Source organism: Takifugu rubripes, chromosome 13 (genome assembly GCF_901000725.2).
Source record: "Takifugu rubripes chromosome 13, fTakRub1.2, whole genome shotgun sequence".
Lineage (NCBI taxonomy): Eukaryota > Metazoa > Chordata > Actinopteri > Tetraodontiformes > Tetraodontidae > Takifugu > Takifugu rubripes.
In genome coordinates, this window is record NC_042297.1 from 11,216,392 (window position 1) to 11,335,593 (window position 119,202).

Below are 119,202 nucleotides of genomic sequence, written 5' to 3' on the forward strand. Positions count from 1 at the left end.
CACAAATGACTGTGTGTGTTTGTGTGAGCGTGCACACAGAATTATGAATTAACTTCCTCAAATGCCTCATTTGTGTTTCCAAACTTTAACTTCCCAGTGAGGAACCTCCACATGCAGCCGCACAATCAAGTGTAATCAACCCCACACCAGGTTTGTGCGTGTGTGTATATGTGTGTGTGTGTGTTTGTGTGTGTGTGAGAGAGTGAGAGAGAGAGAGATTGGCAGTTCATACAGCTGATTTGTAGCTCATCTGAAAACTTTGTGTTGGACAAAGACTCCGTCTTTCCCTGTCAGAGGTCCAGGTGTGCAGGTGCAGAGCACGTCCTCCCCGTCGGTTGTGCACAGGTGTGTTTCTGTCCTTGCTTTCGAAAAAAACAACAACCCTGGTCACCCGGAACACTTTTCAGCAACCGTCAAACCATCGGCGTTCAGTGAATGAACAGAGCAGAAGGAGTCATGTGACCGGATCACCTGACCTTAAACGGATGAAGATGTAGTCACAGATCACCTGACCTTTCAGTGTAAATGTGTTTGTGTTTGAACCTCTGTAAGTTCTGGAGTTTTTCAATGTCCTACATACTGTCCCACATTACATTTAGGTCTGCTGCTGCTGCTGGAGTGTGTGTGTGTGTGTGTGTGTGTGTGTGTGTGTGTGTGTGTGTGTGTGTTCCAACCTAACCTTGCGTTCTGCCTTTGAAATTGTGTTTTCCTCACAAACACGTCCTGACAGGAAACCTCTTTCTGTTTCATCTTTATCTTGCTTCTCTGCTTCTTCATCTCAGCTCTTAATAGGACGAGTTTTCTTCCCTGTCTGAGGTCCACCTCGGCATCTCCACCCTAGAGCTTGTACTACATGCATGTCCCCTCCCCATTAGTCACCATGGCAACAAGGTCCTCTTGGTTACCGACTCCAGACCCCCAACTCGTTCAGCCCACATAAGGCAGCGCGTCCTGATGGCTTCTCCCTGTGCACTGTGTGTGTGTGTGTGTGTGTGTGTGTGTGTGTGTGTGTGTGTGTGTGTTTATTTTTATTTAGTTTCGTGTTGTGTGAGCATTTTCTCCTCTCACCTGTCGTAACCTCACCTCCTCCACCTGTGTAATTGGCCCCGCCCCTTCCTCCTGTATAGAAGCCCCTCCTCCTTGTTGGGGTGGGACTACATCAGACCACCTGACCTCTGTAGTCACCTTTCCATCTCTGAGCTCTTCCAGAATACCTTTCCTCATGGCTGAAGGGGTTTTAGAACGATTTGGTTCTTGATCTTTTCTACAGATGAAAGAACCCTGTTGGTGCCGGAGGGATAGTTAAAGAACCGTTCTGAGGTTCTAACAGGGACCTCATGGACGAGGCTTCATCTGCTGACCTGCTGCCATCCTGTCATCGGCCCTGATTTCCTGCCCTCCATCTGAAGGACTGGATCCATCTCTGCGGGTTCTGGAGCCGTTTGGGCCTCAGAAGGTAACTGTCGGATCTTACGAAGGAAGCCGCTAAGATTACCGCAGTGGGAAACACAGACCTGCCTGCAGGGGGCGCAGTGATCAACAGCCACGCATGTTTTTCCTCCATTTCAAATAGGATCCAGCTATTCCGTGAAAAACCCCAAACATTTTCCAATAACTGTAACATGATTCTACGGGAACATAAATCACTTGTTGTTTTCACCATTTTATCTGCACAAATCAGCACAAACAAGCGGAATTTATCCATCTTTCGGGACACAGATTTACATAAACACACACGCGCTTGTGTCTGTGTGTGTGTGTGTTTCCTTGATCTCACATTCCACATCTTAATAGTTTATTTACATGGATATGCAGAGCCTTGTGTTTATCAGCTGCTTCAAAGGCAGAATGTGGGCGGAGCCACTCTGGGTGGAGGTCGCTCTGCTAATTGCCCCGTTTCTGCCTCCGATGAGCTCGACCTGCTCTCGCTCGCTCTCCTGCCCTGCAGGAAACCTGCCACGATAAAAACACAAAGTGGAACAAAGCAGCAGCCTCCTTTTTTCAGTGTGAAGTGAAATAATGAATCTGCTGCCGGAGTTTGTGTTGACTTTGGGTTGACGGTTGGATCTTTGGAGTTTCGTTATGAGGAACATCCACCGTTATTTCTCTCCTTTGTTGGATAAAAAAAGAGTCGGTGATGTTCTAAAGTTTGTTGTCTGAGGACAGATTTCCCTGCCTTGCCTGCAAAGGTCGCGACCTTTTGTCTGGAACTGTGCTGTCAATCTGAATTAAGACTATGTGTGTGTGTGTGTGTGTGTGTGTGTGTGTGTGTGTGTGTGTGTCTTCTTGTATTGCTAGATTTGTGAGCACAATATGTTGACAAACGACCTAACGTGTGAGGACATTTTCCATGGTCCTCACAAAGGAAACCCTGTAAATAGCATCCAGTGCCCCTAATGACTGATCTGGATAAGTTTCAGAAATTGCCCTCATTGCAATATTAAAACCTGAAACGTGTTTTCTCATCAATCTTCTTGAGTGCCCCCAATTGAACACATTCCAGTACTGCAATCGGATTCGTTTTTTGCAGAAGGACCAATTTTTTGATTGGCTAAGACAGGGTTTTTTTTTTATTGGTCACTGGAATCACACGATCATGTCATCAATTAATATATTGTTTGTATTCATTTAAATAATTTCATTTATTAGTATATATATATATAGTCATAGTATATATTTTATATATATATATACATTTATATATATGTGTGTGTGTGTGTGTGTATATGTTATATATGTCAGTGGTATGTGTATATATACACACACACCACTGACAAGCCCAGAAATCTATACTCGTGTCACCCTGAGTCCAGTTAAAGTTACAGTGTATTTCACAATCACCTTCAAACAAATTCACACCAGTGTTAGCAGCTTGAAACGTGTGTGTCTGCAGTTTGCCACATGCTTCACAACTGCCGCAATTCAAATTTAACACAGATGAGTTGGTTTTAGACCTGTTGAATTCCTTATGGACACAGTAGAAATGAATATGGTTTAATTAATGGAATAAAACTGATGAGAGCGAGATCACTTCTAAAGAACAAAGTAGATGGAGGATTGACTGTTAGAACCAAAGCATGAGCACAAAGCCCAAGGGCGGGGATCCGCTTGGAGAGGCGGAGTCACGAATCAGTCAGGAATCAAATTCATGTTGCAGGATGTTTTGGCCCTAAGAAAGGTGAGAATCTTTGATGGTTAAATCATGAATAGAGTCATTAAGTTGAATTCTCATCACATCTCATGTGGGGCCTTCAGAACAACTGGGTGCCCCGAAGGAGAGATGAAGGGCCAAAAACCATCCAGCATCTTCACCAAGAGGTGAAGCAGGCTGACCAGAGGCAGCAGCTCCAGTTGAAGAAAGCAATTCCTGGGAAGTTCAACCAGGACTCCAACTGTGACGGAGACAGGAAGCAGCGGTACCATTTGGGCAGCAGCTCAACGTTTGGGTCACCAGGAAAATATGAATACAGGAGCACGAGAAACACCTGAAGCGAGAGAACCTGTTGGGTGCCTGGAAGAACAAAAGATAAACAGAGGAGCACAGATTAAGGATGTCAACAAAATTACAGGTAAATATCTGAAAAAGACAAAAGATTGGGTGCATTTTTAAAGCAGACATCTGGATGGGTTTTTCACTACTTGTTGCTCTTTGCAGTTGAACACAAGACCCCCCCAAAAGGTGGATCCTCAAAGCCCTTATCAGAGTTGATGGCAAAGGAGGAGGCACCAGCGCAGGACTGTGGTGAGGAAGACGTGTACCGAGCACTGAAAAGACTCCTCCAGAACAACTCTGGAAATGATAAGATAGAAGAGTGGATCCAGGTAACTCCCGATGAGAGTGACCTTTAGACCGGATTTTTCTCTAGAGATTGTGACTGTAGGCATGAAACTACCAAAGGTTCCTCTCCCCCCTCCCAGAACACCCTCAATGACAGACAGAGGTCATCAGACGGGTTTGTGAGGGCCTTGATCAGAGCAGTCTGCCAGTCAGTCATTGTTGACTGTAAGTGTTCTATAAAGTCATATAGAGGCAGAAAACTCAGCCTGTTTCTGTCCAAAAACTTGATTCATTAGTTTTACTCCACATAGACGTCTGTTTTACATGATGTGAGCACAAAACCAGTCTGGGACACTTTATGGTCCATGATTAGATGTGTTCAGTTCCTTTACAGTGGTGTGAAGAGAGTGTTTGTGTTGTCAGGTGGGGTGAGAACCTATGAGCTGCTCCAGAGAGCGAGCCTCCTCAAGAGGTTCATCAAGGATGACCACAAGCAGCTGGTGGTCCACATAGACCAACCTGATGGTGAGTATCCATCTATCCACCTCGACGGTCACGGCTTTGTTCATTTTAACTTTGAACCTCAAATCCAGGAGCCAGTGGTGTGTTTCTATTGACTTATGCCTGTGATTCTTGCTGCTGTGTGTCCGTGTAGCTCTGCTGCGCATGTTTTTTGATGTGCTCTTGGATGAAGTCATCCAGGATGAGACCTTCTTTAAATGGAGGTCATCCGCAGCTTCTGTATTATCCCTGCACAACTTCTTCACCTTGCTCCACGAGGCGAACAGACGTTTCAACTGACGTTGGGGAGCACAAAAAAATCTTTTTAAAAAAATAAATAAATTCATTGTCAGTAATATCTGCCTTTGAATAAAATCCAATTTATTTCCAAATACAAGTCCTTGAATATCATTTATGTTTTAGTGGAGTTGGGCAATATAGTCCCGACTGGATCCATTTATCCTGATGTGATCATCATGTTTTACTCTCTAAAGGAGTTTTGGTTTATTGAGGTTGAATGTTCAAGACAGTTATAAACATTTACACTAAACTACCTAAAGAGCACAAACAAGTATTAATCGTTTTTAATGCTTAATGATATAGTAATCCATACAATTACAAGTTTATGTGCATGTGTGTGTGTGTGTGTGTGTGTGTGTTTGAATTGAAAAATATCTCTGCATTTTATATTTCTCAGAATTATGTTTCTGTCCGTTTTCTTTCCCTAAACCTTTTTTCTCCGGTGGTTTTCTGCTGTTTTCCTTCCCTTTAAATTTGTCTGACAAGACAAAGAGGACGAAAATGTCCAACTAAAACAGGACAATTGACAATGGTCACTGTTTAAACACCAGGATGGGAGTGGTTTAACTCTTTAATGCTCATTTCTGCTTCATTAAGTCTCTTTTTTTAAGGGAAGTTTAGGATTTTAATGAGAAACAGCAACATTAAGAATAATAAAACAGAGTTTAATCCACAATTTTTTCAGAATGAGGAACTTTGGCTGAAATCTTGAGCAACTTATAATAAAAATATCAACACTAAAGGTTCATTTAACGATGTTTTCACTAGAAGGAAAAATCATCAAATCATCCAAAAAAAGCAGAATTCTTTCAGATTTTTCAGATTCTGGCAGTGAGAACAACAGATTTCTTGTGTTCTGCTGGCTCTGCGGCTCCCTGCCCTCCCAGGACTCCAGATGGAAGGTTCTGCAGCAGAAACTGGAACCTTTTCCCTGATCCTCCTGTTTATTCCTCAGTTCATGGGACACAACTTCACAGGTCCATCATCAGCCTTCAGTTAACACAAACTTCTAAAGGTCTCTAGAGGAGGACATGGAACCGGTTCTTCTGGCTCCTGTTCTGGCCTCTGACCCAGAGATTTCCAGTCTCATCTCAGAACCAGGACTCTGTGGAGCTGGAGGGTCTTTTCCAGGTGGAGCTGCTGCCAGACCCACACATGGAGACGAGTCTGAGCACATTTATGAAACGGTGGAGTCGACGCGGCGACCTGCCCCCGGGGAGGAGCCGGGCTGTTGGCCTGGCCGACCGCCACTGTTGCCACGATCAACATCTTCTCAGTCCGGCTTGTGGTGCGGTTGTCATGGCGATGGCTGGTTCCTGGCAGGAGGCGCGGTTCTTCTGCGGTGTTTCCGGGACACACAGACGGTAGAAATGTTGATGGAGGGAGTCGAGCATTTATCATGTTTACGAGGAGCTGTTGTTTATTGACACTAGAGAGGGGGGCAGGACGGTGGCTGAGAAGGGACAAAAGTGTGAGAACCCTGAGTTTAATCTGACTTCTCACAATTAAAGAAAATAAAAAAAACAACCTGAAAACACCCATTTTAATCAGAATGTTGAAATGTAAAAGTAAAGTTTCTTCCTTAAAGTCTAAGAAAGATAATCTTGTTTTAGAGAGAGCGGGCGGGGGCGTCTGTCCTGACTTCTGACAGACTGACAGACACTCGGGGGTTGTCTTTTAACCTTTTGTCAGAGGTGAAGGTGTGAAACTGCCCCCCCCACGGAAATTTGCTCCGATGTTCACCCCGGGCTCACGTGCACCTGCCCCTCCAGGAGGGAGGGGGATCTTTGCGCTTCCGTTTTACGCGTCAGGCGCGGCGGAGATGTTGTGCGCGCAGCCGCGCTCCGCTCCGTCCGTGTCCGCGGATTGAATTTCAGCGCAGCAGCAGTCAGGTCTCCTCCGGGATATCAGGTTCTCCGGTCCGCACAGTCGCGCTTGGACTGGAAGTTCCCCCCAAACCCGCGCAGGAGCCGCCGGAATGACGCGGCGGTAGAACCTCAAACGGGAAAAAAGGAGGTCAAAGCGGTGAAGAGAAGAACAGAGTGGGAGAAAAGAGGAGCCAGGGACGATTCCGAGGTAAGAACCAACTCGCCTACAGACACTTTCTAATGGGACTGAAGTGACTTTGGGTGTTTTGGGGATCCGACCGCGGCGCGTTCACCTTAATAACGGTTCTTAAAAGTCTCCTGAAAGACTTGGACGGTGAGCAGCTTCGCGCTGTCCTCATCAATATTTAAGTGATCAGCGATGACAAAGTGCGTTTCCACATGGTGAGAGACGTGGACCAGGTGACCGAAGAGATGCAGGAATCAGCATCTTGGTGATGAGATGCGAAAGTGTCCCAGTTAAAGTGTCTGAAGTCAGATTTCCCCCGTGAGATTCAAACACAATTTCAATGATTTCCTAAAGAAATACTCATCCCTCAACTGCAGATGTTTAATTATTGTTAATACCTGTAAAAGCCGCTGAACTAAAATGCTTGATTATCTTCTTAGGTGCCACTGTTTAGAAAAGTTCCGGGGGCTGTGATCAGTGATCTGTACAGGGTCTCCGATAGACGCAGAGGGATTCAACCTGGCAACCACAGAGGTGTGCAGCTCACAGCTGACCTATAAAACTGTCTGCTGCCTCCTAAAATGTCTCCTTCAGCGGGGACATTTTAGGACCTCACATTCCTAGTCAAAGTCATCCCGAGCTGCAAAAGTCACGCTTTTGCTTTATTTCATGCATGTTTGATGCTCACGTGTGAAAACCGGCTGGAAATATTTAAAACGGCCTCCACACATTTGCATCTTCTCACTTCTGGTTCTGTTCTGTGATGCAAACAAGGGCGTGGCTGGGTGGGGTCATGTGACCGACCTGTCGGCAGCACATGTAATAGCACCTTTACCACTGTAAGTGATGTTTAAATGAAATAAGAAGGTGGAAATTGGAGGAGTTTTACAGCAGTTTCAACATGTGGAAGTGGTTAAAACATGTGTCGCCCCCTCTGGACGGAAGGGGAACTGCACCTCCCCAAGAGCGGCTACAGTAATTAAAGCTTTACTAACATGCATCCTGAGTTAGCCTCTTCATGCTGCCCAGTGATTTAGTATCGCCTCCTCTGGATATGTGGGGCAGCACAACAAGGTGCTCCACAGATTTCCGGTTCGTGTCATCATCATCTTGGTGACGGTAAACCCAGCTGCCCCACTGGCCACGTATGATCGGAGTGTTTTAACGTTTCTGTCCCTGACGTAAATAACGCGGCAGACGTGTCGACGTCCCGTGAACCTCTAGGTTCATCTAAACACCCCCCACCCCCCAGCTGAGTGTCCGTTTAATAACACTTTTATAAAACTGAACCTTTTCAGTTAAGAAGACAAAGGGAAAAATGAGCTTTTCTCAGCCAGGTCTTCAGTTTCCGAGGTAACAAAACCTCAGCTGTGCGAGGCCGATCCTGTAGCTAAGCTAACGGAGACGTCAGGTGCGTGGCTGCGTGGGGGCAGATCATGGCGTCTCCCTCCACACGTGTAATTAACGTGCGCCATCGGCCGCTCCCCTACTGCTGCGCCACATTGGCGAGTTGCCCTTTCAGGGATTCATGCTCCGCCAAACCTTCCCCTGTCATCGAGGTGGGTTCGTCGGTGCAGACGGGATCCGATCCCTCGGGGGTCAGAGGTCATTCTCGCCACTTTCATCTGGGAATGAGTGCGTTTTAGGTGGTACGTGAGGTGAACCGTGTCGTGATTTTCTTTCGTCCTCCAGATCAGATTTGGAAGACAGTTTCTTGTCAGATCCTTTTTTAGTTCTTCTCGTACAACGTCTGTCTTCCACCCGCAGAGAGACTCTTTTTATCAACACCTCTGGCTTCGTTTGTCAGACATGGGAGCAGATCTACCCGGTGTTCGCTGCAGTTGGATGTGTGGCGGGGGAAGAAACCTTTAAATTCTGCCACCATCAAACATCAACACCGGACGGCCGCGGAGCGCTTCTGTTTTATCTGGAAAAACACTGAAAACAGGTCAAACTGTGAAAAATGAGCCTTCAGATCTATTAATAAAGTAGCTTTATTATTATAAATCCTCCGTTTACATCAGGGATTTTATCGGGGATTCGGGATCCTGCTCTGCGCACGTGTTTTTTTCCCCCGGACAACAAAGAAAATAACAGGTGAACGTAAACGCGTCAGACGGAAAAAGAAAATGGAGAAGCTGAGCTGTGTCGGCCGCTCCGTCGGTCCAATTTTACCCTGGCGTCTCTGGAGAGCGCCGCCTTTTCTCTGCTCCTCGTTTATCTCCGCTCTGACACAGGAGGACTCTTGGAGGGCGCACCAGGAAAGAGGCGCAGCAACAACTGAGGCCCGTCGTTCTCATCAGCCCTGAAGTGTTTGTCCTCCTCCTCCTCCTCCTTCTCCTCCTCCTCCTCTTCCTCCCTCTTGTTCCCTCCTTCCTGGACTCACATCTGCTGGAGGAAAAGAATCATCACTGGCAGGAAAACCCCAGCAAACACTTCAGTCCTGCTTTTCCGTTTTCCTCGGCCTTTCCCGCTCCTGACTCTGCCTTGGACCAGCTTGGTTCCTCTTTCAGATCTGAATATTCACAGAAAGACCAATAAGAGCTGAATGTGTACAACAAGATGGATGCAGTAGTTCACGTCCAAACCACGTAAACTTACGAACCGCGTCCAGAGGTGTTAACGTTTATCAGCGTCTTGTTATGAGGTTGGGTTTTTTTTATACTTGTGACTAGGAATGCTGTGTAAGTGTGTCTGTAGTTCCGTTGGTGTGTCTGTAGTTCCGTTGGTGTGTCTGTAGTTCCCTTAGTGTGCCTGTAGTTCTGTTAGTGTGTCTGTAGTTCCGTTGGTGTGTCTGTAGTTCCGTTGGTGTGTCTGTAGTTCCGTTAGTGTGTCTGTAGTTCCGTTAGTGTGTCTGTAGTTCCGTTAGTGTGCCTGTAGTTCTGTTAGTGTGCCTGTAGTTCTGTTAGTGTGTCTGTAGTTCTGTTAGTGTGTCTGTAGTTCTGTTAGTGTGTCTGTAGTTCCGTTAGTGTGTCTGTAGTTCCGTTAGTGTGTCTGTAGTTACCTTGAAGGCACTGTTGTGCAGTTTCCCGGTGACACACCCTCTGCTGTCGCCCCTTCCTGGCCATCGTCTCTGTCTGTTATTGTTTTTGTATCCTCTCAGGACGGATGAGAGAATCTACTGAACATGTAATGATGCCACTCGAGCGAGAGAAGTGTAAAAAATCAGGCTGCATGTTGGGCCGGCGCTGCTCTGACGTTGTAATTGAATCCACGGGACGTTTGTACTCATTTGTCGTGTCACGGTGCGTCGTGGTTCTGGTTGATTTGAGCAATTCGTGCCACGCTCTGGTGTTTCTCTACTTCCACCAAGGTCAGGAAACCATGAAATCCTCGTCTGGTTACGAACACATTGGTCGCCATGGATACCTGCGGTATCACGCACTGAGGGAAGCCCATTTGCCGGCGGTGATCCAGCAGCAAACTGATCACCTTTGACACGTTGCCGTCATTTTAAGATGAAATCAAACCAAAATGAGACGCGCTTCATTACGCCGGAATCGCCACTGACGTCCAACTGTAGCCGCGTGAGTCCTCTAATGGGACAAAATGAGACGCTGGCAGGCAGCCATGCTAGCTCGATGTGGCTACATGCTAACGTCAGCAGATATGTGAGAAGGAAAAGTAAAATACAATAGAAAATAAATAACAACAACAGACTCTCTAAGTTAAATAGCAACAAAAGATGATTTTAAGATGATTTCGTCTGATCCCAGCGATGGAAACAGGTTTCCTGCAGAAAAACTGACTGTGACTTCGAGGAAATCCCCAAAACTGTTGTGAGACATCAGACGCCTCGTCCCACAGAGGGGTGGAGACGCGCTGTAGGTGGATGACATGGCGTGTTACCGTAGATGCGCGGTGTCTTTATACGCTTCGTAATCATCGATGGGATCACGGCGTTGGGTCTGCGGGAGAACCCAGCGTGTGTGATGTGCAGCACATTAAAAACGCGCCTGAGAACACTTGGGTTCTGCAGAGGTTCTGCAGCAGATATGAAATAATAAAGCTAATAATACTTGGAAGGAGACAGTAAAGCTGCAGTGATTAAACTGACCGTGGACGTGTTTGTCCTCCCCCCTCTCCACAGGGACCCTGCTGGACCGCTTTGGGAGCGTGTTCTCTGGATGTAATGGCTGGATTGGTAGGTAGACCCGTCTGTGTGTGTCCCTCGTTTGTGCGGGAGCATCATTCTTCACAATAAACTGAATCTTCGTCGTCCTCGGGGGGAAACCGGAGACGCCTTTTAATGGCACTGAAGTGTCTTGACCTTTTCTACAGGTTTAAGATGATGTCACAGCGTTGTGGCCACGCCCACTGGACTGGGACATCAACTCATTATTTTTAGTGTGTGTTTAAATGTGTGTGTATGTCGTAGTGCCCCTCCGCCTGTCTGTGATTGGACCTTTTTTACACTGTTCCCAGCACAGTTTCCAACTGAGCTTCTGCCCGCTCGTCCTCCATTTGTCTTGCATTTTGTTTTACAGTAACTTTGATGATTCCCTTTCCTATATTATCTGGAAGCGTTGCCGTGGCGAGCGTGATAAGAGAGCTTCTTTTGTGAAGACGACGAGCTCTTTCTCTTCCGAGCTCGGCGTCAGCGTGCAGATGGTTGCTAATACAAAGAGAAAGCGAGCGTGAAGGCAGATTACATTGTGAGCGTTCGGAGATAAAAAATTTGGATTTGGAAAAACCACCGCAGGTCTGAGGGTACGTGGGTGGCGCTGGTGAGGGGGTGGGGGGGTTGTGAGAGAGCAAACGTGCAAGCGGCCAAGTGAGCAGTGTTGGCAAAGGAAACGAGGGACAAGGAGGAATCAAACTGCAGTCACGGCAGGTTCCCATGAGGCGGGTAAATGGAAATCAGTAGGAGGTCCGAGACAGGAAATGATGGCGCTAAAATTCACCTTTAAGAAAAAGATCAAAACGCCGTGGAGGAGCGGGTCGCACAGAGGAACTCTCTGATCTAACCCAGGAACCTTCGCTGGGAGCCTGTGGAGGAACTGGGGTTGGAGGAAGGTCCCTACAGAGGCAGCAATGCTTTCCAAAGTTTCAGGGCGTTTGGGGGGGGCGGGGCCTGGATTGCTGCATGAATTTGATTGGCTGTTTAATCAACCAGGCTCCCGCAGGTCCTCGTTTACTCTCACTGCTGTTCCAGTGCAGAACTCCAGTGCTGTTTTTGCTCGTGCACGTTGACCCACTTTTACCACACGTGGCCCATATCTGCAGATGAATAATTCATACTCTATATGTTCTTTAAGTGTGTCTGTGTGTGTGGGGGGGCTTTATTTAGGTCAGAACATCACTGATGGATCACATGTTCGGACTGGAGTCCTTCAGGATGTTCATGTCCTTGCTGAACCTGTAAACTGCCGGTTGTGTTTAACGATGAATGAATTGATGGAATATTGTAGATTATTAGACCATTAACAACATCTGCTTGGAGCTGCTCGCCATTGGTTGGTCCGATGTGGGCGAAGCTCTGCAAACATTGTGATTGGCCAGTGTGGGTGTGGATGGGCGTGGCCTATCCCATGTTGAGGTTTGGTGTTTGCATTGCTGGGATTTCTTCTCTGTACTTCCTGGGCAGGAGATAAAATGGCTGTTCTGATCAGTTCACTGCGGTGGCAGGAGGTGATGGTGCTTTAGGGGCTCATTTGAATTTACTCACACAATTTCAAGAATGTCACCCCTTAAGTAGCACCTGGAGACACAGCGCCAAGAGTGTCCAGCTAACGAGCCGCTGGTCCTTAAAGAAGCCAATTAGTCCTAATAAGCTACAATTTCTGCCACCCCAGGGGAGAGAAGGAAGTGCACTTAACTGTACAAACACACACTTGGGCACACACACTCAGCATCAACTTGCCTCTGGGAGACGTGTATGTGTGTGTGTGCGTGTGTGTGTATGTGTGTGTGTGCGTGTGTGTGTGCGTATGTGGTCACAGGTGTCTGTGGCGACAGTATTGATCAGACGTGGCAACAGTCGCTCCAGTTTGGTATGTCAGCCCACGGATTCATTAGTCCAAAACGCCCTGCTCTCAAGGATAAGGAGGAGCAACACATCTGTCAGTCGACCTCCCCACAGGAGGCGCTGGTGTGAGAGGAGGTGCTGGTTTGAGAGGAGGTGGGGGTTTGAGAGGAGATGCAGGTTTAAGAGGAGGTGTTGGTTTGAGAGGAGGTGCTGGTTTGAGAGGAGGTGGGGGTTTGAGAGGAGGTGTTGGTTTGAGAGGAGGTGCTGGTTTGAGAGGAGGTGGGGGTTTGAGAGGAGATGCTGGTTTGAGAGGAGGTGCTGGTTTGAGAGGAGGTGTTGGTTTGAGGGGAGGTGCTGGTTTGAGAGGAGGTGGGGGTTTGAGAGGAGATGCTGGTTTGAGAGGAGGTGCTGGTTTGAGAGGAGGTGCTGATTTGAGAGGAGATGCAGGTTTAAGCGGAGGTGCTGGTTTGAGAGGAGATGCAGGTTTGAGAGGAGGTGCTGGTTTGAGAGGAGATGCAGGCTTTGAGAGGAGGTGCTGGTTTAAGAGGAGGTGCTGGTTTGAGAGGAGATGCAGGTTTAAGAGGAGGTGCTGGTTTGAGAGGAGATGCAGGTTTGAGAGGAGATGCAGGTTTGAGCGGAGGTGCTGATTTGAGAGGAGGTGCTGGTTTGATGCAGGACCTTATTATAACCAGCCCTCAGGTGGTTACAAACACTTGCTGGGGAATATTCAGGTATATTCTGACTGTCCCCTGATGGTGGAATGGTGGTGGAGACCCTGACTGACAGCTCTCAGATGCTGCTGCTGCTGCTGAGTCAGAGATTAAGATAAACGAGCTGTTTTGAAGTCGTTCTGTCTCTGCTCCATCATTTATGGGCGATGTTTCAGCCTCATAATTAACTCTGCCTCTGTGGCCGTGATAAGACTCCTCGATGGGAGGCTGGCAAAAGGGTTTCAAAACAAGACCCAGCAGCAGGGTGGCGCTGAGCGTTGCAGGTGAATCGCTGCTCATAAAAGGCACAAATCCAGGCTGGTCCATCTGAAGAGGAGAAGATAAATATCCCAGAAACCTTTGCGTTTGCGGGGATGAGGTGTGACATTTTCAGTAATGAAGACCAAGCGAGGGTCACCGGCGGTGCCATCCTGGAGCGACGTAATCTGATCTGACGCCTCACCGCTTCCTTTCTGGCTGTTCTTTTCCTGAGCGTGGGCCCGGTGTTTGGCTCCACGAGCCGACCCTCCCTCAGACAGAAAACCATTGATTATTGATTTTGTAAACAATGAAAGTGAGAATGGATCACGTTTTGGGACGTGTTGGTGTTCCAGTTTCTGCGAGTGTGCACGTTTGCTTGTTTTTCTTGGTGAAAAATGCGCACGGAGGTGAGACTGTGTTGGATGACAAACATATGGGATTTTACCACATTATTGTTGAAAAAAAAAGCCCACAGGTGTCACACAAACCACTGAGCCACAGCTCTTCTCTCTGAAGATGGAAGAGCCCCCAAAAGTGATGCTGTTAACAACTCCTCTCCCCTCCCCTCCCCTTCTCTCCTCCTCTCCTCTCCTCTCCTCTCCTCTCCTCTCCTCTCCTCTCCTCTCCTCTCCTCTCCTCTCCTCCTCTCCTCTCTCTCCTCTCCTCTCCTCTCCTCTCCTCTCCCCTTCTCTCCTCCTCTCCTCTCCTCTCCTCTCCTCTCCTCTCCTCTCCTCTCCTCTCCTCTCCTCTCCTCTCCTCTCCTCTCCTCTCCTCCTCTCCTCTCCTCTCCTCTCTCCTCTCCTCTCCTCTCTCTCCTCTCCTCTCCTCTCCTCTCCTCTCCTCTCCTCTCCTCTCCTCTCCTCCCCCCCTCCCCTCCTCCCCTCTCCTCTCCATCTGCGGTGATGTCTCCATATGCTGGAGTTTCCTATTCCACCGTCACACCTTGAACGCCTCACACCGAAGCAGCTGTTGGAAGGCTCTGATTAACGCACACATCAGTGGGAGTCTGACTGCTGAGAACACGCCAAGAATTTAGTTAATTAATTGTCATGCTTCTACTTCCTGGGGAAATAAGTCATCAGAATAACAATGAGAATGTGACAGAGCAGATCAAAGTTTGGGGAGGGGAGGGGGGGTGGCCTAATAGGCTTCATTTAGACGCTTCCCAATTTAGAGGGAGTCCACTGTGTGCTGGCCTCTTTACGGCTCCTCCACAGACACGTGAGGGGGGGTGATGGTGTTTGTGGTGATGAGTCATGAAAGTAAGAAGGAAGAGGTAAAGAGGTGGAAACCCCATCTGCACGTCCGCTGTCTGTGTCAGACAGCATCACCAGCTAACTTGGGTCCACTGTGAAGGCCGATGTCACTGAGGGAACTAGAGCAGGCGGTGTCTGGGTAGCAAGGGAGACTATGATGTCATCATCCTCCATCACCTGCAGCAACAGTTCTGGACGGATGAGGTTAAACAGAGACCTTCGGGTCTGGAAGATTTCAACTGTTTATCTGGTTAAAAGTCACAACATCAGCACATCCAACCTCAAACACCTCCACCATAGTCGTCCTTTGAGGCTGTTGGCGGCCTGTTGTGGTGTAGCTTAGTGTAGTGTAACACGTCATTAAAGGACAGTGGTCTAAGGAGCGAGCCCTGAGGTACAGGCAGCTTTGTTATGCTGTACAGTTTTTGGTTGCCATGCTACCTTCGCACGTTTACATCCTTCAGACATTTTTTTCTGTCTAATTGCATTGTTATAACACCTGTAATGACACAGTTTAGTACAGCTCATGATGAAATCCAGGTGGTGTTCATCCTCCAAACCTCAGAGCAGAGGTTTGGAGGACGGAGCTCTGTCATGGTGTCCAGTTATGTCCCAGATCACACCGAGGCCAGTGTAATGACAGATGGACCTCCCCTCCTTGACGGCCCTCAGCAGGATTTACTCTCACATCTCTGGATGTCTGGAACATCAATTACATTTCCTGCTCTTACATGTCCCAAAAGACCCACTGAGGAGTTGTTCGAAATCTCAGCTAAGGAGCAGATATCACTCAGGAGCCAACATTGCTTGGGAGTAGATCCCACCAAGGAGCAGTTTCTACTGAGTAGATCCCAGTGAGGAGCAGATATCACTAATGAGTAGATCTCACTGATGTGTAGATCCCAGTGAGGAGTAGATCCCAGTGAGGAGTAGATCCTAATGAGGAGTAGATCCCAAAGAGGAGAAGATCTCAGTGATTAGCAGATCTCAGTGAGGAGCAGATCTCAGTGATAAAGAGAATTTACCTGCTTCAGGAGTGGTTGTCTGTGTGTGTGTGTGTGTGTGTGTGTGTGTGTGTGTGTGTGTGTGTGTGTGCGTGTGTGTGTGTGTGTGTGAGTGTGAGGGGGGAGCTTTTAATATTTTAACCTTTTATTTGTGCAGCAATTTGTGTTACCAGCATTGGATAGAGGGGTCTTTACATATAAAATAAAATTAAAGGAGCAGATCCCAGTGAGGAGCAGATCCCAGTGAGGAACAGATCCCAGTGAGGAACAGATCCCAGTGAGGAGCATATCCCAGTGAGGAGCAGATCCCAGTGAGGAACAGATCCCAGTGAGGAACAGATCCCAGTGAGGAGCAGATCCCAGTGAGGAACAGATCCCAGTGAGGAGCAGATCTCAGAGCATAATCTGTTTGTTTCAGACCAGTTTCAGTTTCCTCTGTTTGCTTATTTTATTCACTTGGATCCACACCTGCTCCTCCTGTTTAGGTGTTCACTTCAACCCTAAAGTGCTGTCAGGTTCCTTCTATTGCTGGAGGTTCTGTGATGGATCGGAGCTGCTCGGGTGTCAATACCTGTCAGGTGGAGATGAATGGTGTCATCAGTGGTTGGACGCTGTTTGTAGCGTGGTAGTTTGGAAGCTAGCCGGTCTGACCTAAATGAAGAACCATCTCGCCTAGTTCACTCGAGTGTTTTTCTGGATGAATTATGTCCAGCAGTGTCTTCCAGATGTTCCTTAAATCGATCGACTTCTTAGAAGCTAAAAAGCTGATGGAAGATTCTTGGTTGGGTCTTTTTAGGCGCAAATTTCCTCCTCTTTGTTTGGTTGAGTCACCAAAAAAGAAGTAGTTTAGATTCATATCCAGGGAAAGAGGCTTGAAGCGACAACTATTGGTGACAATAATCAGAACCGCATAGACAAAGCTCACATTTGTGGTTCATTCTGAACAGTGGCTTAGTTACAGGGAAACAATTGATTATTTTCTTCGTTTATAATTAGAGTTGAGTTTGGTCGAAGGTTGATGTCCATCAGCAACTGAGGTTGTTGTCCTGTTTGGCTGCTTCGTTACAAAAGAAAGGCAGAATAAGCAGTTAATGATGTTTTATTTTCTTCTTGTTGATTAACGTCATTGGTCCTTTTCACATGTAAGTTCTTCTAAAGATCTGAATATTGCTGGATGAGTCCTCACATTTCGTCCGTGTGACATGGCTAAATGTGTTGGCCACGCCCCCTCGGAGCCTTGGGCCATCCTGCCTTTACCGATGAAGATAAGCCCTCCCCCAAATTTAGCCGAATAAATCGACATAACTCCGCCTCAGAATGTCTTACAGAGCCAAAAATGCGTTTGTTAAATGTTTTTAAGCCTGTGCATCCTCAAAATCATCAGCTTGGAAACATTTATTAAATCAATTAATCAGCATGTAAAATGAGCTGTCGTGCCAAGAAGCCTGCTCACTTCTAGCATCGAGTGGTTAAATTCAGCGGAGGGAATCTTTGCAAACTGGAAGAAAAGCCTAACCTCAAACTCATCATTTCTCCTACCCCCTTACTCCAATCTCTGAAAAATTCACCGATTTGAAGCCTCTTGGTTCTAATGAGCGCGTGAGTAGTAATGCGACAGTGCTCGAGGCCTCTAAGTGGTTGCCATGGTGTAGGGAGTTGTGGCCTTCAGGAGGGGGCGCAGAAAGCAGGAGCTCATTCGCATCAACGTGACAGAACCCAAAACAGCTCCTTCCATTTTAGTGACTTGCTGTATGTCTCAACTGAGAGAATTTTCTTGTGCAAAAGTAAGACAAAAGTGAGGCCTCACAGTATTTCTGCTCTTCCAAGCAGCCGTCAGTGAATTCAACGCTGCTGCTGCGTGTTTAAGTCGTCGTGGGTTCCAGCTCCAGTTTAAACTGTCAACAACAGGAATATTTCATGTGCACATCTGAATAATTACGCAGGATGAGTGAGCCACTCACCCTTTACTGACGCATTGCTGCAGCCTAAAATTAACAGCGAGAGGTCCATTACCCTGCCGTAAGACCCTCATCGTGTTAATGCGGAGCTCATAAACGTTCAGGCCGGGGGTGGGGGGCTGTGAGTCAGCGGGGGTTTGATAATAGAGTGGGCAGGTGGGAACTGAACCAGAAGCAACCATGTAAAGAGATGCAGAACAGCAACCAGGCAAAGACGGAGCAGCAGATCTGCTCGAAGGGCTGCAGGTTCGTTTTTAAGCTATGCTAAAGCCAACGGAGACGGCAGAGCAGAGCTGCTGGTGCTGATGGTGCTGGTCTCTCTGAAATCTGGAACCTCGTGTGAACTGGCTGGTGGCTGCCTGACCTCTGGGTCAAACAAAACTGTCTCCACCCATACGAGGCCTGGTGGTCACTCGCCTGGTGCAATGTGCATGCAAGCCACAGCGGTGTCACTCTGAGGGCAGCAGGAAGCCACACCCTCTTCACGAGAACGGATGCAGCATTGTTAGAGTTCACTTAATGTCAGGTGTCCAATCCTGGTCCTGGAGGGCTGCAGTCCAGTCGGGTTTTCAGTTTCTACCAGTCAGAACATGCATCAAGGAAAGAAGGACCACAGGTGGCTGGTAGGATAAAAAACCTGGTTGGGAGTCAAGGAATGGATTTAGACATGCCTGGTCCAACAGGTCATCTGGGTCGGATGTTACTCATCATTTCTTTACCGAGGGACAGAAGCAGCATTTACATGTTCAGCTCAGCTGTTTCACAGGATCCAAACCCTCATTGTCCAAATTCAGCCATGGCGCTAATCCACTACAGGTGTCCGACACCAGAGTCTGAACTTATCCTCCTTTAATTCACAAATATCCTGACAAAAAGCCACATAAAGAAGAAAACATCTGCATGCACGACTCTGCTGCTGTCGGCCTCATCACTGATGGGGACGACACGGAGTACAGGGAACTTATTCAGGACTTTGTGGACTGGAGCCTGCGGAACAACCTCCAGATCAACGCTGGCTAAACCAAGGAGCTGGTGGTGGACTTCCGCAGGCGTAACAACCTCCCGCCTGCACCAGTGAACATCCTGGGAACGGATGTTGACGTGGTGGAGTCCTACAGGTACCTGGGTGTTCACCTAAAGAATAACCTGGACTGGACACACAACACAGACGCCCTTGTCAAGAAGGGCAATAGCAGACTGTTCCTGCTCAGGAGGCTGAGGTCTTTTGGAGTGCAGGGTCCCTCCTGAGGACTTTCTATGACTCTGTGGTGGGATCAGCCATCTTCTACGGGATAGTCTGCTGGTCCAGTAGCATCACAGACAGGGACAGGAAGAGGATGGACAGACTGGTGAGGAGGGCCAGCTCTGTCCTCGGATGTCCCCTGGACAGGGACAGGGGGAGGATGGACAGACTGGTGAGGAGGGCCAGCTCTGTCCTGGGATGGGAGGATGATGGCTAAGCTGTCATCCATGTTGAACAACACGTCCACCCCCTACAGGACACCCTGGCAGCACTAGGCAGCTCCTTCAGTGAACGGCTGCTCCACCCTCGCTGTGCGAAGGAGAGGTATCGCAGATCTTTCCTGCCGGCTGCTGTCAGACTGCACAATAAACATAACACCCGCTAGCACAATCTGAATATTATATATTCTGATATGTATATTGTATCCACCCTCTGTACTATGTACAGGTATACAGGGGCCGAGTATCCATTTATCTGGATTATTGTAAATATACATCCTCTTTGTATATTCCAAATTCTATTCTATTCTATTTTATCTTATTTTTCTCTGCGTGCTCTTGCTGTTGTTGCGCTGTAAATTTCCCCGTGTGGGACAATAAAGGACCTGAATCTGAATCTGAATGATGTCATCAAACGCGATGAGGCAGGTTTAAACTGCCATCAGCGAAGGTATTCCATGTATACGTTCAAACACTCCTGTCCGTACACACTCACTGTACACACTCACGCCCACGTGCCTGCGCTACTGTGGAGACTTTCAAGCACACGGGTTTGCTTAGAGTCCCTGTGGCATCAGAAACCTCCTCCTGAATATTCAGTAGGCGGTTCAAGGAGCCCCACATGTTTTAGCATCAGGCAAAACTGGGCCGCGAGTGTATAATTGAACAATGCCATTAAAATGTAAAGTCCAAAGGCTTTCCCTATTTGGCTACATTAAAGAATAATAAAACAGAGCTACCTTTAAACAAGAATCAGTGAAGCCGGGAACGCAGCACGTGAGCGGGCGAGCGGCGCTTTTCTCTGCATCGGTGTGTTTGTACCACAGCATCAGAAGGCCATTAAAGGCACCTATTGTGTAACTTGCCTTCAGTAGAAGCCTCACGGAGCCGAGACCTCTTCTGCGCTGAGGGATAATTGCATGTACATTTGTAGTAATGGACTGGTGGACGCGCCATTACCGCCACAGCTGTTCTTCTTTCACTTCTAAGTGACTGTTATTATCAATTCACAGGAAAGGTGGAAGAAGAATGTTTAAATCTCAGCAGCCAAAACACACAAACCATCGGAGGATTGCGAACGAATGACTGTGGAGAGGACGAGAGCAGGCCGGTGCTATCAGGGACCATCACACTTCACACGTGTTGCGGGTCCAAAGCTCATCCGGTTCCTCCAACCGTAGCTGTAAGATGAAGGCAACGTTGGTTTTCCTCACTCAGCCTGACCGAGATTCATCAGATTATTACGAGTTCATCAGATTTCAGGACAAACACTAAAATCCTGAGTCAGTGTTGCCAGTGCCAGTAAAAAATCTGCCTAATTTATTTTTGTTGCCAGTTCAAACAGGAACCATGTGAGAGGAAGAGCCACCGCGGAGAGGATGATGATAAAGAGGAAGAGGAGAATCGTGTGGCTTTTCAGACGTGCGTCCTTTTATTTTATTTATTTAAATCTCAGGATCACCTTTGACAGAAAACCTACAGATTTAGATGAGGTCAAAGGTCACGCTCTTCACGCATCGCTCGTTCTTTCCTCCGCTTTCCTGCTCACTTTCACAAACAAGCGCTCGTGTTTGCTTCTGACCGCAGCCGGCCATCTGTACACTCGTTTATCTCTGGTGTCTTTCTGGGGATGAGAGAGACGGAGAGGCGAAGAGACAGGGACAGAGATGGGGAGGGAGAGGGGGAGGAAGGTGAGAAACAAATATGAGGTTTGTGATCACTGTGATCAGGTTCTTCGGGTCAGGATTGAGGAATGATGGTGACGACGGATGGATGGAGAGGAAAACTATACATTTATCACACACATACAATTTAAATGTTCTGATATTGGGGGTGTATCTTGTATCTTTCTGAAAGAAACCAGGTGAGGCCTCCAAAGACGGCATCACAGCAGATCATATCTGACCTGATAGAATTGTAATATCTGTTATAAGAAAATGGTCTGAAACAGAAATGGCTCTGATTCCTGAGTCTCTTCCTCCAGTCTCATATTTACGTTGGTGAAAATCAGGTCGCTCCTGCGAGCGCCACAAATGTCACAATCAGCCTGGCTGATTATCAGGTTGTTGTTGGGTGGAATAATGAAGTGCTGAAGGTTTAATAAGGCCTCTGTTTACCGCTGCGGCACCCCACGTCCCACGCCCCTGGTGATCAATCACCGCACGTCCAACTAATTAAAAAGTCTTCATTATAGGGCTCATTAAAAATGGATTAGATGATATTTTCCTTCCTCGTGGGTATCATGTCAGATCCCAGGGGCTTTTCATGGTTCCCGCGGGTGAGAGGTGAGAACAATCAACACTGTTCAAACTTCAGACAGATGGTTTTTTTTCTCTGTCGTTCTGAATCTGCAGCAAACTCAAATTTAAAAAATTATGAATAAAAACATCCAACTGTGTTTGAGCAAAGGTCCCCTTCAGCTATGGGCTTCGGAGGAGGGTAACTTCTACATGTGCACAGTAGCGAGGAGCTTTGTAGTCAGAAGCACCAGTCAAGCAGCAGCTGCCCCAACAGGAAGGCTCACGTCCAGTCAAACCTCACAGGAGGTCTTTGTGCACCCTTTAACACCAGCAGCTCTCTGCTAGTTAAAGGGTGTCCAGCTGAAGCGTTTCACTTCAACTGGGAGTTCTGAGGATATAACTGAGGCATTTCCAGTAAAAGACCATTACATAGACCGTTGCTAAGTGATGGCTCTTTAACCCTTTGACCCTGCTTCTGGGGTTAAAAGCCTGCAGAAATGTTTCTGTTGATTGTGTTTGGCTTCCTCAAAGGCCGGTTTTCTGGAATAGATGTTTTTACCTTGTCAACAAGGAAAGAAAAGAACCCTAAATGTGACCTTCCTCTCCAGTCCAAACACCCCCTCCCCCATCACCATGGTGGATTATTATTTATGGTTAAATTACTATTTTGTGTGTGAGCTTTGGTTGTTTTAAATGATCTGGTGGATGGATGAACATATGCAAGGATAGAATGATGGATGGATGGATGGATGGATGGATGGATGGATGGATGGATGGATGGATGGATGATGGATGGATGGATGGATGGATGGATGGATGGATGGATGGATGATGGATGGATGGATGGATGGATGGATGGATGGCTTGATTGACAGCTGTGACTGACAACGTCAGACAGGTGTGACACTCAGGTTCAGGTGTAAAGCAGCGTTACTCTGACGTTTCAGCTCCTTTTTATCAGTGCTGAACGAGGTCAGAAGGTGGCGCCAGACTCAGAAGTTACCATTTGAGGCTCCCAGCCGACAGGTGAAGAAGTCAAACTTTAACATTTACCAGAAGCTCCAGCCTGGCGTGAGCAGGCCTGAGCAGAGGAAGTGTGAGTGCTCTCGTGATGGCCTGTGTGCTCCACAGATGTGTTCATCTGGGCTGTAAATGTCAGCACTGACCCGAAGTCGTGATTCCACCTCTCCACAGTTCAGCCTGTCACACGAGGACGCTGCAGCGCCGTGTTTCGGTGTCACGGTTAACCTTTGCCACTCGCTCGTTACGCCGATGCCAGAGAATCATTTTGGATCAGAAAGTCTGTCTCATCCTCATTCATGTTCCTCCCACCTCGGATCATAGCTCAGAGAGCGCGTCCACATCTGAGGAGGTTTCAGAAACAGCGGATTTTCACAAGATGCTACGAATGTTGCCGATATTCCAATACCCCCCAGGTTGGGGGTAGAGCCAACAATAGTTGGCAGTTTCTCCTCAGAGCTGTGCAGAGCTCCTCAGAGCTCCTCCTGGTCCCTCTCAAATACGATAGATTCAGGGAGCAGTTGTACAGCGTGGAATTTAGGTCAAACCTACAGGTGACATTCTTCGGGCCCCTCACAGGTCCGTGGAGGCCAGCAGTGACTGATGAGCTGCTACATCTATTTTCTGATCCGTAAATAATCAGTCATGCCTCCTCGCCCTCTTCCTGCTGTCACTGGAAGCAGGAGGTCAGCTCACGTGCTTTTCCCTGCAGGACGTGAGCCGAGAAGGATAAGCTAACAAGCTAGCAAGTGGCTGAGGATTGGGGCTGTTCTCTGAGGTGAATTTTTACTCTCACTAATCCGTCTTTTCCGCTCTTTGTCTTGGCTGAACTAGTCTGGCCTGCTGGCGATGCCCCGGAGCCCCACCTCCAGCGAGGATGAGATGGCCCAGAGCTTCTCCGACTACTCTGACGACTGCGCCTCTGACAGCTCCCGCGAAGAGACTATTTATGAAACCATAAAGGCCACGGCCGAGCCGTCGCAGAGCCGCATGGACGACATTCACATCAACTCGCTGGTCGTCCGCGTCCTCATCCCTGACCTGCAGCAGACGGTGAATATGCCTACATGTCTCATCCAGAAAAACACCTGGGTGGAAAGAGCATGGAGATGACCACGGTTATTTCAGCTGTTTCAGGAGGTCAGGGACAAAAACAGCCTACGGTGCGGCGCACGTACAGGAAGTGATCAGGATGTGTTTGTTAAAATGTTGATCTGTAAATCTACCATGTTAAAGTAAAATGTGTCATTTATTGAACTTTGGCCTGTTAAATCAGCTCCTACCTCCTCTGATCCCAGCATCAACGTTCGCAGTGCACACAATATTTTTTATTGCTACACCACCATCATACAATTATAACCTGTAGGTTTCTCCTCCCGCTCCCAGTTTAATCAGTTCATTTACCCTCTCTACCCCAGTAAAAACTGTGGTTAATACAGCAGGTTTTAGCTGGTGCCACAGTCAAATTATTCTGCCAGCAGCAGGCTAGTGATACTCTATTCTCAGATAGTAATAATAATAGATTGATGCTAGCTGGTGAAAAATATCTTAATTTATGAAATGACACCGTGTAAAAGCAAAAGCGTTATGATGTCAGATAGTGTCACGACTATCATCAGTGGCGTGACGGAGCTCCAGATGGTCCGAAAGGATGTGGACTGAAGGCTGGAAGTGGAGAGGCCCTCCAGCAGAGCTTCTCCTCCTCTTTTCCATCCTGCTTGGCTGTGACAGAGAAAAGCTCTGAATAAGTGCGAAGGTCTCTGGGGCGGCTCATCAAACGGCTGTCAGCCCACCGGCAGCTGCGGTCGGCCACCGCTGCCATTTGATGATAAAGCTGCCGCTATCGGCGGACGTCGGCTTCGGTGCAGAGGCTGCAGCTGTGCAGGACCAATAATCCAGCTAACATTCATATTGAAGGTCATTGAACCCTCCAGAACATTCCCGTCCAAATCAATATGCTTCGTCTGTGAAAGGCCGATTTCCTCTCCAGCAGTGGAGCGGTAAATGGCTCCCGCTCATATTTGAGCTCCTAACGCTGCCGCTGCATCTTAAAACTTGGTACAAAGATTAGTAAACAAGTTTAAATTCCGATTTTTTGAGGGAGCCAAAACTTCCTTCCCAGCTAGGAGGAGCAGGGGGTGGGGCTTAGCTGATTATCGGGTGGGAGACAGCCAATTAGAGTACAGTGTGTATGAAGGGGGTGTGGTCACACGTTACGTTGCGTCAGGCACTACTAAAATTAAACTGAACTAAAATGCTACTAAATTCAAATGAAAAAGAACCTTCAAAACAAAGAAAGAATTGTGAAATATCATGAAGAAGAGACACAGAAGCAGCAAACAGATCAAACATAGATGAGGGGAAGCTTCCCGTTTCTTATGAAGCTCACAGACATCTGACAGCTGTGTGGATTCGTATTAAACGTGCACACATGCATGAAGCATTAATGTGTTTGACGGTCCTGCAGCTACACACCAGGTCAGCACATGCACGTTATTAATGTACATGTGGGTGCTTATGTTCATATGTGCACTGAAATCTGTCCTGTGTGTAAACATACACGTTTTCACATTCATTATGAACACATGACTGAGTCACATGGCCATTTGGAAATAATGCCAAATGTGAAAATGCATGTGTGTGCGTGTGTGTGTGTGTGTGTGTGTGTTCTCATTTTGATTGGCTGCGAAGTATCTTTACCATATCCTGATTAGTTTGCTAGACTTAGGTCAAAGGTCACTTTGAAAGATAAGTGACTGGATGGGGAGACGATCATCTGACTTACATAAAAACAAAATACGCACACAGGTGCGTGTACACACACACGCACACACGCGCGCGCACACACACACACACACACACACCAATTATCACTCACCGGGTAGTGAAAGCTAAAGTGTTTTTACAAAACTTCTAAAGTGGAAAGTTCAGCTCCTAAAGTGGTTAAAACACTGGAGTCATGGGAGCCCTGGCGTTTATCCCCCGTGCGCTCCGTGCGCTCCATGTTTAAGCTAAGCTGAGGACTGAGGCGGCAGCAGTAATGGCAGCAGATGGAAATGGATGTCCTGATAAATGAAAGAGGCCATTTTGTCCAATAGTCCCTGCCAGCTGCCAAACATCCGCTTCTGTCCGCGGCACCTTTGGCCCTGCACGGCAATTCCACGCCAGACTGGGATTACTGGGCCACAGTTCACAGACCTCTCATCGTGCAGTGCTGCTATCAGTGGCTGAGCACCCGCAGACTCTCTGAACACCCATAATCCTCTCTGATTGTGACCAGGCATTGTGTGATTCTCTCTGACGAAAAACTGGAGCGCCGGTACGGGTCGGGTCAGTATCGACCCCTGCTGGGAGGGCCAGCGCTCGTCACCACAGAGCTAACAAAGCTAACAATGAAACAATAATCCGAGCCTGGCGCTTCCGTGCCTTACAGTTTATTTCCAACTGTCAATCACAGTCTGGACCAGGTCCAGCTGCTGGTCACACCACGTCAGGTTGGTGGATTTTTCATCAGTTTTCATCTGTTTCTCACATGGTTCCGCCACCAGAAATGCATGCGCTTCAACCCCGATGCGACAGTGTGGATCGCCAAGCAGCGGATCCTGTGCTCACTCAACCAGAGCCTGAAAGATGTCCTGAACTACGGGCTTTTCCAGCCTCCAAGCGATGGGGGGGAAGGCAAGTTCCTGGATGAAGAGCGCCTGCTGCGAGAGTATCCTCAGCCAATCAGCAAAGGCGTCCCCGCTTTGGAGGTGGGACGAATATTAGTCCTTGAGGTTGTAGCTCGTCTTAAGAAAAGCCTCAGGCTTTAAAAGAAAACACGCCCCCTGGTGGCCAATCTCAAATACGAGGGGTAACATGAAAAAAAATTCCAAAACAAGCTTAATCCTTTTTGTCTCTACAGTTCAGGTACAAGAGCAGAGTCTACAACCAGCCGAATGTGGAGGAGAAGCAAATCTCCAAACTTCACACAAAGGTGAGATCGCACAAATACACGCTATGCGAAGGCAACCTTCGCCAGTGTAAAACCAAGTATATGAACAAGAACATCACAGAGGTGGGAAGGGACTGTGCGAGTGTCGGGGGCGAGGGTGTTCAGGGTGATGATGGTTTCTGTGAAGAAACTGTTTTTTTAACACTAAAACAGGAGTAGTTACATCCTCCTAAACCTGTCGCCAGTTGGTCCTGAGCCTTTTCGGCTCCGAGACATATCAAGACAAATGAGTTGCTGTCCGGCAAATGTTCGAGATGATTGTTGCCGATTGTCTCTCTGATACCTGTGCTGCCATCAGGTGATCAGGCTCCGCCCACTGTGCTGCCTTTTTATTAGACAGGTGTGACCTTAATGGGAACCTCCTTTAAACTCACCCGCAGAGATGATGGTTTATCTCCTCTGCGTGTGTTAGCCTCGTTAGCAAATGTTCCATTATTAGTGTGTGGGATAGTGCACACACTGCTGGGAGGGTTTGTCCCGCCTCCCTCAGGCAGTAGACCACTCCCATTCCGGTCTCCTCCCACCCACGGGATGGAAGAAAGTCTGTCTGACTGTATCTTCCTGAAGCTCTGGGCTGCCGTCCCACAGCTAATCCTGTAGCTGAGCCAAAGCATAAGCGTGTCTGGCAGCTCTGCTGTGAAACAGTCTGACAGCCGCTCTCATTAAAGGAGAGAGGAGAGGAGGAAATAAGGAAAAATACATCCGGAACCCATTCATCTGCATGTGTAATAGATATGTGTCTTTTTATTGTAGCGAGGGGGGCGTATTCAGGTGTTTCAATGGTTAAAGCACCTGAAGGAGGCTGCCAAAGAGCAATTGGAAACTCTGGCGTAAACACACGCACACACTCGGTGAAGTGGGAGATTTTCTCTCCGTTTGCAGACTGAGGACTTTTTAAAAACTGATCCTTTGTTCCCCACAATCTGGTGCTCTGTGATTGGCTTTAGCTCACAGCGAGGCAGCCGCTCATCGTTGCCTTCTAATCTAAGACGCCGGCTGAGATTTTTGTTACTTTCCGCCGCCAGCGGACACACGAAGTCGTCCATTCATGTTGGATCTTCTTTTCTAAACCCCCCCAGAGTCAACCTGTCTGGAAATACAGGGTCCAGGTGGGGGTCACCAGGATCTGGATGGGAAAGAGCTTCCTCCATCCATTTTCTAGCACCTCCCCCTCAGTGGGGTTGCGGTGGGGAGGGGGTGTGACTTTCTCCTGCTTCACATCCCTCTTTTCTTCTGCTTCTGTGCTTCTTTTCCCACTTCTGTCTCATTTCCCTCCACTCCTTTGGGGAGCTGCTCTCTGATCTATTTTTGTGTCACGGCCTGGAAATAAAGCAGACGGGAACACAAACCGGCATCCAAAATGGCGCTCTGCTCCACACCACCATCATCCCAGCACCCCCCTGCACACACTCCGCCTCGCATCCCTCCATCCTTACCGGCGACGCCTCTCAGTCCCACACTGACTTCCAGAATACTTCCACTCTTCACCCACTCTCAGCTGTGTGTGACCCTCTCCACCTTCTTCTTTTCATCACCCTCTATTTCAGGCTTTTTACAGCTCCGTCCCGGCTCTCTCTCACACACCCACCACCATTTGTTCTAATGGCTCTTTTTTTTGCTTCTTTGTTTTTTTTTGCACAGGCCAATCTGAGGAAGTTCATGGACCTGATCCACCACAGTCAGGTGGAGAAAGTGTCAAAGCTGCTGGAGCGAGGCTTCGACCCCAACTACCACGACAGCGAGAGTGGTGGTAAGGCTCCAGCTGAACACCTTCCCAAACACGAAAGCTCCTTCCCAGTATGACCATCAAGAACTTTACTGGAAGTGACAACATCCTCCATCATTGTAAAGATACTCCTCTCCTGGTCGATACACAGGATGAGTCTATGAGCCTGTACTTACCAGCCGCATGCTCCAGGGGGCAGTGTGAGACATGATCGATTTATTTTGGGGAACGTCTGACAAAGCAGCAATTTGATGAAGATATGGATGAATTATTCCAGAGAACCGTGACTAATTAACAACACAACCACATTTAGTTAATCTCCTGTCACCCGCCAACCGATTTCAGAAAGTCCGTTTCAGGGTTGTGGATCTTGGGAAGCTCTGAGTTCTTGAAACACCCAGAGATGTGTGAAATGTGTTTCTAACTCCAGACAGAAAGAAAAGAGACGTGGGACAGGCTCGGGCGAGTGAGAATAATGGCAGAATCGCTGCAGCTCTTTACGTTCCCTCCCAAAGTAAAAGGATTACATGAATAAACAGCCTGAGTAAAACAAGACTGCAGAGGATGTTCTCAATCAGCCCACTTATTCCAAACTCTGTAGGCTTCAAAATAAGCCCTGTAACGCCACCAGAAAGCTTTTCATTGTCCGTCTGCCTTCACTTCTGGTCAGCATCCACGAGCCTCTGTTCCCTCATGCGGGATGCAGTTGGATCCAGCGGGCAGACGGACCATCCTGGAGCGTCACAGACGGGAGGAGTGGAGGTTCTGGAGTTTTAATGTGAACTGTGGTTCTTCTGTTAGAATCTTTGAAACGCAGCTAAAGAAATCCTCCGTCCTCAGCAGATCATTCAGAGGTTCTCAGCCGCTCCTGAGATGCATTAAAAGAGTCTGAAGCTGATGTTTGTTTTTGATGCTTATGACTTTGCTATGACGACCAGATACGTTAAGGCGGGGCTAGCTATGGTACTACCTTGTAGTGGAAAGAGAGTAGAGTAGGTACTTTATGTGGAAACATGCCATACAAGAATAAAATAATTAGAGTTAATAGACACATTTATGATAGTAAGTAAGATTAAAAATCCCACAATTCTTCATATTAAATGGTTCACGTGTTGGTGAATGACATCAGGCACTAAGTTTCCCAGTAAAGTGCTGAATGTTCCGTGAATGCAGCGCTGGCTGGGTTCCCTGGTCCTTTATTTAAAGCTCAGAGATATTAGGTATCCTGAGGTATCCTCTGAGATATTTTTCCCCATAACTATCAGCAACACAGCAGGTTTGGTTTCTGCTTCATTTTTCCTGAAATTAGGACAAATCACTCGTGTGTCTGAGTGTTTTGTTGTGATTCGCCTCATTTGGATGCATCTAATAATGCCATCATCAGTGTTATTGACCTCCTTTTATTGGGTCACATTAGCACGGAGGACCTAACAGCGATCTGAATGATGCATTCTTCCAGTTTTAGCAGGGCCAGCGCTCCTGAGGTGAAAACTCTTGAGATAAAAACAACAAAAGCCCATGTAGAAAAAACAGAAATAACCTTAAAATGAGGCGCAGCCTTCCTCTAATATTGAATAAAATATCCTATTCAGAGATGTGAATTAAAATAAAGACACCTCAAAGACATGGACATTGGTCGATTCCCATCCAGTGACCAGAGGCAGAGTTCCGATACTGATGGGCACCAGAAAAGTGGACTTTCCCCAGATGGGCGGGGCTAAAGTGGCACGGCTTAGATTAGCAGAAATAGCACGTTGTGTGTTTGACATTTGCAGAAAGCCCGCTGACGTTTGCAGCTCACCTGGACAACATGGTGGAGATCATCAAGGTCCTGAAGAGCGGAGGAGCCCACCTGGACTTCAGGGCCAAAGACGGGTTGACGGCTCTCCACAAAGCAGCTCGCTCCAAGAACCTGGTCTCCCTCACGGTAGCTGACGCTGCATCTACATATGCTATAAAACAAACATAAACATGTAAGCGCAGCGGCTTAATCTGGGACTGTGTCCCGTCAGACCCTGCTGGAGCTGGGAGCCTCGCCGGACTACAAAGACAGTCGTGGTCTGACTCCGCTGTATCACAGCGTGATGGCGGGGGGCGACCCCGGCTGCTGTGAGCTCCTCCTGAAACACCAGGCTGTCGTCTGCTGCCAGGACGAGAACGGCTGGCACGAGGTTCACCAGGTAAACACGCACGTGGCACGGGTAAAGACACACATTTATCACCTAAACACACAGTTTGAGCAGGTAAATACACACACACTTGTACATGCAAACAGCCAAATTCACAGGTAAACACACACATTTATCAGACAAACACGCACTTTCACAGGTAAACGCACACCTGCACTGGGGAACACTGAAACAAAGGGGGCTTCTGGCTCTTGCAACAACTGCTCCTTGGAAATGATCACAATGACGGGAAGCTTTTCCCATCTGTGAGCGTCTGTCGGTGCAGCTGGAAGCCATTTCAGGAGAGCGTGCCTACACCAGTAGCGCGCGCACACACACACACACACACACACACACACATTGGGTGTGTGTTCAGCCATCAGCTTTATCAGATTGCTTGTATCTCTCTCCCTGTCGGGTTTGTCCCGTTTGAGACCAGATACGGATCAGCTGTCAGGCAGGACAGGGAAACATAATGGCTGCTGCTGCTGCTTTACAGCTGAAGCTTTCAGAAAATCCTGGAGTTTTCTGGACTCCTGCAGCTCCTTGATGGCTTATATAACTCAAACCGATGACATTTGCTGTCTTTTTTAGGGGGTGGTTGGTTCCACAATCCAGAAATTCATATGATTGTGGGCCAGTGGGTTCATGAAAGTTCTGATGAGCCTCTGATTGAATTTGTCACACAGCTTTTTTTTCTTCTTTACTAATCTTCAGCGCTGTGCACGTTCGTGCGCTGTCACCAGGGTTCAAACTGAGGCCTCGTCTTTATCTCTGCAGCACACTGACGTCTGCTGTTAGAGGGTGGTACTGCATTTACTAACCTCTAACGCGCGCGCGCGTGTGTGTGGGTGTGTGTGTGTGTGTGTGCAGGCGTGCCGTCATGGCCACGTGCAGCACCTGGAGCATCTGCTGTTCTACGGAGCAGACATGAGCGCTCAGAACGCATCGGGGAACACGGCGCTTCACATCTGTGCGCTGTACAACCAGGTGAGCGTCTCCAGATTATCTGGATTATGGTTAATCTTCCTGTTATTTTGTGTTCTCTACAGTGTGATGACACCAAAACAATAGACCCAACAGGGATTGTTCGTGAAATGTCATGTGAGCCACTCGAGCAACACTCGAGACATTCAACTACCCCCCCCCCCCCCCCCCCCACCCCCTCGAGAAAAAGTGGTCCTATACCTGCACCAACAGATTCCACCCTGTCAGAGTTCTTCAGCACAGACCTCCTCAAACTGGGATGGCTGGTTCATCAGCTAATCTGAGCTCTTTAGAGCCGTCCCAGTTTAGCTGTAAGACCAGTAAACGCTTCAGTTCCTCTGCTCGTTCATACTGGTTTGATATCAGAGATGATATTTAACCCAGTAATTGTTGCTAGTGTGTAGCGGCGTCGTTCCCATGGGAGGAGTTACTTAAATGTCTTGGTTTTTCTGTTGTGGTGTTGCTCATGTTTGAGGCTGGGGGGGACTGTTAGAATCCCAGGGGACGAACTACGGAGTCAGATTCGAATTAGTATTTAAACTGGTGACGCTTCAGCGACAAACGGAGCTTCAGGTGCTGATGAAATGATCTTCTACAGCAGATTAATGTGCGTGGACCCACACGCGCCATGAATCCGGCAGGGTCGTGACCCCGTCAGCCAATATTACCTCAGCCCACCTCCAGCTCGATGCTTCACCTTTTGTTCCGCTTCTGAGAGATAATTGCATTTGACCTTTGACTCGGGGAGGGGACGGGTGAAAATGCTGAGTCAGCGCACAAGGCCGCTTGGTTTGGATGGAGAAATGACTGTTTTCATTTAGCGTCAATAATAAAAAGGTGAACCCGTCTCTCCTTCAGCCGCTTTAAAAATACATTTAATGATGCAGCAGATAAATGTTTAATCAGCTGTTGAAACAAAGAAGCTGCTGCTCGACAACTAGCATCCCGGAACAGACGTCATCAAAGCCTCAAAGAACAGAAATGCTCCCAAACTGGAGAAAACAACAGAAACGTGTGGTCGGGTCAGCTGGTTCTGTTGGTTCCCAATTGAACCTGACAAGAACAGGTGGTCTTTTTCTCCTCCTCCTCTACCTTCATCTTTTTTGTCTCCTCCTTGTTTGTCTCCTCCTTCCTTCTCTTTTTTAACGTCTCCCTTTTTCATTTTCTGCTCCTCCTTCTCCCTTTTTTCTCTCCTCTACCTTCTTCCCCTCCTCCTCCTTTCTCCTTGTGGTCTGTGAAGTCCCTCTCGTTCCTCTAAGAATGATGCATATAATCTGGAATATTCTGAGCTGCATCCTTCAGCAGCCGAAAAACTTCTTATTGGAGTGTGAGATTGTGAGAGTGTGTGTGTGTGTTTTCCTTCGTTCGTCTGCATCTTCTAATACAACGTGAGAGGAGCAAGAAAAGTCCATTAGCCTCCTGATGGTTCCTGGTCCCTTCGCCTCCTCTTCTGCTCCAGAGTCGAGGAGATCTTGCGGAATTGCTGCGGTTAAAAAAAGGAGCGAGGCTTTGAAAGAAGACGGGCAAACGTGTAGAAGGCATGAGCGTTCCTCCTCGCTCACACGCGCTCACAACTCTCGGCAGCTCATTGTGGAGCTAAAAACAGTCTTTATGTTCACGTGTGTCCGTGGAACATGCGTGGTTGAGCACTTTGTGGGCGATTTGTGCAGCAGATCCAAACCCCTCAGCACTCTCCATCTCTCTCGTCCCTTTCTCCGTTTTCTATCTCTCTCGCTCCCTCTTTCAGCTGAGTGGAGGAATAGATCCACAGTCAGAGCGAAGCGTTGTTCCTCACACAGGTTCTAGATGTTCCGCTGATGTTGTGTTCAGGCTGGGATGTTCTGCAGCTTCTGCTCTCTTGACTTTTCATTCTGGAACAAGGAGACATTGGAAGCTAATCCTGCTTTCTTCTTCTCAAAGTAGGAGAGCTGAGGCGTTTCCCCTGCTGCTGATGTTTCCCGCTGCCTCCCTCTAATCCCTTTTTCCTTCTTCTCCAGGATAACTGTGCCAGAGTGCTGCTGGTCCGCGGTGCTGACAAGGAAGTGAAGAACTACAACAGCCAGAGTCCATTTCAGGTACCTCACATTCACGACCGGCTCTTCCTGACCGCCGCCTGTATCCGTGGTTGATTACAGTTTAATTACAGCCACCTTTTATTCTCATGCTCATTTGTTGCCACGGCAACGGTGCCAAACGGCCAAGGTCAGTTGGAAACGAGCATCTCAAATGTCTCCGTGACCAAAACTGGATTCGTCTCAGTAAATTGGGAGTTGCTTCAGTGAAGTTTAACCAAACAGGAGTTTTACACACACACACACACACACACACACACACACACACACACACACACACACACACACAGCATTTAAATTTAAAGGTCTTTTGACACCTTCATTGCGATGGAACGTTGGTTTCTGATTGATTATTGTCACATGATCAATAATTGCTGTGTGGTTGGTTATTGTTTTGTGATTGTTGGTGTCCTGTGATTGACAGCTGTTGTGAGTAGCTGCAGAAACAACAACTTTTGTTACATAATCCTCATTAATGTTTTGAGCATCTGCTTAAATAATTAATGAATAATCTCTGTTTTAGACGATCAGTTTTCAGGACTGTTCTTATAAAGTGGAACAGTTAAGCTAACAGGGAACAGTTCTTACTGTTCCCTCCCCAGGTTTCTCAACGTCTAAGATATTAAACTCATTTAAACATATTTAACATGTGGTTCTGTTGAAATGGTGTTTTGGGGGTTCGGACTAGGGCGAAGCATCAGATGAGCAGATTCAGAGACGACCACAGATGTTTGAACGTTCGTTCCTCACTGACCAACAACAGTTTTAGGTGTTGTCGGCAGGTTTGTGTCCTGTCCCTGTCCCTGACCCAGGACATCTCAAAATAAGCTGGATCATGGCTCACGTCTCAAGTATCGCCTCTTTCAGTCCATCCAAACATGTCAGGGATGTCCTGGAGACACGTGTCTCGTCAGTTATACCATCTGTGTCCGTCCACCTGGACGACACCTGGTCCCATGCCGGCCTCAGAGCAGGAGCAGAACATCTGTGTTTCCCAGTTGATCAGAGGAGAAGCCGGAGGAGCTTTAGCAGCAGCTAACCTTTGGATCCAGCTGGAACAGAAGAGCAGCATCAGCCACTAGACGCCGTGTGGACGCTCACTCGTGTTGGAGTGGAGAAACTTGCTCTCTTGCTCTTACTATCTTTAACGCTGCTGCTCTCCTCCACCTACACGCTTGGCTATCCGCTGCAACCGGTGAGTTCCTGCAGGCTTTTGATGGGATGGCGTCCACGGGAGAACGTGGGGAGCCGGACGAGGACAGCAGAGGGAATAGAGCTTAGTGAAATGTAAAGGAGGACGAGACGCGATTTCAGAGTCCTCCAAATGTCCCTATCGATGCGTCTCTTTCCTTTCAATTTAAATAAATCAGAGATCCACACGTTCTCCGATCACGGCTGCACACATCAGGACAGTTATTTGTCCCACGTCCCCGGGCGGACCCCTTTTCCCATCTGAATGAAACGCGCTTCCTCGCCACCGCTGCGCGTGAGCCTAATTACAGCGGCGTGTGGGAGTGGGGCCGTGTCATGTGATGATATCGTGTGTGTAATCACGCGTCCTTGCAACAAAAGGAAGTGAAGCCGAGGTGCAGAGGACTCCCATCATCCTCTGGGGGAGCGCCGTCCTCTTGATGGAAGGTTTTCAGAGAGAGATTAAAAAAAAATCATTTCCTTTATTGAATGTAAGTTTCCTTTGTGTCCCCCGGCTGCGTCGGCCTGCGCTGATCCTCTCAGCTTTTCATCCTCCACCATTTCATTCACCTCCATATCTCTTCTCCACGTCTCCACTGTACGTTCTATTCTAATTCTCTCTACTCTCCTCATTATTACACTTGTCGGCTTCTTGTTCTCATCCCTCCCAACACGCACACACACACACACACATTTTCATTTCCTCCTCGACTCAAACTGGAAGTCAGAATTCCCTCTGCATCTCTCCCTGCCTCATTATTCCGCAGCCACCAGTAACATGTCAGTCGCCCCCAAACAGGCATGTCAGCCTTTTCTTTTTCCACCCTTTGGTTTGTTTCATTTTCACGTCCACTTTCAGCCAATCATCAGTAGAGATTTGCTTCCATAGCAACACTGGCACAGGAGAGCAGCCAAGAGATGCTGCGATCTCCACCCCCCCATTCCCAGTCCATTCCCAGTCGTTCAGTGGGAATCATCAGCCGCAACCCAAAATAACGCGAAGCTCAAATGACTCAACGAGCCACCAGAGGAGAACATCCCTGAAACGGCTCTGGTGACCACGTGTGAGACTGAACACTGAAGCAGAGCTGTTGCTGGTTAACTGCTGTGGTTAGGGTTGGGGTTGGCTGATCTTCAGAACCAACCTGGGTTTGGTGCTCTGAAGGATTCTGAGGAGCTCTCAGGCATATTGTGAAAAAACTGTGAACCAACAGTGAATCCTGAACACGTCGCTGCCAATTTCTCCCCACTGCCATTCAATCTTCTGCCCAGGACGCTTTATGGAACCAAAAAAACTCTCTTCTCCACTCGATCGGCGGCGCCCACGATCGCCGGCCTGCACCAACCTGAGGAGGACTCGGGGAGGTAGTGGAACGCTGACTAAACCTCTTGGCTGATGAAGGTTTTGCTCCATCTTAGTGCACCCGTTTACACTCAGGTAACCGGAGGTGTTTACCTGACTTCGTGAACACTTGTAGTTCCGTTTATTTGTCATTTGTGAGCGACAGTGTTGGTGTTGGGTCCTTCGTCCCGTGGAGCTGCAGATGAGTAACGTTGCTCGGCTGATATTGGTTATTGCTCTTGATCAACCAGCCCTGTTGCTTTACCCCACCCCCATGTTATACACAAGCATCGGTCTCCATGACAACTGGGGGTGAGAACACGTGACGCTCGATGTGGAGGCAGCAATAACGGACGATAAAAAAAGACCCAAACAGTTTCCCGTCGGTCACGTGATTTCACTCGAGTTGGGAACGAGCGGATCCGCTTCGGGGAGCTTCACGTCTCCAACGCTGAGACGCTCCCATCTTGGTGTCGGTGTCACGACTCCACATCAGACGATAAGTGTTAATAAAAACGCTGACGCATAAAGTTGACACTCGCAGGCTGAACTGGTCGCAGTAATGAGTTGAATTAACGGTGCTTGACATCTACGGCGTGTTCAGGCCGCTACCGTGCCGCCTCTTAACCCATTAACACGTTAGCCTGTTGATCCCCGTTAATCATTTAGCTCCGATGGGTCGCGTTGGCGGCGCATGGATCTCAGGCTGACCCGGACTTTCATTCGTCATTGTGGGGTTTTTTTGGCGTCTTTGCTGGCTAATATTTTATGTGGCGCTTCAGAATGGTGACAAATTTCAAGTTGCTCGGTTGCCATAACGATCCTCCTGGAGGGACTGTCCACTTGGTGGCGCTGCAGGAGGCTGTCCAGGAGGTTTGCGCTGCTGGATTCACCGTTTTTGCGTGTCCAGTTTGACTCGGGTCACTAGAAACGTGTGAGTTTTAGGGACATCTAGTGGCACCAGCTGGTACTGACACCTGGTGGGTCAGAAACCGTCAGATACTTTTTCCCAATTGGTATCGGGTTTAATTGTGTCTCCTGTTGAAGAATCAGTTTGTGTTTGCAGACGGACTTTAGCAGTCCGACTTCTGCACCCCTGGAGAAATAACAGAGAGAAACAATAATAATAATAATAATATTTCATCCATTACTTTCTCCTGACTGATTGTCCTACTGGGAGCGTACTTAAGTATGTTTGCCGGTGCCTCCTCCTCCTCTTCCTCCTCCTCCTCCTCATCTCTCATTTCTCTCAGGAAGTAGATCCCATCTTTTCTGGGAAAGTGGTTTTGTGTTAAGGTTGTGTGTTGATAGTGGAAGTGGAGCTGTGCTGGTGGAAAACATGTTGGCTCTAAAGTGCTTTTACCGTGTTTTTTTTATTGATATGAGGAAAAGGTCATCTGTGGAGGATTATGACTCCAGTCAACTGTGTTTTAATAACACGGCCGCTCTTCATCACTCGTCCTCCTCATCGTTTGTTCTCCAGGAAACAGAGCAGGCGAGCTTATATAACACCATCGACTTCCCTGAGGGTGTATGTGTGTACGTGTATGTGCGTGTGTGTGTGTGTGTGTGTGTGTGTGTGTGTGTGTGTGTGATGCTCATGTTGCTGATCTGAGGTGTAGTGTAATCCAGTGATCCAGCAGTTGGATCTGGGTCAGTGACGGTGAAACAGCTTCGCTTCACTGCCCCCTGGTGGCCGCCCTGCAGAGACAGATGGCTTTTTAACGTCACTGTCAACAGTTTGTGTTCGGGTTCATATGGTCCATGTAACTGTCAGGAGGCTGCGCTTCTACCAAATACAGAGGAAAGTTTTTATTTAAAAATAGGTTATCTTTTATTTAAGTTATTTTACGTTTATTGCCATAAAGACCTGATTATAGTACAGATTATAGTCTTCACAGGAGTTACAGGGCTTCTTTATGGGTATACCTTTGTATAGCTAAATATAATCACATAAATTAGTATGTCATGGATCACACGTATAGTTTTATTGTGTGTGTGTGTTTATTTTCTTCCTTAGGTTTTCTGTTTTGTTCCTGTCGTCCATAAATGCCTTGACTAGATCATCTCCTGGCCTCATGTCTTCCTCTTCCTTGCTCTCGTCTCCAGGTGGCCATCATCGCTGGCAACTTTGAGCTCGCTGAACTCATCAAGACCCACAAAGAGACAGATATCGGTGAGTTCTCCGCTTCCATTGTTCACCTGTTCTTCCTCCTGTCCCACCCCCCACCATAAACACAGGGAGGGGATCCCAGTTGTGCTGAGGTGAACGGCTGGACTAACCCGCTGCCTTCAGGTCATCAAAAAGGTCAATGCTTTGGGGGGAGGTGTCAACTGACCATGATTTGATTACGTCAGAGCGACTGGTTGATCTTCTGTGTGTTGAGGCGTGAACGTGCTCATTCTTCTTGCATGTTGGACTAGATTGATTGTTCGGAAAGTTGTTGAACACTCAAACAGGATTATTGTTGACTTGATGGTTTAGAAGCCAAGAAATAAGACCTGTAAAGTCATGGAAATGGGTCAAAGGTCACTCTTACTTCAACAAAGTCCTGTAACCTCCACAACCACTTTTGGCTCAACCACTTAAGAAGTTTAGCTGTTATAACAGCCTGTTATAACATAAGAAGCTCCATTATCGGGTTTCAACATTGGCTCTGGTCCATTTTTTGATTATGCTGATGACGCAGCCATTTTATTTGCTGCATCATTGCAGGTGACACGTGTGGTTGTTTTATGTCTTCTGGTTCTGGTGGACCTTTGATCAAGAAAAAGGAGCAACCTAATTCAGGACTTTCTTCATATTGGCCTTCATTCATGCGCCCTTTGACCTCCCAGACCTTCCAGACCCTGTTGAGATGCTGCCACCATCATTCATGGTGGTTATGTGATGTTTGGTGTCCAGCAGGTGTCAGCTCTAATGGGCTGGAGGTTCTGTTTCTCCTCGCCAGACCACAGAAGCTTTTCCCATCTGCAGGAAGGGGGGGTGTGATGCCCTTCTTCTCCCTCAGAGGTTCCTCTGCAGCAGATGTTTCCTCACTTTCTCCTGGACTCTTCTCTGCTCCCGAGCTCTTTGCTCCTTCCCTTCCAGATGTGTGTCGAGCGCCAGTTCTGGAGGAGCGCCGTTATCACGTGCTTCCTTTTAGAACTCCTCAGGTTCCACAGATCTGACATTGGTCTTCCTCTCCTGCTGAACCAGTAGAAATGTCTCTCTTGTCCTGAAAGATCTGAATTATTCAGACAGACATCAGGATGGTGCGCACATCATGGACACATGTACAGTGACTGTTGCCATGGCTACAGTACACATTCTATTTCCACCAGTTTATTTAATTTTCTGGTTGCGTTGAACACTTGGATACTGTTCTGCAGCAGCCATATAACATGTTCCTTTTAAGGAAGCATAAGTATGTGAATCTATTTTCTCACCTGCTTAATTGCATTAAAAACACATAATTTGCTAAAACGTTGCCTTTTCTAAACTATCAGAACTAACTTTCTTCAGCTGTACTTGGTCTCTGTTGCCACTGAGGACACGTGGAGCTACAGATTAGTGAGGGAGCTGAATGAGTGGGTGATGAACCAGCCCATTGCCAGGGAACGCTGACTGGATAGCCGCTGCCCTCCGCATGACAGCTCAGGGATTATCGGAGAAAATGAGAAAAGATGAACCAACAAATGAAAATATAAAGGAGGACAGAGAAAGATTGGAGCGGGCGGAGAGAATGAGACGGAGGTCTAATCTAATCTAAAGATGTAATCCCACCACTGCTGTTCGCCCTCATGGTCGACGCCCTCCAGCCTCGTGCGCAGGCAACCTGCTGAACGTCTAAACAGGGCACAGCAGCACTGTGATGCAGCCCCCCCCCCCCCGTCCTCACCACCACCCCCACAACCACCACATCAGATGGTGAGAGTGTCCAGGTGGCTTCTCCTCCTGATGCCTCCCACTCTGGGGACGGGACATCTCCACCACTGGAGACTGGACTGGCTGCCATCATGGGTTCCGCCTGCAGGAAAGGTGGGTTAGACCCCTGCCTCCTGCCCTCCTGCCCTCCTGCCCTCCTGCCCTCCTGCCCTCCTGCCCTCCTGCCCACACACCCCCACCAATTCAACTAGTCGGGCCCCTGAGCCCCATGCTCACGGGCAGTAGCCTGTGTGTGATTGTCATGCTGATGATGTAACAGTCTCATAAATCTTGCGTCCGCTATCCTCAGCATCATCGTCAGCCGAGCTGAGGCCCGACACTCCGGCTGTTTGTGGGTTACAACAGCGCACAAACAGTTTCCATGGCGTTTATGTTGATGAGCCTCTTTCCCACCAGTGTTATGTTACAGGAATTTTCTAGGGCGGCTACCATTAGTGCTAATGACCAGACTCTCAGAACTTATTTACAGACGATGTGTTTGTGCTTGTAGATGTTGCTGGCTGCAGGTGTTTGGGGGGGGGGGGGGGGGGGGGGGGTTGTTTTGTTTGCAGCATGAGTGGGCAGTGTGGTGTTTCACCTGACCTGGATCTGGCCGATCAGGCTTTGGTTCCCCACACTGCGTGTCGTGTGGTTGTAGCTAGTCACCTGGAGGTGTGGCGGTTGGTCTCTAACTGGCCACTTTGTTTGGATTCTGGCCAACATGCTAACATCATCTCCCACAATCCAGATATTTGAGTTGTTGGATTACAAATGCAAATGTTTTCCAGCTTCTAGCATCCAGGGACGCTTCTGCTGTCTTTAAAAAAAGGCCAGCATATTTAACAACGCATTAACATGTCGTAGTATCGTCCAATTATTCCTAACGCGCTTCTATATTTAGACCTTATCCACTCTGCAGCAGAGCCAAGATGACAATGATGGAGGCAACGGTTTGAATAGCGTTTTAGCTCTGCGCTAATCCAGAAATATGCTCCTACTGTACACATTATTCCAGTTTTTTTTTCTACAATTGACTCATCTAAAACAGAGCCGAATGAAAGTGTGTGTCTGGCAGATATGTGTTGTGTTGTGTCCTCCCTTTGCACCCGTAAAGCCACTTTAAGAATGATTGACAGCTGCTTGTATTGGACCACCCGCTGTCACAGCGTGATAATCCCATCACCAGCATGAAGGGACCACTTTCACACTCATCTACTCCCAGTTTGGCACAACAGTTACACTGGAAATTTCCTCCTGTCGAAACCTGTCGAAAACCTGAAGGACGTACGTGACAAATCAGACTCACATGTTCGTACAACACACACACACATTCTATTAAAATGTCCTCACTTTGCTAGTAGAAAGAAGATTTTGTTACTGAATATTTAGCAAGTACAAGAACACACACACACACACACACACACATTCCTGTACTTTATCTTTGTGAGGACGTTCAGACATCATTTCCCCATCTTCTTACACTAATGTAAACCAAAGTCTAACCCTTCACCTTAAAACCACAACTTTACCCTCAAACAGGTATACACACAGATAAACACCCTCACGACTATGCTTACACACAGGTTTACACACAGCTATAAATACACAAATATACACACAGTCACATAGTTTTGTATGCGACATGATTTTATTCAGCGATTGTGAGGTGTAAATCAGGAGACACAGACAAACTTAGCTTCTCAGTAAGACTAATAGATGATGTGTGTGTGTGTGTGTGTGTGTGTGTGTGTGTGTGTGTGTGTGTGTGTGTGTGTGTGTGTGTGTATAGAACACTATAATGACATGTTAATCTGACCTCTGCTCGTTTTAGTTGATCTTTTGGCCGAAGTCTGTGGACACATGTGTGACGTTTCCATGGTTACAGTTGATTTTCAGGCCGGACAAACCACTACACCACACACATTATCGCTTTATGTTCTAGAATACATATAAACTTTTCTTTCTCATAAAAATGTTAATAAAAACAATGAAGTTTGAAATATAGGTGTCCGTATTTCTTGCTGGATTTGTGTTTCAGCACCTGCTGATGTACGCATGTGGACATTTGTGGACACTCTGGGATACCTATCTGTCCCAGGGCCACGAAAGTCTGGACAGAACTTTGAATTGGAATCGTATTTGGTGCCCATTGATGACGTTTCACAGGGGCGCCAGGACTGAGAGGTCTGCGACCACAGATTTTCTGGAATCGTCGCTATGGGAACCCGCTAACGTCTCTATATTTTTGCATTCTTTATGACAACATATGCTTTGCGTGTGCAACCATCTGCTGCGTTGGCCCTCAGCGAGGTCACTCCTCGGGTGAATCCCTGCCGGCACTGGTGAGGAGGAAGAGGAAGAGGAAATGGAGCTCCACCGATGGTGCGTGACCACGTGCTCCACGCTGGATTGTGTGGCAGAAGACTCAGGTGTGCTCATCAGCCAGTAGGCGGAGACGCGCCGCCCCTCTCTGAGTTGCCTAGCAACAATGAGGGTCTGTGTGACATCAGTTCTCCGGTTCTTCGCTCAACCTTTCTCCACTTAGGAATGTTGTTGTTCCAGATGTTGGCTTCTGCAACATCTGGCCCATTAATATTCCCAGTTCAGAGCAGTTGGAGGTGCCGACGGCTCGGTTGCTGTCAGCACCACCAGTATGTGAAGGAGGCACCCTGAGATCACACTGAACTGGAACTGCTGGTCCCCGACAGGAACAGTCGTTCTCACCGAGAACAGTCTGTGCGTTCCAAAGATTCAGGAAGGGAAGGAAGCAAAGCTCGTTTTTATCCGCCACATCCGCAGGTCTTTGCAGCAGGACTCGGTCCCTCTGTGGGACAGTGGCTGGACGTCAGGAGGACGCCGAGACTTTGCTGGAAACAGCTGCAGCAACATTCACTTTTTCTTATATAAATACCAGGGAAAAGGGTTCTACTGCCGGTTTCACGGTTTCAGATTTCCATGTGACTGATGGACGGTTTGGTTTGTGCTTTTTAGAGGCGTTTTTGTCTCTCTTTTATTGATTTAGTGGAACTTTTATTGAAGAGAGAGAGCGAGAGAGAAGGGGGAGGGAGAGAGGAGGTGTGTGAGGGGCGGGATAATGACTGTCGCATGCGTGTGTGACAGTGCGCGCGTGTGTTCGCGGAGGGGCTCGAGCTGGAGGCGGCTGTTGGTGGAAGGTGTCGCCGGGACGATGAGCGCTGCGCGCGGCTTGGGCGCTGCGCTGAGTCGCTGTCCGCGGTGCTGAACGCGAAAAGTCCAAACTCCTGCGATGCTGAACGAGCCGCGACGCAAGTCGGAGCAGCAACGGAGCGAAAATGAAGTCGATCATTAATGCCTTAAAGAAGGAAGGTAAGCCCGAACGCCTGCTCTTGAACTTTTCTCACCGCGTCCGACGCTCCGTTCGCGGGAAGTTGGCGTAAAACCTCCGTGAGCCCGATGGAAACGCGGAGCTGAAGTGCGCTGGCGTGCGCACCTTGTACCGAGCGTGACTTTGGGTATTTCTGTCTTCTTTAATAGGTCGCCGTGTATTTAGGTTACACGAATAACCTGCAAGTTTTCCCTTTTTTCTGAGAAAGAAAATGAGACACCGCCAGCGGTGGAGCAGTTTTTAGGTCAGAGAGGAGCCGAAAGTGGGACTCTGGTGGAGAACCCGAAGAACCGGGCCGATCTGTCCGCGTATCAGAGCGCGTTGGTGGTGTTGAAATCATCCGCTGCTGTTTTTCTGAATGAAGACGCGGAAAGCAGCCAGAAACGTGGATTAGCCGGAGCCGCCTCTGCTGCCGCTGCCGTCGGTGCCTTAATGAGCAGCACCGACGTGATTAACGGAGCTGTCAGACGGATTGAGCGCAGAGGTCGAAGGTTCTGGACTTTTCTTTGTCTAGAAACAGAAAAACAAACAGGATTGATCATCCAGGACAGACGGCTGAGTTTTAGGCTCCGCAATTATGGTGCAAAAATCGCAAAATGTGGTTCGTTGTCAAAGAACTGAGAAGAAAATTGCCGGTGAAATCACCTGAAACTGCACTAAAATCCACCGTTGGTGTTTCCGTTCAGGTGAAATCCTCATTAATTCCGAACCAAACACCTAAAACTATAAATGTTGGTGGGGGGGTTGATCCACTGAATCATCAACAAGTTGCGTCATCACAGCGTCCTTTCACATAACTGTAATTTACCCCATCTGTCGTTCTCAGCCACGGGAGCGCACTGCATTGTGGGATTTCTATCTCAGGAAGCCCTGCGCATCTGGATTAAATCGCGATGGACTCCACATGTTCAAGAACATGGCTCAGTCAGATAGAGGCTCCCTGGGCACCCCTCATGTTCTGAGGTGGCCGTCTGTATATCTGGGTCCTGTCCAATAACAGGGCTCAACATCCCAGAGCAATAAAGGGAAATAGAGATTTTATTTCAGTATGTATCATCGTTATCATCATAATGTCATCAACACCCAGCAAACTCTTTGATGCGCCTGGTCATTGCCATGACAACAGCCACATGTTCAATCCTTTCATCAATGTTCTAAGTGTCAGAGGTTTTCCTCAAGCACCGTGAGATATTTGACATTAATTTCACCCTCCGCCATGATCCGCTTTAGGCTCCGCCCACTTGGTGGACCTGGCAGGTGCCGGACGAACGGTGCCGTTATTTCTTTTTTCCACATTAATTAAGTAATGTCAGACGAGCTGAGAGTGTGATGATGATTATGTGAAGACCAGATTAAGACCAGAAGACCAGAACCAGCCTTTAAGGGTCCGGTTTGGGACCAGCCTGTAAGGGTCAGGGCCTGTAAGGGTCCAGTTCGGGACCAGCCTGTAAGGCTCCGGTTCAGGACCAGCTTGTAAGGGTCCAGTTTGGGACCAGCCTGTAAGGCTCCGGTTCGGGACCAGCCTGTAAGGGTCCGTTTCGGGACCAGCCTGTAAGGGTCCATTTCGGGACCAGCCTGTAAGGGTCCAGGCCTGTAAGGGTCCAGTTCGGGACCAGCCTGTAAGGCTCCGGTTCAGGACCAGCTTGTAAGGGTCCGGTTCGGGACCAGCTTGTAAGGGTCCATTTTGGGACCAGCCTGTAAGGGTCCGGGCCTGTAAGGGTCCAGTTCGGGACCAGCCTGTAAGGGTCCCACTCAGTTTCCAGGTAGATTTTTCTCTCTGACAGAACCACACACGCTTCAGTTGACATTTGGACCAAATGCTGCCCTCTGGTCCGGTCCTCATCGCTGGTCCGGTCCTCATCGCTGGTCCGGTCCTCATCGCTGGTCCGGTCCTCATCGCTGGTCCGGTCCTCATCGCTGGTCTCATGATCGTCTCTGCCAGATATTTTCCAAAAGCTCTGTGAACTGTTTGACTTTGGAGTCCCGTCTCCTGCAGTTTGTCCTCTGCTCAACCTCTCATCCACTTTGAGAGAGTTCCTCTCGCTTTTCTCTCACTTTTCAGCACAGATTGCAGCCTAAATTAGCAAAGGAAAGAGGCCTTCTGGTTCCCAGAGGTTAACATGTCCACATCTGGAAGGAGAACCAGAGCTCCTGCCTGTTTTCCTGACACCTCCCTGCTAAAGCTTTAGTGTGAAGACGTGACCAGAAAAAACAGACACAGGAGACACGTGTCCCCTGTACAACAAAGACGTGTGTGTGTGTGTGTGTGTGTGTGTGTGTGTGTGTGTGTGTGTGTGTGTGTGTGTGTGTATTGTTGGGAGTGTGGACAGATTTTAAGAGAGAAAAAAATGGACAAATGTCAGAAAAAACTGGCTAATAAAAGATTGGGTCCACGTTGGACCGTGACCACGGGACATTAGTCAAAGTTTGACGTGAGGTGCTGAGAGCGGCATCATATCGGGGCTTCTGGTTCGTGGCGACACGTCTGATCACACGTTATTTTAACCAGTCGCGGGCGCAGCCACAGGCGTGAATGCGTTTCCCGTGGAAACACCGTGTTCTAGACAGCCTTAAAATAACACCAGCCCTCTGTGGGACATCGGGTCGGTTGCCTCGTGTCCGTCGGTACTTTGGGGGGAATTTTGTGAACTCTTTATCTGGGACTGTTATGGGAATGTCACAGCTGTGTCAGGAAGTAGATTTACATTTTTTTATTACGTGAGCGAGGAATCGTGACGGTTGACGACTGCTGACTGTTCTGGTTCCGGTCTAACAGAGCTGGTTGGCCCGGTTCGTGGTCGTCTGTCTGCCTTTCAACGACAGAACAAAAGCAAGATAAATGCTGTCACGCACCGATCGGGTCGAAGCCGAACTGTGGTGCGACCGTCATCGTCGTCTTCATCTTCACGTCTGTCACCGTTTAGCCGAGCTCCTCCTCCCTGACCTCTGACACGCGTCTCAAGAGTGATTAATTAAACTCCACTGATTGCTTTTCCAGCTGTTACGCAAGAACCCCACTTTTTTTTCCCACCCCTTGATAATTAATCTGTGTGATTGTTTGAGAACTGGAGCTCCAGTTCACCCATCCAGGCCCACTCCCACCCCCAGTGTGCTGCCCCACTGCAGAGATTAGCCCGCTAACCGCTCCATAATGTGCTAGCTCATTAGATATCAGCATCTTCCCTGGTCACCAGGCTGCCAGGACAACACCAGCTGGTAACCAGGTTGTTGGAATGGTTTCAACCCCACTGAGATGGCAGCAGTGACGGCTGCAGTCGTGTCAACGGGCGTGTGTGTTTGTGTGTGGCCTGTGGCGTCGTGTTTATGCTCTGACTTGTTCGCATCACAGAATACATCAGGAATTCAACTGTTGTGTCAGAGGGCGGATAGAATTAAAGCTGTAGGGGAGCCAGACCCTGTGACACGACTGTGACCCAAAAATACCAGTAAATCCAGCAAGGAATGGCTGGAAAAACTGGAGCGTCCTGGAATGACAGAGTCAAAGCACAGATCTTAATCCCAGTAAAAAGCTGGGGGTGATCCGTCCATGTACGAAACTCCTCCGCCGTCACTCATTTTAGAGAGTTCTGGGGACTGACCTTTATTGGTCACCAGAACTTAGATCTTCTCCACAGAGAGTGGATTAAACGCAGCCACGTGAGCATGTCTGAATAAAGACGTTGAGCCATGAGTTTGTCTGAGGCGTGGTGCCGCTCTGACTCTGTGGTTCCTCCCCAGTGCCTTTCCGTGAGGCTCCAGCCTACTCCAAACGGCGCCGGGGTCCATCAGCTGGTAACGGAAACGACCAGTCGCCGTCCTCGCTGTCAGCCCCGCGGGTCCTGCTGCGGTCCAACAGTGACAACAACCTAACGGTCAGTCAGTACCAGCAGTCCCCGAGCAACTGGGCGTCCGGACTCCAGCAGCACCAACACAACCAGGCCCACCTGCAGAGGGTCCCCCAGCAGGGCCACTCGCAGCCTGGCTCCTCTGCAGTCCATCGCAGCCTGTCACCCCAGCTGCTCCAGCAGATGCCCAGCGGCAGCCCCAATGGCAACGTGGTGGTGCGGACCATGGGGAGGGGGGCGCGGAGCCGCTCGCCGTCCCTCAGCAGGCTCGGGGAGGAGGTGAGACGGGCGCACCGGCAGCCCAGGTAAGAACTTTAACATCCGCCAGAGTCAGATGGTGGTCAAGGAGGTCCGGTGTTTTACTGGTGACGTGTAAACGCAACAAAGATGACAGAGTAAAAATTGATCATGAGTTTGTCAACATTTATGGTGACTTGGTGGGCAGAGGTCTGACCACACGTCCAGGAAACGCTGACGTAGCTGTTGAGCACGTGAGGTAGACGTAATAGTAGTAATAAGATGTGTTTTATGCTCTGCTGACCTTCCTCGCGAGTGTGTGTGTGTGTGTGTGTGTGTGTGTGTGTGTGTGTGTGTGTGAATCATATGCTTCGGAGGTGAAACCTGCAGATGGAGATGACTCAGAACTGTCACACCTCACATTAAGTATTGGGTTTGACCTGTGACCCCAGCTGAGGTCACGCCAAGTTTCACACTGGTCACATGACTCTATGCTGCCGCTACGTTGGCACACAGAATTATTTTTTCACACACTTCCATCGCGGAGATCTACGATTTTCCCGCCGCTGCTCCCCGGAGGCGATCTGTGTCAGTATATTCTGCCCCTCCGACAGATGTGGCCCCCAAAATCGGCCACACTCGGCGTTTCAGGCGTCAACGACCTCATTTCCTGTGTGGTACAGTTCACCCCCCCAACCCCATCCCCCATGCTCTATAATGTATGACGGTTTCCTCTGGGAAACATGCCATCAAAGCAACTCTGGCTTCCTACTCTAGCCATAGCAACCGTTGCTACGGTTACCCACAGGACAATTTGTAAATCCGCGCAAGTTTCTGTGTTGAGTTTTTTATTAAATATGGCTGCTTTTGGATGCTCCAAACTTTAAAGTGTGCGCGCGTGCGCATGTGTGCGTGTGTGTGTGATCTGGCAGAGGCTTATTGTGTGACGTTAGATTATCTTGAAGTGATGTAACTGACTCTCCCGATAAAGACATATGCTCTTTGGCCTCTTCCTCTACCTCCACCACCTCCTCCTCCTCCTCCTCCTCCTCCTCCCCCTCCTTGGCAGATAGACACATTTGAGCACCAACACTACCCACACGCCGCTCCGCTGCCTCTGTCCAACCTCGTCAGGAAAAAGATGCGGAGATGAAGTGTTAGAATTAAGGCAGGATGAAGACCAGCGAGGAGGAGGAGGGCGCTGAAGAAGAGAGAATAAAAGCAAAGAGTGAGGGGTTTACAATCAGGGTTGAGGGGGAGACAAAGTGTGGGAGGAGACGAGAGACGGGTTCGAGCACCGGGGGAGGACAGCAGCATGAACAACGCCGCGGCGTCTTTTGACACACGTCACTAAAAACCTCGAGAGGCGGCAGAGTTTGGTTTTTTTTTAATCTGAGAGGAGAGCGAAGCATCTTCACATGCTCTTAAAGAGTGAATCACAGGGAAACACACACACACACACACACACACACACACACACACACACACAGCCGCTCCATCACAGGGGTCCAACCAAGCATCCAGTGTTTCCATCAGAACACTGGTAATGGGTCAAAGGTCAGCCGTGGCAGATTTGGGGACACCTACTGATGAGATCATAGCGTTACCCTTCGGAAGAGCCGAGACGACCGCAGAAGCAAACGAGAATTAACTGATGGCAGAAATAGTGTGAAATCGTCAGCATTAAAAATTGGCTATATGTCGGGTTTTGTTTATGTTTTTTAATTTAAATCGCACAATTCTTCAGACAAAGATGTTCAGTGAGTTTGAAGCGTCGGCAGAGCAGCTGCGGTTCTGTGTCCCAGAGAGAGACCAGGGACAGGGAGCTGTCTTCAGCTTCCCCCTGTGGACGCTGGATGGGGGTCAGAGGTTAGGGGCCGCCTCAGAGCACCAGTATCACCAGTAGTGAGTTTAAACCAGAGGGGTGGAGCTTTGGCTGCGGCGTGTTTGGACAGGGACCGTCCTCAACTTTGTCCTGTCACATTGTCCCTGGGAGGACCGTCCTGCTGAGTTTGTCTCTTAGAGGACGTTCAGGTCAGGACTGTCCCAGGCTTTACTCACAGAGACACAACGACACTGTAAAATCGTTATTTCTGTGTCCAATAAAAGTGAAGCTGGGCCTGACGTCCCCACCTCGCTGCCCTTTAATGCTCTTTATGCTTCCTCCGTCATCCTCTCCTCTTTTTCTTCTTCCCCCCTTCATCCTCCAACTTCCACCCACACATGACAGTTTCTCTGAGGCATCCCTGAGCTCCCACTTGACATGTCATTTGTTAGAATGTCACATACACACATGTGACACTAACACACATGTCTATCTATCACACACACACACACACACATACACACACACTCACGTCACACAAACACAGCACACACTGACAGCTGTCAGTCACCATCAGGGCGTCATGGCAACAGTTTCCCAGCTCATTGTGGTGAGAAATGACATGTCCAGCATGAGGACCGACTCAGTGGACCAGAGACAAGTGACACAGAGATGTCCAGGATGATCCAGCACACAACTCCGAGAGCATAAAACTGGAATAAAAACCAGATCAGCGTTGTCGTATGTCAGCTGTGAAATGTGATTCTGGTCCTTTCCAACGCAAACATTCGTGATTTTCACTTCAAATTAGCAGCTTTTCTTTATTAATAAGTTTTAGGTGATTAAAATGACTCTGAACACCCAAAGGCGGCGTTTTCCACCTGATCACCAGTGGCCCCCAGATCTCTTTGTTCCTTTATTAGTTATGAAGTCACGTTAGATCGAATCTGAATATACAGCAGAAATATGAATGTTGACAACGCAGCTCTGGAACACTCCTCCTCCCTCTCTCTTTCTCCCTCTCTCTCTTTTTCTCGCCATCTCTTTTTCTCTCCATCTCTCTATCCCCATCTCACTCTCCTCTTTCATTTCTTCCCCCTCTCTCCATCCTCCCCTCTTCTCTCTCTTTATCTCTCTCTCTCCTCCCTGTCTCTCATCCAATAATATCCCACATTGTGCGCTGCTGGTAATAACCACAGCTGCCAGATAAACACCTCAAAGCCACCTGGGTAATCACCAAAATAAAAGAAACAACAGGAACAACATGCTGATGTTAGTGAGGTTCTCCAGAACGGGCGGCTCGGTTCTCAGGCAGTCGGACTCGCTTTGATGTACTTTTGAATAAAAGCTGTGAAACTTCAAAAGGTTGCCGGTGGATTGTGTTGGTAAAGTAAAGGAAGATGGTAAAAAAGAGCAAAAATATCGGATAATATCAAATATCGGCACGGCTCCGCGGCCTTCTGCTGGAAAACGAGCGAGCGGCGGCGTTCTGCGGCGGCAAATGGGGTCAGCTCTCCGAAGGCCCGAGAAGGTTTGAGGAGGAGCGAAATCTACAGGACAAGGTGACCCAATTACTGCACAAAAACCATTTCCTTCCCTCTCTCCCTCCCTCATCCTCTCCTCTCCTCTCTTCCTGCCCTCCTATTTAATCTCTTCGTGACTTTCTGCGTTAACACCTTCAACTCTGCCAGCAAATCCTCTAAATTTTCGTCTCGTGGCTTTTTTTTCAAAACAGTTCAAGCATAGAAGTGTGAACACGTGACTCCTCCTTGAATCTCTCATCTCTACAGTGGGGAGCAAATGGGAGTTTTTCCGGTACCAGTTCAGTGTAAATATGTAGTTTCCTTTTTTTTTTACTTCAAACACACAGGAAAAGACCCACAAACAAGCTCAAGAGAGCTGTCTATGATTAGGACGACTTTAAATAATGAAGCTTTTTGAAGCAACACAAATATCTGAGCGCTGATTATTTTGCTGCCGCCCCATCAATGTTGTTGCACACAACCGTCACTAGGCGGCGCTGCACTCTCACATCAGGGCCCCCCAGCTTGTGGCGCTGCTTCTCACGGAGGGCCACGCTGTCTTGATCCTCCAGTAGAATTTTCTCTCCCGCTGAAGTAACGTGATGCTCCGACGGAGGAGCGAGGTCGTCGCATGGGTGGTCTTTTACCCAGCAGCCACTGCAGCTCCGTGTCAGAGCGTGCCCCAGTTTGCTACTGCAAGGCACGTGTCCTCCAGCCTCTGAGCATCTCCTCTGCATAATTGGCTTCCGTGTGTGTGTGTGTGTGTGTGTGTGTGTGTGTGTGTGTGTGGCAGAGAGGAAGCAGGGAGGGGAGTGATGCATCATGGGCATTTTATTTTGTGTCACTGATTATTTGCTGTGGTTCTCTGGACCCAATTCAGTCGATAATTAAGCTAACATGATGTTTGATGAACCTGTGAGGTGATATTTAATTCCTGCTGAGAGAATCCTCATCGTTTATCTTCTAGCTTCTATACACTTGTTTTATTACATGCAGGTCAGGGGGAAACTTTCTATCATTCTCTGTTATTCAGTCACTTCCACCTTCTTTGTGGGGGGGGGGGGGGGGGGGGGGCAGTCCAGGTGCTGAAGGGGCGGTCAGAGGGCATTTTATTCTGCTTTGTCCACGTCCCTCCTCTGTAAAGTCCTCCAGGGGGCACTTCAGCACCGGGTAGGAGATGTCGGTGGTTCTGAGCTCTGCTGTCTGTCCTCTCCCAGTCCCAGCACTCACGGGGAGGTGTTGGGCCCCAGGAGGAAGCTGTACAGCGCCGTTCCCGGCAGACATTTTGTGGTAGTTCGCCCTTACACCGCCCAGGCCGAGGGCGAGATCAACCTCTACAAGGGCGACAGGGTCAAAGGTGAGTCAGGACTAAACGCACGTTTATAAACGCGTCCATGTGCTGATTGAATGTGCTGATCCCAACCAGAGAAGAAAACGTAGCCCCCCCTCCCATCCGAGTAATGAAATCAAAACCGACTCACCTCTGCCGCCATCTCTAATCGTGTCGAGGCGACAGGAAATCAGACAGCAAATTACCATAACTGATGAAAACGAGTCCCTGAGCTGTGCAGGAATCAGACGGTCCTGGTGTGCAGACGTTCAATCAGCAGCAACAACAATCAGACATTTGTATTTATGGTGATCAGACAGTTTTAATCTATCAGGATTATCCCCACTCGTGTGTGTGTGTGTGTGTGTGTGTGTGTGTGTGTGCTTGCACTTGCTACATACTGTGTACCAAAATACTCATTCTGCTATCAGAGTGAGGACGTTTTGTCTGGTCCCCACAACTTTGAGGGACTGTTTGAGGGTTTAGACCTGATTTTAATGTTGATGTTCTTTTCACCTGTTCTGGTTCAGTTCTGAGCATCGGAGAGGGGGGCTTCTGGGAGGGCAGCACCCGAGGCCAAGTGGGCTGGTTTCCATCCGACTGTGTGGAGGAGATCCCAGCCAAGGCCACCGAGGAGCGGAACTGTGAGTCTGATCTCGCCGTTAATGGCGCCGTACATTTCCAAAGATTGTGCATTATTTGCTTCAGTCCAAGCGAAGACACAGGTCTGGGGACGCTGGTCCGGGGACAAAGTCTCTTCGTTCGGTCCCACCACATGAAAAAACCAAAAGTCCTGGATGAGCTGGATGAATCTCTGTCTCTGTGCCGCTGTGCACTGAACTGAGCGCTTTATCGCTCTGCTAACTCGGCTGTGCCCTGATGTCCTCTGGGTGCCCACTAATGAACATATCACGCTACGCTCCGTCCCCCGTAAACATCACATCTTTCTTCCCTCGCGCGGCCGCTGTCGGCGAGAGCAAACCTGTCCTCCTCCCGTCTGTTGAATTATTGAGGCCGAGCGAGCCCCCCCGTGCGCTTGCCCTGACAGCCGGGATTGAGGCTGAGATCAACTTCCTCTTCTCTGGCTCTTTGTCTCGTTCTTCTGGTTTATATTCAGGGCCGCTGGCACAGAGGACGCAAAGTGTGTCCAAACTGGCCTCAGGTCGGCAAAATCAAGGCCACAGTATGGTGGCTCGCAGAGGCCCGTTCCAAAGGCGGGCCAAGGCCCCGGGGCTGCGTGTGTGTGTGCGTGTTTGTGTGTGTTAGCAGTGTCTGCGTCTGAGAGAGCAACACTACACGTGTACAGGAAAAAGGTGGAAAAAGGTTCAAATCCAGGCTGATTTGACAGGTGGAGCGCTTGGTTTTGTCCAGTGTGCAGCGCTCCCACTGACCCTGTGACCAAAAAGGGGTGGTCTCATCCCAATCATCTGCTTAACACACAGAAAACAGGAGCGAAAGCCCATAATCACATGGTTTAAGGCGTGGGATTATGGGTGGACGTTTGTTTCTGTGGGATTAAACTGGACTAAATCACGTATCGGCTTACAGTTCTGCGTGGATGAATCGGCGATAAGCGTGAACCCACAAGGAGCTCCGGCATTGGATTCAGGCAGATGACTGTAAACACGCCCGTAGCAACCAATAACACCCCAACAGACCTTTAAGTAAGAGGATATAACGCTGACACAGGCTTTTCTTATTTCCAAATATGACCTGAGCTCAGTGATATCAGGAAATGTCAGAGAAAATATGTTTGAGTCGATACTTACATGCAGGCCCAGTGTGTTTGTTTCTTCTCATAAGTGAAGTGTGTTCATTCTTGTAGGTTTCACCATTTTTTACACACCTTTAACTTCTAATCCCTCTAAATTAAAAAAAAAAGATCATGTGACACAGCAAGATTAGATGCTGCTTCAGTGCACGTTGTCAGGATTCACGTTCAGACGCTGAAGTGGGCCGTAAAGAGCCTAAAACGCACACACACACACACACACACACACACACACACATATTCACGTCTCAGCGTCCTCTCATGCTCCAAAGACTTTTTTAATTTCATCATCATCATCATTATCATCATCATCTTAAACAATTCCAGGTGAATAGGACAGAGTAGAATCTAATGTGTCTAAATGAATTTCCTGAGTTCATGTTGTGCTGCGTTGCTCTGGATGGGATGTCTGTGTTCATCAGCCTGTCGTCTGAATGTTGTAGCGAACACGTTAACAACTGGAATTACGACTTGCAAAATAAAAGTTGAGGTTTAATAATGCAAACGTTTGATGCATGATTAAAATTCCCCCTGTCGAAATGAAGAGCGGAGCCTTTAAAGTAAAAGCCTGTAATGTTTAATGGTTTAAGATGGCGGTGACCACGGTCACATACGCTGGACCATCAGCAGAACCAATCACAGGTCCTGGTCAGGAACAATGACAAGATTTAGACGGTGAGGACAGAAAGCCAGAGAGGTAGAGATATTGCTGACAGGAAGTAACTGTTCTGTGTCCATAGAAACCGTTGCTATGGAGTGTGACGATGTTGAGGATCTCTCCTCATCCAGAGGCTCTTTTTTCCCTTTCCCGTTGTCCGTTCCAAAAAAAAAGAGACAACAACACTCAGATTTTTCCTCTGTGCCGGTCAGTCATGGTCTTCCAGCTTCAGCCTCCCTCTGCGGATCTGATGCTGAGGATGTGGAGTCAGGGGCTGGGGGGGGGGGGGGGCGGGGGAGGGAGGTGTGGCGAGCGTTCTTGCAAAGATGACGAGATGTAAGCCGGATCAGAGGAGATGGAGTTTCTGTGAAAGTGCGACAGCTGGTGCGAGAGAGGGATGTGAAGGAATGAAGAAAGGGGGAGGAGCTGGCGACAAACCGCGGCGGGAGGAAACTAAACTCTGCACAGATCTGCTCCTCCAAACTGGGACTTTCACACGAGCTGCTCGCTTCAAACGTAGTTACACACGCTGAGGGAACCAGAGGCTTCAGGATCTTCAGGATCTCAGTGTGTGTAATGAGAAATAAACCCGTATTTTGACTGTATTTAGGGCGAAATCTTGGTTCATCCCATTAACCACTAATGCTAGCCTCTGCCTCTTTGATGGAAAGCTCTTCACCTCTCAGAAATCCAACACACCACAGCTTCACCTCCATCATAGTTCTCCCAGGAACACGAGGAAGTTCCAGCTGATGGCGGTGAAGCGCAGCTCCAACAGGAGGCTTGGGTCGGGTGTGCGTTCCCAGTAGTTGGGTGTGTGAACTGACGGTTTCCTGATGTGTTTGGCAGATTCCAGAGCGGATCGTGCTGACAGACGGAAGCTTTTCAGACATTACACCGTGGGCTCCTACGACAGCTTCGACGCCTCCAGGTAAGACCTCAGAAGAACACAGATGAGGCCGCAGCAGGACTGATGAGTGCACGGAGGTGGTAAAGAAGGTGTCGGTGCTGTCGACTAGCATGCTAACAGCGTCTGATGGCACTGGCAGACACGTGCAGCTTATTGTTTTAGCTACACTACGGTGGGTCGCCCTTGCAGAGCCGCATCCTGGAGCTTCACCAAATCAGCCCCGCTCTCTCAAGCCTCTAGTGGGCCCTCATGACCAGTTTGTACCCACACCTGAGCTGCAGCGGCGCCGTCAACATCCATACATCCCAACATCAAACACGATAATCCACCTTGCGCGGCTGTTGATGTCTATTCCTTCAGTCTCTGATGGGTAGAAAGAGGGAACACTGGTCCAGCCAGATCCTGTCCTCTCCTCCACCTGCTCTAATTGTAGAGCTCCCCCAGGATCAGGTCTTTGTGGTTCTGCTCTGCGCTTCTGTCACATCCAGTTCAAGAAGAGCTTCATTAGAAACGAGGCGGCGCCGCTCGGCTGTGAGCACCCACAACGAGCCCTCTTTACAATAATCAATCACAGGTGAGAGGACGTCCTGGTGGCCGCATGAATATGAATGAGCCGTCAGATCATCGCTGCTCCAACATCTTCTGGAGGATGTTGCGGCACGAGAGCGAGCGCTGGTGGAAACCCGGAGGCACCAGGAGGAGCTGCTTCCTTCACTGAATACTGCTCTACTTCAAGGAATACGCAGCTAAAGCGGGGATTTTATTTTTCCTAAACCACATTCCCAGTAGAGTTCCTTTAAGACGTCTTCAGCCACAGCTGCACTTTGCCTGTGAAGATAAAACCATCCGTGTAAGAAGGACTGAATCAGGCCTGGACACAGACTTCAGTAGGAAAAGTAGGAAAAACTCAGAACTCCGGATTATCTCCACGTTTTCTGCAAGAACTTCACCATCATGGTGGCGGCTCCGGTTCCACCATCTCGACACGTGACAGCTAAAAATCTGAGCATCTCACGTGGAATATGAGGAGGAATAAGAACTTGGATTCCCTACAGGAGCCTCCCACGGCGGCGCTCGGATCCAAACGGGAATATTTTTATGCCTCACCGTTGCTTCCATGACTCATGTTCAGCTTAACGACACCTGAGATGAACCACACACACCTTCCGCCTGCTGGCTGAGGCTGTTGCTGTCACACTCAGGTGAAGAAGGTGTGATCACCTGTGGAGATACCCAGCAGTGCAGGCCCATCTCCTCTCAGAGAGCCCACGTTGCCATGGGAACCATCGCTAGGATGGCTGTTGCACCTTCATCCTGTGTGTTCCTCCATGTGTTCAGCAGTAATCCCCACGCACCAAACCAGCTGAATAATGATGAACAGCCAGACGAAGGAACGTCTCTGCTGCCGCCATGATCAGCACAGAAGTCAGCAGCCGGGACAAACCATTGGATTCTTGTGGGGGGGGGATGTTCTAGTCAACATCAGCAGAGAAACATAAAGCCTGCCAGAAACCTAGTAATAATAAATATCACTAGGGTTACCTAGCTGAATACCATGCATCTGCTAGACTAACAGGAAAACATCAACATTATCTTAGTTTGAGGTAAACAGTTTAAACAATTGTTGGTGTAACCACCTCTCAAGATCCAGATCTGTCTCAGATGGACCCACAGAGGAGCTCGGCTCAGACAGGTGTCCGAACAACGCAGCCACAGGTGTCCGAACATGGCAGCCAATCACAAACGTCGCTTCTCTGGCCCCGCCCCCTCCAGCTCTTAGATCCCATCCGAACTTTTCTTCGTGGCAAATAATAAAGACCAGAATGAAATTAGTTTTATTCGTTTTTATTCATCTTTTCTGTAGTGTAATTAAATCATTCACGTGAACAGCGAATTAAATTTAGACACTGTTACAACTTTACGCTGCAGGTCCCCCCAACACACACACGCACACACACACGCACGCACTCCCTCCGTCCGTCCGTCCCTCCCTCTCTCTCTCTCTCTCTCCCTCGCTGCGGAGCACCTCAACTTCTACCACGGAGTCTCCCTCCCTCCTCGCCGTCTCTCTCCCTCCGCTCGCCGGTGAGCTCCAGCTTTCCTCCCGCCTCACCGCCAGGTATCTTTAGCCCGATGCCGCTCCTCCCTGCCGCCGCTGCAGCAGTGCGAGGCCGCCGGCCGCAGCGGCAGCATCGTCTCCATCACCCGCCGCGGAGGTAACTGCGCCGCCGACCCCGCGTCTCCGCGCCGGAGAGTCGGGCGCAACTGCCGCTTTCGGGAGGGGAGGGGGGCTTCTTGTCCTCGTCGTTTCCTTTTTCTCCCTCCGTTTCTTTCTCCCTCTTCGGGATCGTCTCTGTTCTGGAGATGCTGTCGCCGGGCTGTCGGTGCCGCTGTCAGACCGTTTGATATCTGGAGAGGCCGGAGAGGAGGCGGAGGAGGAGGAGGAGGGGGTGGTGGTGGTGGCGGTGGGGTGGGGTCGGGGCTGCCCTGCCCTGCCCCCGGCCGGACTAGCTCTCCTCCAGCAGCATGAACCTCCACTCGGGCAGGGCGTCCGTGGCCATGCTGCGGATGATGGGCTGTGCTAACGGGCGCTCTGCTCGGCATCTCCTCCACAGTGACTGCGTGGTGGACGAGAAGACCGTGGTGCTCCAGAAGAAGGAGAATGAAGGATTCGGCTTCGTTCTGCGAGGGGCCAAAGGTAGGAACGTGCATTTTGCGGGTGTCTGTTCTTCACTCTGCACTTTGCTCTGTCAGAGCAGCTTTAAGGGTCGCGTTTATACACTTTGGTGCAGATTTGTGCGCGTGTCTGCGTGTGTGTGTGTGTGTTTTTCTGCAGTAATAAGAGGATAAGCGAGACCGAAGTGATGATGCTCGATCTCCTCCAATAACAACATGCTCCAAACACGCAGCAAATCTCTATTCTGAGCCGCAGCTGCACATTTTGACGTATTAGATTCAGGACTGACGTAAACATCTGTACTGCGAGACTTCTGCTGACGTCTTCTGCTGGTGATTTCTAAACTGGAATTCTCTGTTCAGTACTCTGAGCTAAACTGATTTATAAAAAAAAAGTTTTAGCCATACAGGTTGAATTTTTTTGGGGAGAAATTGTGGTTTGTGGACAGAATATTCATCGTTTTGCTGATCACAATTTGTAACGACAAACACGTCAGTGTTCATATTCTTGACTGCATTGATCAGTCGTGCGTCCATTGATCAGTCGTGCGTCCAGAACAGTGATTACCCCCCCCCCCCCCCCCCCCCCACAAATCATGAATGAGCTGTTGTGGTGCATCCAGCCACTCTGATATTTCACCAGGCCGTGTGATCTGCTCTAAAAATAGCCAGTTTGAGCTGCTGCTGAGTTGGTTTCTATGACAATTCTCACCATGTCAGAACCCACGTTGCATTCCACAACTGTTGGGGTGTTTTTCGTCACCGTGGTTACCGTCAGGAGGTAAATTTGGGACAGTGATGGAGGAATGTGGGTAAGAAGACGGCTTTAGCTTTAAAAACCAGAAGAGTGTTCTCGTCATTCTGACACACTCCGTCACCCTGGGGGAACTGACCCAGCCGAGCTTATCCTGCACGGGGTGCACACACACACACGCACGCACACACACACACACACACACGCACAGAGCTGTCACATAACCTCACATCATCTTTTGCTCACTGCGATTCTGCTGTTTTTGCTTTTCCTCTACAGTGGCCCTGAAGGTCAAAATGCTACAACGATTCGCCAAAGACGGCGATGTTTCGCCAAGCACGTTACTTTAAAGCATTTCACACAAGGAAAAAGCGAGCTCGCACACTTTATTTCTGCATTTTGTGGATTGCGCAATGCAAAAACACATTTTCAAGGACCACTCAAAACTCTTAACAGGATTTAGATCAAATGTCCATTTTTGTCAAATAACAGAAAGCAAGTGTTCTGTATTTTTTTTATCTTTTCATCATTCTGTCTTTTTCTTACAAAAGAAAATGTAATTACAGTTTTACAAAACACCTTTTCACTCTCAAAACACTGACAGCTTCACAGAACAAACCAAACCAAATTCCATCAAAGCCTTTCACAAAATACATTTATTTCCAAACAAACAATGAAAAATAAATAAATAAAACACAACAGAAAAGTCATAAATGACTTCATTTGAACCCTCAGGGCCACCGTACATCCCTCCGACTGTCATTTCCAGACAGTCTCGTGTTCCCGTCGGCGAGTCGAGTCTTCAGAGCCGTCGGGTGATTTATGCAAAGTGTCAGTTGTTGTCACTGGTTTCCCACAGATGCAGCATTTAATTAATTTATTTTTAGTCTTTAACCTCCCCAAGAGCGAGCGCACACTGGGGCCTGCACACTTGGAAAATAAAATGAGAATTTTGATTTTAATCTAAAGAAGCGCAGCGACCTAAAAACCAGTCAAAACAGTCACGAGAAACAAGAATTTATTAAAAATCTATTAAAATGTATCATACTCTTAAAGACGCAGCAGTAACAAAAAAACAAGAAATTCTCTCGCCCACCATTATCCAAGAGCAACAGGAAGCCTTTTGAAGTGCTGCGATGTTCTGTTGTGTATTAGAGATTTGTCCGTCCTTCTTTGCTCATTTGTGTATCACAGAAACCATCAAAGTTCTTCAAATGTTTCAGTCAAACCTGAGCTAATATAGTCTCCTTCCCTTTGCCCCGCCCACAGCGGACACGCCCATCGAGGAGTTCACGCCCACGCCCGCCTTCCCTGCCCTACAGTACCTGGAGTCGGTGGATGAGGGAGGTGTGGCATGGCAGGCAGGGCTCAGGACGGGGGACTTCCTCATCGAGGTAAGAATTGATGCTAGCGAGGTTCTGGTTCTGGACCCTCAGAACTAATCGGCTTCTTCAGTCTGAACGAGGTTCCGATAGTGTGAGTCTGCCTGCTGGTGGCCAATCAGAGACGAGGTGGTGTGAAAGCAGGAAGAGGGCATGGAGAAAGGGTTCCTCTGTTGGGTGGTCTGGATGTCAATGAAGTGAAGGTTGAACGTTGAATGTTGATGGAGCGCCGGTTTACCTTTGACCCCAGACTTGTCAGCGAGGTGGAAATGTTGTCATGTGACTCATTAGCATGTTTCATAGGCTTGGTTAGGAAAAACAAAACAAAACTCTTTCTTCATTTTTGTTGTCATTAACGAGAACAACACTCAAGACCCGGAGGCTCTTTCGTCATTAGCATCTTTAGCGAAGCGTTTGGTAACCCGGGCAGGAGGAGAACTACATTTAAGAGTTTTGTGCTTTAATGTGGAGAAACTGTTTAGCATAATAACTGTATTATTTTGCCCAGGATGCTCAGACCAACGCTGGTTGAAGGGTTCCGCTCATTGCAGCTGCATCACGATGGTGGGTTCATTGTGTTTCATGTCCAGAGATGACGCGAGAGCTGCAAACAGGGAGGGAGATGCTGCACTTTTCTTCCTGATCCTCCGTGACTCCATATTGTGTGTGAGCAGCTACGCTGGAGGATGGGTTTATTTTGTGTTTGTGCTAAATGGAGCATCAAATGAAGAGACAAAAGTGCATCCAAAGCTGCAGCTCTGCTTCGCTCATTTGTTTTATCTGTTTTACGTTGAGCTCCTTCGGTTGTTCCATCAAGCCAAATCTAAGTGCTAAGACGAGTGGGTGAACACTGCTGATACATGGACGAATGAATCATTTTATTTATATGGCCTTTGTAAACTCAAGCAGTCCCTCGGTCCCCTCAAATACTCTTAAACAGTCCAATTTGGGTTTGATCCAAACTGATTTTCAGGTGTTAATGGCAGCTGTGACGAGAACATGATGGCTGAGCCCGTTCTGAATGGGTTCAGTCAGGATTCCACCAGTTGAAAAGAGTGTGTGTGTGTGTGTGTGTGTGTGTGTGTGTGTGTGTGTGTGTGTGTGCATGCTATGTAAGCTCAAAATGTAAAATAAAATCATGCAGATTCATTTTTTTCACAAGAGTCCTAAAGTTTTCATCATCTGTTCGTTTCAAAATTTGATTTTCAAGAACTTGGAGTATTTTTCACCAAGTATTAAAGTAATTTTTTGGCTGTCAGGAATTTTTCTGCGGCGCAGACTATGTTGGATCAGTGTCTTTGGTGCCGATTTTTTTGGCTATTAAAAAATGGATCAGGTTGAACATGAGAGCATGTTCGACGGACGCGTGTGGGAGATTTTTAGACTTTGGATCCACTTGGAATGTTCATTTGCAAAGATTTTTGGCCATTTGAGGAGAAACTGGATGTAAAATAAAATCTAGAAAGGAAAAATGATCCAAATAACCAGAAGGAAACAGTTTTGTGTCCCACTTTCCCACAGATATTTAAAGTGTTGAGATCTGGTTTGAGAAGTCAAGAGCATTATTTCATGTTCCTCAGTGTCCTCACAGAAATGTGTGTGTGTGTGCGTGTGTGTGTGTGCGTGTGTGTGTGTGTGTTTTAATATCTGTTGTCACGTTGCATCAGTGCATATGCAAACTGCAGCAGATCAAACATGCACCGCAGCTTCCCGGAGGTCTTCCCCAGCTCTGGGGCGGGTGTGTGAGCTCCTCAGACCTTCGCCATCTTAAGTAGGTCGTTGTCAAACATCCGTCAGCGACCTCCAGCCGCTGAACTTCGGTGACTCTTTGTTTACTCTGGAAACACGTCTGAGAGTGAGACACGTCTGTCGTGGCGATGTATGTCAGGAGGTCAGAGGTGTTTCTGAGCACGACGGTCGCCCCTCTGCGGTCGCCTGTGCGGCGCCTCAGGCAGCACGTCGGGCACCTAAACGTTGCTGTTGGTTTTGTTCCTCCTGCCTGTAATCAGAAGTAATTTATAATGGAACTCATTTGTCGTTCATTTCTAACCTTGAGGCTTGGGCCCTTGACAAGGAATGCAAACAAGTGCTGAGTGCACCACAGAAGAAGAAACAACAGCGAGACCTGATTATGTCATTACGCTATGACTGACGTGCTTATTCTACATTAATGTACTTATGAAATGTTAACATGCTGTGCGTGCGTGCATACGCGTGTGTATGTGTGTGTATGTGTGTGTGTGCGTGTGTGTGTCTGCATCTGTGTCTGTGCGTGCGTGCGTGTGTGTGTCTATGAGATGTACATAGATGTAGCCAAGCACTTACCTTCTTATATAACACAACTTTGGCCAAGAGTGGGATGTGTAACTACTGTAACATGCAAATGCATCTGCCACCCTGTGCCCTCAGGTGTGCGTGTGCGCGCGTATGTGTGTGTGTTTGTGGGGGAGAGAGGGTTTTCTGCCTCTCTGAGGGTTTGAACAGCACACAACTGTCAGATGTGCAGCGAAGCAGCACAGACCATCCTCACTGTCTCTAAAAGCTCTTAAAGGAGAGGGGGAGTGAGCGCTCTGTCATGGCTGTGCACTGAGCAGCTTTGCAGGAGTTTGCAGAAGTTGACGGCCAGTTTGTTCAGACTGGGAGCAGATCGATGTTTAATACCCAGCTATGATAGTTCACGTTGTTGATGAGTGTTGCCGAAAAAGATTTATAATAATAATATGAGGGCTCAGTTAAGGGTGTTATAATTGGAAATGTCAGTGTTAAATATTAAGTGGGTTGGGGTGAGATCTCAGAACAACTGCTTAAATTATTTGTGTGGAGATTTACTGAACTGGTTTTATTTGTTTGGTTCCAGGTAGTTTGTCTTCAGCAGAAAGACAGAATTTACTGCCCTCGAGCCTGTTTTGCTTTTGCCATCAGCCGATCGTATCAGGAGTTTTTCTGTAAAACCTGACCTGCAGCTCTTCCACGTTATGAGTTCAGTGGAAACACGCGGGCTTCGTTCAGACTTAAACTCACGTGGTGGAAAAATAATGGGTGAGTTGTGGGCTTCCTGTTCAGAGCCGGGCCGAGTGTGTGGAAATGTGTGTATGTTTGTGTATGAAATCAATGACACGATGCAGTTTAGAGGTGCAGACGTTCATCAGTCGGCTCAGGAAAACCATTTAAAACCTCCTCGTTATCAAAGTTAAGCAAACGGAATCTCTCGGAAATAATGGGCAGTTCTAGTAATAATGACCAATCAGAGGCTTCGTTTGTGGGTGCGTCTCCCTGTGATTGGAGGGATTCTAATCTCCTTCCTAAAGCTCTGAGCCCCTGACACACACACACACACACACACACACACACACACACACACACACACACACACACACACAAACATATATTTACATTCTCCTGCAGCCAGGATGGAACCAACTCCCACAGCAGCCCCAGCATGCAGCTGTGAGTCCTCTCTGTCAAGAGTGGATATTCCAGTTAAATAACCAGTCAGTCAGTTAATGGTGAAGCGACGCTCAGTATGAAACGCTGCCGCCGAGCTCTCCTTCATGTGCTGGAAACCACAGCGCATTTGTTTTGTCAGATGCTGAAAAATGTTTAAATTGATGAGTCTCTCTCAGTCAAAGTCAACACAAACCAGTCCACACACATCCCAGTGGAAAGACTTGACATTCGGTCTTAAAATAACACCGAGAGGAAGCATCATTTCCTGTGAATAATTTATTTATAGGTACAGTCATAAAGAGCAGCACGCCCGAGCCCACAATGCTGCTGGTTTCGAACCAGCACAACACGGCCTGCTGTGACAGTCAAGATGGCTCCAAGTGAGACGGAAGGAAGAGAGAAGAGAAAACGTAGTGAAACGTGTCATCCTAAAAAAGTCAAAGGTGTAAAAAGACCACTGTTAGATCAATCAAACCCTGCCCCCATGTATTGACAATGGTACGATCCAAACTCTCTCTCTTTCAGCATCACTTCCACCTCCAGCATTGCCACACGGCAACTGTTGCTTAGCAACCACGAACATGTTGTGACTTACTTTGTACACAGTGACGATGCAGCTGGGACGAGATTCTGATGTGTAGTTTGATGGACGACAGAGAGAAAAGACGATGGTTCAGGATCTGATAGGATGGTTCAGGGTCAGGTTTGCTCTGATGATGTCGTTGTTCTTCGGTGGTTCTTCAGAATTTAACTGTGATTTGGCTACAAACCAACACTGGAACCAGTTTATTGATCAGGCAATTACCAGTTGCCTGATCTTTGTTTTCCATGTATGTTTCTGTGTATGTTTCTGTGTTAATTTGTGTGTGTGTGTGTGTGTGTGTGTGTGTGTATTCTCATCACCAGTTGACATCATCCATGCTTCTACAGTCAACTACAACTGTAATCAGGACTGTGAGTCACCAGATTAAAACTGTTCTCCTGTTCTTTATTTGTTTTTCTCTTCCATTTTTCTTCTTCCTTGAAAACGTGCTCAGTCTTCCGATGCCGCCATGCTTTTGCGTGCGTTTGGGTCCTAAATTGTGCAGGGATTTCTGTGCGTATGAGAGATTTTCACCCGTTTCCCAGCTGACCTCTGCCCCCTGGTGGCCGGGCTGGATTAGCCACCTGTGAGCGTAGCACAGGTGTGTTTAGGTGACTAATCAGATTACCACTGTCAGTCAACCATGAGCCTATCTGTGCTGGATGAGGCTTCATCCCACTTTGCTCCGTGTGCTTTATTTCTTATGTTTGTTTCGACTAAGCTCTCCTAATTCCTCCCTGTTATCATCGGGTGCATCAGTCAAACAGCAGTCATCGTCCATGGACTCCTCACTCCAACTGTGTAGAAAATATTTGAGTACTCATATACTACACTAAAGTGAGGACATTTTTGGGAAGTGAGGACATTTTGTCTGGTCCTTTAAGTTAAGACTTTGTTTTAAGGTTGAGGTTAGAATTGGGTTTAGGTTTGGGTTAGGAGGTCAGTTGGGATGGTTTGGGTGAAGAGATAGGCAATGGATAATGTCTGAAATTCCTGGCAAAGGTAGAAGTTAAAGGATGTGTGTGTGTGTGTGTGTGTGTGTGTGTGTGTGTGTGTGTGTGTGTGTGTGTGTGTTGGTGTGTGTCCATGTCCATCCTTCAAGCATCATTACATAATAGGGTGGAAAGACAGAGCAGCTTACATAAGACTGCCCTGTATGTAGATACTGTGTGCGCATGTGTGTGTGTATGTGTGTGTGTGTGTGTGTGTGTGTGTGTGTGTGTGTGTGTGTGAGATGAAGTCAAGGTCATGCTGAAACAGCTGTCCGACTATTTCTCTCTAATTACAAAAATGTCCGCCCTTGTGCCGTCGGGCTGCCGTCCTTTCTATTACCGAGGCGTCTCCGTGTGTCTATCACTCTGTTCGACGTCTCCGGGTCACTCCACCTCCGTTCCCCACCATCCCTCCATCCATCACTCCTTTCATCCGACGCCCTCATCCACAGCTTGTGTTGAAGGAGAGTGGAGGGTGGAGCAGAGCGCACGGAGGAGATGAGAGGAGCAGCGCAGCGGGGCCAATATTAAATTAGACAAGCAGTAATGAGATTAAAATCCACCCTGTGTGTGTGTGTGTGTGTGTGTGTGTGTGTGTGTGTGTGTGTGTGTGTGTGTGTCCGGGGAAGGCTCGTATGAGCGTGTCGCTGTGATCCGTATGGGAACCAGCATATTTGAAGTGTTAAAATATGAGTTCCTCACACAAACACGTTAATGAGAACGTCGGCTTTTGAAGACCGATGATGAGATGATGAGGACGGAGGAGCCGACGTCAACAAACACTGAGAGGATCCCGATCTCCCGATCTCCCGATCTCCCGATCCGGGGCGGCTGTTTCTCTCCTCCCGGACGTCTCCAGTGTCGCTGACATTAGAAACCTTCCAGGATCCACTGAAAGCGCGTGGTTTGTGTGTTGTGGCAGGTCAACCAGGAGAACGTGGTGAAGGTGGGCCACAGGCAGGTGGTCAACATGATCCGCCAGGGGGGCAACCGTCTCCTGATCAAGGTGGTGACTGTGAGCCGGAATCTAGACCCTGACGACACGGCGCGCAAAAAAGGTACAGCAGCAAATCTCAACGCTTCCTTGGGCATCGACATATACAGCACACATCCTGACCTTTGACCTCAGCCCTCCTCGGCCTACCCAACCCGAGGGCTAACGGCTAGCTCACGCTCATGCTCCCATTCTCGACCCTTCAGCTGAAAATGGGACTTGAACCACGTTGATGCTACACATGTGAAACAAACTGAAACGAATGATAAAGATGAGAATAATTAGTTCTGTCCCTTCATCCAAAATACCGGATTTTCTTTTCAGAGGTCAAAGGTCACCGGGCCCAGGAGGTGTGAACCAAATGACTGAAATGTATTTGTTCTTTCAGCCCCTCCCCCCCCAAAGAGAGCCCCCACCACAGCTCTGTCCATGCGCTCCAAGTCCATGACCTCTGAGCTGGAGGAACTCGGTAAGAACTCCCCGGGTTTGGGTTCACAGTGTCAGTGTCAGAGGTCGGTGCCTAACCACGCCTCTCTCTGCTCTTTTCCTCCGTTGGTGCTATTTCCTGTCAATAGTGGATAAAGGTAAGAGATCGCCGCCGCCTGCTCTTCCACCCTCCCGTCCTCGTTCATCTTCCTGGTTTGGCTGGATGTGTGTGGTGGCTTCTGACCGTGAGCTGCTGTTGCTGCTGCGGCAGGATGAATCATGCGTGACGTTGGCGTGGTGCCTGTGTGTGTGTGTGTGTGTGGGGGGAGCACCTGTGCAGAGACAGGGGGCGGGGCAGAACCGAGCCGTCTTCATTCTTCTCAAGGTTGAGCGTCACCCACAGAAGGCCGTGTCAGATTCTCAGAATGCTTGTGTTTATGTCGCCGTCACTGGGCAGACCGCGGCGTCACCATGGTAACTGCCAGGAGGTGTCGGTTGTGTTGGACTGACTTGAGGTTGGGGTCCGCAGCTCGCTGCGACTGTTCCGGAGGTTCCTCTCCGCGCCGTCACGCGAACGAGAAACGTTTCCCGAGGCTAATGTTGCTAATCAGAGAGACAAACACTGACGCGGCTTTAATCCTGCGTGTGTTTCCACGGCAGCAGTGGTGGGAATTTAATCCAGCTCCGAAGGGATCAGTCCGATTATATCAAACAAATATGTGACTTTCTTATCAGGATGAAACCACCATCAGTGACAAACCTCTGTGATGGTGAGATTACCACCGTTTAACAGCATGACCGGTTTGTTTGTAGCAGTTAGATGTCGGCGTATCCCAGATTTGTCCCCCTCACCAGGCGAACCGAGCCAAACTTTCCCTTACAAAACAAACCGCATCAAAGAATAAAGGTGCGAAAACATCAAGGTCGCACGAGCAGCACGGCCTCGGGGACGCGGTTAGGGGTTTTTTGGCGGGCCGGGTTATTGGCGAGGGCGCGGGGACTCGTCCCATTAGGAGGAAAGTGCTGACAGAGACGGGCTGTGGTCAGCAGGTTTTTCAGCTTATCTGACACATCTGGTTCTTTCCTCTCTGCGTTTGTAGCCGCTCCACTTTCGCCATTCATGTTTTCACGAGTAAATCTCCGCACAGAAATGCAAATCCTTCATTTCAATAAGAGGTGAGTCACGCCTGTGATGTAAAGACCTGTTTTTCTGTCCCCCTCCTTTAAGCCACTCTGAGGAAAAAGAAAGGTGGTAAGTTCTGAAGTGTCTCCCTTCACCCAGCCCTGTCCGTCTTCCCCCACACTGATTCGAAGATTTTCCACATGGGTTTGATCTGTGCTACTTTCAGCTGTAGCCGCATGGTGTGTTTTTCCACGTTGTTCCCGGTGTCGTTGCATGGTTTCCAGGGTTTCAGTGGTGAAGAACAGAAACGTTTCCTCTGCTTCTGGACTGTTGTGGACGTGACAGCATGTGGATGCACTTTGTTGTCGTCATTCGTGACCGAGTCACATCGTTTCCCTCTGAACCCGAGTTTTTCCTGCACAACAGCAGGAAGGTGGAGTCATTTGAGTCCAGGGTAGAGGGGTTTTAAGGTGGAGCGATGGTGTGTGGGTCTGGACCAGATGAGAAGAGGAATCAACTGTTCTTTTCTGACTTTCAGTGCATCTCACAAAGTTTGAAGCTGTTTTGCCCCCCCAAGAGTGCAAATAACCAGGCACCGCCCAGGGCTGCACATTAAAAACATGTTATACAGACAACAACGTGCAGGAAGGGTTAGTCTGAGGGGTGTGGATGGTCAGTCTAACGCCACATGTTCCGCACCAGCATTTGTGCTAAGCTAAAGCTAGCTGATCAGATTCTGATCTTTTTTCTTGGAATTTAAAAGCCATAAGATTTTTGAAAATTAGAACTATGTGCAACAAGTCAGCATTTAAAACATCTTATGGTTCCACACGTGGTGCGTAACATCTGTGAGTGTGTCAGGAGGGAAGTTAATAAGTTCCAGTACCCGTCTGCTGGTCACCTGGTTAGCTGCCCTGATGATGAGAACAGTCCCAAATAAAACAGCAGACTTCTCTCCAGTTTTGGGTCCTAACTGAATCTGTTGCTTGACGTGTGATTGAGGGTGATCCATGTTTATCACTAATCATGTCGCTGATATTTCCGGGGGGGATCAACAGGAGTCCCTCCGCCCACTGCTGCATATTTCTGTTTCTGTGTTCCAGGTATGGAGGGCTGGTATCCGGGAATCGTTTCACCTCCCAGGCTCCTGTGTTTTTGTGTCAGGGGAGTGTGTGTTTATGGGGGGGGGTATAGTATTCCAGGAAATGCTTCACTTACAGATCAGTTTCTATGGCAACCTGGCAATGATAGCTGTAGCTGGAATCCAGTTGAGGGAGGGGTGGGCAGAGAGAAAATGTGCATCTTCTGTATTTTGTGTCTGTCTTTTCAGTCAATGACACTGCTCTCCTCCTCCCCTTTCTCCCCCCCCCACCCCACTCCTCTGTGTGTAGATATGCAGAAGAAGAGGATTGTTTTCCAAGTCACCCTAAGTAATCACCCCCCCTCCCCCACTAATGCATGGATAACTCCTGCGGCCTAGCTAGGCAGAGAGGTGGCGCGCTGATCAGGACGAGCATGTAGCTTCTCAAACCCCCCCTTCTCAGGTGGACTTTTCTGGTGGCATCATCGCAGCACAGGGAATCAGACTTTTGGCTCTTGGCACCTTCTTTGACTGCAGCAGAATGATAATGTCAAGCTTGACACCCTCCCATCACCCATTTTACACCTAATAAGGCAGCAGTCTGGAGAGCTGTGACCTACTGGCTCGCCTGCTTGGGAAGAGCTTGCATGGCTTGAAAGGCTGGAAGCACATTTAAACCCCCCCTTCCCGTGGCCATGTCCCCATCACTCCTCACCCCAGAATCGGTTTCAGTGTTTGATTTTTTTTGGGGAGGATTTCTGCCCCAGTTTCATGTGTATTTCAGCGTCGTCCTCCCCCTCCCCCGAATGATGAAAGCTTGTGTCTGGTCCTCAACAACCCGGCCGAGTTCCATGTCGCCACCTTGCTTCCGTCGCTTACACAGCCTCGCGTTCTCTTCCAGATAAAGTTGAAGAGATGACGCACGCCCAGAAGGCCTCGCCCATCGACATGAAGATCGCCACTATCAAGCCACGCCCATCCAGTCGCTGTCTGGTGACGGCAGCTGATATGAACGTAAGTCAGACGATCTTGGCCCTCACGCGAAGGCTGGTCTCAGTCGCAGTCCGAGTCCAGTTTCCAGCGTTCTGGAGCGGAAATAGAACGTGGAACCTTCAAACCCAGCTGCCAGTCCGGAGCTGACGGGTGGGTTGGGGTTCTTTCTGTGACAGACAGATGACAAAGTGTGTGTTTCTGTTCTGTTTACAGTCCATGTACCACGAGCGCCAGGGGGTGGCTGTGGTGCCCCCCACTGTGCCGGGCGCCTACCTGGGGATACCTGAGAAGGGAACGATGAGAAAGCAAAAGTCCATAGGTATGATGTTAGTTTCTGTGTGTGTTCGTGTGTGTGTGTGTCTTTGTACTGCGTGTGTTGTGTGTACTTCTGCATTAGGGAGGCTAATTATAGATAAACTGGAGCGAGCCAGTCAGCAGAATGTGCTCTCAGCAATAATATTAGAGCTCATTAAACATCTGCTGAAGCTTCAGTCTCACTACAGAACTGGAGGGACGTCCTGCAGCCTAATGTCCTCTCTCAACGTTCCATTAATAATAACAATAATAATAATAATAATCTGCCTCTGTGTTTCAGCCAGGATCTCTCACATTTTCTGAAAGGTCACATACTCGGAGCTTAATGAGCTTCTCTTATCTTTCCTTAGTTCACAGTTAGCTGTTTAATTGAGGCAGCTCAGCACGTTTTACGTTCACTTAGTTTCCTCCGTTAGTTTAAATGAGTAAAACATGGGAAACAGCCCATAAATCACTCAACCAAACCGGGGGTTTCTCTGCTGGCGCCTCACATCATTTATCCTTCTGGCACGTGTCTCCAAAGGTACAGCGGAGGATGAGAAGCAGGGATTCCTCACGCCTCCTCTGCTCAAGTTCGCCCGCAGCCTCTCGATGCCCGATACCTCGGAAGACATCCCTCCTCCTCCGGCCATCTCACCCCCCTCACCGCCGGCATTCAACTCCCCGGCAGGTCCTGCGTCTAAGGGCTACGGCACTACGCGACCCAGTTTCGCCCAGAACTCCAATGCGGTCACGACCATAAGCCAAACCGCTAACGTCGGGACGCTAAGGCGTGGCTACTTCCGCCAGAGTTCGGAGCACTTTGAGAGCACACGCACCCGAGGGCGCACGCCAGTGCCGGAGAACCCTTACTCTGAGGTTGGCAATAAGACGCTTTACATCCCGGCGAAACCAGCTCGAAGAAAGGGCATGTTGGTAAAGCAGTCCAACGTTGAAGACAGTCCAGAGAAAACATGTCACATGCCTGCCAGCCCCTCAGGTGCAGTTTCCATGCCAACAACACCCGTAGAGCGGACCTGCTCATCTATCCCCATCCCCACCATCATTGTTAAAGAGCCCTCCACCAGTAGCAGTGGTAAGAGCAGCCAGGGTAGCAGCATGGAGATCGAACCCACCACCCCTGAACACCCTCCTCTCACGCCATCTGTTGGGGGGAGCGGAGGGTTACGCCCCGAAGACCCTCTGTCTCTAGGTAACCCTTTTGCTGCTGCCATCGCTGGCGCGGTACGAGACCGGGAGAAGAGATTAGAGGCCAAAAAGAACTCAATTGCTTTTCAGTCAATAGATATGGGTGACGACGATTTCTGTAGTCCCACGCCAACACCTCGCCTTCGACAGTCAAAGTCCATCGATGAAGGCATGTTCAGCAGCGACGAGCGGCTTCGAAGGATACTGGCTCCTCCCCCCGCAGCTCAGCTTGGCCCTCCTGTCGGAGGAGGCAGTGGTAACATGACAGATTTTAATACTCCTGAGCCCACAGTGGTGCGAGAACCTCTGAACACCAGAACAGGCCAGTGTCAGAACTTGGACAGTCCAGTTAGTCTCCCATCCACCCCTCCAAAGAGCCACTACAGGGCTAACGGGACCTACCTCCACCCAGTCACCGGCAAACCCTTGGACCCTAATTCCCCATTAGCTCTGGCCCTAGCTGCTCGCGACCGTGCAATGAAGGAGCAGCAAAACCATCCTCAGAATCAGCCACAAAACCCTCCTCAGGTTCCTCAGACCCCCAAGCACGAAGCCCAGTCCCTGCCAATCCAGCCGAGTCACAAGCCAGACCTCAACCAGCCTCTGTTCATTGACACTAAGTTACGCTCTGGGATCGAGACGAGTTTCGCTGCCATCTCCACCGCAACCATGGGGCGCCCCGGTCGAGGCGGCCTCCAGAGGCAAATGACAGAGCACAAGTACGAGTCTGACGGTGCAAGGGAGGAGCGGCAGCATCAGGCGCTCCAGGAGCGGAAGAGTGCTCCGGCAGATGTGACGGACGCGTCGAAGCCCAAATCCGCCGGCCTGCTCATGGTTCATACCAGCACTGACCCCAGCAACAAGGTGAACAATCAGGATGCGGAAGGGCAGGACAGCAACAGACCATCTGAACTCAAGGACCCCAACCAACCAGATCCACTCAAGGCTTCCCTGCTGGCCGCTAATCCACTGCCGGCATCAGCCCGGAGAAGGAGCATTCCCTTGGGCAACTCCATGGATGAACCCGTGAAGCTGCCCTTCCGCATCCCACCTCCCCCTCTGGCTTCAGTTGATATCGATGAGGAATTTGAGTTCTCGGAGCCCCTCCCACCGCCGCTGGAGTTCGCCAACAGTATCGATATTCCCGATGACCAGGCTAGTGCCATTGCAGAGATGCTTCAGCAGCAGAGGCGGAATGGGGGACCTGGCCTACCACCCTACCACCCTCATGCCCCACCACCTGTCACCGAGCAACACAAACGGGTCCCAAACAACATGCCCCCCTCCTTCGGCCACCCTCCCCATGACCCTGAGTCAGGGATGGGTGATTCGGGCATCGAAGAGGTGGACAGCCGCAGCAGTGGGGATCCTCAGCACATGGAGACCACCAGCACGGTGTCCAGCATCTCCACCTTGTCATCAGAGGGGGGCTTCTGTGACAGCACTCTGGAGAGCCTCTACACCACCTCCGACGGTCACGCCTTCCTAGTGGATCGACCCCCGGTGCCCCCCAAACCCAAGGGCAAGTCTGTCATCAACAGAACTTCACTGTATCATGATGCTCTCATAGAGGAGTCCCCCGAATCCTATGGAACACCACCCCAAGCTCCTCCCCCTCCCCCCTCGTCCTCAGAGCCTCCCAGGACTCCCACGCAAAGGACCTCCAAGCTGTGGGGGGATCAACCTCCTGAGCTGCGCAGCTCACCGTCCACACCAGACTCGAAGAACACCGTTATCACCGAACTCAGTTCCATCCTGCAACATATGAACCGTGACCGGCCAACCAAGCCAGGAGACAGCCTGGACTCTCCCACCGGAACAAGAGGCGGCTTTGGAGCGAGGTAGGTGACGTCGGACTGCGTCCACGACTGGAAAAATGTCGCTTTCAGCCACAGAAAGTCTTTCTTTTGTGTCACGATTTCTTGAGCTCAGCTAGAACGCAGGAACCACCTCAAAAAGTTCTTCGGCTCACGTTTCTCCCGCCAGCTCAGGCGTTGATGTAGAAATCGGATCGAATGCGACACGAATGTTCAGACTGAGTTCAGAAACCACAAGGTATATAGGGAAGGGGTCCAGGGCTAAAACCACGCGTTCAAGTACCAGATATGGGTCGTTTGTGAGCTATGAAAGTTGAATTTGGGCCATTGGGCCGCAGCGCTAATACAATCAAACCATTAATGCAGTTTGACACAACCAGGACAACCGTGTTAACTCTGACCTTTGGTCCTGAACACAGGGCGTCTTTAGCAGATCCAGATAGCAGAACTGACAGCAGAGTTCTGTTGGTGGTCCTCTGTGGAGCAACTGGTTCAATAGCTAGCTTGGAGATGTTTCTGAGGCTGGGGAGCTTCAAAGTTCGGATGTTTGGTCTCTTGATTAAAAGTTCTGGAATAGTGCTTCTTGATCCTTCTCATAACCGCTTTTTCAACCTGATATCCGATTTCATTTAAATTCATTCGCCTTCATTTGGAATTTTGATTGTTTTCGGTGAGCTGATCAAAAGGAATTCTGTTTAAGACATTATTGCGTTTGGTCAGATGTTGTCGTTTCCCTAGTTAAGTGAATCAATAACCCACCAGCTCAGGTCAATAACTACAATAATGAACCTGGGCGTGGTGGCGGTGACGTGCACCCGTGTTTCAGGGGGTTTGGTGAAGACTTGGATGGACCTGGAGACGTTTGCCTCATGTTTCTTTTAAAAGCGAAATAAAAAGCACCATCAATAATTCACCGTTCGCCTGAATGAAGGATGGCGTTGTTCAGCCTTCTGATCCCGTAAACGCCATCCTGTTAGCACTCTGCCTTGGTCACTTGTTTTGACCCTTTTTCTTGTCTTCACTCGTCTTTTCTGGCACTATCACATTAAAATACACACGTAGGTGCACAAGACTGCGACATGGGTGATTATAGATCGGGGGGGGGGCACAGCCGGTCTTCGTGGGCTGCAGCCGAGCCGGGTTTTCTGTCCACCAGGTGAAAGAGACGTCTGGTTGGACAGAAAACCTCTTAATGGTTTTGTGCTTCACGTGTGTTCGGCCAGTCGAGGATCAGCCCTTGAAATGCTTTCGTCTCTGCGGTAAAGTCGAAGAAATAAATTCAGGTCGCCGGGTTGAAATATTTTGGATTTTTTCCCCATCACCCGCACAGACTCTTCGCCGTTTGGAGGCGTCAAAGCATCGAATTCTTTAGTTCGTCAGTTTCTGTGACCTCGTACTTCACCACTCTCTCATCCTTCTCTTCAGTTTCCTCTACAACAACCCCACCGTCCACGTTTGTGCATCGTAACAGTTTTCTCCAGTGTTGCCATAACAACCGGCTCCCTCCGAGGGTTACTATTTCCAGTGGAGAAGGAACAGCGTGATAGCACAAGCTTGTTTGGGCCAATGGGAGGGGAGGACATGAGTGCGCAGAGGAAAGGTGGCCTTTGTGCCTTCTCGTCTCCAACCGATGCATCTTTGGAGCTTCTGTATGTTTTAGATGTCAGTGGCAGGAAGTTGCCTTTCAAAGTAAAGGCTCGTCGGCACCGATGTCCTGTTCTGACGTGTTTTTGGGTTCTGAAGATGAAACCCTCAGTTTGTCAGAATCTCCAGAATTTAAACAGACGAGACTCGAAAAGCTGCTTTACAGCTGTGGCTTGAAGTCTCCAAACACCGGAGATGGACGCTGAGCGCTCCCCCCATTCCCAGACCTGAGATGAAGCCACGGACTTCAGCTCCAGTCTCAGCGTTCCATCAGGCTTCAGGGGTGGAACCTCAAACGTGCCGTTGCGTTCTGACTGGCCGTTGAGTCAGAACCCTCGTTCACTGACGTCGTCTGGCTGCGTTCGGTCCAGTTTCTTCCCCGACCTCAGCTGGTCTGAAAGTTTCTGCGTTCTCGTAGAAGCAGCAGACCTGGACGTAGAAGAAGAGGTTCTCAAACAGATGGCGGCAGAGACGATGGCCTAGATTCACACACGCTCTCTCTCTCTCTCTCTCTCTCTCTCTCTCTCTCTCTCTCTCTCTCTCGCTCGCTCCGTCCATCTTGGTTGCTGCTGGTTACTCGCGTTTTCAGTTTTTTACCTGTAAAATGTCAGATTTTCTCTGTTGGACTTCTTTTTTTTCTCATTTTCCATCCCAGATTAAACGTGTGTTGGCTTTGCCTGTGGATGAAAGGGTTGCCTAGCAACCAGCTGATCAGAGCAGCGTTGAGGCCTGTGGTGATGTCAGTCGGTGCTGGGGATGGGGAGGTGTGTGTGTGCGTGCATGCTTGTGTGTGTGTGTGTGAGAGAGAGAGGGCGGCAGGCCAACCTTCATCAAAGTTCAACATCATCTCACACAGTTCACGTGCTGCACTGCTTTAGTAGGCCACCGTTACGTAACCCAGCACAGCCGAGTCACCCCGTGCGTGTGCGCGTGCACGTGCGTGTTCGGGCTTCTATAAATAAAGTCGGTGTATGCATTCAGGACCCTGACGGTGAGTATGTGAGGCACTGCAACACAGGCGGGTCCAGGTCGTCGTGTGGGCGTGGCCTCGGCGAGCTCCGCCTCTGCAGAGGCCAGAGCCCGTGAGCGTCACACGCGTTAGTGCACAACCCGGGCCTTGAGCACCAGAACCTCCAGAAATCTGTTTCAGGTCTAACTGGACAGACACCAATCAGGACCCAGGCGGCTAACCTCACTTCCTGGTTACTCCAGCAGTGACAGGAAGTGAGGTTAGCGTGGTGTTGGCACATTAGCACAGCTGGAGATTCCTGAGTCACGTAACTCACAGGAAAATGGGTTTCTCTAAGAAGGTCAGAGAATTCTGTTCATTCTGAACGAAGGAGGGAAGAGTCGGGTCAAAGGTCGTAACGCTGATGCCCATCGGAAAATGTCGCCATTTTTCACCCTGTGTTGTTTCCATGTGTTTGTCATGTGTGACGTTCTGTCTCCATCTCATCCACGTCGACCTCCTGGGGAAGCTCCTGCTGAAGCGGCAAAACCGTAAGTTCTCCCGCCCACGGAGTCGGAACAGTTCTCCAAAGAGGCCTTTTCAGTCAGACCAGACACAAACTGAGGAAGTTCGGCCCCAAACCGAAATTTCAGACAGACTCTGGATCAGGTGGGCGGTCCGATAGCCAATCAGCTGAGGGCATCTCGAGCACGTCTTTATTTGGCTGCTAGCGGATCGAGCTGGAAAAGTCAGCTTTGGTGAACTGTTCCCTTTACTGTGGCCCATTTTTAGGGGCCCAGAACGACCCGGTCGCTTCCCCTCAGGCTCGTCCGTATGTTACCAGAACACTTATGTAGGTTAAAGTCGGCAGGCTGAGGGGAAGTGACATCACTCGGTGTGCTGTGACTTTCCAGTGACTCTGCGGCAGATTCCTTTTCAAACACGGCATTTCTGACCATTTCAGCTTCCACCTTCTGGTTCCTTTGTGTCTGAAGGTTCCGGACCGAGTGCTGGTGAACAGCCCTCAAATTGTCGGATCCGGAACTTCTTCAGGTTCTGCTTCCTCTTCAGTCCCATCTTGTCCCTCCAGCTGACAGCATCAAGGCTATAAAATGGCTGGAGTAACGTTCCTCCCAACGTTCCTCCCCAACGTTCCTCCCATTGTTCCTCCCGTTGTTCCTCACCAACGTTCCTCCCTGACGTTCCTTCCCTTGGTTCCTCCCGACGTTCCTCCCGACGTTCCTCCCCTTGGTTCCTCCCAATGTTCCTCCCGACGTTCCTCCCCAACGTTCCTCCCCAACGTTCCTCCCATTGTTCCTCCCCTTGGTTCCTCCCAATGTTCCTCCTGACGTTCCTCCTGACATTCCTCCTGACGTTCCTCCTGACGTTCCTCCCTGACGTTCCTCCCCTTGGTTCCTCCCGACGTTCCTCCCGTTGTTCCTCCCCTTGGTTCCTCCCAATGTTCCTCCCAACATTCCTCCCCAACGTTCCTCCCATTGTTCCTCCCATTGTTCCTCCCCAACGTTCCTCCCTGACGTTCCTTCCCTTGGTTCCTCCCGACGTTCCTCCCCAACGTTCCTCCCCAACGTTCCTCCCGTTGTTCCTCCCCTTGGTTCCTCCCGACGTTCCTCCCGACGTTCCTCCCATTGTTCCTCCCCGACGTTCCTCTCGACGTTCCTCCCCGACCTTCCTCTCGACGTTCCTCCCATTGTTCCTCCCCTTGGTTCCTCCCAATGTTCCTCCTGACATTCCTCCTGACGTTTCTCCCCTTGGTTCCTCTCCTTGGTTCCTCCCCGACGTTCCTCCCGACGTTACTCCCCGACGTTCCTCCCTGTGTTCTCATGCGTCCATTAGGAAGTTGTGGGTGGGCTGAGGGGCGTCCTCACTCATTCCACATCAGTGACCTCTAACCAGATTAACAAGGGGGAGTTCTGATCCGACCCTTTAAACGTCCTCATGTGAGGCGGCGACAGTTTCGCTCTTCTCGTCCCTCCTCGTTTTTCTGGAAGATGCTTTTGTTCTCCGTTGTTCTGAAGCGTTCCAGTAATATTTGTTAAAGAAGGAAGAGATGAATTTTACCCGGGTGAAGAGACTGTTTCCAGCGCCGGCGCCGCTGCCGCTGCTGCCCGTAGGTGTGATTTTGGTGACCCCTGCTGGCGGATGAGCAGCGCCACAGCGCATTTACCCACAATCCCCCAGCTGCCAGCCTGGACCCGCGTTTTGCTCCGCGGGTGCTTCGGTTCGCGCGTTTTTCATATTGAATATCAGAAACCGTCTCAGAAATGTCCCAAACTCACACGATGGCCCTTTCCCGCCAGCCCGTTGCCGTGGCTACCGCTCTGTTGTCAGGCTGACCACATAACCACGCAGGTGTATGCTGTAGCAGCCTCCCCCAGCACGTGTTGACGTCTCACCCGTTGTCTCCCCTGTCTCCCCCAGGCCGCCCACAGAAGACTCAGGGATGCGTAACAACGCCGCCGCCGCCGCCCTCACCTCCACGCCTCCCGGAAGCCTCCCGTCCCAGACGCATCCTTGTAGCCCTCCGGATTCTGCTTCCTCCTTGACCCCGTGCTCCTCGCTGCCGCCCTCCGTGTCCCCCACCCTCACCGACGTCTTCGGACTTCCCACCCCTCCCATGGGCAGCAGCGGCGGCTACAGCCTGAGCTCATCGTGCGGCGGCAGCGGGAGCTCGCGCTCGCCGTCGCCGCTGACGCTGATGCAGGCGGCGTCGGCCTCGGGGAAGCCGTTCGCCTCCAAGCCGATGGAGCTGTGGAGCAAGCACGACGTGGCGGACTGGCTGGAGAGCCTGAACCTGGCGGAGCACCGCGACGCGTTCCTGGACAACGAGATCGAGGGCGCCCACCTGCCCTCGCTGCAGAAGGAGGACCTGATAGACCTGGGCGTGACCCGCGTGGGCCACCGCATGAACATCGAGAGGGCGCTGAAGCTGCTGCAGGACAGATAAACCCAGAGGAGGCGGGGCTTGGCGAGGAGGATCACTCAGATGTGATCTCACATGGCGGAATTTACTCCAGGTTTTTGTCCGAGTCGACGCGGCCTCTTTTTTTTAATCCTCCCATCTCAGCGCCCTCCACCGACCCCGCCGCTCTGAGCACCAGGGCGCCACGGGAACGCCACAGGGGAAGAGAACAGCTGTGACATCACATCCTGGATGAAGCCAGACAACAAACAGTGGAATAGTGTGTTTTCCTGTCTGGAAGTTTCTTTTCCCGCGCAGACTTTGGAATACAGGAGACTTTTTGTGGACGCAGAACCAGCTGAGCTGGTCGTCGCTCCTTTTCTATCTTTGCTAGAGTTTGTTCAGAGAAAATATTTCTTCACTCTATCGGAGTTCTATTTCCGGGTGCATTGAAGGTTGTAGATGTGAATTTGATGGTTTTCTTCTTTTGCTTTTCACCTGTTTCAGTCCACACACGCGCACATAAAAACACTCCACGCCTCACTTCCTTCTCCCACTCCTCATATGTGTGACCACAGGTGAGAGAGCGAGTGTGTGTGTGTGTGTGTGTGTGTATGCTGTAGTAAGCAGGTTAGGACTTTTCTTCTTTACTTTCTTCATTACATTAAATGTCTCTGTTTGACCTCGGAAGGTCTCGTGTTCATGTGGGCCCCATGCTAAAGCTAATGCTAATGCAGTGTGACGCTGAGGTGGTAGAAGTTGAGGTTAATTTAACTGGACATGTGATAAAGAAGGGACGATAGCTTAACTTCACGATAAACGAGAGTCCAGGTACCTTCTGCGTACCAGTATAACCGGTTCAGCCCAGTAAAATCTGCGACTGGCTCCGACACACGCATGTCAAATACGTTTTATGAAACGTTACTGAAAACAAGCAGACAAAACTCATTTTCCCTCATTTAGCTTTTTTCATGCGTTGCTAATGTCAGATTACAGATTAAAAGTTTACTTGTAACTAAACAGTTTTTCCCCTTCGGATTTAATTCATGTTTAATTCTGATCTAATAAAGTAAGCAAATCGTCTGAGCTGCAGGGATATGAGTTATTATTGAGGATTTTGTCATTAACAGAATTTAAATTTTAACAAAAGAGGATTATGAAAAAATACTTGTGCTTGAGCCACATAAATAAATATTAGAAACCAAGTTCTGACTTTAAATCAGGCTTTTTTTTCCCTTCTACAAATGTTATTTTATTTTTTAACCTTAAATGTTTGATTTTATTTTCCCGCTTTCGTTTATTTTATATATTTTGGTTTTTTTTTCCCTTTTCAGTTCAGAGAAAGTGTAAAATATCAAATTTTAACAAGAGGGTCACTTTAAGCCCAGTAACATGCATCTCAAGCACAAGTCATTTTTCACGTGTAGCTCTAATCCTCCGTAGCTCCAAACGTTTATAGGAAAAAGTTTTAAAAAGTTGATATAATAGGAACTGAAGAGTCAAGAGGGACAGATTTTCTATTTAGCTAAACCACCTGAATATTTTGTACTCTGTTTTCAACAAACAGGCATCATGCTAGTTAGCATCATGCTAACTAGAGCTGGATTTGAAGCAGATGTTCAGTTCAGTTTCCGTCTGATGAAACAGCCTCTCAGCAGGTTTCTCGGTCCTCCTGAAAGCTGCGTCTGTCGGAATTGTGGACTTTGGGCGCAGGTTTCAGAGCCTGGTGGACTTGACACGTGCTGCCCGCCAACCACTGAGCAAAGGAAAGTGGAGCGGATGTCGACGACGTGAGCCGGTGTTTGAGGACGCAGGCAGCTCAGACGTGTGTTTGTGTGTAAATAAGAGTGGCGCTGGATTTAAAACCATTTTGATTATATGTATAGTTGTAGTGGAAGGGAAAGGAGAATTTCTGAAGGTTGATTTATGGCCGCCGCCCCATCATCCCAACGAGGATGCCTTAAATAGCTCACAGTTCTCTGTCGGCCGAGCAGCTCCGCGACCGTACGTCCTCCACATGCGGTCCCATACACAGAAACCCACTTATGTTTTCCATCACTTATTTCATACCTGCAGCTTTTAATGGGGACAAATGAAACAAACACGAGCTCTGTGTTCTGTGAACATCAGCGTACGGAGGCCAGCGCAGGACAATGCTGCTATAAATAACCTGGTCCTGTTTGAACGCTATTTTCAAGCTAACAGCGACGCGTCGGACGGTAGAAAAGCACAGTATTTTTAAAAGATTTGTATAGAGTTCTATGACATTTTATAGAGGTTATCCGAACAAAAACCTGTTTGACACTGATGTGTGGATTGCCAAAAAGAGACATAGTATCTAGATAAACATAAATATTATTATAATTATTAGATTTATGGGTTCATGTAAGAAGCAATATTTATTCTGAATGATTCCTGGTTGTGTTTGGATTTTCACATGTTAAAGTTACATATCATGATCACCTGTCATTGATGACGCGTTGCCTACATACAGTTTTACTGACGGAGAAGATGTGAAGGTCAAGTGTGGGGCATTTAGCAGCATCTAGCAGGGAAGGGGCAGGTTGCAGCCAACGGAACGGGTCTCTTTTCCTTTAGGGTCGCTCCTTTCAGGCAGTCTTCTGATTGGCTACTGCATCTTTAATTATGCGGGCTATACAATCATTTACCCCTAAAATGACATCGCATTTTTATTTTTGGACCTCCAACGCGAAGATGTAAATGTTAGTTAAAGGTCACATCTGAATTATATCTGATTCCTTGACCTGGATGTAAGATTTATTCTATTTTTGGCTCTTTTCAGGGGAAATATTTCATGACTGGCAGCAGAGGAGGTGACAGGAATTTGGAAAACTTTTAAATTCTCAAACTGGAGAGAAAGAGAAGTCACAGTTGTAGAAACAAAGTATTAGGAAAAAAGAATAAATTGGCGTTACTATTAGCTTCTCTGTCATACTGGACCCGGCCACCAGAGGGCAGAGTGACCAAAGCATCTTTGTTACTCAGCCAATCAACGTTGCGGGGGCGGGACTACGATGCGGTTTCGATAATGATATTTAAAATCTTTATTTTAAGCGGACAAAGATGCTGGATGCTGCAAATCCTCCTCACTGAACCTGTGAAGAAGCCGGTTCTCCTGGCAGCCACCATCTGCCTGATTAGACTGCTTCCTTCCTCCAAAATCCCCCAAGTCTAGAGAGTTTGTGTATAAAAAAAAGTGCAAAAATATGTAAATCTTAAAAATATATGTATAAATGCCGGCCATCTTGGTAGGAACCTATATAAAACTTATATATATGTATGTATACGAACATAAATCCAGCACAAAGATTAGCGGTGGCTTGGATCAGCCGGTCACTGAGCAGTTTTCTGTGTGGAAAAATGTAGAACTGAGTAGAAGTAGAGTTCACTAACCCCCCCACCCCACCAGAACATCACTCCCACATTCATCATGTCCAGATTTTGGGTTCTTCTTTCATTCATGAAGTTCTGATTTTCTCATCAATAGACTTTATTCTTTAAGTCCTGCCATAGAGGCTAAGACATTCTCAGTAATTTGTGCAGATTTGTGTTCATGTTTTCTATGTTGCTGTAATTTTGTGCTACTGAATCATCATAGTCGCCTAATTACTGAAATGAAAAGAGAGAGAATTTTCTGTAACTGCACTCCTCCTTCCATCCTCCCCCCTTTCTTCAAATCCTCAAGACTTCTTGTATGGCAACCAAAATTCACTGTAAGAAATAAATATAATATTGCACTAACGTGGCCTCCTCTGTTCGCCCCCGTGTTCTCACAAACAGGACCACGGTTGGTTGTTCTTGCTATTTCTTTCCTCCACAGCGTAGAACAGGCGGAACCGATGTTATGGCATCGGTTCACCCCGGGCTTATTTTAGTGACGTAGTTTGGAGAGAAGTTGGCGGCGATGAGAAGAAAAACCTGCGTCGTTACCAATGATTCTGCACCGAATCCGTTGGTCTCCTAAAATAACCAGAATCTGTGCAGATTCTCACTCATCCAGGTCTTAGTTATCCAAGTTTTAGTGTCAACTGGACTGTTTTTCTTCTATTTTGAAGACGTTTCGCCCTTGAGCATGTAAAATTCACCCGGGAAGATGTAAAAGGAACCAGTCTGGCCTTTCTGGACTGTGCACTCAGGATCACTGAGGACAGAAACCTCACCATTGGAGTCTACAGGAAACCCACACATACCGACCAGTACCGCCAGTTTGACTCCCACCACCCACTGGAACACAAGTTGGGAGTGATCAGAACTCTCCAACACCGGGCCAGAGAAATACCCACCACATCCCAAGGCAGGAAGAAGGACCAGGACCACATTAAGACAGCTCTCAACATGTGGCTACCCAGACTGGGCCTTCACCAGGACCTCAAGGAAACAAGACCCCAGCAAAGGAGAGGAGGAGAGAAACAAACGCCGCAGCGTTTCCATCCCCTATCTGTCCGGGGTCTCTGAGAAGTTTAGGAGGATCCTCCAGAAACCCGACATACCGGTTCAGTTCAAACCCAGCAACACTCTCAGACAGGCTGGTCCACCCGAAGGACAAGACATAAACAATGTAATGTTGTGTATGCTGTACAGTGCCAGGGGGAATGCAAGGAACTGTACATTGGGGAGACCAAACAACCTCTCCACAGAAGAACAGCACAGACGTGCCACCTCTTTGGGTCAGGACTCAGCAGTCCACCTACACCTAAAGGAGAGCGGGTGCTCATTTGAGGACAGTCAAGTACGGGTACTGGCCAGAGAAGACCGATGGTTTGAGAGGGCTGTCAAGGAAGCTATCCATGTCAAACTGGGAAAACCATCCTTAAACAGAGGTGGTGGCCTGAGGCACTTCCTATCACCCACGTACAATGCAGTCCTCCACTCCTTCCACCAACAAACCAAACATTCACACCATTTCAGGAGACCTGCTCACTCGCCACCATGTGAGCCAGCAGACAAAGGGGAGACACCTCAACTGAAACTAGGTGAACGACAACCCAGATCATTAGCATTAGCGATTTCAGAACTGAAGAAGCCTTCTGGATAGAAGGAGAAACGTCTTCAAAAGAGAAGATAAACAGTCCAGTTGACAAAGAAACCACCTTGGATATCGGCTTTATTGACATTTGTGATTCTTGAACCAGATTTCCTCAGGTTCTATAAAACGTCATGAGTTCATCGTTACTGTCTATTAAGTAGAAGGTTCATGTTTAATTGTTCCGTATGTTAGTTTAGTTAAGATGAAAGTGACGCTGGGACGTTTTCGCCGTGCTGCCGTAAAGCGGCCGCTGTTGTCGTCAGAAGAGCGCTGTTGATCTGATCGCGTTAAGATGTGTCGACATTACTAACTAACTAAACATTTTAACGAACTTTGAGTTTTGAACCTTTTCTGAGATCACCAAGGTCACAATTTAACTTGAAAACAAAAGAGCTGCAATCACAGTTCAGAAATGTCTCCCAGCTTTCAAATTTCTCATTAGATTTCCAGTTACAGATATTGAACTTATTAAAACATTTTCTCCACTCCACTTGGTTTGAGTATTTTCTTCTTTAAAATCTCTGTTTCACATTTATCCACCTACATCGGTTTTATTCAACATGTGATCAGAAACCTTTCAGAGTGAGTACAGATATTCTTTTTTTAATTTTTAGATTTAATGCTTTTTTTATATTGTTTGCATGGATTTCTTAGTTATATTAGTACTGACGTCTGGCCTTAAATGTTTTGCTTATCAGAATGGTGCAGTTACAACGTCTGCCCACAGGGGCGCTGATCAGCCTATAAAACCAGTCACGTGCTTAATCACAAATCATGGTACAGAAATATTTGACCAGTCACCATGACAACCACACTGAAGTTTCTCTCACTACTTTTATTTTTTTTATAGCTCCAACTAATTTATTGAGATCTGAGATTCATTAAAAAAAGTCTTAAAATTAAGTTGTTTTATGTAAAGTAGGATAAATGATAAAATGTTCACTTTTATACCGTTATATGAATAACCTGTGGAATAACACAACTTTTTCAGTCCTGAAATTAACATTTGCTAGTGTTTGTTCACAAAACATCTAAAAATGTGTGGAATTGAAAAAACTAATCATTAATGGCAGCAACTGATAAGTTTATTTATGAAAGCGAACAGATAATTCATCAAGGTCACTTTTATTATAAAACAGCACAGATGAAATGAAGCTACACTGATGCGACCCAGAGCCGTCATCTGCTGGAAGTTGAGTTTCATTCATCAGTTTGTTTTTAATCACACAAACCTGAAGAAAAGCACAGTGAGAAGAAAAAAAACAAACTATATTTGAAACTTTGATTCTCTAGGCGTCGCAGATCTCTGTACAGTTATTAGTCTGTTGGCGCTGATCACAGGAACTAACGGTGTTGTGAACTCCTCAATTCAGCAGGAAATCCTGACAGATCATAATCCAGAGTTTAAACTTCTTATATCACGCCATCATTTTGGTCCACAAAGCCACGGTACACCGACGACCCCTCCTGCTAACAGTTCTGACAGAAACCACCACAGAAGAAGAAACGTCTCCGACACTTTCAACAAACCCCAGTCAGGGCGGCGACTTCACCGGAACACACGAATAATCTGATGTTTCCTTTCTGATTTGGTCATTTATCATCTGAAGCTGAAGGTGGCAGCACTAACGAAGGCTCCAGGGTTCAGGAGGAGTCTGCTTCCCCTCCGGACAGGAAAAAGATGAGAGACAGAGCAAAGCTGGAGATGGTGAGGGATGAGAGAGGGAGAAAGGTGGAGAGGTCACGAGAGCGTCCCGTGGCATCCGCGCTCGGCTTCACAAGTGTGGCTTCGCTCTCGGGCGCCAATTGTTCCGTCATTGCCGGACCTCCACGTAATTGGCTGGGAAGAGGCCGTACGCGCCCCTGCACACGCCTCGCCACCACCCCTCGTCAATCATCTCAATGTTGGTGATGATGTCATCGGGGTCAAAGGAGATCTCGTCGTCACCGGCTGAAACGGGAGATCGACCCTTCAGGTTAAAGTTCATGGAGAAAACAACCTGTTTTCAAACAGCTGGATGAGCAGCAACAGACTCACCTGCTTGGTAGTCGTACAGAGCCACGGCCGTGATCCCCAGGTCCTCGCCGTAATCGTACTGCTGCTCATCTGAAAGAGAACGACACTTTAGACGGCTCCCACCTGGGTCACGCGTCCGTGCCGAGGGTCAAAGTTCGCGCTACCCGACAAAGGGGTCAGATTGGGGTTTCACCTGCTGCTGCTACTGCTGTGGTCTCATCAGGAGTCTGATACAGATCCTCCGGCTCTGTGGAATGTTTCTCTGGCTCCACCTCGTACAGATGTTCTCCGTTCTCCTCAGCAGCATCCAGCTGTTCTGACCTCTGCAAAGAGACAAAATGGACACGTTTGGCCTCTATCCACAGAAGGGTGGATCACAGATCTGAACCAGCCTTTTCCACAACCACCTCCTTCAGGAGGACGCGTTTAAAGGGTCCTGCTAACGCAGCAGGACTGACCTGGTACGTGGCAGCAGCTGCTGGCTGGACCGGGGGAGTGGGACTAGGGCTGGCAGCAGGGACGGGGGAGGGGGCTCGGGCGCTCTCTTGGATCTTCCTCTGTGCCTCCTCCTGCTCCTGCTTCTCTTTGGCTTGTCGCCGCAGTCGCTCCTCCTCAGCCCTCTTCCTGTCCTCGTCCTCCTTCTGCTTCGCCATGTTCTCGAAGCGAGCCTTGATGCTCCCCGTGTTGCTGCCAGCTGCCAATCACAAATACGCAAAACGTGTGAGGCGTTGGGCTACAGAGGGACTCGGGTGGCCGCCCCCCAACACTGACCAGCCTCCACAGGTTTGGTCTTTTGGTACGATGGCGTCAGCTTCTCCACCTCTTCAAAGGTTCCAGCCGTCTGTTGATCAGAGAAGAACGTGTGAGGCAGAACTATACACACACACGTCCTTGCCTTTCTATCTTTGTGAGGACCTCCATCGACCTAATGCATTATTTCCCCAGCTCCCTACCCTAACCTAAACCCATGAACACACACAAACAAAACAATCCTCACCTTGTCCATACGGTCCTTCTGGACTCCAAACTTTCCTCCAAATCCTTTTGAGTAATCTGTTAAGGAAAAAAACACCAGGCTTTTAGTTTTCTGAAATGGTTCAGAACCAGAACACGAAGAAGTTTCAGAGGAGGAAAAAAACAGCGTGAACAAGCTCAAGACGCACAATAATATTACGTAAGCAGCAGGTGGGCGGAGCCAAAGCGGCTGCCGTTGTGTGATGAAACACACAAGCCCCCCTAAAGTATCAAATCTCACTATATACGTAAGAACAAAGACGACATTCTGGCCATGACAGAAGACATCTGAGGGCCCGCTCCATAGGTCAAACACTGTAACAGAGGAAAGAGGCCATGTAGTGAGTGAAAGGCTGGAGGACCGGTACCAGAGCCACAGAACTGGACCCTCTGACATCATTGTTTGTTTGACAGCACTTAATCTCTCAGGCAGGTGAGGAAGCAAACCGAGAGCAGACCCTCAGAGCCACCTTCACCTCAAATCACCACCTACATCATGGTCACTTCAGCTTCTTTATTAGAAGCTGAAACCAATTTAATTAGAGAAGAACTTCAGGACTGTTGAGAAAATCTGTCTGTCCTTGGAGCTGTTTAATAGACTGAGCTGCTCAGCTGATGTTGAGCAGCTGGTGCTGCTGAGGTGGTGACAATAATAGAAACAAAAACACTAATAATGCTCATTTCTGATTGAGGGTGGGCAAGAACCAGGAGGAGGTTTGGGCCTGGCACTGGTCCACCTCTTGTTCACCTCTACCACAAACTGCCCTCCAAAGCCCTGCTTATAGTCTGCAACACACACACACACACGCACACACCCTTTGTGAATGTTCAGAGAAGGGCAGAGATTCCTCCCGTCCATGGTCTTCTGATGCGTTTCAGTCAGAAATGAAACGTCGGCCCAGTTTTGTTTTCACTATGGTGAAGCCTTAAACCTGTTGTTTGCCAGTGTTAATTGTGTCGTCCGATTAACGTGGCAGCAGGACAATAATGAGAAGCTGGCGGGGAACATTCAGCCACCTATTGTTGGAGGCTGACCGCCCCATGTTTGTGCCCAGAAGTCCCTGCTGACCTGCAAATACAGCTTCAACTTGCCTGTAAAAACCAGTAAAAAGCCAACAAACATGAGCTGCAGTTTCACTTCCTGCTTTGATTGAGGAAGTTGTTGAACAACCACATCTCAAAACCACAATAAAACCCTGAAGTCCAGCACCAAAGAGGAAGAACGTTCAGCTCACGCAAGTTCAAATCCTACAGTGGGGTCAGGATGAAATCACTTCACCTTTCTGAGACTCGTGCAGCTGTAACTTCTCCTGGTGGTCCCATCCCAGCGCAGACTTGTCCTGTCGGTCTGTCTGCACGCCAAACTTCCCTCCAAACCCCTTCACGTAGTCTGAGAAACACACCAGAAGCAGACTTAGCACGTTCCTACTTCTAAATCCAGGTTGGAATAAGATCAATATCAACAAATTTCACAACAACTTCCACATCAACAGGAGCCGGTGCGTTTAAATGTCCATTTGAGACGAGCTCGTTGTCTCAGTGCAGGCGCACAGCCCAATGCTTTGTGGGGGAATTATTTAAGTCATCCATGCATAACTTAACTGGCCATTCAGAGCATTCTGTCGGCTCTGACAAAGTCTGGACAGACATGAAGGTGTGAGTCTCCAGATATAAACTACACAAATACATATTCGGCGCGACGATACCGACCTTTCTGGGATTCATGCTTCTCTGTTTTGCCCTGATACTCGAAGCCCACGGCGCTTTTATCCACCTTGTCTGTCTCAACGCCAAACTTGCCACCGAAGCCCTTTGTGTAATCTGCCGGTGAACAGGGAAGATGGAGAGGGATGAGGAAATAAGAGATAAAACGACATGTCTGTTAACACGCGTGTATATTCCGGATAAACCAGAAAAATCAGGCCAGTCATCTTTGAAACATGATATCATGATGACCACGGGAGAGTAAAAATCATCCGTGCAAGTGCAGCTTTGATCAGGTCTGATAGTTCACACAGAAGACTGAACGAATCTCATCTCGTCTGATATCAGCAGGAGGCCGAAGAATGGCAGCAAGGCTGGACCAACCTTTCTGGGACTCGTGCTTCTCAGTTTTGGCCTGGTAATCGAAGCCCATGGCGCTCTTGTCGACGCGGTCTGCCTGAACTCCGTACCGCCCTCCAAACCCACTGGAGTAATCTGCACAGCAAAGCCAGGGTTGGGGGTCAAAGGTCAGTGTGAAGCAACTCAAAACAACCACTTTGCTTTCACACAGGAAGATCCAAACGGCTCTAGACAGGAACTCTGAGGAGGAGCCAGTGAAACATTTCAGCTGAGCTTCATCTGAAGGCAGTGGAGTGGGGAGTCATGGAAAACAGCCATAAAATATTCAAATCTCAGACACCAGAATGGACTCCAAGAGCTGTTTGTTTCTGACTGTGCTGTAATAACAGAAGATACTCGCGAGCGGCTTAAGCCTGCGAGGAAAACACTAACTTACATAAGACCCTAATTAAAACTGGGTCAAATGGATCTGGAACCGATCCGGGAGTGAAGCGTTACCTTTCTGAGAGGCGTGTTTCTCCGTCTTCCCAGCATACTCGAAACCGACAGCAGACTGGAATGAGACAGAAGGAAGCAACAGTCTGTCAGTCCTGTGGGTGCAGAGTTGTCCAGTCCTGCCACTTTATAGGAGAAATATTGTGCAGCAAAGAAAGGACAAGACTGCATGCTCAGTGATCCAGATCGCGTAAGCCAGCATTATCCAGCTGGTTAGCATTCTAGTACACTCAGTAGAAGTAAGCCAGCATTATCCAGCTGGTTAGCATTCTAGTACACTCAGTAGAAGTAAGGCAGCATCAGATCTCAAAGGCACTGAATAAGAATGTTGACGTCGCATTTTTGAAATACCTGATCAACACGATCAGCCTGAACTCCAAACTTCCCTCCGAAGCCCTTGGAGGTGTCGACCTGGGAACAGTGTTTGGACAACTTGCTCTGGTAGTCGTGACCCACTGCAGACTGAATAACACACAAAGTGTACCTGTGAGGGGGGGTTGAACACTGGAAACACAGAAGCAGTGGACCTCACAGGTGGGCTGCGCTAACGGCTAAAGAGCTGCAGCTAAAAACACTGATCCTGTTTCGACAGTTTGTGCTGCACAAAAAAAAACAACACACATTTTAGAGGCTAACAGCAGCGTGTCAGAATTGGACCCTTGTCCAGTTAATATCAAACACACAGAACTACAACATGGGGACAGCTTGCACAACTCCAGGAGGCCTCGGAGATTTCATGTTTGAGCTAATCAAACACTAATCAAAGCAGCAGAAACTGTGTCCTGTGACACTGGCGTTCTGTTATTGGGTTTGAAGAGAATTCAGGGAGATTTGGTCATTTCAGCTTCCAGTCAGTTAATTGACAAAAGAACACCCAGAGACCCGTCACCTTTTAGGTGTGTAATTACAAACCATCCCAAGTGAATTATTCTGAAAGAAAGACTTGAAGATTCTGAGATATTTATCGTCATAGCAACCAACCCTTTTAAATAAGATGATAAGAACAGGAATTTATTCACTCAAGCAACAGATTATTTTGCAATAATATTCAATTCATAAACTGCGTGTAAATGTGAATAAATAGCAGCTCACGCTGAACAATAAAAGGCAGAAGTACGGATGCTGCTGTTGGTTTTTTATTTTTTTGAAAGTCTAACCTTGTCCATGCGGTCCTCCTGAAGTCCAAACTTTCCTCCATATCCATACGAGGCTCTGGGCATGGTGTCCATCTCCTGCTGCTTCAGGGAGGTGTGTTCTGTGGACACCGTCTGACGTAACTGGTGGATACTGGGCCGGACACGGACACAAATGAGGATACACACTGGAAATAACCGGACTGCATCTTATTTTACTCGGTCTGCTCCTCACTTGATGTGTTCCTGATGTCCTGAGCCCGCCACCGTCTTGGCCCCCCAGCGCTGCTCCTTCTCTGACACATCATTCTAGATGAAAAAAGAGGTTTATTAGTGAAAACTTAAAAAGGATGAAGCGAGCGGAAGTGGAATAGGCAAATGTGGGAGCAGGTACCTCAAAGTCTGGGTCGGTCTCCCAGTCGTCCACCTCCTCACTTGGAGCTATTTTGACCGACTGTCCGGCTGTTGCCTTCCACATTCTGATGCAACACACACACACACACACACACACACACACACACACACAGAGCTGAGTTTTGAACTACAAAATCCCTCTGAAGAGATGTAATACCCGAATCAGTCCCAATGTGAATGAAACAGGACAATGGCGGTACACGTGTCGCTGGATGACCTCCAGACTCGAACTGGAACAAACCCACAGATCCCAGTTCCCGACTCAGCACGAACCGAACATCTGTGGCCCGATTCATTCAGCCCCGACCAGGAAGCAGCCTCCCGGGCGGGCAAGTCTCAACTTTTACCGACACAACACAACCACACCCTCCGCTGCTCGCATCCAAAGCCCTACCGCAGGAAGGTACTTTTTCCTTGCGTGGAGGGGAAGACATGTGTGCTTGGGAACGACACCGTGTTTCTGGATAACAGGGTCAAGGTAACAGGACCGAAGCGGGGGTGGTATTTCCATGAATGGATCCATCCTACTCGCCTTGTTGGAACTATTTACTTAAATCACGGTCGCGTTAGTTCACAAAGCAGGTCGACATGTGTCACGACGGGGTTGCATTATAATGTAATAAACCCAGAAAGTTCCATGTAAATAACTGCGCACCATCTCTCTGACAGATAGGCTCCGTCTACAGGAAAAAGGTTTGGCTAATTAAGTTAGCTAGTCGACTGTCAATTGGTTAATTAGCCTTTAAAGGTACCTGGACGCGAAAACGGCCTTATTTTTCCAGAAGAGTGCTGTTTGTCCGTCCGTCTGCCAGGCTCTGGCATTTCCTGTTCCAGTTAGCTAGCTGGGCTCAGGCTAACGCGCCGCCTGAGGGATGACGGGACTCAGCACGAGCTTCCCGCGGATATTTTCCCCCTCCGCATCCGACGTTTTATAGATGTAATATTCTCACCTTCAAACGAGGAAACCGCAGCAGAGTCCCGGGTTATAAAATGAATATCTCCCTGCTGGTGGAAGAAGCGCTGACGGAGACGCTCTGACTGGGAATCTGCGGCTCTTCCGGCTCTCCCAGTATCCCACTCTCTGCCAGCGGTGACGTCACGCGGAGGGGCGGGGCTATCTCCCAGAGCCAACGTGCTGATAAAGCCTGGTTACGTAATGACCAAGTACTCTAATTACACAGTTGGAGGCATTTATAACATTTCCTGGTACTTAAATTTCCAATCGCCCAAACTTGTCACATAACATTTCAGTCTAGATGATAAGATTTGGACTTTTTTTCTCTAAATAAATTAGATTTATACAAGAGATATATATTAAATAAGATATAGGACAGGTATCAAAGTGGTCTTGCTTTATTTTCCTAATTTATCTTTGATCAGGGCAGTTATCAAAAATGCCAGCCTAATACTCCAGTTATCCAGTGGAAAGAAGTGACAACAGGCAGCTGCAGCAGAAAATATGTTTCAGTATTTTATTGAAAGTAAGCAATAAATAATGTCGTGATAAAAATAGTTTATAAGTATTCCGGCTGTACATCATTGTTACAAGATCAGGAAGAGAAGAAATAAAATGACAGCGACATGATTTGCATTGTGCATTAAAAGATTAAAATCACCAACAAAAAAGCATTTCTAACTCAGTTACATGTATAAGAGAAATCGTGGGTTCCTACTTGTCACCATGGAGACCAAGCTGGAACCCGTGTTGAGGATTGGACAGATGTGAGGGGCTACATTCACAAGAGAGAACTGGGGCTTCAGTCAAATGGAGAACACTGTGTGTGTTAGGAGGGGGGGGGTCACAGTGGGGACCCTGGGGGGGCCGCGGGGAAGTTGGTCCATTGACAGAGTCACCGGATGCTTCACTGGTCTGTAACGTTTCACATCCTCCAGGTCAAGTACCCGGCGAGTTCTTCAAGAGTGGATAGAGGTTTGCTTGGTTAAAGGGACATTCTGGGTGGGCAGGGTGAGGCGGGGAAAAGGTGTTGGTGCTTCAGCAGCAGGGTTACAGAAAGTAGGGCCACCGATGAAGAATGATATGTGGAATGTGAAAATATCCATTTATGACATTTCTCTAAAAAATCGGCCTGAGAACCGTCTCCCCAGCTGTAAACTGGGAATTCAAAATCCTCAGAAATTTAAAAAAAAATGTAAAAAAATTAAATATCTGAGAGGAGCAATTAAAAAAAAAAATCAGATTGGGATTCAAATTAGATGGAGGATAACTGAGAATTACAAAACTGATGTCAGGATGGTAAATATTCTCCTGTAGGATGTGGATGGAGGAGAGCAGGAGAAAAACCAGTGACATTTTCAGTTGGGAGAGAAGCCCTTTTTTCTGCTACTCTTATATGGCTTTAATTCTTAAACTCAACCTTTTTTTTTTCATTTTGGTATCGAGGATATGACAAAGACGAGGCAGAAGATAGGATTCCTGTTTCACGTCAGTCAACGCCATCGCCCGGCCTGGCTCGCCAGCTGCTCTGATGGGTGACTCAGTGTTGTGCAATTTGTGAAACATGACAACAACTCCAGCATTTTGTCTGATATTCACAAATCAAGTGACCTAAGAGCTGCATTTACACACAAAATAATCACAGGTAATAACGGGCTAGAAAAATTACATCCGTTAAAATGGGCAGAGGATATGAATTCAGTTATATCACAAACACAAGAATTAGAATCAAATCAAAGAGAGAGAAAAATACATCTGGTCAATAGAATGAGGATTATAAAAAAGATTAGATAAGATGTCTGCTGGTAGAAATATACAAACTGACCATTTAAACATTCTGTTACAAACATCTGAGCTTAATATGGGCACAGTGGAGAAAGTGTTTAAAAAGTGGGCTGATCAAAAGAGGAAAAGGATTATAACTCTAACAATCAATTCAAAAGTCCTGCCAGCTTACATAAATATAACAAACAAGGATAAATCTAAAAAGGTTCCTCTGAGAGATGTTTTCAGGTCATCATCCTGGTCTTGAAGGCAGGGAACTCCCCCTCGTCCTCAGACCAGCGGTTACCTATAGAAATAATGAGGATAAACTGAGAGGGGAGGTGACCGACAGGGCAGAAGCGTGGGTGAGTGAGGAGAGGGGAGAGACGGGGTGGGGGTGGGGGGGAGAGACGGGGTGGGGGGGGACAGGCGGAAACATGTGTTAATCAAGCTGCAGAGAGAGACTGAACCAAAGCAGCTAACAGCCGTTAGTGTTGTCAAAAAATAACAATTGTTCCTAATCAATTATTTATTTCTTTTTCTTTTTTTTTTTTTTTTAAATAGTTAAACTTACAGTATGATGCTTTTTAATAACACTCTACACAACTGTTTACATTCTGATAGTTAACCTGTCCAGAGTTTCACTGCAAACGCTGGGCTAATCAGTAAAATTGTGGGTACTGTTGTTATTTTGATAAATCACATTTTTACAGTGCATCTTCACCCATTAAGCAAGAGAATGAGGTGTATTAAAAGACTATTTTCCAATGAACCCAAGATTTTTTTTTTACATTATTGTTTATTGATATAGACTAAATATTTCTGTTCTCTCTGTTCCTTTCTCAGTAGTTTGCCATATTCCAGGTGCTGTTATAATCTGTACATTATTATCTGGAATAATCCAAACATTAGAACTTTCAATGTGCAGAAGCAAAAAGGAAAGTTTCAGTATATTGAGACACATTACTGGGGCGCATCCGTCTTACCGTTGTGTGTTAACAAGAGTAGGTCCTGACTGTGGCAGTGTCCAGTCTCTGTATAGACTGACTTCCTGTGTTTCCATGGCAGCACAAAAGTCACATGCAAAGACATGCCATTAGTCACAGCACAGTTTAAAAAAGAAAACAAACCAAGAAAGTGGCACAGGCAGTCAAGAAGAATCGAAAGCACGTGAGCAGTCTGCAGATCCAGAGTGGCGGTGAAACGTGCAGCGGCGTGGTCAGCTTACCGTCCATAGCGCTCCTCTTTGGCTGCATGGAGGGAGAAGCGGCGTTGCTGCCCGTCACCCGGAAGTTAGCGGGCAGAGTGTCGGACACTCCCAAGGACATCCCCCTCATGTCTTTGGGCCTGAACTTCTTCCTCCACGATGGAGCGCGGCGGAAGTTCTTATCGTCATCCTGCAGACGTGAAGAAGGTATGAATAAAGACAGATGCAGATCACCGCTGGTGTTTGGTGTGTGTGTGCACAAGTGTGTGAGAGAATCACCTCCTCTACTCTCCTGTCCGTGCCGAAGGCCAGCAGACTGTTGTACTCCCGCTCCAGAGTTGCTCTGGCCTGCAAGGATGACAGGTAGACAAAGGCCATTTCATCATCTGGCAGTCTCTGAGTCTACGTTCAGATCCAGCAGGGCTAAACTGGTGAGAATGCAAGTGTACCTGTGTGTTCTGTGTGGGGATCTGCAGCAGCAAAGCCAAGGCGTTGTGGTCAAACATCTCGTCCAGAGCGAGCAGCGCTCCGTGGACTCCGCTCTCATAAAGGTTGCTGCTGTACTCCTTCAGCCCAATGGCCTGGACCCAGCTGATCACACGCTCATTACTCCACACCAGCACATCTAAAATCACCAGTAGGCAGCACAGTCACGCAGCTGTGTGGTGCCACTTTGTTTTAAAGAATTCATGGAGCTCCTCTGGCATTGGAGATGCATCTGAAATCACCAGAGTTGTTACCTTGGAGGTCCATTTGAGATGTCTCCCGTTTCTTCTCCAGCTCCTTCCTGTCATAGTTGAGCCTCCTCAGACACATCACTCCACACTGAAAACTGTTCCTGTGACACAACAGCAGCGGTCCATCACCTCCGTTCTCAGCAGCTCCGATACCCGTCACCGTTAGCACTTCAGGCTTTACCTGTGGAAGCTGTCCACCATCTTCAGCTGTCCTCTGAGGTCCTTCTTTGTGAGGTGGTCAAGCATACGGGCGTCCACCAGGGACTCCATGAAGTATGAGCGATATTGTGGCAAACCCAGGCTGGGAAGCCACTCGTTCCCGATCCACTCATGGTTCATGTCGCCGTACGCCAGCGTCTGCTGCCACAGAGGAGAGAGATTAACGCAAACCTGCAATGGTGATGCCCAGAAGGTGGAAATATGCATGAGATGATGGCAAACACCACACTTTCAAAGACTGATACTGTAACGAAATTCTTTCTGCTGCGATTAATGTTAAATAACTGCCTGGAACCTGAAAACAGCAGGACATTTTGGTAGCTGAATCACTCCAAGTCTGACAGAGGTTGACGTTGATTAAAACTGGAATTTTCATTATCAAAAGATATTTTATGGTTTTATTTATGCAGTGTACTGCGGGGATGTGTTTACTCTAACACCTCAGAGTCGCTGCAAAGAATCCACAGAATTTATGTCAGAAGGCTTAAAACTTAAAATAACTAAAAGTACTGAATCCTTTCACTGCTGTAGGTTCATTGGAATTTAACGTTGAATACCAGTAGGTAGAGATAATCTCCTTTCCCAGCACCCGCTAGCTGGCTCAGCTTTTTAACTCAAACAAAAGTTGTACAGCAGAACGTGAAAGGATCGTTCCAAACATGCTGTGCGGTGTGAAAGGTGACATGTTAGTGAGGTACAGTGTGCAAACCTGGGCCCAGCTACCCTCGTCATCCTCCTGTGTTAGCATGGTTAGAGTGAGCATGGTGAGAAGAACAGAAACGTTAGTGAGGCGGCCGTGCAGAGGCAGAGTGGCTGCATGTGAAAACATCACTCAACAAAAAACAAGCCACAAGAAAAAAGGTGCTAAAGCCATAACAGTGGGGGGGTGGGGCAGTATGGACTGTACCGGTGCCAAAAGAGTCAGTCACAAAGCTGCATATCAGCCTGTGGTGGCGGTCCAGACCAGTTTGCTTCTCCGTCAGAATTACGTCACACAACGTAAATGATGCTGTGGTTGAAAACACCACACTGGATGACGACCATCTACACCCACTCTGGCTGTTGCTGGACGATGATCGAGTTTAACGCTGCTCTGATCATTTAAATTGATTTATTGTCATATTCTAGTTATGATACTGTTCACTTTAAAACAATAAGTTAAATGTTTAAATAATCAACCCTGCTGTAGGTTACATTTGAACGTTTTACCATCGGTAGAATGACATCATACCACAGAAGAGCTAATCACTGAATTCAGTACAATACACTAAAAATCACACAAATCACATGTAGATGGTGCAAATTATGTGTTTAAGCCAGCATAAAGCCAGAAGATTAAGTCCTTACTCTGACAGGAAGAGGGGCTTAGCAGAAAATGATGATGTGGCAGCCACTTTAAAATTATGAATAAAATAACTAGGTACAGCAGGAGGCAGTGCTTTGTGCTCACGACTCCTCTAATGTGGGTCTTTCTTGTTTATACAGAGTAATGAAAGCAGAAAATCTGATCTTTGCTAAGAAAATTGACACAGCTAGAACACACAAATAAAACTACGGTAATTACTGAAGCAGAACACACATGCCAACACTAAATGAAGACATAAAAGCAGCACTAACAAAATCAGAACAGGCTATTGTTTTGAGCTGCCTGTAGGCAAATGGACAATAACAAACCGACATGGTTATTTCATGCAAGAAAAGCCTGGCAATCCAAGAGGGAACTTGGACCCAGCCCAGCTGCTCACCACACAACCAGAAAGCTGCCTGCAACTAGCCAATGGGCACAGACTAACCGTGGTGGGCGTGGCTGCCAAACTTTCCATTTCTTCATGTGTGACCCAAACGTTTCCAGTGGTCTGATCATGTGACACCCCCAAAATCACCCGTGAGCATGTAAAAAGGGAAGAGTGAGGAAAGAAAGGAAAGAGAGCAGAAAGGTTTGTACTTTACTGTTAGTCAAAAAGCATTCATCAGATTCAGCCAATAAGTGCAAGCTCAATATGTAAGCAGGCAAAGGAGAGTTAAAAGGAGCATTGGGAGATCGGTGTAATAAACCGTCCATCTTCACCTATAGGACGATAAATCAGGGGGACATTCTTTACAATGCATGCGTTAGCAAACAAAACCAACCGTTCTAGAGGTGGGCGGAGCGGAGGGGCTGGTGAGAGACATGATTTCCTGGATGGCCAGGCGAAGTTTTAGACGGTGTAAGGGGTTGCTGATGCCAATCTCCCTTTGGATCTCTGTGTCCGACAGCGCTGACATGATGGCTCCGCTCTTTACGTTAGCACGACAGGCTGCCACATACCAGGCTGGCATGCCCACCCACAGCTGCTCAGGAGGACAAGGGATAGTCACATTATACCCATGGCTTACAAACATCATTACATTTGGATTAACAAAGCACAGAAGCTCAAATTATCTGGACATATCAGATAAATATATACAGTTAATTCAATGTCTTCTCATTCACGACAGTAAAATCAAGTAGGAGTAGATCTACTACTGTAATACAGATCAAGATGTAAATGGCAAAGTCAATTTGTACCAGGATTCAGACAGAAAACTATACCATTCTTAGGAGGCTGATTGGTTGCAAATGTAAAATGTCCAAATAAAATTTGAGTTTCATCAACAATTTCTCTTTCAGTCTTCCTCATATTATTACATTGTTCCTCACATCATTACTATTGCATTACCTCCAGCCAGGACACAACAGTCGGTCCGTCCCACTGAGCAAAGGGCAGGCCCTGCCTTCGAGCCTCCTCCAATAATTCATGCCTAAGTCAAATATACACACATATACGTATATTAAAGCTCCACAGATGAAAACTGCAGCGCTAACACCTGTTATGCTCTTCATCAAATCCACACACACAACCCTGAGTCAGCAGACATGCAGGATGAAAACAGCAGAGGTTTAAGAGAAAACAGAAACTGAGACAGGAAAACTGAAATAGAGACATGCTCTCCTGGAAAAGACACAGAATTTAACTTTAAACACTCATCCACATAGTAGCAGACCTTTTTTTTGAGGACAAAACACATGGAAGAACCAGTCTTCAGAGAGTTTCATTTCGTATGGACAGATTTTTCCACAACATGCATAAAGAGGAACCTTCTTAGCAGTTTAAGACTTTATGTTCATCCATTTCATGCACATTCAGGTTTGCAGGTTCTGTAAGACACTGGGCCTCATTCAGGTTCTTTCACCAGTTGGACAAAATAAAGTAGCTACATTTGACCACTAGATGGAGCTGCACGTGAGGGACAGACACAGGCCCTCACAAATACCTTGTTTAACTAGTGAACCTTCAACTGCTTTAATTCTTTTATTCTTCCTTAATTTTTCATTACTTTACTTATTTCTATTTTTTTCCAGTGGACAACATGCTGTGAGAGGAAAATAACGCACTGAAAACACCGGAGGCACACGCTCTTGTTAGTTTAGCTACGTGAACTGCAGGGTAAAGCACAGCGTGGAAAAGCCATCAGAGGGACAAAATTCTGGGTCCTGAGAGTCAAGAGTGATGTTAATGAAAGCCAAGTGCAGGAAGGCAGAGACGGGAAAGCAGAAGCAATATGAACCTACTTACCCTGTCTTTGGACTACACATGGAATGAGATGATAAAAAAGAGAAGGGAGGTTGGCAACATAAAAACAAAATTATGAATGGATGCTGATTAAAACGCTACACAGATGAAAAACCACTTTTATGATGATGATTGTGATGTTTGTTTCACATAAGAAATCAGGGAAAGCACAAAGAAATGTGGGGATGAAGCAGGATGTGGGGTGGATGGCTGGAAGCAGCGTGGGTCAGACAGTGGTGGTGGTGTGAGATGCAGATTACAGGAACAGTCCTTGCGCTGTTGACGCCGGATGCCTACACACTCAACATATACACATATACATTACAATCCTCTTAGAAAAAAACTCTTACTTCTTCTGAAGTTTCCTGTTCTTCTCTGCAGGACCCCCCAGGGTCCCCATTCCTAAACCATCCTTCGGAGAACTCTCTGATTCGGGGGTGCCAGCTGGAAACATGACAAGAACTGTTAAAAATGAATGCAAAGCTAATTTTTCTGTATATTTTTTAGGTCAGGTGCCTTTGCGTTGTCATTATTTCCTGACTACAGTAACACAACTGCTCAATACTCTTATGAAATCTATAGTCTGACCTTGACTGGTAGAGTCTTTTCCAGGAATGCTGGGTCGGCCTTTCTCTTTCTTCCCAAAGAGGCGTCCAATGGAAGACTTGATGCTCTTTTTCTTGGCTGCTTTGTTGAGGGAGTCCTGGCTGCTGTTGCTGCTGCTGGGGTTGCTGCCCTGACCGTCCTGCAGGCCGGACAGACTGTCCACCAGCAAGGTGAGAGAACCGTGAGAAGAAGGAACAACAACAAAAATCCTCAGCAGCGATGAACATCTACAGTCCCCACCCTCGGATGTCTCTGATGTCTTCGTGGCTTGAAGCATGGCAGGTCTCCCTGTTCAACCTCATGGAGCGTGGCGTGGTGGGAGGGGATGTCTCACAGTGGATCGTGGCCTTGTCTTCCTGGGTGGCCTGTGGAACAGTGGGACACAATCTTGACAGGGCTCATTCTGGATGTTATGGTGAGCGGGCTGAAAATGAATTATAATATGAGCTTTCAATGTCAGTGAGCTACTACTAAAAAACAAGAGTATTGTCTCCTGACCCGTGACACTGTTTCCAGGTCTGTCTCTGTTGTCTCAAGTATAAAAGATTACAGCAATAGATTTTCTTTTTGAAAAAAAATAAAGGAAAATTGTCAGAAAAGAAAAGATGTAAGTCTTGCTACATGTTGTCTTTAAAGGGTATATAAATGAATCAGCTGGACTGTTCTAGATGAATCATCTGTCAACCATATCATTAATGAGTCCATTCATGGCTTCAGCTGTAAAGTGACAGAATTCCCTCTTAATGAACCAACAACAGTAGAGTTAATGTTTGGGGGGACAGAGCAGCTGTTCGGTCTTTACAGCAGCCTTCTAGTTTACCTTCCTGCGATGCTTGCGCAGGTCACTAGGCTGAAGCATGGCAAAAAGAAAGAGAAGAAAAGCAGTTAGTAGTGTGACACACACCAAACCTAGCAGTGTGAATGCACACGCACACACACACACACATAAAGACATGCAGTTCTGGGAGGAAATACCTTTTGCAGAAGAAACACTGCAGGATCACACTGAAAGTCAGTTCAGGAGGCAGGATGGGTGCAGCCAAACAAAGTAGAGTGCTACGCTGATATATTGTTATTTTATTTAATGTAAAGACGCAGGAAAGCGAGCACTGAACACGCTTCAGTCATTAAAAGCTGTTTATAGCCTGGCAGGACCTGTGACACCTGAATCAGGAACCATCTGTTCCATTCATATTTTCCACTCTGCAGCTATAAAAAGGTAGTGGGCTTGGTGGATTTTTCCCTGCAGCAATCCTCATAGACCTGGCAATAGCCGAGCAAATAAGCCATCAGTGTGCCACATTTCTTGGAGTTTCTTTTGACCGGAGGGGGAAAATACCTAATTAATCATTTCCTTTTCTCAAATGACGCAGCAGGGCAAGGGCAAGGAAGATACCAGGGGCTATGAAAGGGAAACAGGAAGAGGAAATTGAGGGGGTGAGTAGCAAGCTAATTTAATCACCTCAAATAATTTTCTTTTTCCAGTCTCTTCATGTTTAGGACTCATTTAAAGTCAGCAGGAAACAACTCCATGTTGCCCTCAGTCCTCACTCAACGTGATCAATGTGTCAGTCAGTGCGTTACCATGCGCATCTAAGTCGGACTGCATTTTTTGCTTGATTGGCGTAAATTATTTGTGTCCCCAGACATTCTGTCTACAAAGCAGATTGCAATACTTCTATCAAGTCAACTCCACCCCCACTAGGTCATAATTTGGCTGACCCGTTACGTCATGCTGCAACAGTCCATAAAGAGGTTAGCCTCCATTGTAGCAGCGACGGCTAAAGCAACATCAGCAATGGACGAGTTTACAGGTCAGTACTTAGCATTACTGTTTGTATGTTCTGAATCTGCATGGTGGTGGTCTCCAGGGTTTGCTGGGTTCCTGCTGGTTGCTACTACACACAACAGCCTGTAAACAAATCAGTGAGATGCTTCTGCTTCCAGGTCAGCAAGATATACATGAAATGTAGCCCATGCGTCGACCCATTCATGCGCCCACAGTAAGGGACAGCTAAAGAGTCGAATTCTTCCCTCATGATATAAAATAACGCAGGAAGCTTGTGGACAAGCACAATCTATCACATTTGTTCCCGGGCTATCTCTCACATAAATGGAGCTATTGTGAAAGAAAGACATACAACAGGATTAAAACAGGAGCTTGATTAATTAGCGGAGGAGGGAAAGAGTCAAGCTGCACCCGTCTCGAGAAGAAAAGAAGCCATGGTAGTTCTGTGGGTACCTGCATGTACGGTGAAAAGCTAAAGGCTTCAGGGGGGACAGTGAAGCCAGCTGAACCATAGGGCAGGTAAGTTAGTGTCTGCTGGGACAGGGAGCTCTGGATGATGTACGGCTCATAGCAATACTGCTACGGGTGGGGGAATGGGGGCAATTACATGAAAACATTGTTAAATGCTGTCCATTCGCCTGTCATCTTCATGAAATGATACAGGTTAGTATCCTTCAACAGAGACACCTTTCTACTCAACAATAACAACGATTTTGAAAGGTCTAAATGTTGATGTAGAATCAAGGTGAAGAAGCACAAAAAAATATATATATTACCAAGGTCATGACACCCATTCGGTCCAACTCTCTGTTGGGGCTACGTGGAATGCGTCTTGGGGTGGAGTGACCAGAACCAGGTGGTGAGCCCCCTACAGAGGAGCCCATACAGAGTGACGGAGGAATAGAGCTCATGGAGCGGAAACGTCCTCCGAGGCCATCGTTGCTGCCCACCCGACACTCAATCTCCTCTGCCCGAATAGCTGTGCTTTCCTTCTCCTCCTGGATCATCCTGGATGGACGAAAAAGTCAGGGGTCAATTTGATGTTAGATGTATTAATAGTTATTTAATAACCACAGGCAGGAGGCAACAAAAAACATTATTTTTAGTTTATTGATACCTTGAAAAACAATACTGAGAAGTCCATATGTGTTACCTAATTTCATTGTTGATAGCATCTAGCTGCTCCTGCAACATTAAGGCAAGAGTCTGTGCATCAGCCTGACCAGCAGGTGACAGCAGGTCCGCTGAACTAAAGATTGTCTCTCTGTCCTCATCTAGGTCCGATGCATCCATGTCACTCTCAAAGGCCTGGGCCACATTGGCCAGTACATTGGCCTGCTGCATGCGCTCCCACTCCTGCTCGTTTAGTGTTTGCACCTGGATCAGATGGGAACAATAAAATCACAAACTGAGGATTCACAGGATAAAACCAGAAATCAGAGGAGCCAGGCAAATGATTGTGTGCAGTCGTACGTGACAAAAGTCTGGCAGTTATTTTAACAATGACTTACATGTCGCTGAAGTCCAGAGAGAAGGCAAAGAGAAACAGATGAAAAAGAAAGAACTTTCAAACAGACCTCCAATTTACAACAGAATGAAGCAAAGGAGGGAAAATAAGCAGCACCCGAGCCACAGGAGATGTTCAAAAACTTTCTGATTGTGACACACCAGAGCTAACATCAGGGCCTGGGAGCTCACCTTGGATGGTTCATCACGGAGCGCCGCCATCCGTCCTTTCTGAGGCCGCCGCTGCACCAGAGCACCACCGTAATGTTCTGAGTTACTGTCCATCATTGACGAAGACGACACCGGGAACCTGAAATCTGGAGTGTTGACCATCTGAGAACGTCTGAAAAAACAAGAAAAATATAAATAAATCTGAAAAACAAGTCAGGGTGTAAACGTAAGAACTGGTAACAGGCTTACCCATGCAGCAAGGAGTTGCTCCTGCTCCGACCCTGGTCATTCTCAGCCCTGATGGTCTCAATCTGGATCAAGAGCTGCTCCTAAAGACATTGACAAAGATCATTTAGTGTTGAGAGCCCCCAAACAGTGAGTGCAGAAAGAAAAACTGTCTCTGACCTTCTCATGGTGAGAATCCTCAATCAGCTTCTTAGTGTGTTCCAGTTCTCTTATGAGATTGTTCTGAGAGGGAAGATGAAACAGATCAGCACAACTACAGCAAAATAACTGTACCCCATAAATCCATGGCAGAAGCAGATGATTTGCTTTCTTTCATATTTTACAACTTTTGAAACAGTTCCAAATACAGAGTTTCCATATTTCCCAAATCATTCCCTCCTTTTATTTTTCTTATAACCTCAGAGGTGAGAGGTAAGCAAGAGAAGGGAGAAGAGGAAATGTAAAGGGGCGGATGAACGAGGATCTTGTGCCAGTGCTATCCAGATATGTTTCTGTGAATTACGTTGTGAGACAAAAGTGCATCACAAAGTTCAGAAGAAGCTCAGTTGATGCTCTCACTATTGACTTTGGGGCTGTGATCCAGTTCTGTTGTATGCTTTTATCCAGCTGTTCTCCTCCGCTAGTTACAACCAAAAGTTTTGTACAGCTGCACATTTCCAGACCTCCTCAATCAACACAATCATCTCTAATTAGAAATAAGACACTACTGCTCCCCAGGTTTTGAATTGGCTATTTTAATTGACCACATTCTTTTGCATTGCACAATCCCGGAGTTTTAACCCTCACCTTTTCCTCCAGGGCGGACATTCTCTCCTTGAGGTGAAGCTGCAGCCTCTCATTAGACTCTGAGAGGAGTTTGTCCACAGTATCAGACAGACGCTTGTTGTGCTCCTCGTTCATCTTCTCTCTCTGCCGTGCCTGTATGAAGAAAAGAACCAGTCACTTCAGCAGGTAAAGGTGGTTAAGCTTGGTCGAACTGCACCACATTTCTCTTTCTTACCCTGAGCAGCTCCTGGTTCTTCTCCTCTAGCTGAGCTTCCAGTTGCCTAAGTCTCTCTTCAACATTGCCGTGACGCTCTTCAGCCTGAAAGTGACCATCACAAAAGTCTTATTCCCTTCTGTTCTATAATGGTTGTGCCTCTTTAAGTTCAGTCTCTAGACTCAGCTTTGAACTCCCTGTAAAGAGCTAAATCCATCCAGGAGACCTTATTGAGAAAGGCCAAAGCCCTGTTTGGCATTTTGAGTGCAAAGGCTTCAAAAGAATGAGAGGGACACCAACACTGGGCAGCGCATATCTACACGTGCCTGGTAACAATGACAAGCCAGGAAAGCAAAACAACCAACACAAACAAAATAAACATCAGCGAGAATGTGTGTCAGTGGCAGGACGCAGCTTACAGCCAATAATCAGAAAAGTACCAACACCAAAGGTTTGGACTCAGCTCTAGGACTCAGTCCTGTCACACACAGCTCAGTTTGTGATGTGTAGTATGTTAATGACATGTTAATAACAGTTGGGTGAAGTCATCAACACAGAGATGGCAAAAACGCCCGTTCCTGTTATGAAAGTTACTTAAAAGCCACAGCAACTTTTTGTTAACAGTGAATTTGCATGAAATCTTCACCAGAACAAGTTTATGTCCTAAATTCTAGAGGTGACCAGAGTCCCCACTCAGGAAACCTTTGTATTTTGAGAATATCAGAAAATACAACACGGTTTATCAGTCATGGGCTGTTACTAATGTCTTGTCATGATCAATGTTAGCTGGGCATTACATATTATATTTTAATCATGCAAGTTTAATAAAGAAAAAAAGATATAATGCAGATTTGAGCCAATTATTGTGGTAACAATTATTGTCTCATACAAGCATTCATTTCAATTATTCTTACAGTCCTTATACAAGATATAAACTTCTAATTATTATAAAGCCAATCACATAGAGAAGTTCTTAAAATGGAATTTTTTTTTCAACTTTTAATGCGTGTCAAACTGCTGGCACTTCCTGTCGGTTGGTGTTGGACGCCAAACAAAATGCATTAAAAAAAGACGCGTAAGCATGAAGCACACATCAACACGGGTCACGCGCACATGAAGCAGCAGGGATCAGACTTTTCTTCTAATGTCTAATACTGCACTTAACCAGGCACTGGTCGGGCGAGGAAAAATTCTCTATTTATGTCTCCATCAGTCTGTCTGGAATCACTGCTCTTTAAATGCCGCATTAAGGTCTGTTGGCCCGTTAAGTTCAGTACAGTTCCCCAGCAAAGACAGCTTAACTCTGTAAACAGAGCTGATCTACCTTGTTCCGAGTCTTAGCGTCACACAGGACACATTATGGGTTCGACAGGAAGATGACGAATGGAGAATGGATCAGATAATACCAGAAAAATGGCAGAAAGACACAAGAAAGAGGAGAAAACCAGCACATTTAGTGAGTAACAATCAAAAGACTGGTGGGAGAAAGAGACCTGACGAGGCTGCAGATTCTAAGATGGATCATTGTTCATTTCTAAACGTGAAGACAGAACATGGAAGGAGACAATCAGCTGGAACAGCAGAGCAGCGATGGAGGCACGGAGTGACTGGAGTCATTGGAAGAACATGTGATCCCCAGTATCTTTAATAAGAGAGCAATCCTTAGTGATATATTATCAACAAGTCAGGTTACTCATTGCTCACTATCCTTTCTCTGTGGTGTCTTTGTTGTGTGTAGGGACGGTCATTGTCCATAGACAAGGACAGAAAGAAGAATTGTTCTATCATTATGGATAGAGGCATGCTTACATTTCAAAGACGTACACTGAGCCAGTTTCAATACTAATAAGGTACTGGACCGTCTGCAAAGCAGCAGTAGATGCTGACTGATATAGAGTCAAACTATAAATGGACAAAAACATGAGCCAACCCTCTAAAAATAGTTCCCTGTGGGTATCTGGGGTAACCTAAACAATGGCTTCCTCTGCAGCTTCCTCAGGGAGCAGTTTTAGTCATGATGAAGAGCAACTCCTCCAAGGTTCTGATAACTTCACATATACCGGTACTGCTGCAAAAGTGCATCCGATTCCAGGATGTTTCTGGGGAATTTGTGTGTTATGACACTTTTGGGTGCTGGTGATTCTGGATACATACAGTCAGGTATAGAAATGTTGGGAAACTGACAGATTTGAATCATTTTGCCTCTTTTGCTGCCAACAACAATGAATTCACTGGTGAGATTAATGACATCAAATGTCCCAGAAGACCACAAACAACCTGGTCAAATGTCAGTACCTTTGTGAGAGCAGCGACTCTCTGAGCTAGCTCTGCTTCCACCTCCGGCAGCGTCTCTGCCTTGCGGATGGTCTGCTGCAGCTTCTGCTCAGCCAGCTCCAGTTTCTCTTGGAGTTGGCGGTTTTTGTCTTCACTCTGGAAGAAACGTTAAAACATGCCAACCGTTACTAGCAGGCTGGGGGCAGAACTAAGTGTTCAGTGGCCTCAAGATTTGCTTTTAATTTATAGGAATTTCACTATAAATAAGACTGTCAGGAAGGTAGAGGAGAAAATAGAAATGGAGGAAAGGAAAAGTGGGATGGGCAGGAAATGAGGGAGAGCATTCAAAATGAAACAAAGATGAACACCACCAGAGATATCTCCATCTCAAAGAGAGCATACAAAGAAACGAGTCAGTGAGCCCGAGGCGTCCCATTCATCTCCTGCTGTGCAGATGAGCGTGTGAACATAGCAGAAATTCAGTAACTGCAGCCTAGAGTGCTAGAAATGAACGTGAACACTAAAATAGTTCCAGTAGAGACAAATGCTGGAGGTTGTAGCTTCATACACAAGATGTTCTGAAGACCAAAATGACTGAAGCAAATACAGAGAACAGACAAACAACTGGAGGCTCATACTTGTTTGAAGAGGGACTCCTTGTTGGCTACTTCATTCTCCAACTTATCGTTGAGGTCGTGGACGGACGTGGCCTCCCGCTGTGCTGCCAGGTAGCGTTTCTCCAGCGTGGTGATCCTTTCCTCCATGTCCTCCTTTTGAGCCATCGACTACAACCGCAAATGAATGGATGATCATCATTCAGACACAGTCTTGGAAGAGATGAATGCTCCTCCATACCTCTCTCAGGTCTCGCTGCAGCCGTGTATTCATGTCTTCAGACTTGATCAGGTCTTTACGGGCCGTGTCCAGGTCCTCCTCCAGCTCACTGATGCGTGACACCATTGTGGCCATGCGTTCCTTCATCTGGCCCAGATCGGCAGTCTGTCGGTCCACCACATCCTGAAGCTCGCTGACCTTCCCAAACACAGGTTCTGACTCCTCCTCGTGATTCTGTGAACCATCTGAAGCCCTCTGTAGAACATACACAGACACACACAGCAGTGGCAGCTTTCAATCAACTTTGTAGACAAAGGAAACTCCCCTAAAAGGCCTTTTTTAAAAAAATTAAGGTGAGACAAGTGAATGATTTAATAAATGATGTCATTCAGAGATGTGATAGACGTGCAGAAATTCTGCCACCCGGTTGGCCTTTTCGCACAATTACACACACTTTTGTGGACACTCACCTTGCCATTAGTGCTTGGTGTGTTCTCAGAGTTGTGGTTGACCTCGCTCGTCCCATCAGCCAGCCCTCTCCTCTGACTGCTCTGCTCCCTGTGGTAAGCCAACTAAAAGAAATGGGAGAATGTGAATGGCTTTTTATTTGTACCCCAAAACCCTGATAATTATCATCTGGTCAACCACGTGGCCAGTAGCGCAAACTCGTTTGTCTCTTTTAATCCTGAGATGTTATTACTTTTTTACTGCACAACAGTAACAATGTGGTCCGTGTGTATATTTATGAAGTGTAATAAGCAGCTACTTCTTTGACAACCCCAAGTTCATACCACAGCTATTCTGGTAGCAAATGAATAAGCTGCAGCTTACAATGCTCTGACCACAGGAGGAAAGCTAAATCTGAAAAAGCCATATCGCCTTAGGAGGTAAGACTTCTGATAAAAGCAGAATGGCGAAGGGTCAATTTGATGCATGCATGTGGTTCCAGGGACAAAAGATGACCACGGGATGAAAGATGATGTAGCATGAAACACAGAAGAAATCTAGGACACTTCCCCAACATCCGCTGGGCCTTTTGTCAATCTTAATCTTATTCAGTCTGGAGTTATGCACCCACTCAAACATGTGGATATCGTTCTTAGACTCAGTGCATGCACTGAAGCTTGGCTGTCATGGAGAACTCAATGCAATCAGGAGTCATCATTTTTATCATTCAGCTCTAAATATTTGGCATATTTGTCAAACTTATATGCAAGAACTGCAGAGGAAGAGCGTCAACACAACCCAAATATAGAACTATGCAGGAAATATCTTGTGAAAACACCAGAGTTGAACAAAATGTTGTAAATCAACCTGCAGCAATTAGTGCAGCAGTAAAATCAAACTTCCTTCCTTAAAGTACTCCAGTTTTCAAAGTCGATCAGCGGTTTATGGAAACACAGCTCTGCTCTCGCAGCATGGGGGAAGATGTTTGCTGAAAACACTGGAAACACTTCTGCTGCCAAATTCTGTGGCTAATTTCCATTGAGGGGTTAGCATATGTCAACTAACCCACTTCAGAGTCATTTGTTAAAGATGACATAAACAAAGCTTTTAATGGCATATATTGGTACTGTTGTCAAACACCACGTCACACAAACACATTTCAACTTCAGGGGTTGTGTTTTCTCTATTTTGTGTTGTTAGCTTACTTCTTTGTGCGATACGGTGAGCTGCTCCTCCAGGACGCTGCATCGCTCCAAGGCAACACGAAGTCGCTCCCTCACCTACATTGCATGTTAAAGAATTCACATCCGTTTGTCTCACGCCTTCAAAATCTGTTGCTCACATGTACTCAAAGCTTCTGCGATGACCCAGAAGAAGAGGCGCGGTCGTACCTTCTCATCAAGAGCTTTGTGGTGTTCAAAAAGTGACTTCAGGGCTTTGAGGACTTCCACTTCGCTGGAGACTCCTGCGGGAGACTGTGCTTGTCTCTTCACCACCGTCATTCTCAAACTGCGTTCATGTCGAGACACCAGGCACTCCAGGTGCTCCAGCAAGAGCTAAACACACAGGCAAGGGAGCTGAAACGGTGGTACTCGGGACTACATCTGGGAAAACATATGACTGCTGTGGGAATTTATTTCCTATCTGCATAGAATAATTAGACTAATTAGACAAGTAGTAAATCCAGCAGTGGGTCTGTGGTGGTACAATGTAGGATCTCAAAAGTCCAGGTCATACTAGCTAACTGCTTCTAGATGTTTCTTCTTTCATCCAAAAGCTTCTGTACTTCTAACAAGATAATTGAGTGCAGTTGCTCTGGATTAAAGCACTTCGCAGTCACAGGATTATTAACATAATCAAACTACTGATCAAAAACCACCAATGAAAAACAACTAAAGACCTCATAGTTTGGGTCATGAAAACATCTAATACAACATAAAATAACAGAAGGCAAAGTTGATTATCACTGATGAGGTGAAATTGAACACCATGACCACCAGTGTCCAATATAAATAAAATACAAGAGATCAGGTGACTGTCAGAGACGGGAAGGTCACGAGGCACACGCTTCTGAGCCCATTACCAAAATTTAGATTCAGCATCTGAAACACTGTGGGGACCCAGCAACACCGTGGACGAGCAGGTTTCCAAAACAGTGGAGACACAAATTAGTTTTTGTCGCTATCAGTAGTGTGCAGCATCACAAACATGTTTCAGTGTGTGACTGTGAGCCTGCAGCCAGACACATCTCCCCCTGAACGCCCTGAACAGAAGTAGGACGTGTTTATTTCAGGGTGAACGGTTAAGCTGAGTAAAGGCTGAGACCACGGGGACGCAGCTCCAAGTTAAAGACGTCCACTTTCAGAATATTTCCTCCGGCAAAAAAAAATCCAGATTTCTTGCCTTTAATTCCTATACGCACTTTTGACCACTGCCTCTATGGTTTGGATTGTCTATGTTGTAACGTGCAGCTACACCAACCCAGGCCTGCGAGGCCCGCGATCTGGCCGGGTTTTCTGTCCTACCCAGTTTGTACTGGGCAGAACTGGGGTTCCAGGTGTGGGCCTTGTAGGACCGGGTTCAAGGCAACATTTAATCTGTCTTCAAAGATGCGGAAGAGTGTCTCATCTTTAAACTGTGTCTCGTCTAATCTTTAAACTTGTTGGTGACAGTTCAGGGTGTGCGTGAATGGATTAGTCAGTGCAACGCGGCCCACAGGGACCGGGGTCTCATACGAACCCGGGTGTTGTTCCTCTCAGCCTTCAGCTCTGCGATCTCCTCTTCCTTCTCCAGAAGCTGCTCCCGGCAAATGTTCACCTCCTTCGTTAGTGCAGCAAACTCCTACAACAGAAATGAGTGAACACAGTAACCCGTCAGTGCCGCTCCCGATCGCCCCGACAGCATCTCCAGTTAATTCTGGGATGGTTGTTTTGTGTTGGTGTGACGTCCCAGACAGGTGAAGATGACGCTCTGCCCTTCGGTCCACTCTCAATAGGAGTCCTGTCTGCACACAAAGGATTTGTGCAGCCGTGTTTTTGTGCTAAACAGGTTTTGGTCTGTTCCATTCTTTGCCTTGGCCTACTTTTCAAAGCCTCCACGTGATCAGTTCAGCTATATTTCTGTTCTGTTTTACATTCAAACTTCAAATGTTGCCCGAAACTCAACTTTAGGTTGTCCAACATCTTGTGTTTTTACAGAACTTTCTATCACAGCTCGCACAATCTTGCCTTTATGCATTTCATGCACAGTTGGACCAAAAGAATGTGCCATCCTGATTTTTTGCCCTTTAAAAACTACAACCCTCCCAATCCCTTCCTCCACACGGAGGGAGGGATTGGGAGGGTTGCTGGAACTCCAGGCTCCACAACCGCACTGCAGCCTCGGAGCTTTTCCAGCCACTGGCACAGATTCTACAGGAGCGAGCAGCAGTTCACCATTGGCTGCAACCAAAGTTTATATATGCTTGTTAACCAATGAGAGGCCATAAACGGCAGCCCCACAAATAATTACAGAGTGTTTTACTTCCTACATTCCAGAGCAGATGCTGAGGTCGGGCTGCACGGCAGCTCTCAGAGCTCTGACTTCATACACCAGTCTGCTAGCGTGAGGAATCCAACGTGTTGAGTGTGTGTGGGGAAAGTCACCTGCCCAGCAAATCTGATACACACGTGCATTTGCTGTGCAAAGATTTCAACTTATTGATGCATTTGTAAGAAACAGCAGCGGCGCGCCAGATCACCATCAACATTGAGCTGCTTGTTGTGTCTGTATGATGGATTTTCAATCCCCAAATAAACGTTTAATCAAAGCAAACGTGCACATTACATACATTAAAAGCCCTAATCTCCTATACAAGCAAAAAGCATTTGATCTGCTCCCATTTCAGCAGCAGCAGGTTAAACTGGTGTGAGTCAGTGGAGCCGACAGGCCACAACTGGGCTGAGCTGTGCTGTGAGCCCTTCAACTGGGAGATGTCTGTGAGACTGGGAGGAGATGTCTGTGAAACTGGGAGGAGATGTCTGTGAAACTGGGAGGAGATATCTGGAAAGGTTGGTGTTTGGGTGGGGGGGGGGGTCAAATGAATGTGTGTAGAGGCCTTTAAAGCTCAGTGCACTGAAGCAGTCGGTGCAGCACCACTGCTGCACTGGACTCAAACACCATTTATCTCTGAAAATCTAAAAACAAAAGTGCAACGCGATGTATTTTTCAAGCGGTTTTGAATGAGAAAACTGTTGATCGAACAGAAGTCGTCACAATTTCAGGAAGATTTCTGGGTAACACTCAGGTGCTACTTTAGACACAACATCACATAAATAAATAATTCCTCATTCACTTTAACAAGTGCCATCAGGTCACAAATGGAAAAAAGCTGACCATTATGTGCAACTTGACACATAATTAATTAACGTTCTAAAGCCTTTATTAACGCCAATGCAAGCCCGTTAAGTTCACACAGCACAGAACTGAATTAGGAGCATTTCCCCAAATGTTGCCAGCATACTAGGATCAGACATAATGACTTGAGAAGTTCTTAAAAGCTTAGAGCGTCCTGAAATCTGACTCTGTCGACGGCATCTGTTCTCCTGAGGGGGCAAACATCAAAAACTAATGAGATAACAACAGCTCCCATCAGCCAGCCACAAGAGTCAAACTACAACTCCCATCAGGCCTTGAGATGAGAAAGGATGAGGTCATAGTTTACATGAAATCTGAGGTGCTTAATCAGTCGTGCTCCATCAGTAAACTGTTTATCCGTCGCATCCTTCCTGACAGAAGCAAAGATGAAAAACCAGTCAGAAAGAATCATCCCTCTGAGTTTTTCTGTGACTCTTCACTCCTGGATGGTGGCAAACAGGAGGTCATTTAGGGGTCATAAACTGATCATCATCACGTTTCTGGAGTTATCAGATAATTCCCGTGATTGCGTAAACAGCATGGTGCCAGCCATTTGTCAGGAACCAGCAGTTATCTGCTGATAAGAAATGGGATTAACACACCTACGTGTATCACCAACATCCAAAGTCTTTGTGCTGCTTCACCCGATTTCTTTCTTTCTTTTACATCTACGCATGTTTGCTTTTAAAACATGAAGCATTTGGCAGTAAAGTGGCTCCTGAAAAGCTTTAATACTCTGTGAACATCCCAGCAGCTCCCAGAGCCAACGGTAACGTTACCTCACTTCATGTCACAGAACAAGTCGGGCGTCGGTTCAGAAGGTTCAGGAGAAGCAGCCATTGTCTCCTTTAAAAGCCCTCATTACAAAGAACTGTACGAATGTTATCAATACAGGACGGCGTTGCATCTCGGATCGGCCCGATCGATAACTGGAGCCCTGTAAAACAAGGCCGCAGCCGTGAGGTGGAGCCAGTGAGTTTTTCTACTCTACTCTTCCTGTATGATGGCGCTGATGTGGAGCCCAAAAGATTAAAAGATGAGTCCAAATGAATCCTGACTCAGGCTGACCGGGTTCTTACCTGCGTTGCAACGCAAGCGTAGCCGAGCCTGACGGCTGGAAACACAAAACCCATCGAACACAGAAACTGAAGCCCTCCACGGCCAGAGGACCGAGAACGCCGCTACTGCGGCATTTGGGGCGTGAAACGGACCGGGGAACCGCGTCTGAAGCGCTGACGAGGCCACCGCCACCCTGCTGATGCAGCGCTGGGGTCACGGGCGACTCTGAAAACGGAACCGAGACGACCGAGAGTGACTGGACAGGTCACCAGAGTCTGAGAGCGCTGCTGAAGCCTGAGCCAGCTGCTCTGGAATGTTTGTGCATTCCAGTCCATCTGCAGGAGGGTAGGAAGGTTCAGACCCGATCCGACCCCCCCACGGGCGCCGGTGAACACTCACAGCCAGAGAGTGTAAACGCAGCTCAGCTGGCTGCCATCATGCTAACAATGCTAACACCAATGACTGGCTGGGCCCTCTGAACTGGGACCTTCTAGCCCTCACCAGCAGGGGTTCATCGGCACCGACCGGATCCACCCTGGTGCTGAGGTGATCACGGGCTCTGATGCATCATTTAAACTGGAAACCTGAGAGCGTTGCTGTGAAGTGGCACCGCAGTGGGCAGACGGGGGTCAGAAATAGAACAAGGATCTGAGGCAGATGGAGGATGTGCAGGTCTGGCGTGTGAGGGCTCAGACCACAGCCTAACTGGGACCGTTACGGGTCCAGACCCATCTCCCTCAGGACCGTGGGAGGTTCTCCTGGCTCAGGGAGGCCAGAATGGGACAGAATTCTCTTATAGTGTTGGCAGCTTTTGGATCCAATCTGGACCTCTCCGATCCAAATCTGCACCCTCAGGATGAAACATCAGTGGCACACGTGTAATGAATTCTTCCTGGAATTCCTCCTCCAGCCGGCGGGATTTTTTTATTCCCTAGGGTTAGGGTTAGGGTTAGGGTTAGTTAGTTGCACCTCAGCTGAAGTTCTGCAGGAGATCTTTGATAAGTGGCAGAATAAGGAACCAGCAGAACCATTACGGCCCGTCCAGACGTGTATTGTGTGGATCGGACCAGCTGAAGGATCGGACAGAAGTCCGTGTTGTGTACGCAGAGGCGAGGGTGGTGGTCGTGAACGTGGTTCTGATGGTGGGACCTCCAGACTGGGGGGAACAACCACTTCACAGGTGACAGGGGAGCCCACGAGGCAGACAGGAAGTAACCCGGTGGGTTGAGCCTCCTCCACAGAGGTACGAAGGGATAATTGGGACCTTCAGAACTTCTCCGCAGCGGGATTATCGTGGACCTACCTGGGGCAGCGCCGTGTTGAGCTGCCTCTGCAGCGAGTCCCTCTCGTGGCTGACCTCGTGGAGCTTGCTCTGGGTCAGGCCCAGGTTCTCCTGAGTCTCTCTCAGAGTGTCCAGGAGCCGATCTCTCTCCTCCAGCATGGACACCATCAGCGACTCAAAGTGGCCCTCAGAGTCCGAGTGCAGAGGGGAGCCGGAACCCCGCCGGCTGGCGCCGTTCCCCCCGTTGGGCCCTTCGGCCTCGCTGATGGTCGGCATCACCTCGCACATCATCTGCAAGCACAGAGAAGATGAGCGGAGAAACACACCCTCCCGAGGCCCGTTCTCCCTGTGGGACCGGTATCACCGGGGCTTGAACAACAGTAGCTCTTAAACAAGGGCGGCAGGCAAGCAGCACCAGCTCCGGGTGGACCGGAACGTGGTCGCCATGGAGGTCACCGACAAGGTCTCTGCCGGGAGAGTGATTCTGGTGTAATCTGACACGTTTGAAATATGAAAGATTCCTGTCAAAGTGGTCATGAGAGGCAGCCGAGCATCTCTGAACACGCAGGGACAAAAAGCCCAGAAAAGCCCAGAAGCTCGTCCATGAGCAACAGCCCGTGCACGTTTGCTCGCGGACATGGAGGCTCTGTACTATTCTTAGGACTCTGGGGGGGGTTCCACTCTGGAAAGTGTCATTTTTAGACCTCGCGATAAAAACGGCTACGTTAAAGACTGCGAACCTTCAAAAAAAACCCAAAAACACGGGTGGTTTCGCTGAGCTGGTTCAGAACTCTGCGGACGGGGAAGGAACCGGAGCAGCGCTCAGCGAGTTCAACAGTGCAACTCTGGCGTGATTTAATCAGCGAGTTCTGCAGAAGCTGGAGACAGAGACACCACAATCAGCTGAAGCTGCTCCGTCACCCCCCCCCCCCCCCCCCCCCGGCTGTCCTGGGAGTCCCACGCCGGCGGGGCGGACGGGCCTGAGGATTTAGAACCTCGCTACACACACCCAGCAGCTTAGTCTGCACTGCACCTCGAAGAGTCACGCGAGCCGGGCTTAACGCGCCTCCGGGAAACGACGGGCATGAATTGGGACGCAGGAGGAGCCCGCGGCGCCGGCCTCCCTCTCACCCCCCGCATCAGCTGACCCGTCGCAGCGTTTGAGACCACTCGGGTCCACCGAGCCTCGTCCGCTAACATCCCATTCAACACACACGTCCCGGCACTCCAGACGCGGGTCAGCCCAGTCGGGCCCAGCGTTCCCTGAGGGAGGATTGCTCAGCATCCCGAGATGATCCGTCCCACAGGATGACAGAGCTCCATAAAGCCACCAAACAGCTAGTTAAGAGGAGAGAAACACTGTGGTGGAATGAATGAACGGAACCCTGAGCATCTCCTTTATTCCTAAAGGGATAACAGTTTAATCATTATATGGTTAAATCAGCCCGGTGTTGGCCAGTAGACACTCGGATCTCAGTTAGAACTAATGGGGAAAGGCACCGCTGATGGGTTTAAGTGTGTGAAACTCACCTTGGAAGACGATTTCCTTTAAAAAGCTCCTGTAGTCCAACTTATTCAAGATGCCAGGAAAAGCTCGAGATTGTCTCTGTCCTCCGAGTTTCGTTCAGCCGTCACAAATGTCATTCAAGGCGTATAAATTCCATTCAGAGGCTGGGACACATTAAGGCTGTGAAGAAGGTGGGCAATTTTTCCCTTAAGGCCTCAAACAGAAACCCACATGAAGTGAGCAGCGGGGGCCGTATCCCAAGTTTGGCCGGCTAACCCTCCGTTAGCAAGCTAGCATCAAGTAAGCTGGTGATGATTCGATGATTGCATATCTGAATATGGAAGTAAAGTGGCTATCTTTGTTTGTCAAAACAACTCACCATCCTCTAATATAAAGCTCGGCACCCACATAATAGCATTTCCAACCAGGTAGACATATGGCGACAGAGTTGACTGACGTACAAACGAGGGTAGATTGGCTACTGTTAGCTAATTTGAAGCAGTTCTTTGGCTTGAAGTCAGTTTCATAGCTAACGTTAGCTACTAGCCCGCTAGTTAGCCAACGCTAGTTCATATACCTACTTTGCGAATAATCGACTATGTGTCTTTGCATTGGCTCTATTTTTTTTCTACAAAAGTAAACTATGTACTCCAGTAACACTAGCCGTGTTACATTTCCGAAACCACGAAACGCGTCTAAAATAAAGTCATAAAATATGCATCCAAACGCCGTGTATGGGGAATAATCTTAGTGACGTTAGCACGGCTGCTAACGTTAGCTTCCCGTTGATTCGGTGGCGTCGCGTCACCACATCATCGCTCGCTTCAAAAACTTCCTGCTAACGTTGAACATTAGCGACGATTCGGATCGCTTTAAAAATTAAAACAAACTCGAAAACATAAATTTAAAAAAAACCCAATCAGCCCTCTGCTTTGCTGCGGGTGTCTGCTGTAGGGGTATCGTCTCGGTATTCCCACCACGGTCCGTCGATGCGGCTCCTCCGTCGCCTGCGCCTGCCAGCCTCGGCGGTCGGGACAGCCAATGGCCGGCGCGGGGAGCGCTGCTCATTAGCCGGGCTGACCGCGGGAGGAGAGGCTCCCCGGGCTGCCAACAGGAGGGAACCTGCAGCCAAAAGTTCCTGTAGCAGGAAGATTAGATAAAGCTGCAGTTTTATCATGTTATAGATCAAAAATAAACAACTCAAAATCCACCTCCGCGGAGTTATTTATCTCCAAACGGGATTCGTCCTGAATGCGGAGCAAATGTGAAAATGTACATTGTTGTACACGCACTTTATTTTCTTATTCATAAGAAAATAAAGTGTTTTTGAGCTACACAGGGTCCCGCTCCGTTTAATTTGATTGAAATATTTATTCTTTAAATAAAAATCTGGAATAAAATCGGTCTTTTACAATAATCAGGTGACCCACATTCAACTGATTCTGCACCAAATTCCCGATAAAGAACCGAACAGACCGTCTGTGGCGCCGCCTGCCGGCAGACACGGTGGACTACAACTACTACTGTTGAAAGAATGGTACTAAAATATGGCTGAAATGTAATGAAATATTACAGCAGTAGGCTTTATATTACTGATATTAAGTTCATTCTTCAGTTAAGAGTTAATCAGAGTTCGGTCTTTTAGTCATAGTTCAGTATTTTAGTAATAGCTGAATGGGTGAAGCTCCATCCATCCATCCATCCATCCATCCATCCAGCCATCCATCCATCCTCTACCGCTTATCCGGGGTCGGGTCGCGGGGGCAGCAGCCTAGAGAAGAGAAGCCCAGACTTCCCTCTCCCCAGCTACCTCCTCCAGCTCATCCGGGGGGATCCCCAGGCGTTCCCAGACCAGTCAAGAGACATAGTCTTTCCAACGTGTCCTGGGTCTCCCCGGGGGTCTCCTACCGGAGGGACATGCCCTGAACACCTCACCAGGGAGGCGTCCAGGGGGCATCCTAACTAGATGCCCAAGCCACCTCATCTGGCTCCTCTTAACGCGGAGGAGCAGCGGCTCTACTCCGAGCTCCTCCCGGATGGCAGAGCTTCTCACCCTATCTCTAAGGGAGAGCCCAGCCACCCTACGGAGGAAGCTCATTTCAGCCGCTTGTACCCGTGATCTTGTTCTTGTTCTGATATCTGAGGCCGGACATAAACGTTACGAACAGAATCGGTGACAAAGGGCAGCCCTGGCGGAGACCAACCCTCACTGGAAACGAGTTCGACTTACTGCCAGCAATGCGGACCAAACTCTGACACCGATCGTACAGGGAGCGGACGGCCCGTATCAGGGGGCCCGACACCCCGGAGCACCCCCCACAGGACCACCCGAGGGACACGGTCAAATGCCTTCTCCAAGTCAACAAAACACACGTGGACTGGTTGGGCAAACTCCCATGCACCCTCGAAGACCCCCTCCTGGGCTACCACCTTATCGTGGTGGAGGGGTTTGCGTGTCCCAATGATCCCAGGAGCTCCCTTGTCTGGGGCTTTATGCCCCTGGTAGGGCCACCCATGGAAAACAGGTCCTAGGTGAGGGACCAGACAAAGCGTAGCCCAAGGCCCACTAATGATGGAAAATGACATTGGTCCTACGTTTCCCTTGCCCGGATGCGGGTCACCGGGGCCCCCTCCTGGAGCCAGGCCTGGGGGTGAGGCACACTGGCAAGCGCCTGGTAGCCGGACCTCTACCCATAGAGTCCGGCCGGGCACAGCCTGAAGAGGCAACATGGGACCCCCTTCCCGTGGGCTCACCACCTGCAGGAGGGGCCAAGGGGGTCGGGTGCATTGTGTTTTGGGTAG

General features: G+C 48.1%; 4 protein-coding genes across 26 annotated transcripts; 2 read left to right on the top strand and 2 right to left on the bottom strand.

Moving 5' to 3' along the window:
- Positions 1–2,902: 2,902 nt before the first annotated feature.
- Positions 2,903–4,594, top strand: LOC115252057 (eukaryotic translation initiation factor 4 gamma 1-like). Its single transcript, XM_029846373.1, has 4 exons — positions 2,903–3,569; positions 3,656–3,822; positions 3,919–4,003; positions 4,202–4,594. The coding sequence occupies exons 1-4, from the start codon at positions 3,461–3,463 to the stop codon at positions 4,393–4,395; spliced, it is 555 nt and encodes a 184-aa protein (XP_029702233.1). The 5' UTR covers positions 2,903–3,460; the 3' UTR covers positions 4,396–4,594.
- A 1,756-nt stretch (positions 4,595–6,350) lies between these two features.
- On the top strand, positions 6,351–82,408 carry LOC101072632 (SH3 and multiple ankyrin repeat domains protein 2). 6 transcript variants are annotated; one of them, XM_029846006.1, is made up of 28 exons: positions 6,351–6,655; positions 10,725–10,778; positions 20,266–20,435; positions 20,589–20,674; positions 23,347–23,565; positions 26,061–26,264; positions 26,417–26,488; positions 28,148–28,256; positions 30,008–30,159; positions 30,245–30,412; positions 31,274–31,390; positions 33,385–33,462; positions 38,102–38,168; positions 47,002–47,413; positions 51,911–52,050; positions 52,554–52,667; positions 55,302–55,383; positions 57,978–58,060; positions 60,062–60,186; positions 66,119–66,254; positions 66,579–66,659; positions 66,766–66,774; positions 67,845–67,868; positions 69,131–69,169; positions 69,722–69,834; positions 70,027–70,132; positions 70,652–73,157; positions 78,166–82,408. In XM_029846006.1, the coding sequence occupies exons 5-28, from the start codon at positions 23,362–23,364 to the stop codon at positions 78,689–78,691; spliced, it is 5,667 nt and encodes a 1,888-aa protein (XP_029701866.1). In that variant the 5' UTR covers positions 6,351–6,655; positions 10,725–10,778; positions 20,266–20,435; positions 20,589–20,674; positions 23,347–23,361; the 3' UTR covers positions 78,692–82,408. The 6 variants fall into 6 exon arrangements, with proteins under 6 accessions (XP_029701866.1, XP_029701864.1, XP_029701868.1 ...); XM_029846004.1 differs by lacking the exons at positions 20,266–20,435; positions 20,589–20,674; XM_029846008.1 differs by lacking the exons at positions 20,266–20,435; positions 20,589–20,674; positions 69,131–69,169.
- Positions 82,409–84,756: 2,348 nt separating this feature from the next.
- On the bottom strand, positions 84,757–91,938 carry cttn (cortactin). 2 transcript variants are annotated; one of them, XM_011609774.2, is made up of 15 exons: positions 91,781–91,938; positions 90,811–90,895; positions 90,652–90,725; positions 90,441–90,570; positions 89,635–89,745; positions 89,287–89,341; positions 88,813–88,923; positions 88,435–88,545; positions 88,004–88,114; positions 86,708–86,763; positions 86,482–86,551; positions 86,169–86,404; positions 85,904–86,033; positions 85,732–85,800; positions 84,757–85,644 (listed from the first exon to the last, which is right to left on the bottom strand). In XM_011609774.2, the coding sequence occupies exons 2-15, from the start codon at positions 90,892–90,894 to the stop codon at positions 85,508–85,510; spliced, it is 1,485 nt and encodes a 494-aa protein (XP_011608076.1). In that variant the 5' UTR covers position 90,895; positions 91,781–91,938; the 3' UTR covers positions 84,757–85,507. The 2 variants fall into 2 exon arrangements, with proteins under 2 accessions (XP_011608076.1, XP_011608077.1); XM_011609775.2 differs by lacking the exon at positions 91,781–91,938 and adding an exon at positions 91,583–91,739.
- Positions 91,939–92,288: 350 nt separating this feature from the next.
- On the bottom strand, positions 92,289–117,518 carry ppfia1 (PTPRF interacting protein alpha 1). Of its 17 annotated transcripts, none has more exons than XM_029845835.1 (32): positions 116,424–117,518; positions 114,915–115,184; positions 110,897–110,998; positions 109,549–109,713; positions 109,363–109,437; positions 108,181–108,282; positions 107,732–107,965; positions 107,515–107,661; positions 106,898–107,032; positions 104,624–104,707; positions 104,410–104,541; positions 103,783–103,845; positions 103,627–103,706; positions 103,399–103,549; positions 103,212–103,217; positions 102,854–103,077; positions 102,477–102,708; positions 100,732–100,761; positions 100,152–100,276; positions 99,894–100,066; positions 99,656–99,749; positions 99,309–99,320; positions 98,412–98,493; positions 97,843–98,043; positions 97,506–97,568; positions 96,422–96,448; positions 95,675–95,853; positions 95,497–95,594; positions 95,206–95,381; positions 95,036–95,104; positions 94,778–94,946; positions 92,289–93,856 (listed from the first exon to the last, which is right to left on the bottom strand). In XM_029845835.1, exons 2-32 carry the CDS (start codon positions 115,182–115,184, stop codon positions 93,795–93,797), a joined length of 3,762 nt encoding a protein of 1,253 aa, XP_029701695.1. In that variant the 5' UTR covers positions 116,424–117,518; the 3' UTR covers positions 92,289–93,794. The 17 variants fall into 17 exon arrangements, with proteins under 17 accessions (XP_029701695.1, XP_029701698.1, XP_029701697.1 ...); XM_029845838.1 differs by lacking the exon at positions 116,424–117,518 and adding an exon at positions 94,536–94,600; XM_029845837.1 differs by lacking the exon at positions 116,424–117,518 and adding an exon at positions 94,536–94,600 and having other exon boundaries at positions 92,289–93,878.
- Positions 117,519–119,202: the final 1,684 nt, after the last annotated feature.

Bases quoted from the DNA above. Each gene is read 5' to 3' on its own strand.
- LOC101072632 (XM_029846004.1), top strand. The intron at 55,384-57,977 runs GTAAGACCTCAG...TCTCCTCCACAG, and splicing joins GACAGCTTCGACGCCTCCAG to TGACTGCGTGGTGGACGAGA. The intron at 66,255-66,578 runs GTACAGCAGCAA...TTGTTCTTTCAG, and splicing joins CGACACGGCGCGCAAAAAAG to CCCCTCCCCCCCCAAAGAGA.
- LOC115252057 (XM_029846373.1), top strand. From the start codon at position 3,461: ATGAATACAGGAGCACGAGAAACACCTGAAGCGAGAGAACCTGTTGGG. The intron at 3,823-3,918 runs GTAACTCCCGAT...CCCCCCTCCCAG, and splicing joins AGATAGAAGAGTGGATCCAG to AACACCCTCAATGACAGACA. The intron at 4,004-4,201 runs GTAAGTGTTCTA...TTGTGTTGTCAG, and splicing joins CCAGTCAGTCATTGTTGACT to GTGGGGTGAGAACCTATGAG.
- cttn (XM_011609774.2), bottom strand. From the start codon at position 90,894: ATGTGGAAGGCAACAGCCGGACAGTCGGTCAAAATAGCTCCAAGTGAG. The intron at 86,034-86,168 runs GTCAGTCCTGCT...GTCTCTTTGCAG, and splicing joins CAGCTGCTGCCACGTACCAG to AGGTCAGAACAGCTGGATGC. The intron at 85,801-85,903 runs GTGAAACCCCAA...GTTCTCTTTCAG, and splicing joins CACAGCAGTAGCAGCAGCAG to ATGAGCAGCAGTACGATTAC.
- ppfia1 (XM_029845835.1), bottom strand. From the start codon at position 115,184: ATGATGTGCGAGGTGATGCCGACCATCAGCGAGGCCGAAGGGCCCAAC. The intron at 95,854-96,421 runs GTTTGCACACTG...CCTCTGTGGCAG, and splicing joins ACGAGGGTAGCTGGGCCCAG to CAGACGCTGGCGTACGGCGA. The intron at 95,595-95,674 runs GTAAAGCCTGAA...GTTGTGTCACAG, and splicing joins ATGGTGGACAGCTTCCACAG to GAACAGTTTTCAGTGTGGAG.